Raw genomic sequence first — 118367 nt, 5'->3', positions numbered from 1 at the left:
TATTATGCTCATTTCGCAAGTGAAGAATCTTATGTTGAGTTATATACCTCTTCCAAGATTATTCAGCTAGCAAGAGGTGGAGACATTTGGCAACGTCTGAAGACAATTGTGATTGTCTTGCCTAGGAGGGTACTACTGGCATCTAAGGGTAAAGACTAGGGATGCTGCTAAACATTCCACAATGCCCACGGCAGCCCCACAACAAATAATTATCAGGTCCAAAATGCCATTAGTGTGGAGGGTGAGCGTCTAACCTAATTAGCACAGAGGCTGGGATGAGTAGCTGCACAAGTCATATTTTTTGAATGGGACTATTAATCTTACTTTATAGATGGAAACTCAAGGCTTAGTTAGGAGGGTTAAGAAATTGCTGCTAAGGGTTCATGCTGCTAAGAAGTGGCAAAAGCAGGATCTTTTACTGAGATCTTTTAATTCTAAATTCTATGCGTTTCAGTTATACCATGAAGAAGAAAATGGTTTAAAATAATTTAAAATGATTCCATGGTTTCAAGTCATATTAAACAAGAGAATTTTAGCACCAAAAAACCAAGCCAAAGATATCAAAGAGGAAAAACTAGAAAGTTTTGGGTAAGCTACGAGTAGATTGTAATGATAACTTTAGTTCCTGATTGGTTAACATTTGAAGTGAGGGGGGTATGGAGAATCACAGTGACAATATTCCCTGGGGATCTGGTGATAAGAATTGGAGTTCAGAGAGAAGCCAGAACCAGAAATGCACAGCCTTTGACAGGCAGGTGTTAGCCACAGACAATGGGGGATCAGGATATGGGTTAAGAAAGGAGAGCAGAGAACATTCTACAAAATCTTTCAAGGGACCAAGAAAGACAATAAAGAAAAGTGCCTTCATGATGTGATCTTATTTAAAAAGTCAGAAGGATGGGAGTTTGAGAAGATTATACAAAAATCTTTGTGTGTGTGTGTGTGTGTGAAGGGGAAATTTTCACTATTTCCCATTCTATGTATTGCCCTAATTTATATAATTGGCAGAATAAAATACATCTTTTTAATGCTGTTTGTAGTTATCCTTAGAATTTTTATTCATCACAAAAACAAACTTTAGGTTCTATTTAGGCAAAAGCCTTAAGTTTCTGTCCCCAGTCTGACAGGCACACCCCAAATATTACTTATTTGAAGCCAATGTTCTCATTTTTCTTTGTTTGACCAAATAATAGGAACAAACAATTCCTTCCACAGTAGATGTACCCTATGGTGTCATGCTTCTGAGAATTACATCTGAAAATGGATTCCCCGGTACCATGGCGCAATGTTATTTCAATTAACGTGTTTATTATTTATTGGATAAAAATGGTTGGGATTTGACTGAGTGTGCTGTACCTCCAGGCTAGTACAGGGGGTGCCCAGCTCTGAGGGGGCGGGGGAAGAGCCTCGGGGAGGAGGTTGGAGCACAGCTGAATGGTATGAACGTACCAGAGCAGCTGACCACATCCGCAAAGGGTTATTTAACTAAAAAGGATGCACTGTAATGCCGTGCCCCCCAACTATTTTTTAAATGTAAGATGACTATTAATACTCATACTGATTAAGATTTTTGTGCATTTACTTTGTGCAGGGTATTGCATTCAGCACTTTCTATGGATTATACCAGTTTGACTCTCTTAAGATCTAGGTTTAATGATCAATTCCTTTGCCTGCCATAGGACAGGTGAGACTCTGATTAGGATTTAGAAAAGCTGGAATATCTGGGCTCACCTTCTCACCAAAATCCTCGCCTCCCAGGACTGCTGTCCAATAGAACTTTCTGTGATGAAATAAATGTTTTTATATGCTATCTAGCATGGTAGATGCTAGCTAGCCACATGTTGTTATAGAGCACTGGAAATGTGGTTAATTTAACAGATGGGCACTGAAAAACAAACACAAACTGAATTTTAATTACAATTTAAATGTAAATAGCTACCTTTCATAGCCCTTTTGGATGTCGCAAATAATTATTCTAAAGATAACTAACTACAAACAGCATTGAAAAGATGCAACATTTCCACCACTGTAGAAAATCTATTGGGTAGCTGTGTGTAGGAGAAATTCTGCATTTTTCTTTTCTTTCCTGTTGAATTTTAGGGCAAGCAGAAGAGCTTTCTCCTCCCCTTTCCAGCCTCTTCAACCCTCTGACTTCAGAGAAAGGAGATTTCTTTTCTCTTTCCATCTTTCCTTCCTCCACCCCACACTGCCCACCCCCATGGTATTACCTTGTTCAACAGCCTTGAGGGGAAACCCCACAGGGTAAGTGGAAGTGACCCAGGCACAGCCTATCAGCATTATCCTCCTCCTCCTCCTCCTCAACAATCCACAATTACTCAACTCTCAAAAGATGAGAATCATTCTGCCAGAGACAGAAGCAGACAAACTAAATCTGAACACTCAAGGAATAAAACCCAAACACACAGCATTTAATGAGATAAACAAAATACTTGCTTTGGGCTTTGCTAGAGTCTCTGTAAGTGGTGATTCGGAAGGAAGGCTGTAAGGTTTCTATTATCCTAAACGTTTTAAAGCAACTGGTTGTCCCACATTATTTAAATGGAGAATAGGGCTTATTTGCCACCCCAAACAATGTTTAACTAAGAGAAGTGTTTTCTGAACCGAAAAAGTATTCAAGCCTTTAACCTAAAGACCTTCACAGATGAGGGCTCAGGGCTCAACCCTGCCTCTACGTTTATAAGTCCATTTTCAATGCTAATGAATTCTTTTACAAGCTGTATGTGCTCCTTCTTTTGTGTGTTTTAGACATAGATTCACTAATCATTCTTTAGATGTAACCCAGAGTGTTTTTAAGTGCAAAATAGGACTTAAATCCAGATTTATAAAGAGCAGGAAACTGAGTGAAGGAGAAAAGACAAAATAGCCAGAGGGTAAAGTGAGGAAGGATTGCACTGCATTCGTCTATTTAAAAAATACCCTCAGGGCCCTGCCGGTGTGGCTCCCTGATCACAGTTTGATTCCAGGTCAGGCAGGGCACATGCCCGGGTTATGGGCTCGATCCCCAGTGTGGGATGTGCAGGAGGCAGCGGATCAATGATTCTCTCTCACCATTGATATTTCTATCTCTCTCTCCTTTCTTCTCTGAAATCAATAAAAATACCCTCAAGTATTGTGTGGCCTCTGCACAGTACCTTTCTAGTTCCCTGGTCAGATTTTCCAGAAAGTCGAACTCATTTTGATACTTTGATGGATGACCAACGAAATAACCTAGGGATTCTTGTTACAAGGCAAATGATGGGCTAGAGATTCTGAGACTGGGCCTGAGATGCTGCATGTCCAGCAAGCTCCCAAATGATGGCGGTGCTGTTGAGTAGCAAGGATGAGTCTGGCACCTGCCTTCTATGGGGTACCCCTTGGCAGACTCAGGCAGCTCCTTGTTCAGGCCAGTGAGACAGCGGACTTAAGAGACAGCGGACTTAAAGGCAACGTTTTTTTTAAAAAAAATTGATTTCAAAGAGGAAGGGAGAGGGAGAGAGAGATAGAAACATCAGTGATGAGAGAGAATCATTGATTGGCTACGAGCAGTGTCCTGTCCAGGAATCCAACCGTAACCTGCTGGTTCAAAGGCCGAGGCTCAAACACTGAAGAGACAGTGCTTTTAACGAACACTCTGGGGCCTCGGTTTCCTGTGCTGTGAAATGGAAAGGGCTGGCTGGCAGAGTCCCGACGCACGTACTTCTAAGGGAGCCCTCGAATTCTCTCTCGAGAGGGTGCTCTCTGACTCAGGGGAAAGTTCTTCCCGAGAACACCAGGTCCCCTCCGCTCGCTTAGGTCAGGGGCACGGGTGACTGTTCGTGGGGAGGGTCCGGCCGTCCCGGAGCGAGCTGGCTCGGGACACGGCGAGCCCATTCATTACATAACCGCGAGGCGGCCCTCCTCCCCCGCGCCCCTCACCCCTCGCCAAGTCGCACGGTGTAGAGCGGATCCCAGGGAGAAACCCCATTCGCCCGCCCGGCAGAGAGTCCACGGCGGAGTGGGGGGCTGAGCCCCGGGATTTCCCCCCCGCCACGCTCTTCTCCCCGAGCGCTGCCTGCCGGCCCCAACACCAGCCCCGCGGGCGCCTCCGCCCCTCGCGCTCCCCGCCCCTCGGAAGCGCGGACCGCAGCGCCTGGGGCCCGGGAAGGGGCCACCGCCCAAGGACGCGGCGCGGCGGGTGCGTCCTGGAGGCATGTCCGTGCGCCACCGCCGGGGCTGCAGCGGTCCACGCGAGGTGAGGACGCGGCGAGGCCGGGCTCAAGGCCGGGGTGAGGGGCAGGGGGCGAGGGACCTACGCGCTCTGGGCGCGCTGCGCGGCGCCGGTGCCCGGCCCGCGGGCGCCCCGGACGCAGTGCCCCGCGGCCCCCTCCAGCGCGAGGGCCCGGGAGCCGCTGGTTTTACCCTCTCCCCGCGCCGCGGCTCGGCGGTGCTGAGGGCGCAGTGGCTCCAGCGAGGCGGACATCCTGGGCGGCGGGCGGCGGGGTTTAGGGCTGGGTTTGGTGGAGCTGGTGGAGGGCGCTCCGTTCGCTCCCCGCTGTCCCAGCGCCCAGCCAGGCGGCGGGAACCCGCCACCCCAACCCGGGCCCCTCGGAGCGCCCGCTGGGTCCGGAGAGACACGTGCCGCCTGCCCGTCGGGGTTGGCGCTCCGGCCGTGTCCGCGCAGCGGGCTGGAGAGAGGGGCGGCTTTGATCCCGTCTCCCGTGGTTCTCAGTGCAGACTTCTCCGCGCGATAGGAACCGCCTGTCTTCGGGATGGTCTTTTCAGTGTGTGTTTTTTTTTTTTTTTTTAAATCTCCCTTCTGCCTCAGCTGATAATGCTTATTTCTCGTGCGCGGTGTACTAAAAAGCACAGCGGCCTTCCACATCTTTAATGGACTGAAGTTAAATTTTCCAGTGGCTTCTTGTCCTCAGAGAAAAGCAATGACACGTCCCGTGCGGACTCAGAGAAAAGTGTTCGTGGCCAAGTTGCGGGGCACGAATCGAGTCCTGGGGCTATTGGGTTGGCCTGCCGTTTTCACAGCTCAGCATTCTGAACTTCTTGTAACTTTTTTTTTTTTTAATGTTGAGTCAACGGGACTGCCAGCACACTGGATAAAGCCTTCCATTCCGAAGGGGCTCTAATTAGTTCACCCTGTTGTTCCTTTGCCGAGACCTGGGCATTCTGGTGGCACAGCCAGCGTCCCCCAGGAGGGAAGTCTTCAGGCTTGCCAACTTCAGAAACACAGATCTCCACAGGTTTCCCAGACCACTAGCTTTAAAAGTCGCCAACTGCCCCTGCATAGTTTGTCTCTCCACCTCACCCCCCCCCCCCCACATAAAGGTTATGACAAACTAGGCTAATGGGCCTGACCCCTCCAAGGTGCCCAACATATGTCTGTTGAAGAAATCAAGGGTGGAAATTAGGAGCAGAGATTAAGTGCCTGCATTTGGTCCCTTATAATCACAGGATCTTGAAAATGGAAAAGGCTTTTAGAGATTATCTATTCAAATCCTCGCCTTACAGCCCAGGAAGTTCAGATGCCAGTTGGCAAGGATTGGCTAAGCTCAGACTGTGAAATGGTGATGGAACCAGCACCAGAATCCAGGCCTTCTTCTTCCCACCGAGTTCAGTTTTCAAAGCATATTGCTAACAGGCATTTTGAACAAAAAAATTACCTGACTAGAATCACCTAATCATATCATTTTCCTCTTATTTTTTTTATTTATCTATCTTTTCTTAACTGGTGGGCTTCTGAAATAGATGAGAGAAGTTGACTTAGTCAAACCACCTTTGTAATACAATTTTAAAAAATAAAACCGCTTAATTTTTTTTTTTTTAATCCTCACCCGAGGATATTTCCCCATTGATTTTTAGAGAGAGTGGGAGGGGAAAGACCGAAGAAAACATCGATGTGAGAGAAACACATCTATTGGTTGCCTCCTGCATGTGCCCAGACCAGGACCCCACAGCAGGAGCCTGCAACTGAGGTACCTGCCCTTGACTGGAATCAAACCCGAGCCCCTTCAGTCTGTAGGTCGATGGTTTATCTGCTGAGCTAAAAAACCCTTAATTTTTTTAAAAATTTGTTTTTATTGGTCTTTAGACAGAGAGGAAGTGAGAGGGATAGAGAGAAACATTGATGAGAGCGAAACATCATCAATAGGCTGCCCCTGTATGCCCCCTACTGGGATCCAACCAGTGACCTCTTTTTTTTTTTTTTCTTGCGCAGGGGCCATGCTAATCTTCTCTGTATCGTTCCAATTTTAGTATATGTGCTGCCGAAGCGAGCACCAACCAGTGACCTCTTGGTTCATGGGTCAATGCTCAACCACTGAGCCACACTGGCAGGGCAGAAACCCTTAATTTTAAATAATACTTACATTCTCCTTATATGAGAATGAATTTGCTGATACATCCCAGGTGAACTTTCAGAAGAAGAGAAGTAACATAATCACAACAGGCGGACTAAATTTACCCCATTCTCTCCATGGTCTGATTCTCAGCTCCCTATGGTGATGATTGGTTAGTTAAAGGTGTGATTTGACTTCGGAGCCAAGACTTTAGAAAAGTGGTTTGTATGCAGACCATTTGTGTGTTGTGATTAACACCATGACCTATAACACAGCTGAGAAAGGAATTTTAAAGCAACTTACTTAGCATTTTAGCATTGTATTGCTCATTTTTTCATGTTTTCACAGTTAGTTCAATTTGAACAGATATTCCTTGAGTGCCTACTCTGTGACTAGTGCTGTTCTGCGCATTTGGGATATGTCACGATCAAAACAAAGAATGTTGACCCTGTGGAGCTCAAGTTACAATTCATTCATTAGAATTTTTCCAGGATTTTATTTGGCTGATAGAAGAGAATGTCAGTTTTGGCTAACGTAGGGAGACAAACATAAATGTTCCAAATTATCTTCCTTCCAATCCTTTGATTCTGCTGGTTTTATAATCACCGAAAACAAAGAAGCAAATTCAGATGAAGTTAATTTGACTTTTATGAACTGACATTCTACTGTATAAATACTAATCCCCACATTTGGTTATTTTATGTGTGTTCATTCAAAGTCCCTGAGATTTTTGTTTCCTTTAGTGCAGGGACATCACTGTGGTGACATTAAACTTAATGAAGCATGGGAAAATTAGTTTTCGTAGTTGTGCCCCCACCTTAGTGTTGCAGATGGTAATTGTAATTGTGAGATGCAGCTTATTTATTTAGGAAGATGGTGTTCTGCTTTTATCTGGCCTCACCTTACATTGTCTTCCATTTCCCTCCACATCACCGTTGTGACTTACTGGTAAGTCCGTTACCACAGAGGCTTTTCTTTTTAATCAGCCTTTGCAGTTTTACGCCTTTTCCAATTCTCTCAATTGCTTTTTCTTCAAAATGGCATGGTTTGCAAGCTCAGGCATGTTTATTGTTTTTAACAAAGGCTTATCAAAATGAACTTGGCAGTTTTTCAGTTGTATACAGCCAAAAAAAAGTACTCAGTGCAGCTTTGGGGGTTGTTTATGCATTCCTTACCTAACCAGTTGCTTTGCTTTTAAAAATCGTCTGTTTGGAAGCTATGCTTACAAATACCTTTCTAGTTTATCTAAAAACTCATCCATTAAAGTGGGATCCTACTTTAATTGAGGGGAAAAAAAACCCCAACAAATCCACATTTAAAGACGTAGGGAGATTTTGAGGACAAGGATTGTCTCTCTGTTTTCAATTTGTTCTACATCGAAGGACATCAGGAAGTGTCATTATCTCAGCGTCTCATTAGAAAGTGATCTCTGTTAAACCCCTGGAGGGGCGTCATGATTTGTGATTGATGCCAGGCACCCAGAGCAGTTGATTTTCTTCATTTGCCCCCCACTTTGCTCTGGGATCCATATCCCCAGTTCTTTTACCACTCGTTGATGAATGGAGTTGCTGTAGCCAGGTAGAAAGTTATGCACCCATCAATTAAGTACTGAACTAATATGCTCGCTCATTATTTACTTACAAAATACTTATTGAACTTCTTATTAAAGATTCGTGTAAAGATTGTGCTGTGAGCACCTCTTTTCCTGCGTTGGTGGCTGTCGGGATATCAGGGCACAGACCTGCCTCTGATTCAACTAACACCCTGGTAGAAAGAAAAGACATTCTGTAACTGGTCATAATGCTTGGTAAAGCCGCCGTGAGACAGACAAGTGCTTTGGAAGTTAAAAGGAAGGAGAGAGAGCATGCAGGCACTTCGAGGAGTCAAGGCTTAGGGAAGACTTTCTGAGCTGCTCCTGGAAAGATGGGGAGGATGGTGCAGCTTTTATGGGGAGGATGGGGCAGAAGGGTACACCTGTCTGTATGGGAACACATCGATGCTTCTTTTTGAAGACATAGAAGACCTCCTTGTGGGGACCAGTGGAGGATGTGTAGGGTTGTATAATAGACACTTGTCATCTCTACAGCCTCAGCAGGCATACCCTTCCGTCCTGGGAAATGGAGTATTGACCAACACTAAGACGACTCATTGGGTTAACCAACCCTCTCCTTTCCCTCTGAAACACATCCTTGTCTTTGCTCAGAGCATAGACCTCTGTGGCAAATAACTATCATCGTAATACAATGGTGTACTTTGCTTTTTATCAGCTCAGGTGCACACTGACACTAGTGCTTGGTCATAGTCCTACTTACTCTAGTAGTACTTGTATTGTAATTGTGCAATTTCATTAAATACTACGGATGTAATGTGAATGGCAAACAGAGAATGCTGTTTCTATGAAAACTAAGTTGATGGCCATATAAGCTCATAAAAGTAAGCCATATTAAAAAAAACAATATCGACACATGCTACAACATGGGTAAACCATGAAAACATTATGCTAAGTGAGAGAAGTCAGATACAAAGGGCCACATATTGTATGATTCTATTTATATGAAATGTCCACAGTAGGTAAATTCAGTGAGCACAGGTCCTTAAGAGGCTGGCTTTACAAGGGGGAAGAAAGTAATTGGTGGTATCTGGAGAGGCTGAAGAGGGTTTTCTTCCCTTGTCTTTCCTTCTCTTCCCTTCTTTTCTAACTCACTTTCTTCCTTTCTGCTTTCAAGATGGGAGATTTGGGTTCTCTTTAGTCAGTGAAAAGGTCTAGGTTCAAAATATAGAAAAGAGGAGAGGGGATATTTACAGAGAAATGAAATACAGAAGGGCATGTCTATCATTGAGATAGGCAGAAAAGAGATGAGGATGCATGCAGATATGAATAAACTGGAGAAATAGTGGAAGGAAAGAAAATGGAGGAAAGTCCATACAACAGCCCGTTCTCTCTATGAAATAGCAACTAACATATTTTGGACACTTTCTATGTTATAAGCATTATTAAAATTACTTTAAATATGTTAACTCATGAATTTCTTTAAAAAAAAACAACTCTGGGAAGATGAAATTATTATTCTAACTTTACAAATGAGACAGCTGAAATATTGAGGAAATAAGTATCTTGCCTGAGGTTATACAGTGACTAAGAGGCAAAACCAGGATGCAAAGCTGTTTACCATTATGCTGTACTGCTGGAAATGAAGGGTACATAGGTCACTTAGGATTCTGAGTAACCATTGGGTGCATAGGACAGGTACAACATGGAATTGCTGAGTCACTCCAAGATCTTAGTCTGTGTTGGAAATGATAATTATGTTGCATCATTAATCTGCAAGGTTGAGAGATTTCCTCTAGCAAAACTTGCCTTGCCAGTTACAGGAGTGGAAATGTTTGGATGTTTGCATTGATGGGGAATTGCGGATTGGTGACTTGGAAGGAGTGGGGGTGCCAGAAAAAGAGAAATTGATGTGATGGATCATGAGCTCTAGCCTCTAAGAAGAAGAAATGAGAGCAGGAAAAGTTGATGATATGTGGGTGGGTACGTGGGTGGGAAGAGATCAACCAAAGAACTTGTATGCCTATATGCATAACCCATGGACACAGACAATAGGGTGGTGGAGGTCTGGGGTAGGGGGAGGAGGTGGGCTATAAGGGGTCAATGGGAGAAAAAAGGGGACATATGTAATACTTTCAACCATAAAATTTAAAACAAATAATAATTAAAAGAAAAGTTGATGATATGAGAGAAAATGTAGGAGCAAGGAGCCTAAGGGCTCAAGGAGATTGAAAACTAGTTGAAAAGTTGGAGATTTGTAGAGATAGAAAGTTGAAGTTAGAAAGGGATACTTAATTCTCACAACAACCCTAGATTTTAGAAGTGAATGTTGGCATCAGTGATGATAGGTTGATGGTGTGACTTTGGGAATACGTGACTGAAGTGGATTGGAGGTGAAGATTATGGGACATGACAAGGTCAAGGTTGAGGCTGAGATCAGCAGAGATGTTGAGTAGGTGTTGACTGAACTGATTGGAATGGTGCCCAGAAGCCCTAAGGACTGGTCTGGACTTTAGAAAGCTGCAAACTCAAATATGTGATGGACTTAGTCAGGGGTTGGGAATGTCTAGCCCGTGGGCTGTATAAAGCCCAAGAAGTCATTTAGTCTAGCCCTGTCAAGGCATTAGGTGTGAGTTAATTAAATGTTTGACCAGATATAGCAGGCTAACTTTTAAAAATATATATATTTTATTGATTTTTTACAGAGAGGAAGGGAGAGGACAGAGAGTCAGAAACATCGATGAGAGAGAAACATCAACCAGCTGCCTCCGCCCCTTTCCCCCCTGGGGATGTGCCCGAAACCAAGGCACATGCACTTGACCAGAATCGAACCCGGGACCCTTCAGTCTGCAGACCGACGCTCTATCCACTGAGCCAAACTGGCCAGGGCAGCAGGCTAACTTTTAAGTTGATAATTTTGTATGGCCTTGAGTGATGTTATAAATCTCCAAATGGACCTTGGCAGAAAAAAGGTTCCCCGCTTCTGGCTTAGGGAGAGATACAAAAGATTAGCTGATATCTGGCATGCAATAAAAATCACTCATTGTCATTATCAAAGAACAGTTGAATAGCTTATATTTTGTACTGTCACTTTTTAGGAAAAAAAAAAAAAAGCTTAAGGTATCAATTGCAAAACAACATATTTCACCAGTAACTTTGGATGCTTTATCCTGGGAAGAAAAGACTACATACTCTGATGAAATCTCCTCTTCCTCTTCCTTCTCCCTCCTCTTTCTTTTCTCCGGGTAGTTCACAATACAGCACTGTCTGGGTAGAGAGAGGCAGCTGAAGGTCATCAGGCTTCTAGATGTAGAGTTTGTTGTCATTTGTGGGGGGTGGGGATCGTGGGAGAGGGGCTGGAAACATCAGTTGGGAATCAGTGTGGTGGCTTTGCTTCTGTAGTTAGCCATGTGATGGGAACCAGCAGTATGTGTTCCTTTTGTACAGCTGTGCATACCAGTGTCTCCTTTTCTCTCCTGCCCCTCTTGGATTTCAGGAAATCAAATTTAGATCTGGTATAACCTTAGAAAGCCTCACATGTGAAGACATGGCGCTACTGCATAGGGATAGACTATGTGTCTGGGTGTGATAGGTAAGTGGCATGTGTAGATAATGTATCAGTGGGGTGTAAGGAACAGAAACTCCAACCTGGACTGGCTTCACTAGTCAGGAGAAGAATTCCTTGACGTGGTAGAAAGTTCAGGAGCAGGAGGTCTGGGCTCTGACTGTGCTTCTCTGTGATTCTCTTGACTCTGTCCCTGCCATGAGTTAGTTTTATTCTCTACCTGATTCACATCATGGTTCCAGGATGACTACCGTAGTAATTTGAAGGGTCAGGTCACACTGAGAAAGGCCACACCCATTGGAAGGGGCAAAGCCAAGTCTTCATGTCTCCTCAGTAGTGAGGAAACCTTTCCAAGAAGCTCCCAAAAGACTCTCCCTCAAGTTGTTGGCAAGGATTGGGCTACTGCCTTTTCCTTAACTCAGTCCATGACTGGCAGGGGGACAGGATTTCTGTAATCCTTGATTGACATTGGGGATGGACTGGATGTTGATTTCCAAGAGAAGGCTGAGGCCATTATGAGGAGATTTTAGCCTTGTCAAGGGAAAAGATCCTCCGTTAGTGGTCAAGTCCTCGACTTCAGCATTTGCTGGCAGTACGAACTTGGACAAATTACCAATTTCTGTGAGCCTCTGTTTTCTGTTATAGGACCGTTGTGGGACTTGAAAACACTTTAAGGAGCTATACAAATGGCATTTATTCTCTTAGTAATAATAATTTTAACAACAACTATAATAATAAGAGTAACAACTTCCATTTACTGAACACTTACCTGTTCTAGGCACTTGCTACAGGCTTAAATGCATTCTCTTTATTGCTCACTAAAAACACATCATATTAAAATAAATACTTTATTTCTGATCTCAAGTAAGCTGAGATCTGGAACATAAGGCTCAAGGGTAGGGACAGAGATCAGGAGTGGGCTCAGTTTCACCCAAGGGTTCCATTTCTTTGGCCTATGTGACTGAGTAGTGGCAGCTGGCTATGGGGCCTCTGACAGTTGCTCTGTTATTTGCCACAGATTATCTTTAGCTAACTAGTTCAGGGCTCACTGCACGAAGGATTTGCAAAACACAGGTGTATATGTACTTTTACAACATGATGCTTTTCTTCCCACTATTCCTTTATTTCTTCAAATATAAGGGTGTTTTCTTGGCATATTTGTGCTTTTGAAATTGTAGAGGGATCTACAAATGTAAAGGTTCTTGAATATATTGTTTCTACTTAATGTAGAAGTCCAGGCTGGATTTGTATTGCATTGAGGTTTAGTGGTCAAGAGACCTTTCAGGCAATGAAGTCACCAAGTTGTAAACTGCCCTGCTTTGAACATCTTTGTGAAGTGAACTTCTTCCATATTTTGGGTTCTACCCTTATGATCGTTTCCCGAAAGGAGAATAGCTAGGTATTGAACTTTTTAGATGGTATTGACTGGTGTGTTCACGAAAGGTTTTTGAGTGGTTGAGAACACACGTGGAGTGTTCCTTTGAGATGACGCGTTTTCCTATTCTATGGTGTTTCATATATGCTTGGGGTCATAAAATATTTCCAGAAAATCTGAACTGTTCTGATGCAATTTACTTTTCCCAGGCCCCCTCGCAATTGTAATAAAAGCAGTGTTTCTGTGGCTCATCCTGTCCTGGAATTTGAGGAAATCCAGCCCATGTCAGTTACTCCCCATTAGCTCCTACAGTCCTGGGGAGAAATGAAACTGCTTTTTGATTCATCTCCCCGTAGGGTGAGTTACGGCTCTCAGTCTGCGTGCAGATAGACTCCCTGATGACCCATCTTTCAGACACATCTGCTTTTTATTCATAGCTCTGGCCCTCACACTGGGGCCTCTGCTATACTCCTAAGACAAGCTTTGAGTAAATTGATGGGAAAAATGAAGTGGGAGGTGCTCTTTTTTTTTTTTTTTTACTGAGGAAGGATGAATCTGGAGTATTTGTTTTGGCGTAGTGGTGGAAGTAGAAAGACTTTCATTCATGTGACTCCACTTCTCATGTAATTTTTTCAACAATTCCTAAAATACTTCTCCCCGTCTCTTCCCACCCCCCACATGACATATTGGTGAATGCAGCTATGTAGCAATGGAAAGTTAGAGGAAGAAACTGCCACTATTCTGAAACAGACTTTAAAAAGGTCTTAGTCATGACCATAGTGTATACGATATACTAAATGGTGTTTATTTATGTCCTCTGCCTATATACCTTTCCATATGATTTTATTTATTTTCATTTTTTATTTATGTTGGGGAAAAGCCCCAAAAGTCTAAATTCAGGACCCATTCCGGAGAACTGACATATAGCTTATTCATATTCGTAAGAGCTTTATTTTTTTGTTAATATTTTTTTTTACTAATTTCAGAGAGGAAGGGAGAGGGAAGAGAGATAGAAACATCAATGATGAGAGAGAATCGTTGATCAGCTGCCTCCTGCACGTCCCCCACTGGGGATGGAGCCTGAAACCTGGGATGTTCCCTGACCAGGAATCAAACCATGACCTCCTGGTTCATAGGTCCACGCTCAACCACTGAGCCAGGCCGGCTGGGCCATAAGAGCTTTAATAGGAGAAACTTACATACACGGGCAATGTAGCCGCTCCCAGTGGTGACCGGCCAGGAGGTATCCACAGCCCTCCCAGGACAGGGTTTCTTTTTGTATGGGATTAATAGTAAAACCAATGGTGGGTAGTCAGTTGGACCACCAGAAAGAACAATGCATTCCCAAGTTAGCAGATAACATCAGGCAGTTGTCACACTCTGTACTTTCATGAACCGCCTTCCCAGGGCATGATGGTTATAGTCCACCAAGCCTGAGGCTACGGAGAGTTGAGTTCAACATTTCCCAGATGCATTTGCTGCTGGAGCCACATTGCATCTCAGTGCGTTCCCCTACGATGTATTTATTTTTTCCCCTCCAGAAAACACTAATGTGTCAGGTATGATAATAGGTGAAAGAAAGCCAAAGAGAGTGACCACCCCTTCCTTGGAGGGGCCCATGGACAGACTGACCCCACAGTGTGACCAGGACTGTGAGAAGGTGGAGAGAGTGCTGTGGCAGGAACTAAATTATTTGGGGGAGGACCCCAGAACAGCTCCTGTGAAGCAAGTAGAACATGGAGGCCTGGGAGGCTACTTCTACCTGGTCACACAACCAGTCAATGGGAAAGCCTAGATTTCAACCCCAATCTTTCTACGTTCAAATTGCATGATCTTTATTTGGTTTCCTTTCCCAGGTTTGAATTTTCAAAATTATCTCTAAAATAATTCAGATTACAGAGGGAATAAAGGGCATTCTGCTCCCCCCATCTGCCCCCATACCTCAGGCGTACAGGGCCAACAGTTTGATGGGTGTGTTCCCAGATCACCTTCTCTGCATGTAAAACTCGCTGGAGGAAACCTCAGGTATGCCTGTCTCCGGCCAGACTGGACAGCTGTGAGGGCAAAGGCTGCGGTCAGGAATGTGCTGTTCTCTCCGGGACCTACCTGGGTGAGGTTCATGGCATGCTGGGCTCTGGGAACTGGGACACTCCCCCATTTAGCAGCAAGAATGTCCAGGCAGCCAAGCCTCTGGGGAAGGGAGAGCTGTTTGTGCCACTTTGGCTTTTGCCCTGGCTCCTACCTGTCTGCCCAAGCAGAGAACAGAGCCCCTCCCTGCAGAGGTTGGGAGGAGGCCCAGGGGCTGCCCCTTGCTCATCTCTGTTTTGCCAGTGCCCAAACTTGTTGGTGCCCAGCCACTGTTTTGTGAAAGACATGAAGATGCCCAGGCCCTAGTTCTGCAGGTACAGCTTTGGACTGACTTTGGGCAAGTTGCTGCAAAATGAGAAGAGTCTAGTCTCAGTTTCTCCAAATCTAAGGTGTACTATTTTATCTCCTCACTTTAACATTTCTGAGATAAGGTGTGATTGGCTATATATATATATATTTAATATGCTAGTGTTTCTTAACTCTTCCTTTTTTCTCGAAAAGCTGTTTTTAGTCAGTGGGATAATTTACAATTTATGTTATTTTGGGATTGAGGCATTTGGTAATCAGTCTTTTGAGGAGTTGCTTGGAGACTAGAGAATGCCTGATAATCCACTTTGGGGATGGTAAAGTGCTATATAAATATAAAAGATCAGAGAACTGCCCAACTGCCCCTCATGGCTATTTCCCAAAGATGCCTGGACAGAAACTTCCTGATGAAAAAAGTACCGACAGTCTTCTGTTTGATAAAGCTGGTGTTCTAGTTTATAAGAATGTACGTCTCTGACCTCCCCTTTCCCCAATAGGACTCAAAGAGCTATTTTTATTTTTATTTAAAAAATGAAATATGGCTCTTAAACATTTGAATTTTTAAAAATATGTTTTTATTGATTTCAGAGAAGAAGGGAGAGGGAGAGAGAGATAGAAACATCAGTGATGAAAGAGAATCATTGATCGGCTGCCTCCTGCACACCCTCTACTGGGGATCGGGCCCACAATCCTGGCATGTGCCCTGACCTGGAATCCAACTGTGACCACTTGGTTCATAGGTTGATGCTCAACCACTGAGTCATGCTGGCTAGGCTGATTTTTTTTTTTTTTTAATTAGACCTTGGCAAGAACAGTTTGCCTATCATGGATTTAGTGGATTTCTGGCCCTTATTAGAAATATCAGATTGGCCACAAAACTGTTGTAACTTGAACAGGATGTTAATCCAAAAGAAGTGCTGCAGTTCCATTGGGAAATGACAAGGTCACTTAGTTCCTACAACATGCCCGGTAATATGAGGGGATCAAAACAATTACTCAACTACTCCTGTCCAGGTGGAGTTCAAGTCGGAGAGCCTTCAAATGGTGAAGGCTAGGCAATGAGCGAAAAGGTCTTTTTCCAGCTCAATTCAGTCAGTTTGCCCTAATAAGTCTGAAGGCGTTGACAACCTAGTAGGAAATAAGATGTTTATCTTGGCAGGGGAAAATCGGTGTTTGCTAAGCAGATTCCCAGTGGACACAAGATCACAGAGAGAATATTGATATCCCTACAAGACATCTTACCAGTTATTTAGAGTATCCATGTACAAGTAAATGGTCTGCCACAGCATTTAAACTAGGGTCGCGAAGTCAAATGTCTTTTGTCTTTGGGGGCTTAGGTGTTGAGTTGTGATTTAAGAGAGGGGGCTGGGCCATAGCCCAATTGAGAGACCGTGTAAAGGCTCATTCTCTCACCTTCCACAGATACGTAGGTTCTGTCCTTGTTGCAGGAGACATCAGTGAACAAAACTCCCGGAGTTCACATTTGTTAAGAAACAAATAACTAAGCCAATTAGAATGATCTCTAAAGTAAAAGTAAACATGTCAGACCCATTGGTCTGTCCCTGTGAATAAACTGCACAAAATTTCAATTGTGTTAGTTAATAGTTCTGGATACGTGACTTCTGGGTAAGCGAGGATACTATATTTATAAGTAGAGGGAGCTTATTTCTGGCATTCTGCTTGGTCTGTTGCCTTAATTTGCCCAATAACCACAATTATAAAGTATTATTAGTTCTCCGAGGTAGCATCTGGTTTATTTCATTCTAGTTTGCTATTTAATGGAAAATAAAGCATTGTGAAAAATCCTGTCCGCCCTTGTACTGATGGCGATGACTTTCTGCAGTTACTACGACTTAGTGTGGTGTACGACCCCCCACCCGGGCTAGTGGATTCCATAGTGGGGTGTAGAGCTGGGAGCTCCCCAGGAAGCCATCTGTCCGCAGGGAGCAGTCCTCGCAGGCCTGCCTTTCTGCAGTGTGACTCTGATGAGGTCACTAGAATAACAAGCTGAGGATCTGGGACCTGGGAAACCACGTGGGAAAGTGGGGATAAGAAGCATTTGTGACTGCCCTTATCTGCAATTTCAACAGCCAGAACTTTGCTAGGCCTGCAAAGTGAGGCAAAACTGGTAATTTTGGAGAGAGAAAATGCAGGCTGCTGGCAGGGAAGAGAGCCTTCTGATTCTTACTATTCTGTTCATTCTTTGGTGCCCTGCTGACTGTTTTTTTTTTTTTTTTTTTTTTTAGCAAATTAATGAGTATTCAGGGCCCTGCCCAGGTAGTGCAGTTGGTTAAAGCATTGTCCCCATATGCCAAGGTTGTGGGTTCAATCCCCGGACAGGGCACATATAAGAATCAATCAATGAATGCATAAATAGTAGTAAGTGGAACAACAAATCAATGTTCCTCTCTCTCTCAAATCTTTAACAAAATTAATAGGTATTAAGGATGTGATCCCTGGAGCTTCTTTGCATGTGCCAGGAGCTCCTGCCTTCTCCTGTGTATTAAGGTGCTGCATTGAGCCAGGAGACAGCAGGCCAACCCAGGGTCTTAGCATTCCCAACCTGTCCCACTGGAGGGACCTGGAGTCCTCACAGGCTGTAAGTACTGAAGAGGTGGCCTTGGGTTGTCATAATGAATCTGTTCAGTCGGCCTCCCCTCTGAGTGATTGGGGCCTCTATCAGCCGCTTGTCAAATAATTTGAATACTGCCCACGGTGTCAGGTTCAATTGGTAACATTTCTAAACTTCTTTCCACCAAAGTAGGTTTAACAGTGTAGAAATACTTAATATTTTACATTAAGTATTAATCATTACATTTGTCATTAATTATTAATATATGACAGCAGAAAGTAGTTAATAAATATTTTTAATGGTGAGGAAGTAGAGGTTCTCTGATTGCAAAATATTCAGTACAAGATTTTCAGAACATTTGCGAATGAACATAGTGAGTCCAAACGAAGGATCATCAGGAATGTAGTCTGGCCTGACATGTCACATGATTGAATCAGAGGCAACCTAACTGCCCAACAACAGAGGATTTGTAAAATCTATTACAGTACTTCATACAATCAAATACTTTGCAGCCATTAGAATTATCAAAGTACATTTATTAATGTGCATGGTATCAAATTAAGTGAAAAGAGTAAATTACAGAGAGAGTGATTACAGTTTTATTTTTTAAATTGTGGCAAAATATATATAATGTAAAATTTACCATTCTAACCATTTTTAAGAGTACAATCCTGTGACATTAAGTCTATTCACATTGTTGTACAAACATCACCACCATCTATCTCCAAAACTTTTTAATCTTTTCAAACTGAAATTCCACACTCACTGAACTTGAGTCCCCATTCCCCCTCCCCCTAACCCCTGGCAAGTCTACTTTCTGTCCCTATGAATTTGACTACTCTAGGCACCTCACACAAGTGGAATTATACAATGTTTTCCCCTTTGTGACTGTATTATTTCACTTAACATTATGTCTTCGAGGTTCATCCATGTTGTAATGTGTCATAATTTCCTTACTTTTTAAAGGCTGACTATTCCATTATGTAATACCACATTTTGTTTATCATTCACCTGGACACTTGAGTTGCTTCTACCTTTTGGCTCTTGTATATAATGCTGCTATGACCCTGGATTTGCAAATGGCTGTTCAAGTTCTGGTTTTCACTTCTTTGGGGTATAAACCAAGAAGTGGAATTACTGGATCATATAGTAATTTTATTTTTTGAGGAACTGCCATTCTGTAGAGGCTGCACCATTTTACATTCCCACCAGCAATGTACAAGCATTCCAATTTCTTTGCATCCTTGCTAACACTTGTTATTTTCTGGGGGTTTTTTGCTTTTGTTTTTTATAATAGCTATTGGAAAAGGTGTGAAGTCTCAGTTTTGGTTCTTCAAAGATGCATTTCTATATACATACAGTACAGAAAAGATTGTCTAAAGGATTGACTACAAATAAAATGAGTGCTTATTGGGTGACAGGATGTACATGATTTTTTTTATTGTCTTTTTGCTCTGTTCTCTCTTTTTTTCTGCATTTAGCATGTGTAATATGTAATTAAGAAGATTTGAATCTCAAAATCAAGCTCTATCAGTTCTGAGGTTGAGGGTATCTCCTCTTTGTCCCTGGCTGTTGATTTGGGACTTGATGCTGCCCTCGTCACGTTGCCACACTCGGGCTGAGGCTGTCCATGGATACTGCAGCGTTTGAGGCCCAGCTGCCAATGTCCAGGGAAGCAGACCCAGGGCTCCTTGGCAGTGGATTAGACTGCAGTGACTATTATAACCAGCATGCGGCTTTTTGGTGGATTAGTCTGCTTTCTTCCTCTATTTCGATTTTTAGCACAAAGAAATCTCTTTGGGTCTGTTTACTCCGTAAGGTTATGGCTGGTCATCTTAGTTGATTATACAGGAAAGGGAAGGGGTACTTTCTTCCTATTCTGTGAACTTACACACCGAGTGGCCAGATTATTATGACCACCTGACATTTGTAGGCAAATTAGCCGTGCACTGCATCGTATGGGATATGGAAACCGAAGGCCTGTTCTAACACCTTTGTCTGCAGTTACCAAGATAAAACATCTCCAGTTCGCACAGGAACACAAGGATTGGACAGTCGAGCATTGGAAAAAAGTCATGTGGTCCGATGAATCACGTTTCCAGTTGCATCATGCAGATGGCAGAGTGAGAAATTCGCAGAAACAGCATGAAAGCATGCACCCCACATGCATGAGTACAACCCTTCAAGCTGGTGGGGCAGTGTTATGGTTTGGGGCATGTTTTCCTAGCATGATCTGGGCCCTTTAATTTGTGTGGAACAACGTCTGAATAGCACAACATACTAAGTATCATTGCTGACCAAGTTCATCCTATCATGTTGATGGCGTATCCCAATGGAGATGGCTTCTTCCAAAAAGACGATGCACCATGCCACGGTGCTCATATTGTGCAGGAGTGGTTTCAGGAACATGAGGGAGACTTTACCTTGCTTAGGTGGCCCCCACAATCACCAGATCTCAATCCAATTGAGCATTTGTGGGACGAAGTTAAAAGAGCCATCAGGCAGCTGGTTCCACAACCATCAAATCTCACAGAACTGGACAGTGCTATTCTGCGAGTATGATCCCCCCACACTGGGCTCCAGTTGCGAGTGCCCCAAGTTGGGCTGCCAGTTTCGAGTGTAACCCCCCACGTTCCGTGTGGGGTTCAGGGTTCAGGTTCAGGGTTCGGGCTCTGGAGGAGGCCGCACACAAATGAAAGAGACTAGACAAGAAAATATTAATTTGGGAATTGGGGGCCAGGCGGAAGCCCAAGAGAGGACTCCGCTTTGCTCTGGCCTTGCCATCCCTTTTATTCAGGTTTGGGATACACCCATAGCCCTTAGGCAGGCAGTTTCCAGGAACAGTTCGATGATAGCCCATCAGCAAGGGTTTACAGAAAAGGTGGAAGTTGCTTCAGCTCCCTTTGTCTCAACTAAACAGTGGGTGTATGGCTCTGAACCTTGCCAGAGCAATCAAGGTTGACCAGCCTTCCGGACTCCTTGTCCACCTCTTTCTGCGAGTGAAGGCAACGGGCATCTTCCAACACTATTCATCAGGCCTGGTGTCAGATTCCTCGCATCACCTTTCAACATCTGGTGGAGTCAATGCCAAGAAGAATCGCCGCAGTATTGAAGGCAAAAGGTGGCCCAACGAAGTACTGATGGGGTTGTCATAATATTCTGGCCACTCAGTGTATATTCTGTAATTTTCCAAACAGTCTTAAGGCTCACAGCAAGCATCAATGCCAGGTTAAAAAGCAGTCAGGATTGCATATATACCGATGCAGAAAGAGCTGAGAGAAGTCCTTTCATGGAGCAAAGTACTACCTTTATGAAAAAAAGGTTGTCCAGTTTACAATAATATAATGCACTCTTCTTTTTTTTTTTTTTTTTTTTTTAGTTACCGTATTTGATCGTGTGTAGACTGAAAGGGTGGGCTACAAAATATGTTTGCTTTTGAAGGGTAAAGAGAGTGAACAGGTGATAAGGAAAGGCATTAGTTAAGGGTCTTTTTATACGTGATTGACTCTTTTAATCAATGATCAGTGACCTTGTGTGGGAGCTCTGTTTTGTTTTGTTTTGACATGATGATTCTGGCTGCCTACTTTGAAAGCCAAGAATTTGAAATAAAGTCAAAGAGATGGTTGGAACAGTCTGGGCTCGAGTTGTTAGGACTTGTGCAGGTTTTATGCTGATGTGAGAAAGATCTGATGACTAAATTTGGGGCCTCCGAGAGATGGAAGGAGTTGAAGCTGAGGACAGATTGTTATTGGGGAGGCACAAGAGTAATTCCATTTCTTAATCATATTACATCTGACGAGACACTGTCGTTCATTACATCTCAACACTTCTTTTTGGTGCTCAGTTTTCTCACACAGACCTCTCACAAAAGAAGCAGTGGGTAGCCTGGCCCCTGTGGCTCAGTGGTTGAGCGTCGACCTATGAACCAGGAAGTCATGGTTTGATTTCTAGTCAGGGCACATGCCTGGGTTGCAGGCTTGATCCCCAGTGGGAGGCATGTGGTAGGCAGCCCATCGGTGATTCTCTCTCTCCCTCTCTCTTCTTCTCTGAAATTAAAAGAAGAAGAAGAAGAAGAAGAAGAAGAAGAAGAAGAAGAAGAAGAAGAAGAAGAAGAAGAAGAAGAAGAAGAAGAAGAAGAAGAAGAAGAAGATAACTTAGGGTTCTGGCTTTTTGTCACCTTCCTTCCTGACTCACAGCCTTGTATCATGTCATCTTGTCATCCTCCACAGCCTCGTAGGGGCTGCCATTGTTTCCATTGCTGTAGCCCCTAGTCAGGGCAGTGTTTAGTAGCCCAAATCGTATGGGGACAATTGCAGACTCCACTGCGAACACTTTTCCTTCCCATCCTTCTCAGTCTGATCGTGGGCTTGCCTTCTACAATCGCTCTGAATACATCCACCCCTCCTGACCCACCTGGCCCTGTGGTCATTTTCAGGTCACTGTCTGTGATTTACCTGTTCGTATCTCTTTTTTCTTTAGGCACATGGACAGTCCCTCCTCTCTGTCCCCCTGATGCATGCTCACTCCATGTTTTATCCACTTCATCATTCTGAATCTGGGCACAGAGGAGGCAGTGAGCCATTAAGAGAGGCCTTCACAGGCTAATGGATTTTACAGGGACTTTATAGAATTCTTAGCGGGACTGGGATAGCAATTATGGATTACATAGCATTATGCTAGTTGTCAGTTGTTGTTGTTTTTTTGCCCAAGCAGGTCACCACCTTATTTTTAAAATCTTTTTCAAATCAAGCAAGTCTACATTTACATAATGAGATGAATCAAGAACCTACCAATCTCATATGGCATATTTCATGTCAAAGGAAAGTAATATTAAAAAAGTAAAAGTCTGGCCATAGCTGTTTTGGCTCACTAGATAGAGCATTTACCTGCGGACTGAAACACTTCTTTTTGGTGCTCAGTTTTCTCACACAGGTCATCAAGGGCACATGCCTGGGTTGTGGGCTCGATCCCCAGTAGGAGGCATGCAGGAGGCAGCCAATCAATGATTCTCTCTCATCATTGATGTTTCTATTTCTCTCTTCCCCCCTTCCTCTCTGAAATCAATAAAACTATATTTTAAAAAAAGTAAAAGTCTGTTATGTGATACGTTTGATGTATTTATAATTTAATAAGATTTGTTATACGAAGAGCAGGTTGCCTTATCTTCTTTGCTGCCTGATGTTTTGAACAACACAGGGTTGCTTTTAAAGACATTCACCAGAGAGAAATGAACTAAGTGTTTGTTGACGAGGTGCTTATTCCCAAATAGGAGCCCCTGCCCTTGACCTCAGATTGCAGTTTTGATTGTAAGTAGAGCACAGGTTTCCTACACGCTTTGCCCTGCACTGTTGCTCCTCATCTGTTCAGTCTTTGAGAAAGACATAAGAGAAAGCTGACAGCTGGCTTCTTTGAACAGATGGAGCCTAGTTGATAGGAAGTCAGGGAATTCTTGATCCTCTGCCAAATTAATAGTTATAAGCATCGTGTTGGCCTCAGTCTATGGCAACCAGATATGGCGGCTGGAAACTTCACTGCACGCTCCTGATTGAAGGGGCATTGACTTTATTGATGCCTGGCAAATCTTCAGCCAAGACGACTGATGTTTATTTGCTCCTATCATCCCAAGGGCTCGAGACACTTGACACATTTTTAAAAAATATATATTTTATTGATTTTCCACAGAGAAGAAGGGAGAGGGACAGAGAGTCAGAAACATCGATCAGCTGCCTCCTGCACACCCCCCCACTGGGGACGTCCCCACAACCAAGGCACATGCCCTTGATCGGAATCGAACCTGGGACCCTTCAGTCTGCAGGCTGACGCTCTATCCACTGAGCCAAACCAGCCAGGGCCACTTGACACATTTTTGATGGCCTTCTAGTGCACAGCTCTGAAATGCTGCAAACTCCTGGGCAAGCGACTGAATTCTGCTCAGGAGCAGTGCCTGTTGGCTGGAGAGTGTATACGGGATCTAAAGCGCAGTGTATCGGGAATATTTCTGTGGGCATCCCTCTTGGCTGAATTCCAGCATCAAATGGTGGTTGTGCAGGTTGAATGCTCCCTAGACTGAGGCAGGGCTTTCAAGCAGTTTTGAATCTGGGCCTGGTGAGTAACTAACCTACAGAACTGACATTCAAAGCCACATGGTGAGGATCAAATGGTCTGCAGTTTATGAGGCAGTTATTTTTTCAGTCTCAGTGAATATTTATTGGGGGCCTGCTGTAGGTGAGGCATGTTCTAGGTGCTGGGAGTCCAGTGGTAAAGAAGAGAGGCTAGATTCCCTCTCTCATGGAGCTGACAGCTTTGTGGTGAAGACAGACCATAAGCAAATAATAAACGAGACAACTTCAAATGGTGACAAATGTGCTACAAAGAAAATGAAACAGACTAATTTAATAGAGAGTGTAAAAACTGCTGTTTAAATTTTAACCCTGCTATTCTGGCTTCTGCACTCACTCACTTGCTTAAACAATAGGGTAGTTACCTCAGCTCCAGATTGAGACCTGGAAACTCACAAAGGTCATTTTCCTGTGCCTGTGGACCAGAACCACAGGAGATTGATGCCCACTGACTCAGTGGCTCCAGGAGTTGACTACCTTTAGAGATTATTAACCCTGCTCAGTCCTGCTTTTGTACAATCTGCTTTTGCAAGATAGATCCACATTCCAATGTATTTAGAATTTAGAACAAAGGGAAATTCTTGTGGTTTAGACCTTTAAAAGGACTGCCTACACCTAGGATGGCGCGGTCGTGAGGGTGGCCACCTGCGTGTGGTGCCCTCGCGGCCGTCCTGGCCAGTTTTCAATAAATCCTTGCCTGCTTTTTTTAATCAATTAGCAGCCTCTGGTGGTCTTATTTTTGACTCCAGGGTTTGACCCCACAACAATCATAAATTATTATGGTGGGGAAGGAAGCTCTTAGGAAGAAAGGTTTGACCCCCAAGTCTGAGACACAATAAGGAGCCAGCTGTGTGAAGATGGGGGAGGGGAGGGCATTCCTAGAACCAGCACAGAGGCCCTGAGGCAGAACCAAGTTTGGCATGTTTACTTAGAGAACAGAAAGAAGGCTTGGGAAGCTGTCTACCATGACTGAGGAGAAGAGTGGTCAAGAGGTTGATATTTGAAGATTTGAAGGGGGTCAGATCATTCAAGGCCTTGTAGATGGTAAAGGAGGTTAGGTGGCATTCCCAGGGCGCTGAGGAAACCATTGGAGGGTTTTAAGCAGTGGAGTGATGTGGTCCCGTCAACAGTGCTGCATCCATCTAACTTTACATCTACAGTGCTGTCTAAAAAGCCCTCCAAAACGTGTCACTGTGCCTGCTGTAAGAACGCTATTGAGGATGTGAGTCTTACACCACAGTTCTCCCTCTGATTGACTGAGGAGGTACTGTAGCAGTTAGAAGTTGCTCTGAGTTCCAGTCTCAAACTGAATTTGTAGAAACCCTGGAGCCAGTCCTCCAGACAGGGTTTAAATACCTGTGTGACCTTCTGAGTCATTAACTCCAGTGTGCCTCCATGTCCCCATTGTCTGCTCAGTTTCGAGCACTCCCTGGGATCACTGTTGAGAAGATTTAATGAATGGTGCCAGGCATATGTATGGCATGCACTATGTAAGTGCTCACTGTTATTATGGTTAGGAAAAATTGTCTGCCTTACAGACATTACAGATTATGCAATCAGCTGGGGTTCCCTTTGTAGTGTATGTGCTATAATTCTTAAGGCCAACTTTTGTGGTTCCCTCCCCAATAGGAAGTGGATTGATTTTATCAGTGTTAACATCCTTTGTAGTTCCATTTTATACCTTTGCCTTAGTCTTTCATTTTTATATCTTAACCTTTTAAAATATAATGTTCCAGATGTTTTGAGGATATTTTACATATTATATATGTTTGATATAGACCATAATACTTGTACAACTTAATTTGTTCAAGAACTATATATCTGAAACAACTTCCCTTGTCAGTAATTATACTTTATCCAATCATATATAAATGAGAGATCAGAGCTAATGTAATAAATTCAATCACTTGAACTAGAAATGTCACTTTTTTTTTTTACTGGTTATAATGGTAATACTTATTTCTTTTGAACATTTCAAATAGTACAGAAGTAGATAACATAAAGATTGTACCTGCATCTATCTTTATCCTTGGGTAGTCTATGTGCCCTTATACAAATTTGGGGAAATAACTACATAGTTAACATGCATACATAAAATACAATTCTGACCTCAATAGGAACATGTTAGTTTACATCTTGTTAGAAAAGGTCCTCTTTAATTAAGAACCACATGCTCTTAATAAAATCACTTCTCCTCCCTCCGCAGCTCACAGAGGCTCAGGACCTCCTGGGGATCCAGTGCTAGAGCTCCCTGACATTCAGCTACAGCCCTGAAAATTTACTTCCTATCCAGTGAGTAGAGGGGGTTATAAGCTTAGAACCATGAGGGTTCTCTCTCTCCATCCCTCCACCCCTGACGGATCTGAATGCCTGGGCTCCATGCAGATGGACCAGGCTCCGTGTTAAAACATTGCTCTGTAGCGTATATGACTAGAGTGCTCTGAGCATCAGGGACGAAGGTGTTGGTTGGCAAGTTGGACAACCTCTGGAGAATGGCCAAACTTTGTGTCTCCAGGGTTGTGTGGCAAAGGGCCCACTAGTCTCTGTTCTCATCTCACTGCTGGTTCAACTTACTGTGTTGCCTCTGTGAGGCACTTCGCTGAGGGTCTTGAACGATATTGGGGGCCAGTCGGGTAGTAAGTGTAGAGGCTAAGCATTGCTGCCAGGCAGAATTGGCTTGTCAGAATCTCCAGATTTTTAAAGCAAAGCAAGCAATCTGGATTTTAATATGAAGTTATCTGATTTTGAAATATGGAAACTGATTCTAATTTCTAGAAAATAAAAAAAAATCACCCTGGAGGCCCAAACAAAATATGCTGGTAAGCTGTGTTTACTAGTAAGTGGCCAGTAGGTGCCAGTTGCGCATGCACTCATGCCCTGGTTGATTCCTAGGGTCTCTTCTAGTGCTCTACAAACCCCTGGTTCTTATCTACACATGTTGGGATGCAGGTTTACACTGATGGACTGGCTTCTAGAATCCAAACTCCAGAAGGAATGGGGAAGAGGTGGGATCAGAGTGGGCCTACGTGGGATTATCCTGTACCCGGTGGCATCGAGAATGTGGATAGTTGGGGCAAGGAGCCTTTATGTAGATTTCTCTGTGCAGCTGTGTACACAGCTTGCTTAGGAGAGTGACTCATTCTCTTGTGGAGTTGGGAAGGAGAGAAATAAACCATGCTCCTCTAAATTTCCTTAGCCCCGAGGACTGCGTGTTCACTATTAAAGAGGTAAGAACCAATCAAAAACGTTCTTCTGAAAAAACGTTTCTATTACAGTTGATATTCAATATTTTACATTCGTTTCAGGAGTACAGGCTAGGGGTTAGACAATTATATAATTTACAAAGTGGTCCCCCTGTTATTTCCAGTACCCAGTGGGCACCATACATGGTTATTACAACATTATTGCCGGTGCTCCCTATGCTGCACTTTCCATCCCCCCGACTATTCGGTAACTGCCAATTTGCATTTCTTAATCCCTTCACCTTTTTCACCCAGTCCCCCAACCCCCTGGCAACCATCATTCTGTTCTCGGCATCTATGAGTCCGTCAGAAACATTTTTTAATGCTGTGGTGGGGGCGATAGAGTTATGTTTTATAATTTTTATTTTAGAACACTTCTTTTTCTTTGAATTGCATTGATCATAGCCCCTAGTTTCTGGTGTACTATCAAAATGGGCCTATGCATGGTCCCTCTTGTATTGTATTTTGTTATTTATTTACTTTTTTAAAAACGTTACTTCTTTTGTCCGTTTACCCATCCTCAATACCACTCTTTTTCCTGTGTGTACATTTTTTCTTCAAATATCTTAATATCACCAATCAAGTTAGATGCCGTCCCTAAAAGTCTTGCTACTGGCATGATAAATACTGAAATCACTAAGGAAACACCTGCTTAGAACGGAACATATCGCTTTGCTTTTAAGAGTTTGTCAGTCTTGGTGCCTCTCCGTCATTGTTGCCGGCTACCCTCACTTTACAAAGTTGGTTCAAGCAGAGAGCTCTCCTCCGGCCCCGTATGGAGTGGGAAGTGGAACATTTCACACAAGTTCTGGGAAAGCACATGAGGGGGCAGGTCTGTCTGGCCCCCAAACTTTGTTATTGATGCTCCAAGTTGGCTGCAGTGAGAATGCCTGGTCTGGAGAGTGCAGACGACCGACCAGTAGTTAAGTAGCCAGAGAGGCTAGTTACACTTTCAAAGCGGTTGCTCTTCCTTTCTTTTCTTTCTTCTTGTGACTCCCACCCAGATTAAGAAATAGAGCATTGCCAATACTTTAGAAGATGCCCCCCTTCCTGTGTGCCTCTCTCTGATCACGTCCCCCCACCCCAAGTAGATAATCACTATCTTATGTTTTGTGGACTCCACTTCCTTGTTTTTCTTTATACATTTACTAATTATGTGCATATACAGTTTAAACTATTTATGAAACTTATGAACATGGAGCACCGCTGTTCATATAATTTGGGGACTTCTTTCATTATCATGCTTGTGAGATTCATCTCTGTGGCTGCTACAGCTGTAATTCTTTCATTTTCATTGCTATATTCTATTTCTTTGTTCAAATGATTAACAGTGAGAACCCTTCATTTGCCTGCTTTATGTTACAAACTCATTCTCCCTACCCTCCTGCCTTCTGACTTGGCTGCTGGCCCATCTGATTGAGTTTGTGCAAGAAGAGAGGAAAATGTATTTATTTAGGTCTGTAAAACACCAAGAGTATACCTACATGGAGAGCCACGCTGAGGAATGGGGAAGAGCCACGGATGGGGAGTTTGACAGTTTAGAGTTTGCATCCTGGCTCAGCCACTTACTACTACATCATCTTAGAAATTCATGTAAGCTCTGAGCCATGTTAATAAGAATAATAATGCTTTTTTAAAAATTAGGATTTTTAGGTGCAAGTGACAGAAATCAAAGTCAATGTGACTAAAAACAAGACACAAATTCATTTATTTACTGAACAGAGAATCCCAGGGACGGAATTTAGATACAGCTGAGTTCAGATGTTTACACAGTTTCAGGAATACGGATTTCTCTACCTCTCACTCCTTTTCCTTCCTGGGTTGATGTCAGTTTAGGTGGGGTCTCTGCAGGTGGAGATACAAATGGCCACCAGCAGCTCTGTGCTTCCTTTCTAGGACTTGGGAACTTCTCCATGGGTCCAGCCAATGTCCCAGGGCTGACTTGTTTTAGTCTAGCGTGGCTCATAAGTCTGAATGAGTAATTGTGGCTCTTATTGGCCAGGCCTCTCCAGGGGCATGTAGGTTCCCACGGCCCATGTAGTGAGAATAAGTAAGGTGTCCAAAGGAAAACTGAGATGTTGTTGCCTAAAGGAAAGGGCATGGATGCCTGACAGAAAACAAACAAACCCAAGAGATAATTATAATCCTTGTCTATTCTGTCCTAAATTGCCTTAGCTCGGGCCTTAAAGGATAACTTCAAGGGAGGATCATATTGGCCACTATGAGCTCCTGAACACCCATTGGCTAGGGAACCTTTGCAAAGGTGAGGTTGGCTTGGCACATTCTGACTGAAACAGAGGTTGGCTTAGCACATTCTGACTGGAACAGAGGTTGGCTTGACACATTCTGACTGGAACAGAGGTTGGCTTGGCACATTCTGACTGGAACAGAGGTTGGCTTAGCACATTCTGACTGGAACAGAGGTGGCTGTGAAAGTCATTGTAATCAACAGGGCTCCTCTGACTTTTTTTGAGATGTTCATTGCCTGAAGAGCTTGAATCACACAAATATTGTAAATTTTTGTGATTGACCCCAAGATAGTGTACTTCCTCATGGAGCATGTGAGCAAAGGGGACATGTTTGATTATCTACAGGACTGTGGCCACATTTCTGAGGAGGAGGCTTAAGGCATTTTCCAGTAGTTGGTGTCCACTGCGTAGTACTGCCACCAGAGGGGCGTTGTCCACAGGGACCTGAAGCCAGAGAACTGAATATCAAACTTGCAGATTTGGGCCTCAGCACTGAGTTTATCACCCACAAGCTGCCTCCCTGATGCCCTCCCAGGGCCCTCCCCTTCATGGGCCACAACTAGGATGGCCCTGCCGTAGCCGGGGTGGGTGTGGGTGGGGGGAGAGGGGCTTCTGTATAAGATGGTCACTGGGAACCTTGCTTTTCATGGGAGATGACTTCTGGGACTACAGCAACAGAAACTGAGTAGGCACTGCCACGTCCCCTATTGCATCTCTTATGAATGCCATAAACTGTTACAAAGATTAATAAATCTTGACCTCAGCGACAGAGGAACTCTAGAAGAATTAATGAGGAATCCATGGCTAAACATGGGCCTGGCCAATTAACTGAGACCTTACAGTGAGTCACCCTGTGACATCCTGGACCCCCAGGTGACCAAGGGAATGATGAACCTGGGGTTTGAGTGGGACCCGATCCAGGACTCAATAGACAGAAGGTATGACAGAGTGATGGCCGCATACCTGACACCAAGAGCTGAAACCTAAGTGGAGGGCTGCCCCATCGCCATGCGATCCTTCCCTTCCCTTCCCTTCCCTTCCCCAGACTTCAACAGCCGTGGTGCTTCCCTAACCCGGAAGGTTCAGTCATCAGGGCAGAGAGCCTGCCAGTCCCCCAATCATCCTGTAATCAGGAACTACCACTCCCAGCCCAGTCCCCCCAGCGTTGCCCTCCACACACTGCACCAGCAGCAGCTGCCATGGTGAAGTCCCAGAGCGAGCCAACAATGAAAACTCCTTCAACACTGGGCGGCCGCCGCCAGGGGTGGGCAGGAGAGTCTTCCACTTCGTACTAAGACGTAAATGCTGCCCGCTGTCCACTAAGAAACAGCATGGCAGATGGACCCAAGTGTCATGCTTTAAATTGTGGATGGCAAGGCAGGGCCACAAAGACTCCCGGAAGGGCAATCTGCACACTCCCTGCGTTTTAAATGTGAGCGATGATGTTGAGCTCTAGGAGGTCGGCAACGTGATGCGGGAGGTCGGCCAGAGGCTGGGCACGAACAGCTGTGGGTGGGAGCCGGGCAGGAAGTACACGCTGTGTGAGGAACCCCCAGGAGAAAGGACTTGGTCCAGAAGATGATGGAGGCACGCTAACTGCCTCAGCATTCTCTGCTCACAATTCAAATCAGGAGGGTCCCCGGCACCTCTGTGGCCTTCAGATGCATTCTCCCCAAATGCCTGGTGGGTTTGGAGGATGCCTGGAGGCCCCTGGGGGACAAGAGGAGAGGCCACTGTTGCTAGAGGTCCACCCTTCAGCCCCCACGTGGCTGAAACTTTTTTCCTGAGGCCTTTCTCCCTATCCCCGCTCTTCTTTTCTTCCATGTTTGTGGGGTAGGGGGACAGTTCTTACTAAAGTACTGGGTTCTTCCAATCTTGGAATAAACTGGATACTCCAGGAAGATGTATCCGAACCTCTTTTGTATTCTCCCTGCACAGAATTGGGACTGTGCACCTTCCAGTTTGGGAAGCATGTAGTGATGCAGTACATGGACTTAATCAGAACAACTAGTGGAGAAATGACGAGAGCGTTTTCACAGGACCTCCCAACAGCAATGAAGGCGGTGGGCCGTTAAGTTCCCAGAGGAAGGGACATGCCATACCGTGCAGGGTCACCCAGGGAAGCCCCCGGATCCATCAGGAGGCAGAGGGCGCTGGGAGAGGCTTTCATTCCTGGAACTCCGGGAGGTCAGCAGGACTCCTCTCTCTCTTCGGCTCTCAGCTTTGCTCACCTCCCTGTGTGCTGGGGGCTTTCTAGCTGGGCTCTCTATGAAGGCAAGATGGCCACCAACAGTCTCAGGCTGATGTCATTCCAACAGAAATAGAACTCCTCTTGCCCCGTGATTCCAACACTCAGGGCCACACCTGGGGCCCGTGTGTCTTTTCTGTGTTGCTCTCCTAGCACACACATCCCGTGGTCTGAGTATGTTAGCCTCACGACAGGCATTTTTCGGTGCTGCTACAGTTCTCATACCTTCAGTTGTAATGAGCCATAGGTGTGCCATCTGTGTACAATTTAGGAAAAAATCATCCAAGAGAGGAGAGAAAACGGACACAGATGTTGGGTAGATGGTTATTTGCCTGTAGAGAATGTTAGTGCATAATTCAAAGACAAGAAGCAGCTAAATACTGCAAAGAAGTAAAAATTAGTTTAAGTGCTCAAGGAGCATGGTATTCTTGGGTTGTTTTCCATGTCCTTTTCTCTTGGCCATTCTTCCCATTTAATCATTTAACGCTTGTGTATCGCCTTTATATCATAAAGGAAAATTGCCATTGAGATACAGTTGCTGGGTCTCTCCTGGACTTTTTTTTCTTTTGATACTCTAAGGAAATAAGTATGGGTACTTTCAGCTGTGATTAAGGTATTTATTTACTAATAATTGCTAGTATTTGTGTTATTTGAACTAGAAACTGCTATAAGTTTAACTTCTTGAATCTTTTTTTGAGTGCCCACTGTATGCCACCGTATAGCTATCAAAGTGTGCAGTCACTTTACTTTTTCACTTGGAAAGTTACTGAAACAAACAAATGCAGATGAAAATGTATTTTCTGATAGCAGAGGGCAGGAAGCGAATATCTGTTCATATGAATATTTTAATAGGTATCCGGTGCCCTGTGAACCCCAGCGTATATAGCAGGAGGCTGCGAGATGCAGCCAGCTAAGTCACATGTCAAGGTCACACAGCGCCTCATCGCCTGAGCTGGATTTCAAAGCCAGATATGCCTGACCCCATGCCAAGTGCACTCACTGTTCTATGTGCTTAAAAATGTAAAGGGAATTCATGTGTGTAGCACAGTTTTAGAGGCCTCAAAGAGCAGTAGTATGATGGAGGGGTGTTGGGGAGCCCCAATAATTCTTTAGAGAGGAGTATCCTGTCAGAGGAATGTGGGTTTCTTTTTTATTTTTAACATTTTTTTCTGAGCTGTGTTGTGTTACTAAACAGAGCTGCGTCGTGGCCTAAGGGCCTCTTGTCAGCATCCCCCTCCGAGAAATGTGCTTTTAGAACATTGTTTGCAGCCCGCCTGGGAACACGTGTAAATGCCTCTGTGTGAAGTCTTCGGAGAGGAAATAGGGATGGACCTTCTTTTGCAGTTTATGAGGTTCCGCTTGATGTACTATTATTCTCCCACACTTCCTTGATGTAAAATATTATAATGATTATAAGATATTGCAAATTTAAATGCCTTATCCCTTCCTTAAGGCTCATGGAGGCAGTCTTTAACAACCACACCAGTAGCTAACATTTATGTAAATGCTTAATGTGGGCAGATTTTATGCTTTGTGATATAATATGGATTCCTTCATTTCATTTTCTTTCTTTTTTGTGTTTTGTTAATCCTCACCCTGGAATATTTTTCCATTGATTTTTAGACAGAGTGGAAGGGAGGGGGAGAGACAGAGAGAGAAACATCCAAGTGAGAGAGACACATCGACTGTTTGCCTCCTGTAGGCACCATGCACCCTGGTCAGGGCCAGGGGTCTAGCCTGCAACCGAGATACATGCTCTTCACCATAATTGAACCTGGGACCCTTCAGTCCACAGGTCGATGCTCTATCCACTGAGCCAAACCGGCTAGGTCTCATTTCATTTTCTTAATAAGTTCATGAGGGGAGCAACTGAGATTTGGAAAGATCAATAAAAACACTCTTTTTATCCCTCAGTTCAAAACCCATTTAGAGGTAGAAATAGGTATCAAACTGCCACCGTAAGTGCTAATATTACTGATAATTGGGGAACAAGGCTTAGAACTACCAGCCAAGTAGGAATGCAGTACTTTCCCCATAAAAAGGACAGATAGCCAGTCGCAGTCCCTCACAGCCCCCAAACAATCACAGACCGACTTGCAAGGGCGCCTGCCCCTATTTCATCTCTGGCATGGAAGAGCTGGGATGGGTGAGTGCTCTCTAACAGGCAGATCCCAAGTGGAAAAAAAGGACGAGAAGGGCTGAGCTGAGCCTGTGCGGGTGTTGCTCCCAAACTCATGAGTCAGAAAGCAAACTCTGCTTCCTATGGGAAAAGGTGAGGAGGTAGAGAAAGGCCATGATGCTAAGTCTACTGAAGTTCCTGCCACGGGGAACCAATGGAAAGGAGGTCTTTGTCTCCAATTGTAGGTTCTGAAACGGATCTGCCCTACAGTGAAGGAAACCACTGAGACACTGCATAAGAGCTTGCAATGAGTAAGTGGCCGAGGAGTCCAATAGGGCCACTGTATACGTGACAGAGTCAGGCTTGAACCAGGCCAGCTAGGACAGGCTCTGGCTTAGTTCACATACAGAGCAATGGGGAATTTAAAAGGGAGGGCGGATGTGAGAGGGATACAAGCAGAAGTGATGAAAGTTGGACTCACTGGTTATGAAAGTTGGGGAGTTGTCAAAAGGACTCAAAGTGTTCTAGCATGCCTAGTTGGAAAATAGCAAAATTATTTTAAAATATTTGTTTCCGGGAGAGAATAACCAGTTCTTCCATGCCATAGGGGCAGGCGCCCTTGCAAGTCGGTCTGTGATTGTTTGGGGGCTATGAGGGACTGCGACTGGCTATCTGTCTTTTTTATGGGGAAAGTACTGCATTCCTACTTGGCTGGTAGTTCTAAGTCTCGTTCCCCAATTATCAGTGCTCTTTTGGGCATGTGAGTTTGAGGTACCTGGAGGCTGTTGGAAATTTGAGTCTGCAACTTAGAAGATTGGCAGCATGGATGCAGATTTTGGAGTTGGCCATTTAAAGGTGAGACTATAGAAAGAGGAGGTTGGTTTCATAACTGAGTTTTGTATTTGAAATATGCCCAAAGATTGGAGTTGGTAACCTTGAGCAACTTGTTCTAGTTTAAAGGCAAGGCCCAGCATTGGCTCAGAACTTAACGTCATCTTTCAACCATAACCCTTGTGCAATCGAGGGCAAGCTTACAGGTTGCACTGGTGTGCAGGACAGTTCCTGTTTGCCCCTCCAAGGTCACTGTCCATCCCATATCCACTTTGTTCTCAACCCAGTTGATCCATGCATGGGCTTCATCAACTAGGCACCCTTGGGTTTAGACTTGATGGGACCTGGAAGGCAGGAGGAGTGTGAGGTTTGATTTATTTTCTTGCTTCCTTTATGGTTAGATCCTGTAGACTAGCTGCTCTTCTTTACCCAAAACTCTCTACAGTTATTCTGTAGAAAGTTCCAGTAGCTGCTCTCTCCCCATAGCCCTAGAGGTGGTAGTAGTTTTCAGGAACTCTGCTGACCCTGTTAGATTTTATTAACAAAGTCCTTACCTTTATAAATAGTGTATTTGTTGAAGTCTCCCAAGTTTCCTAGTTCCTATTGGGACCTGGAATAATTAATATACCTAGTAGACCAGAAGGAAAATTAGGTTTGCCAAGGCACTAGCCCTACCCTTAACCCTTTGCACTCGCTTGCTTTTTTCTCGATTCCTTTATTCTAATGCTAACCGTGTCGAGTCACACTCGACATCCGAGTGCAAAAGGTTAATAAACAGAGGGGTCTTCAAATCTGGAAGTCTCAGACCCGGGAGGAGACAACAAAATTAGTACAGGGTGTGCAAATCCACAAACACATGCAGCATTGTCAGCGGACAGAGTATCTTACACAGTTATCATGATTGTTTAAATGTTTTATAAGTGCCCAACTGATGCATAACATAAAAATGTGTATTTGAAAATAGTATGAAATTCATTTTAACTGTTGTCTTTATATATATTAATCAATAGGTAACTTGTATTAAAAATATAACTATTGCCATGTTTGGCTAAGGGAATATTTTAAATGTGTAGAGTGAGCTCACACGCAAAGAAATTTAGGCAGAGTTCTGGATCAAGATGGCAGAGTAGGTAAATGCTGTGCTTGCCTCCTCCCAGGACCACGTAAAAATTGCAATGAAATTATAGAACAATCCACCTAGAGAATCATCTGAAGACTAACTGACCAGAAGTCCTATAACTAAGGATATAAAGAAGAGGCCACATGGAGTCTAGTAGGAGGGGCTGAGACGTGAAACAGGCTGGCCCCACACCCATGTGTGGCGGTTGAGAAGCAGCAGGGATATCTCAGCTGAGAAGGGAGGGGTGCCAGCCCCACACCAGAATCCTCAGCCAGGAGCACCGGTGTGAGGAAGAGGAGCCCTCACATCTGGGTGAGATGGTGGGCAGCTGGAACCCAGATGACCTCTTCTAGGGCCAAGCACAGACTCATTGGCTCAAAGGCACTCACCCTGGGCTCTGGTAGAGGAACGGAGGCTTGGGAGGCACCAGAGACCGAGAGGGAGAAACTGAGTTGTGTGGCTTCAGGGTGAGGGCTGGAGGGACAGCCGCCATTGTCCCTGTGTGGAGCCCTCCTCCCACGCAGCCAATTCTGAATCTGCATTTACCTAGCGATCTTTACTTACCCCACCCTGGTGACTCCCCGAGACCCTGCCCACCCAACTCACACACCACCAGGGTCTGTTCCTATGGGAGGTAGCTGGCCTTGGCTCAAGCTGTAGACTTTCAAAAAACAAAATAAAACAAAACTCTCAAAGGTCCGCACGCTCTAGGCAGGTAGTGGTTGGCCTCGATGTGCCTGGTGACTTTTGCTTAGTAGCCCCAGACTCAGCACTGCTTCCAAATATAAATCCACATCAACCTGGTGAACCCACTCGCCCCACCCTGGTGACTCCCTGAGATGCTGCCTCACCCAGTTCGAATACTGCCTGAGGCTCTTTCAGCGGTTGAGCCTTATGGGCAGTGGGCAGGCAGCGGCAGGCCTCCAGGTGCCTGGTGCCATTAGCTGAGCTGCACAGGCCTGGAACTGGTGGCAGCTGAACTTGGTTTGCAGTGTGGCCTCTCCCATGCAACTCCAGGTCCTGCACAGGCAGCTACGGACTGTGGATCGCTGTATAGCTCCTACCAGGTGGCCCTGGGTTGGTCACAGGCATCCAAATTGAAGTAAAACTGTCATTATTTGCGGTTGACATGATATTATATATCGAGAACCCTAAAGATACCACAAGAAAACTATTAGAACTGATAAATGAATTCAGTCAAGTAGGAGGACGCAAAATTAATATTCAGAAATCAGTTGCATTTTTATACACTGATAATGAACTATCACAAAGAAAAATGAAGAAAAAGATCCCATTTACAATTGCATCATAAAATGTTTAGGAATAAATTTAACCAAGGTGGTAAAAGACCTGAACTTGGGAAATTATAAGACGCTGAAGAAAGAAATTGAGTAAGATACAAATAAATGGAGCATATACTATGCTCATGGAAAAAAATAATTAACATTGTTAAAATGTCTGGACTATCCAAAATAAAATATAGATTCAGTGAAATCCCTTTCAAAATACCAATTTCATATTTCATAGAACTCAAACAAATAATCCAAAAATTTATATGGAACTACAAAGGACCACAGCAATCTTGAGAAAGAATAACAAAGTTGGAATTATCATGCTACCAGATATCAAACTAAACTATAAGGTTATAGTAATTAAAATAGCATGGTACTGGTATAAAACCAGATACATCGATTAATGGAACAGAATAGAGAGCCCAGAAATAGATTCACACCTATATGGTCAATTAAAATATGACAAAGGAGGCAAGAATATGCAGTGGGGTAAAGGCAATCTATTCAATAAATGGTGTTGGGAAAATTGGACAGATACATTCAAAATAATATAAACCACCTTTTTACAACATATACTAGTACAAGAATAAACTAAAAATGGATTAAATGCTCAAAACCATAAAAACCCTAGAAGAAAACATAAGCAGTAAAAATATTCTCTTAGTAATATTTTTTCTCATCTATCTCCTTGGGCAAGGGAAACAAAAGAAAAAAATAAACAAATGGGACTAGATAAAACTAAAAAGTTTTTGCACAGCAAAGGAAACCATCAACAAAATGAAAGGCAACCTACTGACTGGGAGAAGATATTTGCCAATGATACATTCAATAAGGAGTTAATATTAAAAATTTATAAAGAACCTAGACAACTTAACACAAAGACAGGGAGGGATGGAAGAAGGAAGGAAGGAAGGAAGGAAGGAAGGAAGGAAGGAAGGAAGGAAGGAAGGAAGGAAGGAAACAATCTAATTAAAAAATGGGCAGAGGACATGAATAGATACTTCTCCAAAGAGGACATACAGATGGCCAAAGACATATGAAAAGATGCTCAATGTCACTAATCATCAGAGAAATGCAAATTAAAATCACAATGAGATATCACTTCACACCTATTAGAATGACTATCATCAATAAATCAACAAATAAATAAGTGTTGGCAAGAATGTGGAGAAAAGGGAATCCTTGTGCACTGTTGGTGGGAATGTAGATTGGTGCAACCACTGTGGAAAACAGTGTGAAGGTTCCTCAAAAAATTAAAAATGGAAAATATTGCTGCCTTATGACCCAGCAATTTCATTTCTGGATATATAACTGAAGAAATTCAAAACACTAATTCAAAAGACTTTATGCACCCCTATGTTCATTGCAGCATTATTTACAATATCCAAGATATAGAAGCAACATCAATAGACAAGTTGATAAAGAAGATGTAGTATACTATATATGTACAAGAGAACATTACTCAGCCATAAAAAGAATGAAATCTTACCATTTGTGACAACATGGATGGACATACCAGTAGAGGGTATTATGCTGAGTGAAATAAATCAGACAGAGAAAAACAAATACGATATGATTTCAGTTATATGAGTAATGTAAAGAAAAAATATATATGAACACACGAAACAGACTCATAGATACAGAGAACAGACTGATGGTTGGCAGAGGGGAGGGAGGTTGGGGAACTGGATGAAAAAGATGAAGGGATTAAGAAGTACAAATTGACAGTTACAGAACAGTCACATGGATGTCAAGTACAGCATAGGGAATATAGTCAATAACATTGTAATAACTAGAATGGTGTCAGGTGGGTACTAGAATTATCAGGAGATAATTTCGTAAATTATATAGTTGTCTAACCACCACATTTTATACCTGAAACGAACATAAAATAATACTGACTGTCAACTGTAACTGACAAAAAGTTAGAAACTACTTCCAAGGCCTTTGTTGCTAAAAGTTCAGCAACCTTTTCCTTGGTCCCAAACTAGAAGGATGTGGAATGAACTGGTTCAGTCCTAACAATTTCAACGTTTAGGATAGAGACAAAGATGACCACCCACATCTTGAAAGAATTTTTATAAAATGTTTCTAACTTTTTCATTTCTAGGACGAAATTCAGGTCCTCGGTCTTGCACAAAAGAGTCCACCACATTCTCAGCTTTGGCAGCACCTTGTCCCTTGTGTGACCTGCTGTGCGGCTCAAGCAGTGAGCAGAGTCTATGGAGAGCAAAAATAAACATCTCTAAGGGCCTGTGGAATTTGACGGCCTGTGCACGTGGGGCAGACAGTGGGCTGTGTGCCAGGCTCTGCAGGTGAGCCCTCCAGCAGGCCACACGCGTTTTTAGCCACTCTGCAAACTCGAGGAGAGAGGGCCAACCTGGCAGTGAAGCCTGTTCCCAGGTTTGGCCTGGTCTGGGTCAGGGCCTGGCCAGGTCTGGGTGTATTTAGTGAGACACCTTCACTTAGGGCGCTGTGACTCAGATGCTGGGAAGGCTGGCCAGCCTGGTTTGACAGTGAATAAAAGGAACAAGGAAAGGCAGGGCAATTTCTTCCCTCCATTCCTCCTCAAGCTCCCTGTACCCCTGCCCTGTGTGATTTGGGAAGTTGTCCGGCACTTGAGAATTGGAGGTTTCCTTCACTAAACATTTACTGGGTGCCTGTTCTCTTCCGTGCGCTGTCCCAAGCACTGGAGACAGAGGGGTAATTAGGAGCATCACTCTTAGGGGGCTCCCACTCTTCTGCCTCCACTCTCTCTCAGACTCCATTCTGCACAGCACTCCCTGACGTGCGGGGTTAACTGGAACCACTGGACAGAAATATTTGACTTGTTATATCCTCCCATCGCAACAACGCGGCGGGTTACACAGTGAGGAAAAGGTTGCGGTATAGACAGGCGGCACTGCTCTTCAAGAAAAGGCTCTCTATTGACTAATAAAAAGACTCTGTGAAATGCATCTCAGGCCCCAAATGTCTCCTCTGCAGCCCAGAAACCTCAAATATAACATAGTTGAACCTAATAGCTCCATATTCTATGAAAATGCAAAATTAGACTTGTGCAAAGCCACTGAGTTAGACACAAACATTTATCACCCCACATTTTTTGAGCGCCAGCTTTAGAGCAGACATTGTGCTGGGCACTGACTACATTCTACATTTTTTTCTTTTTCTTTTTCTTTTCTTTTCTTTTCTTTTCTTTTCTTTTCTTTTCTTTTCTTTTCTTTTCTTTTCTTTTCTTTTCTTTTCTTTTCTTTTCTTTTCTTTCTTTCTTTCTTTTTTGAACTCCAAAGCTTAACTTAGCTTTATTTTTTATTTTTATTTTTTATATTGTTTGAAGTATTATAAATAGTAGTACATATGTCTCCTTTATTTCCCCCCCCCATTGACCTCCCCTTGGCCTCCCCTACCCCCCAATACATGCCCTCACCTGCCCCCCTTCCCCCCAGTGTCTTGTATCTGTTGGTTATGCTTATATGCATGCGTACAAGTCCTTCGGTTGATCTCTTACAACCCCCGCCCCAACCTCCCCTGCCTTCCCGCTGTAGTTTGACGGTCTGTTCAATGCTTCTTTGCCTCTGTATCTATTTTTTTCCCCATTTCTTTCCTTTAAAAAATCTTGCCTCTGCAGACTAGAAACATTTAATAACAAAAAAGGTTTGAGTCCCAATTTCAATGTCTAACAGTTCTGAGTCCCTGTTTCAATGTCAAACAGTTCCTTAAGTGTACATGTCAGTCATGATATCTGGATGGTGGGCACATGGTGGCAATGCAGGTCCGACCCTCTCTGGTTTGGTACTAGGCAACCTGCAGCGACGCACAGCTGCTGACTGCTAGCACGGCAAGGCGTCATCAGCGTCTTCCATCTCTGGACTGTTTCTCCTCTTGTCTTCGTGGGAAGAGCAGACCTGTCAATTCCTCTCTGTTGTAGGAATCCACATGGTCTTGGAGTTGTTTTCTGAAAATATACAAACATATTCTCGACCAAAAGTTAATAAAGGAATCTTTTCTATATAATTGATTTGGGATCCTTTTTATTTTTGCCCAAATGATTTTTCTTTGTCTTATTTAAACACCATGTGTGTTTTTCATGGGTGTCTTGCTGTTAGCATTACAAATGAAAATTAATTTTGTAAAGTAAAAATTTTCTAGATGTAATTTACTTATAGGATATTTTTCCTTACACGATTTTTCAAAGAGGGCTTCAGCTCAGGTCTACTACTTCTTTTACATGTACTTCCAATTCAGAGAGAAAAGAACTCTATCACTGCCAAGAACGGTAGCAGGTGGCAAGCTCCTAGCTATGAATTGTACTGTCAACAGACGATTAGACTCAGAAGTACGCATTTTTCTGACATTGCCTAGAGTCAGTGGCTCTGTGGATGAGGGCCTACATGGTGGGAAAGAATCTTGTTTTCTACTCCCTCTGCCTCTTCTGTGAACCATGACTGGTACTTTTTCTCTCTTTCTGTAGACCAAATACCTCATAAATCACTCTGCCATTTATTCTTGGTCTTATGTAAAGTATTCATGTCCTCAAAGTCTCATACACAATGTAGAAACTTTGGCAGCTTCATTAGCAAAGGTCAATGTTTCATTTCAGTTTAGTGCCCAAAGGTCCCTGACAGACATCCAAAAATTTGTTTGAAGTCAGTAATTATTTACTCCCCCGTTACCAGGATCCGTCAGAGGACTAAGCAGAGAGAAACAATGTTTTTAAGAAAGCGAAGCACTCATCTCCCTTTACTTAAGAATTCTATATATACACCAGAATGAGATGCAGAATTCAATTATATTTTAGTGGTTGGGTGTCGAAATCCAATGAACTGGAGGCTGATTAGTAAAATGAAGAATTGCATGACGGTAGCATGCTAGCTTTACTTAGTTTTAGGTATCCTATCAACTCAATAAAAGGCGTTTGCATATTTGTGTAACATCAGGTGGGTTAATTATTCACAGTAACGCTCAGGCTATACTTCTAGGGGGACTGCAGGCTGCTGTCCGACCCCTGCCTTTCCTCTGACGTAAAGCTGCTAAAGGACCTGTCTTGAAAGAAACTCAGAGGAGTTGTTTTATGAGAAGTTACACTCCTGTGCTAACCTTTCAGGCTCCCCCATCACAGGAATAGGTGCTTGAGCTCTGGCAGTGCTTGGATGGCTTGTTGATGGGCCCAATAACAATTTTGAAATCTGGAGGGCAGATGGGCCAGTGCACTGTCCAAGGTCAGCCAGAGCTGCTCGCCTCCATCCAGATTCAGATGCAGCGATGCCCGGCGGGTCCCTTCACTTCTCTGAGCTTCAGCTTCGTCGTCGTGAAAGGGGGAAAGCAGGGCCCGTCTCTGCAGCTTGTGAGGCTCCAGGGCAACTATTCATGAGGAAGTATGAATAATACTATTGCGTACCGGTGCTTTCAGAGAAGTCGTCTCTCCCCATCCTGGAATTCTGGGAGGACGTTCCTTGTTCTGTGGCATAACCCAGGTTGACTCTAACTCACAACAGACCTTTGTTCCTTATGCTGTCACCACAGCCCTGCTTGGGAGTGTTTTACCTTTTTCATTTGGACTTACTCCATTGCATTTTTTTTTTTTTGAGAGATCCTCACAAATTGGTTCTTAACTTATAAAATCTGGGAATGCCCAAGAGAGGCTGCTCAACTAAAACAAATGAAAATGGAATCTGGAGACAGCCGAGGCAAAGTAAAAATTAATGATGCTTAATGTTTTTGTAAAGAAACAGAACATTTTATTTTGCCGGGGTTTTTTACCCACAGTGCGCCCTCTACGGAATAATTATCTACCTTTCATTGTGCAGTCTTAATAAATGATGTGGTTATTTTTAGCCCTTGAGAAACTATACAAAGAAGAAATGTGTGCTTAGATTTACACTGCAGGAGTAGAACTGAAATACCTGTTTAAGAAAGTTATGTGTAAAATGGGATTGAATACAATTTGGAAAGTGAATCATAATTATACCAGCCTAGTTATATTTCTTTTTTGCGTATTCAGCCTATTCTTTGTGACAGTTACAAGTATACAACTTTTACCTGGTTTTGCATAGCTTCTCTTACAAGATACACACAATGTTAGAGTTCTGTTTTGCTCTACCATTGCATCATAAATATTTTTCCATATTATAATATTATCTTCTTGTGTATAATTTTAAACAATCGTATACTATTCCATTTGTTGAATGCACCATAACTCTCTAACACTTCCCAATTGTTGAGCACTTAGATTGTTTCTATTTTATATATTATTCATAATACAACTTTTTTTTGGTCTGGTCTATAGCGTTGAGATTCTCTTAAATTGTTTCCTTAGGAAAACTTCTTAGAAATGAGATCATTGGTCAAAGAATATGAATAACTTTCTAATTCTATTTCATCGCACTGTTCAAAGGGCTGTTGCACAGTGCTGCCTGTTTCATCAGTCTTGAATAGCACTGAGCCAGGCTGGTCTCATACTGGACATTTATGGGTAGGTGGATTTAGAGTTTTAAGTTGGAAAATAGTTTAACCTTGGGGGTTATTTTAATGGAAAAACCCATGAAGAGATTAGGACTATACCAAGACAGAAGTTTCTAAACTTCGCCTTTTTTACTTGTATAATTGATTCTGTCATTTCATGACACTTGACACCTAATTGTGTCTAATCGGGTGAGTTATTCTTTTGTATGCAGGTGTAAGTAGAAGCTTGAATGCTATTCCTGTTGAATTGTGAGAGTGCTAGATCTAAAACATACCATAAACACAAAGAGATAGGAAACAGCTCGGCCATTGTGGTTCAGTGGATTGAGCGCTGTCCCAAGCACCAAGAGATCACTGACTCCATTCCCAATTAGAGCACATATCCGGGTTGTGGGCTCGATCCCCAGCAGAGGGCATGCAGGAGGCAGCCAATCAATGTTTCTCTCTCATTGATGTATCTATCTCTCTTTCCCTCTCCCTTCCTCTCTTTCCAAAAATATAAATAAAAACATATTTAATTTTAAAAAAAGAGATAAGAAATACAGAGGCTCAAATACAACTGATGCTTATTTTATCTTTCTTCTAACAGTGAGAGGTATGTGAAACCCAGAGCTGGAGAGGCAGCCTTCTCCAAAGAGTCTTCTGGGGACCCAGGCTCCTTCTGTCCTGTGGTTCTGCCAGCCCCAGGGCGATGTCCTGGTCTGTGTGGTTGAAATTCTCTTGTCTCCACGTCATGTTCCAGTCTGTGGGAAAGGGGGTTGTGGAAGTCCTGGGAAAGCACCTTGGTCTTTGATCTGCTGAGCCAGAAGTGGCACATACTACTTTTTCTTGCATCCCTTTCGTCAAGACTAAAACAACGTTGTCACCCCTACCTTCAGGGAAGGCTAGGGAAGATGGCATCAAACTGGGTGCATGTGGTTTGGCTAAAATTTGAGAGGATCTACTCTGAAAGAGAAGGCGGATCTACTATGAAAGATGGGCTCTAAGGACAGCTAATGCTCTTTGCCCCAGTCCAATATTCCTAGTTACAAATAATCGTATGACACAGGAAAGGATTAGTCATCTTTGCCCACTGAACAATCAACCGTTGGAGATGTCAGTAAATTATAAATATGTCCTGATTTTGGTTTTAGATGGCCCACAGTAACCCATGTGCCAGGTAGCATTCTATGCCAATCTTGAATGCCAACAGGAAGTCACAGGACAGTAAACTCTTCCAAGATCATAACTGGGCTGTTGGAGTAACTTGGAAAAGAAGAAAAAAAGAATCGAAACCATGACAAAAGTAAATAGAGCCCGGTCCACCTCCCCCCCGGATGGAGGCTGGGGCTGGATGATTGTGGCTGGCTGTTTCCTCGTCACCATCTGTACGCGGGCAGTAACCAGGTAAGTGGCATTTTGTTCTTGATTTATTAAGATGATCTGGCTTTTGTTGTTGTTGTTTTTGTTCTAAGTCTGCTTCATTCTATTTCTGAACCTACCATTGTGAAAATGTGTGTGTGTGTGTGTGTGTGTGTGTGTGTGTGTGTGTGTGTATTTTTGTTGCTCAGATATCCTTTTCTTTGTGAGGAATGTGATTTTCTGACACTTAAAAAAATTCTGCATTGTGGTCTCTTCGATAATATCTGACACATAAACCTGAAGTGTTAGGACATTTTTAGACCAAATATCGTGGCGATTCCAGCCATCTGTCTTCTTACACAGCTCATCCCAGAAAGGAAAAACATAGAAGGCTAAAATAGTCCTTGAAAACCTCTTGACTTACTAGATACTGAGCCCTTAGAAGCTTAAAACCTTCATTTAAATTCTTTTGCTTCATATTGCATTTGGCTGTGGTGTTTGGTGGTGGAGGCTGAGGTCTAGGTCGAAGACGAGAGCAGCAGCATAAATCCATGGATTCTCTCATTCTCATTTACTCATGCCTCCTCTCTCTTTTTATTTTTCACATGTTTATATTCTGAGAAAGTTTCTTTGTTGGTTTTTAAATTTTATTTGTAATTATAGCTTACATTCAGTATTATGTTGTATTAGTTTGAGGTGGACAGCATAAAAAATAGGGACTGCTTCACGAATTTGCATTTCATCCTTGCACAGGGGCCATACTAATCTTCTCTGTATCATTCCAGTTTTAGTATTTGTGCCGCTAAAGTGCGCACCTCTCTCTCTTTTCCTTTTACCCAGGGCATAGTGTTGAAAGTGCTTAAGTTAAATGTCTACACACTGAGACTCATTGGAACAAATACTTACTTGAAATCTGCAGGTGCCAGCTCTTTCCTCTACAGGTGCTCCCATTCAAATTGCACTCTGTTCTCCTCTGGCAGCTCACACTTGGCAGCAAAAGAAAGCAGTTTGCACTCATAACTTTATTTTATGGCATCCTATATAATAAAAGTGTAATATGCAAATCAACCGAATGGTGGAATGACCAATCACCATGACGCGCACTGACCACCTGGGGGCAGACGCTCAACACAGGAGCTGCCCCCTGCTGGTCAGTACACTCCTACAGGTGGAGTGTTGCTCAGCCAGAAGCCAGGCTGGTGGTAAGAGCCTCTCCCGCAGGCGGTAAGGAGCGAGGGGTCCCGGACTGCAAGAGCCCTGGACTGCGAGAAGGATGTCTGACTGCAAGAGGGATGTCTAAGCCGGCAGGCAGACATCCCCCAAGGGGTCCCAGACTGCAAGAGGGAGCAGGCCGGGCTGAGGGACCCCCCACCCCCGCCAACCAGTGCACAAATCTTGTGCACTGGGCCTCTAGTCATTAATAAAAGCATTGATGTTACCTTCATAACAAACACATAATGCAGGAAAGAAGCAGGATGTTGGTTTTTGCCACAATAAAGGCTGATTAATTATGTGTCGTAATACTCTGTAGATTTGCTTAAAATTATACAATTGGTGTTGAGTTTGATATTGCTTCCACCTGTATTATGGATCTTGTGTTTTGGGTGCAAGGAGGTCGTAGAGTTAAAAGGAATCTCTTTCATTTTGGCTCTTACGTGTGGAAGCTCCCATCATTCTATGATGGGCAAGTTCTAGAAGTGAGCTCAGTGCTTCATAAGAAGGCTACTGAAAACCAGGAGAGAGGATTGTGGCTGGCAGCCAAGGCCTGCTATCCGAGGTTCCTGGGAGAGCTGAGGAGAGGATACCTGAGCAGAATAAGCTCAGAGGAAGAAAAGTGTGAAGACGCAGCCAGATCAGAATCTAAATGTCACGAACCAGGAAGCAGCCAAGAGAACTGGAGATGGACAAGGAAGTAGCCTGCAGGGTGATTTGTCAGTTCAGAGAATCAGTGCCTGTCGGGCTATTAAATTTTTCTTTTCCTCCCAGTTTAACTGAGAAATAATTGACGTACATCACTGTATAAGTTTAAGGAATACAGCATGATGGTTTTATTTCCATATATTGTGAAATGATGACAACAGTTTCAGCTAGCACCCACTTCTCATAGAGAAACAATTAAAAAAAGGAAAAAGAGGAAAATTAGATTTCCTCCTTGTGATGAGAATTCTTAGGATTTACTTTTTTTAACAACTTCCCTATATCATACAGCAGTGTTAGCTATAGTCATCATGTTGTACATGACATCCCTAGTACTTATTTACCGTATAAGTGGAAGTTGTACCTTTTAACCACCATCCTCCACCTACCCCTTCTCCCAGTTTCCACCTCTGGTAACTACAAGGCTAATCCCTTTTTCTATTAGCTTGTTGTTATTTTTTTATTGTTTAAAGTATTACATATAGTAGTACATATATCTCCCTTTTTTTTTTCCATTGACCTTCCCCCAGCCTCCCCTACCCCCTGTCACATTCCCTCATCCCACCCCTCCCTCCCCCCCCCCCCCCCCCCCGGCCCAGTGTCTTGTGTCCATTGGTTGTGCTTATATGCATGCATACAAGTCCTTCGGTTGATCTCTTTCTCCCACTCCCCAACACTCCCCAGCCTTCCCGCTGTAATTTGACAGTCTGTTCGATGCTTTACTGCCTCTGTATCTATATTAGCTTGGTTTTTGTTTGTTTGTTTTTAAGATTCCACATATAAGTGAGATCATACAATATTTGTCTTTCTCTTTCTGACTTGTTTCACCTAGCATATGCCTTTAAGGTCCATCCATGTTTTCAGAAATGATAGGATTTTGTAATTCTTTTATGGCTGAATAATATATATCTCCATTCATCTGTTGATGGACACTTAGGTTGGTTGCATGTCTTGGCTATTGTAAATAATGCTGCTATGAATATGGGGTTGCAGATAACTCTTCAAGCCAGTGTTTTATTTCCTTTGAATATATTCCCAGCAGTGGAATAGCTGGATCACATGGTAGTTCTGTTTTTAATATTGTGAGGATCCTCCGTACTATTTTCCATAACGGCTGTATCAGTTTATAATTCCACCAACAGTGCACAAGGGTTCCCTTTTCTCCAGCATTTTTTTATCGCTTGTATTTTGATGATGGCCATTTTAACTGTGTGAGTAATATCTCATTGTGGTTTTAATTTGCATTTCCCTAATGCAGGCGCCCTCAAACTACGGCCCGCGGGCCACATGCCGGTGTTTTTGCCGTTTTGTTTTTTTTACTTCAAAATAAGATATGTGCAGTGTGCATAGGAATTTGTTCATAGTTTTTTTTAAACTATAGTCCGGCCCTCCAACGGTCTAAGGGACAGTGAACTGGCCCCCTGTTTAAAAAGTTTGAGGACTCCTGCCCTAATGACTAGTGATGTTGAGCATGTTTTCATGTACCTGTTCACCTTTTGCATATCTTCTTTGGTGAAATGTCTACTTAGGTCCTTTGCCCATTTTGAAATTGGGTTATTTGTCTTTTTACTATTGAATTGAATGAGTTATTTATGTTTTGGATGTTAATCCTTTTCAGATAAATGATTTGCAAATATTTTCCCCCATTTCATGAGTTGTCTTTTCACTTTGTTGATGGCTTCTTTTGCTGTGCAGAGCTTTTAAGTTTGATATAGTCCTTCTTGTTTGATTTTTATTTTGTTGTTTGTGTTTTAGGTGCCATATAAAAAAAGAATCATTACCAAGACTCATGTCAAGGAGCTTTATCCCTATGTTTTCTGCTAGGAGTTTCATGATTTCAGGTTTTACATTTAAGTCTCTAATTCATTTCAGGTTAAATTTTTTTGTGAGTGATATGGGTTCATTTTCTTTTCTTTTCTTTTCTTTTTCATTCTTAAACATGTGAATAGCCAATTATCCCAGCACTGAAGAGACTATCTTTTCTCCACGGAGTATTCTTGGCTCCCTTGTCAATTATTATTTGACCATATATGCTTAGGTTTATTTCTGGGCTCTCAATTCTGTTCTGTTGATCTATTTGTCCATTTTTATGCCAGCACCATACTGTTTTGATGATTATAGCTTTATAGTATAGCTTGAAATCAGGAAGTGTGATACTTTCTGTTTTGTTTTTCTTTCTCAAGATTCTTTGGCTATTCAGAGTTCTTGTAATTAACCATTTTTTAAAGTAAAAATTTCTTTGTCTCTTTGTCTTCATCTCCAACTCTGTCTCTGTATGCCTCCCCCCACCTCTATGTGTGTATACCCATATGTTTCTGATTATATAAGAAAGCATGTTCATTGTAAAATAATTCAAAATGCAGAATAAAATTAAAAATGAAATAATTTATTATCTCACAATTTACATATAACGACTGGGTAATTTTTAGTTTATATATTTTCAGGTGTTTTTTTTTATTTACATGAATATGTGTTTATAAAAATAAGCCCTTACTATACAAACTATTTTAAATTGCTTTTTAATTTAACATTATATTGTGAATTTATTTCCAAATCAAAACAGATTAAACCATTGTTTTTAATCCTTAATAATATTTTATTATTATTACTAGTAGCCCTGTGCACGAATCCATGCACCAGTAGCTCGCCAGTAGCTTGCTGCCTCCCTCCAGTAGCTCTCCACCCACTGCCACGTCCTCCTGTAGCTCCCCCCGCCCCCCACCCCCTTTTATAGCTTGCTGCCCTGCCCCCCTCCTGTAGCTCTCCGCTACCTACTTGTAGCTCACTGCCCCACCCTCCTGCTGATCTGTGATCTGGTCGTTATGCAGTCGGTCATTATGCTTCACAGCGTAAGCACCATTTGCATATTACATCTTTATTATATAGGATTATGATTATTATTTTTAGAGAGAGTGAAAGGGAGGGGGAGAACAAGAGAGGGAGAAACATTGATGTAAGAGAGACACTTGGATTGGTTGCTTCCTGCACTCACCCCTGACCAGCCTACAACTGAGGTACATGCCCTTGATTGGAATTGAACCGAAAACCATTCAGTCTGCAGCTGACACTCTAACCACTGAGACAAACCAGCTAGGGCAGTGGTCGGCAAACTCATTAGTCAACTAGGGCAGTGGTCGGCAAACTCATTAGGCAACAGAGCCAAATATCAACAGTACAACGATTTAAATTTCTTTTGAGAGCCAAATTTTTTAAACTTAAACTATATAGGTAGGTACATTATTATTAACTTAATTAGGGTACTCCTAAGCTGGCCTTTGCTAAAAACTCAACGGGCCAAAGAGCTGCATGTGGCTCACGAGCTGCAGTTTGCCGACCACTGAGCTAGGGCAATATTTCATTTTTTGGTATTTCAAAATTTAGTTAACTAGTCCCTTATTGAAGGACAAAGAGGTTGGTTATAATATTTGACTATTATAAAGAGTTCTCCAGAATATTTATTTGTATCTAATATCATCTTCATCATCATCATCTGTTTATTACCTTTGGTTAAAATCTAGACATGAGCCCTGGCTGAGTGGTTCAGTTGGCTGGAGCATTGTCCTTTACACAGAAAGGTTACCAGTTTGATTCCCAATCAGGGCATATACCCAGGTTGTGAGTTTGATCCCCAGTATGGAGGGCAACCGATTGATGTTTCTCACTCTCCCTCTAAAATCAATAAAAACATATTTACGAGTGAGGCTAAAAAAAACCCCGAAAACCTAGAAATGAAATTGCTGGGTGATGTATAACTCTTGATTGTTAAACTAAAGGCCCAGTGCATGAAATTTGTGCAAGGGCCTTGGCCCTCGCCACCGCTGTGGCCACATCTGCTTCGGCCTCTGCCCACTGTGGCTTTGTCCAGTCTAATTAGCATATTACACTTTTATTATTATAGATTTTAACTTATATAACAACCTCTTACATGTTACAGATGTAAGTTAAATATTAAGATGAATAAAAGTACATGTTTTTGACCTGCCATCTTTTTCATCAGATCTTCCCTACAGCAGTGATCTTCATATCTACTTGGCTTCAGCAGCCCCTCCAGTGAATTTACACTTGTTCTTATCCTTTAGAATGGCCCAATGGTCAGCTTCTGATTTCCTACTTACTATGGTCTAGCAGAGTACCACTGAAAACCAATTTAAACCTGTGGAACAGTTGATGGAACCAAAACTTTAAGCTCTAATTCAAATTCATGTTTCCTCTCCTCCTCCTCCTCCTCCTCCTCCTCCTCCTCCTCCTCCTCCTCCTCCTCCTCCTCTTCCTCCTCCTTCTCCTCCTCCTCCTCCTCCTCCTCCTTCTTCTTCTTCTTCTTTTATATAACATGCTTGCACTGTATTTTCCAGATGTATTTCAATTTTTTTTGTGGAGTTCCAGACATACTTTACTCAGGATTATGCACAAACAGCGTGGATCCATTCCATTGTAGACTGTGTGACCATGCTCTGTGGTAAGTATCACTTACCAGGGATAGACAGCTACTAGCTACTGTCAAATTGTACATGACAATGACCTTCTATTGCCTTTGATTACCAATGGTAAAAAATGCCTAAGATGAAAAGAAAAGGTCTATTCTACCTTCAGCCAAACGCAACCAGACATGCTCTTGGAATTAATGAACTTGGCTGATGTCAGATGGAACAGGTAGTTGATAACTTAGGAGGACACATACCATTTGGTTCTTCTATATGAAGAAGACTTGTGCATCATAGGACTTATCCTGATTTTGGAAGTAGCTAACCATACAGTGTATGCGTGGCTTCTTTCTTCCAAATGCTGTGGTCCCTTCATTCTCCAGTCATGTAAGTCCTTGGATAGCGCCGTGAGCCATTTCTATAGGATTCCCTTAAATGAGTACAAGCAATATGCGCATTGTTTCTCAAGTCTTGTTTTCATTCCATTTCCTTCTCAGAAATTTCAAACTTTGTCTCATAGATTTCATCACTTTTCATGCATAAATCTTCATTCTTAAAGAGAAGGAATAGGGAAGGATAAGATGGTGCTAATCCTGAGATAAATACATTCATCATAGCTGTCATTTCATTCAATATATAGGGTAAATAGAGTGCTCTCAAAATAAGTGGAACCTCTCACTCCATATATTTAGTAAAGGAAATCCAACTTTGAGGTTTTTTGTGGGTTTTTTTTTTTAATTCATACCAAAGTTGTTCAATTAGTGGCTTAGAAAGTTTCTGAGATTGAGTCAAATTGATATGAACTATTTGCAGGCTAGACCCATTTAATCCTTTTATTGAGATGAATGCTGAGTATTTTAGAAAACTGCTCTTTCCAGGCCATGTCTTTGTGGTAAAGGGAAATATTATATTATTTAGTAACTTATAAATGATGTCATCTGATTCCATTCTAGGTACTAGTTCATATTTATTTTTCTAATGTACATACTCAGGAATCAGTTGAATTATTCTGACATGTATTTCCTTGGTTAGAAGGAATTTGAGAGCAAACCTGAAAGGCAGGTTTCAGGAGAAGGCTAAATTGACTCTTTCTACCGATAACACTGGAAGGTCTTAAGGGATAAAAATAATAATAATAATATCTCTGGGTTTTCTATCTTGTGTGTATAATTTATTTATTTATTTATTTATTTATTTATTTATTTATTTATTTATTTACCGGTGAGACAATCAATGGATCTTCAGGGTCACATTAGTCACAGCGTTTGTATGAGCAAGTCAAGAGAGCAATATTTGTCTTTCTCAAAGGATACAGCTGACTCATTTCCCTCAGTTATCTTTTGGAGACTATTCATAATCCCCAAAAGAGAAATAAATGAACTTCAGTGACCAGTATCGTCACAATGACCATGTGAGACATTGAGCCAAAGTAGGGTCATGTTAGCATGACCTTAAATATGCAGCATATTAAAATTCCACGCAAGGACTCAAGGCCTGTTGTACCCAATTGCTTACCTGGCAACAATGGTTGAGTACAGAGTATGAACAAGAGGCTGCAGAATCTCATCTAAGACACTCATTGGGGACATAACTGCCCTATAATAAACAGAGAAGTTAACATTTTTCATTGAATTTAGTTAAAATGTTGTCACTTTTCCAATAACCATAGCAGCAGCTGTCTGGAAAATTAGACATACTTTTAGGAGATTTGCTCATTCCTGTTCTCCAGAGGTTCTAAATACAGCCAGCCACTGTTTTAACTGGATAGCAGACATCAATCGGGCTGATGACTGATTCTATCATGTACATTTGAATCAGGCCTAAATTTCAACCTGATTAATAAAAAAATTATACCCCACTGATACTCAGAGAACTAGCTCTTCTGATCTTGTTACTAGAAGTACTGGTGTCAGCATGAATTGTTCCTTAGAAAGAAATTCACATGTGTTCCTTACCCATCCTCCCTGCCATCAGAAGCCAGAGGAATAGTGATATAACCCTGAACTTGGTATCAGGTGCTCTGAGCTATACTTCTTGGTGATCTTGGGCATGTCATATTCCCTTGGGCTGCAGTTTCTCATTGGCCTCTCCCAGCTTTAATTAACATTTTATAAACCTAGAAATTGGCACAATATTGATGCATTGTTAAACCACAAATAGAGTAAGGTCAACCAAAATGTCACCATGGGTGTGAGCATTTTCTTAGATTTTTCTGAGTGTCAATTTCTCATCCATACGATTTTCTAAAGCCTGAATACAGTGCCAGATAGTGACATCTGTCTATCATCTCTCTCCCTGGCCTTTTCCTGCGTAACACTGTGTGACTATGGGCAAGTCAGGTTCTCCTCAGTTTCCAAATCTGTAGAATGAGTATGCAAGGTTGGGGGGGGGTGGGGGAGGGACGCTTGATGCTTTAAAGGTCGGTCGTTCTCTACTCTGCTAATGCAACACCCCAGCCTTTTCACCGGGCCCTCAAGGCCTTTCTGTTGACCCTATTTATTTTTGTTTTTGAAGCTCCACTTGGGAGTGTTGTCAGTAACCATTTATCCTGTCAAGTGGGAATCATGCTGGGTGGCTTGCTTGCATCTACTGGTCTCATCCTGGGCTCCTTTGCCACCAATCTGAAGCATCTCTACCTCACTCTGGGAGTTCTTACAGGTAAGGACAACTGTACCACTTGTCTCACCCCACCCCATTCAGGGGTTCTCAACCACATCAACAGAGCAATGATTCATAAATTATTCACTTTGTTAGATGCATAATTTAGCTGACCTAGCCTATGTCTATCTACCTGGAAGTTAAACAGAAGAGCTGGAAGTGCAATTTATTGTACGACTGTAATGAAAATGTACCACCACTTTAATTCAGCCACGTGATAAAAGTAACTGCTGGCTTTCCCTTGGGCAGAGGCGTATGGCTGAGATTCTGTACTAAGAAGCCATGAGCTATTAGCCAGGGCAACATACATTTCCAGCAGTGACCATTCTCCCAACATCTTTGACAAGACATTAAAACACTATCTGCAGCTGATTCGAGTCACCCCTGCTTTAAAGTGAATATGATTGTCCAATAAATGGGGGTTTCCAATTTATAAAAGAAAGCCCCTGTTGAGAATATTCTCATACTTCACATTTTCTCTCCACATTATGGAAGTACACGTTAAGGAATCATAATGAAACTCATAGAGAAGCAACATATGTATTCCATAAGGAGACTGAGTAGGGTCAAGGTGGGGTTGGTTGGTAGGACTGGGTAGCAGTTTGCCTCATAACTCAGAGGGCTGTGGGAAGTAGCACTGACTCATGTCCAGGCACTGTGCCACAGGGGTAGCATGATCAGGGCAATAAATGATGTAACTCCTAGAGAGGCTATAAATCCAGCTCTGTGAGCTCAAAAAGGGATCTGTCCTGTGTAACTCAAAGGGCCTGGCTGTTAGGGTGTCCAGTCATTCCAGTTTCCCAGGGACTGTCCTGGTCTTAGCACTGAGTCTCACATCTGGGACACCCCTCAGGGCCAGTTGGGATCACTGGTCACCCTGCACTGCAGATAGGAACAGAAGCAGGACTTCTCCCTTTCCTTCTTTGACATTAGATGCCAAGAATTCCAGGTTTAAAGCCCTTCAGATTTTCTCAATTTGAAAGGAATAGACGCTGAAAATCTTTAAGAGGCTTTCTGCTGATCTCAAGGGATATTTTCAGGTTACTGTGTGTCCATGTGATGTTCATGTATAAAATTGACACGATGTTTTCCAATTAAGTGGAATTACTCTGGAACTTCGATGGGGACATAAGTACTACTTACCCCAAAATTCCAGAGTAGTCCAGACTATCAGACTTGTGTCTGCATATGCAGTGAATATTTGAGGCAGTTCTCTGGATAATTTAAATTAAAAGAAGGTGTTGAGGAGAATAAGTTTCTTAGGTCAGCATTATCCTGATATTTTTAGTTAATTTTGAAATTTAGTTTAATATATATATTTTTTATTGGTTTCAGAGAGGAAGGAGAGGGAGAGAGAGGGAAACATCGATGATGAGAGAGAATCACTGATCGGCTGTCTCCTGCATGCCCCACACTGGGGATCGAGCCTGCAACCTGGGCATGTGCCCCAACCGGGAATCGAACCATGACCTTCTGGTTCATAGTCGACGCTCAACCATTGAGCCACACCTGCTGGGCGAAATTCAGTTTATATAATAGTTCTTCATTTTTTTGTTGTTTGTTTGTTTTTGTTAATCCTCACCCGAGGATATTTTTTCATTGATCTTTTAAAGAGAGTGGAAGGAAGAGAGAGGAAAAGACAGAGAGAAACATCGATGTGAGAGAAACACATTGATTGGTTGCCTCTTGCACATGCCCTGACCAGGGCCTGGGCTGGGGAGAATCCTGCAACCAAGGTATGTGTCCTTGACTAGAATCGAACCCAGAACCCTTTGGACCACAGGCCAATGCTCTATCCACTGAGCATACCAGCTAGGGCTCATTTCATTTTTTAAAGAAGTCATATGTCCTTAAGGTTTTTCTTCTCAAGAAGCAAGTCATATACATACTATACTTTCCAAATTGTGGATGACTGGTGAAGGGAGAGAGACTCCTTTTTAGCTTGGTGTTTTGAAAGGGTAACAGAAGGTCAGATTCTCTTTAGTGCAAATAACTTCATTCTGAGATATTTTCTTTCATTGGCTATTCTTGGTGCACTCACAGGGTTCTCTTTATCCCCAGGTCTTGGATTTGCACTTAGTTACTCTCCAGCTATTGCCATGGTTGGCAAGTATTTCAGCAGACGGAAAGCCCTTGCTTATGGGATCGCCATGTCGGGAAGTGGCATTGGAACCTTCATCCTGGCACCTGTGGTCCAGCTCCTTATTGAACAGTTTTCCTGGCGGGGAGCACTACTCATTCTTGGGGGCTTCGTTTTGAATCTTTGTGTTTGCGGTGCCTTGATGCGGCCAATTACTCTTAAAGAGTACCAAACAAGTCGAGAGCCGAACCATGTCTGCAGAACTCAGAAACAAGACTTTAAGCGGGCGTCTCCTTGTTCAACTTGGGCTAAAGAATGGGTGCAGACCTGCCTCTGTTGCTCCTTGCAGCAGGAGTACAGTTTCTTACTGATGTCAGACTTCGTTGTATTAGCCATCTCTGTTCTGTTTATGGCTTACGGCTGCAGCCCTCTCTTTGTGTACTTGGTGCCTTATGCTTTGAGTGTTGGAGTGAGTCACCAGCAAGCTGCTTTCCTTATGTCCATACTTGGGGTGATTGACATCGTTGGCAATGTCACATTTGGATGGCTAACCGACAGAAGGTAAAATTCATGAAAGCACAATTGGCTCCCCATCAGGGGACTCCACGTTGTGCTTTTCCCTCATCTCCTTTCCCTGTAGGATACCTAATGTTAACAAGTTTTCAATGCCTGAAGGCAGTATCTGAAGGGTCTTCTAGTCAGAGGTTGGCAAACTTTTTCTGTGAAGGGACAGATAATAAACATGTTTGGCTTTGTGGGTCATAATGATCACAACTACCCAACTCTGCTGTTGTAGCCCCAAAGCACCCATAGACAATACATGAACAAATGGAAGTGGCTGTGTTTCAGTAAGTCTTCATTTATGGACACTGCATTTTGAATTTTTCATGTAATTTTAATATGTCACAAATTATTGTTCTTTAGATTTTTTCCCTCCAACTATTCAAAAATGGGAAAACCATTCTCAGTTCATGGATAGTGCAAAAGCAAGTGGTGAGCTGGATTTGGCCATAGTTTGCCACCCCTGTTCTAGATGGTTTAGGATGGTGGGTATTTCGAATTTGCTGAACACTAGGGCAACTATAAGTTCTGGTGATAGATTTAATTCCATCCTAAGTCAAGTCAGTCCACGGATAAGACAACATATGGCTGGGTGTCGTGATTTTAGTTTCCTTTGAACCACTCCAGAGACTCGGTGGCAGTGGAGAGAGGAACAAAAGAATCCAGGCTAGGAAGGAGGACCAGGTGCACCTTATCTGAGGCCACACACTTATGTTTGACAGTGCAGAGAGCAAATACTTCCATTATGATTGTAGGCTTAGAAACCAAAGTTATAAGAAATCTACTGAGTAGTTTTTTCAGCTAATGCTTATCAGTTTGGATTGAAGCCAGCAAGCTGCTCATATTCTCCTAAATGATGGACTCTTCACACAGGAGCTATGACCTCGGAGAGCTGTCATCCTGTGGCTTCTCACACATTATGTCTTTGGTAATTAATCAGGATCCAACTGGCATTCTGCAGTGTTATGAATGTAATATTTAGGATTAATTCCACATTTTTAATGGTGAAGGTAGAGGGGGAGAGCAAGGAGTACCTGTCTTTATAATCAAATAACCCAACAAGAAGCAGCCTGACATAGGTCTGACAGCGGGGTCTCTTGTCTGAGATGCACCACACCGCAGTTCTTGTGCTGGCTCTGCCCCTTGTTATCACTGGGACCTAGGGAGAATCACCTAACCCTCAGGTCCGCAAGGTCTTCATCTGTAAAACGGGCTGGTGCAATATTTGCCTGTAAACCTCACAGCATTTTGGAGGCTCAAGTGAGACTATGGGTGGAAAAACATTTGTAAAGCATAAACTGCTGGTGTGATATTATAAATAGTGTTTGAAATAATTGGTATCATGGATGGGTTTGGAGCTACAGAGAGAAAATATTACCTCCACTGAGGCGGTCTTGAAATAAGACTTAGTCCTAGTACAAGACCTTCGTAGTCTCTGGCAAATCATTTTAATGTCTTCATATTATGGTTTTCTCTTTTGTGTAACCACTTGGATTATTTTTTGAGCATATACACTGAGTGGCCAGATTATTATGATCTCTGAACGCATAATAATCTGGCCACTGAGTGTATATCCTATATAATAAACGGCTAATATGCAAATTGTCCCCTCTACCAGGAGTTCGACCAGCAGGCAGGCCAGCCAACCGCCCATGTCCCCTCCCCCTGGCCAGGCTGGCCGGACCCCACCCATGCACGAATTCATACACCGGGCCTCTAACACACACACACACACACACACACACACACACACACTGAGTGGCCAGATTATTATGCGTTCAAAGATCATAATAATCTGACCACTCAGTGTATGTGTGGCAGATAGCCATGAGTAACATATCTGAAAGCATCTAATATGGTAGACTGCTAGAATATATTAGTATCTCGAAACGCTACAAGTTATTTTATTGCTATCCTTGGAGTAATCCTATGAGATAACTTTCCCTTTTTATAGCTAAAGAAATTGAGGTTAGAGTTAGGCAGTTAGTAGGTGACAGGACGGGATTCAAACTTCTTTCTAATTAGAGCATATATTATATTCTACCACACCATGCTCCCTAGAGAGGTAAATTCTTACATTTGCATATGCCAGAAGAAAAATAGGAATATGCCTAAAACTAATAAAAATAATATTGCATATCAACTGTAATTGAAAAATAAGATTTTTTAAAAAGGAAGATAAGAAGACAACATAGATAACACACAATGGGGAAGCCATCTCTATAAGGAACTGCCATGCTTACTGCTGTCTGGCCTGGTTCTGAAGCCCTTTGATAGAACCCGTGCATATGCACTCATTCTTATTCTTCAAATCCACAGGTGTCTGAAGAATTACCAGTATGTTTGCTACCTCTTTGCCGTGGGACTGGATGGGCTCTGCTATCTCTGCCTACCAATGCTTCAAAGTCTCCCACTGCTCGTGCCTTTTTCTTGTACTTTTGGCTACTTTGATGGTGCCTATGTGACCCTGATCCCAGTAGTGACTGCAGAAATAGTGGGGACCGCCTCTTTGTCATCAGCACTCGGTGTGGTGTACTTTCTTCATGCAGTGCCATACTTGGTGAGCCCACCCATTTCAGGTAAGTTTCTAGAGAGAACCCCCGAACACCTCTTCTCTTTGTTGTGTTGTTGTGAAAACAGTGAACTCACACACAGAAAATGAGGGTTGGAAGTAAGTTGGGGAAGAGTGAAAGAGAAAGGGATGTAAGAGCCACCAAAACATCACGATCTCACCTATATCCTTGTTTTATAATCTTCTAACCAAGTGGGGACCTTAGCCTCCTTGGAAAGACAACGTCCCAAATTAGGGTCTTGGTTCCATTCCATGTTAATGATGAGAGCAATGGAATGGAGCAGCCATTCAGACTTATACGTTAGGTTGGGCACATTCAGAGGGCAGTCTGGTGGGAGTACAGGGTTCTAATAGGAGATGGGTAGTGAGGCTGAAATGATAAGTCATAGTGAAGTGTCTTGAGTGCCAGCCGAAGGAGCCCTATATTCTTTAGAGACTATGCATAGTACTACAGTTTTTGTGCAAAGGGGCATAATAGTAAAGAGTATATTTTAGAAAATGTGATCTAGCAATTGATCTGGTCATTCAGGGGAGAAGCAGTTGGAATTCCATTCTAATAACTCAGGAGCAAATTGATAAAGGCCTAAACTATGGCTGATACAGCAGAATAAAAATAAGCTCTGGAAGCAAGGAGGAAGTTTTATAAAAAAAAAAAAAAAAACAAGAAGAAAAAACCCCAAATCAACTAAATTAAGCATATGAGGGTGAAGGAGAGAAAGACGTCCAAAATCACTTAGAAAACAATGGCACCGAAACCAGTTTGGCTCAGAGGATAGAGCGTCAGCTTGCGGACTGAGGGGTCTCGGGTTCGATTCCAGTCAAGGGCATTTACCTTGGTTGCGGGCACATCCCCAGTGGGGGGCGTGTAGGAGGCAGCTGATCAATGTTTCTCTCTCATCGATGTTTCTAACTCTCTATCCCTCTCCCTTCCTCTCCGTAAAAAATCAATAAAATATATTTTAAAAAAGAAAAGAAAACAATGGCATGGTTAAAAGTAATATGGAAGTTGGAGAAAGTGGCTTTGCCAGAAAACAATAATGAATTTAATGTTTAGACATATTGAGATATATGAAATACCCAATAAAATGACCAATAGAACTTTTTAGGGATGAAATCTGAGTTTTAGAGGGAGGATACAATTGGCATACAGATTTGGGATTCATCAGATAAAGTATCTAGAATGTTTTGCAAACTTTAAAATGCTAAAGAAATTTAAAGCATGATGAAATACTGAATTCAGTAAATACTTATTGCATGTGGACACCAGCCTTGTGCTTGGCACCGTTACTATAGCAGCAAATGCGTCAGAACCTGTCCCTCCTTCCTAGAGTATGTGGTCAAGACCAATTTCTCTTAGATTGAGGTCCTGGGACCACCTACAGTAGAATCCCCTGATGCCTTTGTTAAAAATGCAGATTTCTTGACCATCCATCCCTGTGATCTGAATCTTTGGGGGTGAGTGTCAGGAATCTAAATTCTCAGCCAGCTTTCTTGTGACACTTCATCTCACTTGATTGAGACGAACTGGTCCAGATTATTACCTGCCTAAATTAAAACCAAGAGAATGAAGGTCTCTGAAGATAGGCAAAAAAAAAAAAATGAGCCAAACATTTGCCTAGAAGCAAATAGGGGACTTTTTAAAAGAAGGCAGGATTTCTGCTTTCGCTGCTGTTGTGAGTAGTGTTTAGAGTTATTTTCAAACCCCAGCAAGTGCTTAAAAGCAGCAAACGAGAGGAAACTATGGCTGCTTGATGGCTGCAGATGAAAATTCCTGGTCAGTTTAAACTCTGTGATATAGGAGTATATGTTTAGTGTTTCCTGTATGAAAACTGCCCCCAAAATGTTCCTGCCTCCTCCTTTTTTAGCCGATTTTTGTTTGCTAACCTCTAGGCGCAGTGTAATTCTGTTAAAAAGTCATTGGACATGAAATGAAATTAGGATTCCTGGATCCTTTTGTCAATTAGGGCCTTTACTTGGCAAATCAGACACTGTACTTATTGCCAGGCATTAGAGGGTTAGGGTATGAGTCCTTATTGTAATACTTCTGTTATTTAATTAGCTTTAAAAGGACAACTCTCCACTCAGTTTCTTCTGTTTGGTGCAGAATGCACAAGCAAATCGCAAGATAACTAGAATATTTGAGAGTACTTTGGATTGCAGGAAAGTTTGTGGGGCTTATAACAATTTTTACATGCTATTTTTTAAAAATATATTTTTATTGATTTCAAAGAGGAAAGGATAGGAGAGAGAGAGAGAGATAGAAACATCAATGATGAGAGAGAATCATTGATCAGCTGCCTCCTGCAAGCCCCAAACTGGGGATCAAGCCCACAACCCTGGCATGTGCCCTGACCGGGAATTGAATCCTGATCTCCTGGTTCAAGCACTGAGCCATGCCGACTAATTTTACATGCCTTTTTTAACTAATGGATTTGAAGTGGGTGCGAGGAGACACTGTATGCTTCTCTGGTAGATTTTCTTAGTGTACAAGTAAAGTTTGGAGGAATTTAACTTTTTAATACAAAATAATTGCCCGCTAAAGTATAATTTTACCCCATTGATTCTCTGATCATTGTGGCTCATATTTTGCATAACATATGCCCTGGTTCTCCTCAAAATTTAGAGCTGGAATAAGTGATGAGTTTAACCTGTTGTAACAAGGGATAAGAGGGGGAAAAGCTGTGATAACAGAATTATGCCTTCTGAAATTTGCATTTGCAACTTCTAAAATGATCTAAAGTTCTGGTTTTCAAACTGGATGGAGTACAATGACTGAATCCCATTGACAATTTGGATTCTGCTTTATCCAGACACATGTATTGAAGACAGATGGACTATTGGTGCTGGGAATACTAATAGCATTTTATATGATTCTTTTCTCTTAATACCTTATCATTGATCCCAGCATCAATAATTTGAATGATGCTACTTTTATCATTCTACCATATTTCATGGGATTAATAATAATATGTAACATTTATTTTGTGGGTACAAAGAATATGACACTCTTCCAGGCACTTGACATAATAATAACAATCCATTTTAGAAGTTTCCCTAGAAAATATAATGCATTTTTCAGCCGCTGCACAATATTTTTAGGATGTTTGCTTTTTGTGTCAAGGTTATAATGGTGGTGTTAGCAATCTGTTGTTATTAGCCTTAAAAATTATTAGATTTCAGAGTAATTGAATTTTCAACTCAACAATATGATTTTGCTGTTGCTTGTTACAGGATGGCTAGTAGACACGACTGGCAGCTACACAGCCGCATTTCTTCTCTGTGGATTTTCAATGATATTTAGTTCTGTGTTGCTTGGCTTTGCTAGACTTGTGAAGAAGATGAAAAAACCCCAGCTGCGGACCCTTGCCAAAGAATCTGATGCCAAGCTGCAGCTATGGACCAACGGATCGGTGGCTTATTCTGTAGCAAGTGAATTAGATGTGAAAGACCGGGAATCTGTGGCTATTGCTGTGCCTGGTTACAACCCCACATGACCAATGGCCTTGAGCTTGGGAATCTGCAGGGCTGAGAGAGGTGGGACCACTGGAATGTACACGTTTCTAAAGCATTTTATTTTGGCAGAAGCATTGCCTTCCAAGGAAATAATTATTGTTGTTGTTTTTAACATATTTATAGGGGGAAATGGCAAGTAACAAAGCAAGCTGGACTGGCTCAGAGTTTCCTCATTTGGGATTTGCACTCACAATGCAACTCACATCTTTCAGGCAGTGAGCATCACCCCATAGAGAATGCTAGAACATAGCTGATATAATTAGCTGTAAGTAGGGGTAAATTCAGGGCATGAACAAGGTAGATGACACTGGACAGTAGCTTTGTCTCAAACTCGCTGGCCCTCCACCTTCCTTCTTCAGTGAGAAGGTGAAGAGAAGCATTGACATGTAGGTTTGTCTACTTTACACTGTGTGAAGGAAGGCATCGGCTTAGGTATGGTAGTGGAAGGTGAAGGTGCCAAACCTTTTTCATAGTGGAGCTCCTCATTAAGATTTTAAACAGGATTGTTAAAGAATACTCTAGATTCTTCAAGACAAGGATTGATACAGAATGAAAGCGACTGTCTTCCCCCGCCTCCACCCTTCTTACTCCTTCAGCTAGCCCTTGCCTTTGGCAACGGTGGGCACCACTTTGAGAATCCAAAGAATCATAGAATGCTGTGGTTGGAAATTATCTTAAAGGTGGCCGGTAAGCTCTTCTATTTGAATAGTGCACTGGAAACTGAAAGGGTTTTTTCCCAAAACTGTGTCCCAGACTCTCACCTTCGTTACTATCACATACAATACTTATTTTAATTTAGCAAAAGAACCAAGTTGCAAGGACAATTTCTACCTTTAATGTTAACACCAACACTTGGTGTGTGTTTTTTCTCTCCTTGGGAAAAAAAGCTCTTGTTTGTGAATTGCAGACACATTCCTGTTAGGAATGGAAAAATATTGGCAGTATTCCAACTGGCCAAGAATTGAACTTTTGAATCAGCAGGTTTCTGGTGAGAGTTTTCTTTTCAGATTGGACATGTAGGTTCATCATTGCCCAAAACAGGATTTGGGGGTTTTGCCTGAAAAATATTATTCTAGAGATATTCTGAAGGTGAGATTCCTTTCTTTCTGTGTTACTTCCTGCTCAATTGTCCACTATTTATCTCCTCATGGATACTCATTAGAAACTTAGTGGACATTTTTAGCTTGAATGAGAAGGAGTCAGGGGTTAACTTCAGCATCATAGCACTCTCGTAAATTATAACTTTGAACAGGGGAGAGGAAGAAGTTTAAGAAGGCTAGTGGTATGATATTTTATAATTCATAGAACACTTTAATTGACTGGATTAGAATAGTTTACTAATTTCCAAGTACTCTACTTTCCAACGGTTTGGGATAATTTCTGAGTCTCCAGATTGAAGAGGGAAGACCTGGGAGAGAAGAGATGGCTCCCAACCTGTCTCTAACCATTTTAAATACACAGGATGATAATCCTGAACCCCAAATTATGTTACACTTTTAAATAGGGGCACATTATACAATTGAAAGTGGATTTTAACTATTGAACACATTTCAGTCTGAACCTAAAGGAAATATTTTGACGCTGAAGGCCATTTAATCCACCATCCTCCAAGAGGCCTCACAAATGCCCTGCCAGAGGTACTGAGAGAGAAAAAACACAGCAATGAGGAAAATTTTAGATGAACTAAGCATGTTCAGCAAGTCTTTGCACATAACTGGATTATTTAATAAAACTACATATTAATGTATTGCTTTCAGAATGAAATACTGACTTGATTTGATGGGAGAAAACTGTAATATTTCATAGTTGTTTTTCAAAGAAATTTGAATGTTACTTGTTATCTTTTTACTTAGTGTGAGAATTTAGTTGTGAACTTTGTCACCTATTTTTTTTTTGAGTAATGTATTTTTCCTTTATTTTATTTTTCTATCACCATAAACCCTCTTCCACCCCCCTCCACAGTAACTGCACTGTTGTCTGTGTCCATAAGTTCTTTATCGTTTTTTCTTCTCTGTAATTTTAAAACAATATGGAAAATATCTATAAAAAGTCAAAGTTAAAAATGAAGTTACATGTGGTTAGAATAGCACTTTACACTAAATGTCATTTCTTGAACCTTCAAGTCTAAAGTTTTTTTGAAATATAAAACAGTTATTAATATTATTTTATATATATATATTTCCTAGAAGTGATCATAATAAAATTTTATTTCTCTGGTCCTGAAATATAATTTCTCTAAAGTATTATAAATATTCATGAAAAATGAGCATAGAGATCAGAGCTTTTAAAAATTTGTATAATATATTTGAGATATTTTGACTTTACATGCATACATTTCTATTTTATTTTCCTTTGGGGCGGAGGCAGCATTTTTAGAGAACCAGTAGGGAAATGTAGATCTTAGAGACTATCATTGTCATCTACACACAATTGTTTATTTCAAATGGAGGGATTCATGGAAATGATGTGTTTTGTGGAATGAAGGACAAAATTGTGGTGAGATGATGCCAGATCTTAAATATTTTTTTATGTCACTGCAAGCTATACTCTGAAATTGACTGAGTAGGAAAACAAAGAAAATTAAGTGATGTCAATACTTTTTCAAATTGTGATGTCGCTAATAGGTCAGAAATTTATGCTAATATTTTCTTATTTCAAAAGCTTAATAAAATGAGTTTATAGTCGTGTGTGGAAAAACATTTTCCCGCTACACAAGGGGATTGGATGGGATGGTGCGTGGGCCTGTCTTAATCACACTAAGATTTAGCTGGTATAAAAGATGTGGTAGCAATCAAACATTTTACAAAACCCCAAACCATTTATGAGTACTTCCAATGTATTAGCTACTGGGCTAAGCACTTCCTGTACATTGTCTTATTTAATCCCCACGAGAGCCTAAATTATCGCCATTCTATAGGTGTGGAAACTGAGGCCTCAGGGCCAGTACCTCGTGAAATCCTGCAAAACTAGGAAGCTGATGCTGGAGGCTGCCTCCTTCTCTCCTGCCCGCTCTGGTCATTTTCTTATGTGGACTTCAGAAGCCCTTTGGACACAGGCCCTCCCTTGGGCAGATAAAATCCTTTGGATTTTACTTGAATCTTCCAATTAGTATAGGTGGGAAGATTCTAGGTTGAAAATTTCCAAGAGTTCTCCCAAGAGTCTGGTTCCATCAAGACCACTTCTTCCAGGCTAAGTGATTTCATTGGTGCCTATTGATCCAGGTTTCTCTTTGGGAACGTTTGTGTGGGGGGAGTAGGGAGACAGTTGGGGAGCACACTTTGTCACAAAAGGGAGTTCTGCCTTCCACCTTACCGAAGTCAGCTTTCTCAGTCAGGAGCTGAGTTCTTTCTGAAGTGCCTGCACCATTGCCCAGTGACGATGAAGATGGTAATGTCAACTTGACTCTCACCTTCCTGGTCCCAATAGGTGTAATTCTGAAATTATTTATTGAAATGAAATAGAGTGAATTCAAGGACGATATCTGAGATTTTCTCCTCATACTTCAAAGTTTGAGGGTTTTTGTTTTTTTTTTAAAAAAAAAACCGTCTACCAAACAATAGATTTTTATACCTATTGCCAAAGCTGCTACCTGATTGAGGCCTGACTGTAAAAAACGATACAACTGTGTTCAGCCCAGACAGACAGGCTTAATTCGATAAGAGTGCCAGGGCTGGGAGCAGGACGCTGCTCACACTGGAGGCCTGAACATTGGGAAAAGATGGAGTGCGCGTGCCTCATGCGTGAAAAGATGGTGTTACAGGTATAGGCACCACACAAGCTGTTTTTACTTCACACAAAAACTTTAAGCTAGGATATGGCTAGGAGCAGAAGTCCCTGACTAGAGTCTTTTGCTCAGTCTTATGCTGGCCTCTAAATAATAGGGCATTACTGATAGGGCATTTCTCCCCATCCTCATCAACGCTCATTGACTTTTTAATAATAGCCATTCTGACAGGTGTGAAGTGATATCTCATTGTGGTTTTGATTTGCATTTCTCTGATGATTGATGATGTTGAGCAAGTTTTCTTTTCTTAAAGGGTCTAGTACTTCAGGAAAGCCTTTTCTTTCCTTTTCTTTATTGACATGTTATGTGGTACTGCCATCTGCTGGAATTAGTGAGACCACCTCCCAGAAGTTGGTGATGCCTCCAGCTGGATAAGGTCAGCCATAGAAGAAGCATTAAAGTTTGTTTTTTCCTACTCTTCTTATCCTCAGTCCTGCTCATTACCCATCCCACATTTACCTTCTTCCTCTTGTAAGTACAAATATAGGGATAAAGATGCTATGTGGTGTTTTTCAGTACTTTGGTTGCCCAGGTTATTTCTCTACGTGGAATATCAAAGTTAGTATGATGATGATTTTGATTGACTTGTCTATGAATAACCATTGGTAAAATTTTTTAGACCTCTGCCTTTCTTGGGAACCCATATTGCCATCTTGGGGTACATTCTTGGTCCCCAACTAATGTGTTAATTGATTTGAGTTGATAAAGGATTAAGTTAAAGTGTAACACAAAGGCCCTAACTGGTTTGGCTCAGTGGATAGAGCTTCGGCCTGCGGACTCAAGGGTTCCAGGTTCGATTCTGGTCAAGAGCATGTACCTTGGTTGCGGGCACATCCCCAGTAGGGAGTGTGCAGGAGGCAGCTAATCGATGTTTCTCTCTCATCGATGTTTCTAAATCTCTATCCCTCTCCCTCTCTGTAAAAAATCAATAAAATATATATATATATAAAAAAATAAAGTGTAACACAAAGAACTCAAACACATATCAGAATTCAAATTTTGAGAAATGTTGAAACAAAATGATATAGGAAAGTGTATTCTGTGTCAATTTGGAAGCATAACACATCATTCTTATTATACTTTACACAAATTATGACAGATTTAGTGATTGAATTTACTTTATTTTAAAAAAATATTTTTATTGATTTCAGAGAGGAAGGGAGAGGGAATGATAGAAACATCAATAATAAGAGAGAATAATTGATTGGCTGCCTCAAGCATGCTTCCTACAGGGGATTGAGCCTGCATCTCGGGTATGTGCCCTTGACTAGAATCAAACTTGGGACCCTTTAGTCTGCAGGCCAACACTCTATCCATTGAGCAAAACCAGCTAGGGCTGAATTTACTTTAATATGTGTATTTCCTGTGAAATTGTGAGGGGATGCTATTTATTTATAACAATTTCATTTAAAGGAGAGTATATCATGTTAAAAATGAAGGTGCCTTTTGTTGAACTAAGTAATTTGGTGAATTTGGTGGGTCATGGCTGAATGAGTATGAGGGTAAGAGTTAGAACTGAATTGCTCTATTTAAGGAAAATGGAGGATGTGTTTTTTATTTCAGAGGAAGAAGAGTAGAGATAGGAAAAGAGGTAAGGCTTAGAATCATGGGAAGAGGCAGGAACATCAAGAAATGTTTGAGGGTCTTTCCTTCTCACTCCATTCCTCTTTCCTTTCTCTCCCTTTCCTCTCCCTCCCTCTTTCTATGAGCATTCTCTCTCTTTCAAAAGAGAAACAGGAATTACCTAATATTAAGTTTTAAGTTGTAGACTCTTCTCACCTGAAATCTTAATAAAAGGTTTTTATACACAAATTACCTGTGATTTTTAAAAAATATATTTGTATTGATTTCAGAGAGAAAGGGAGAGGGAGAGATAGAAACATCAATGATGAGAGTAAATTGTTGATTGGCTGCCTCCTGCACAACCCCTACTGGGGTTGAGCCCACAACCTGGGCATGTGCCCTGACCAGGAATCGAATTGTGACCTCCTGGTTCATAGGTCAGCACTCAACCATTGAGCCATACCAGCTGAGCTATGATTTTTATTTTGGGTTTTGTTTTGATGTTTTGTTTGTTAGGTGCAATTGAAGTGTTAATGTGGTATGGAAAAGGGAAAGCATGTAAAGAGAGGTGAAGCTACTCTTAGGCTAAATTAATACTCAATGGAATTCGGAGCTCAGAGGCACTCTCTAAAATCCCTGACTTGGAGGTTCAAGGCAAACACAGGGGATGCTGAGGAAGGTGATCCCAGCCTACCTCTGGTTGTTACGTGTGTTACAGCACTCTCCACACTGGGTAAAGATCCTGATTCTGGTTGGTGTGTGTACAGCAGATGCATCCTACCTCCCCAGGACAAAGGCCTGGTGTCCTTGCTTCTAATTGTTTGCTGGTTCTTCAGCCTTCCAAAGTAGGTTTGATGAATACATTCCAAATTTCTGATTTCCAAAATCCAACTTTGAGACAAGCCTTTTCCTTAGATTGAGTCCCTTGATTTCTTGAACTACTCAAAGGAGACTATTCTAACTATCCAGGCCAGTGGAATCTCATTTCTTATAATCCACCAGTTATAAAAAGAGCATGCCACATTTTCACTTCTGTCATGTTCTTTAATCTCAACAATCTCAACAATAATCTCATGTTCTTTAATCTCACATTCTATAAAAGAACCATCCTTAGGCCTGCTTGTGTTATAATCACATCATGGCCAGATAAACTGTCAGTTAAAATTTAATTGGTATCACAAATATTACCAGGAGCCCAGTGCACAAATTCATGTACCTTGAAAGAACTGTGGGTTGCGAGGCTGTGGTAGGCACAGGGGTGGGTCTTGGTCCATCCTCCACGCCCCCACCTGGCCCCTCCTGCCGCAGCCCTGTCCCCCGCCTGCCAGCAGCCCCACTCCCACCCGCTGACAGTGCCGACCCCGCTCGCACCCACTGACAGCGCGGAGCAATTGGGACCGGCGCCAGCAGTGGGTGTGAGCAGCAGCTGCTGCCCTGATCGCCCCTCAGGAGCAGGGGGAGGTGGAAAAGCCCTCAGGGGTGATCAGGGCTGGCAGCCACTGCTCACACCCGTTGATGGTGCTGAGTGATCAGGACCGGTGCCGGCTGCGGGTGCGAGCAAGGCCGGTACTGGCAGTGGGTGTGAATGGTGGCTCCGGCGCTGGCAGCGGGTACGAGTGCCAGGTGGGACCGTGGCACGCGGGAGCAAAGCATTTTCAGTAAACACCAGAGGCTCGCCCGATGACAGCGACAGGCGCCCTGCCTTGGTCTGGCACCCCTGCTCACCTGCCCCACCATCCTGCCATGGCCAATGCCCGCCATGTTCTGCACACGTCCCCTGGTGGTCAGTGCACATCATAGCAACTGGTTGTTTGGTTGTTCCACTTGTTCTCCTGTTTGGTCTATTTGCTTTATAGCCTTTTATTATATAGCATAGGTAGAAACTGTCAAATAGGGAAGAATGATGCTGAACTAGGAGCAAGAAGAAATTAGTTGTGAAATTTAAAGTCACATCACCAATCTATGGCCCAATTTTCTTACCAATAAAGTTGGCTAGAGCAGGCATTTTCTTATGGCCCTCCTGGTTCTAAAGTTCTGTGGGTCTATGCAGTTCTTAAACAGATAATTTTCAAGGACTCAATCTAAAAAGGAACAGTGACTGCTTATATTGTCCTTACAACTCTGGCAGATAGCATGTGATCAACTGCTAAGACTAGTACTGCACTCAGAGAGGACAGAAAATAGGTTTACAAGCTCCATTACTCTGAAGCCAGTTTTCCTGCCAGCTGATTCTCTTGTTGAAGGGTTTTTTCTCATCTTTTGTGAGACTGATAGCATAGCTTTACTGTTCAATAAAATAGTTTCCAAGATCACTTAGAGATTTGGAAAGAGGCACTTCTCTCTTCCCGAAGGCTCAAATCACCGCAAAGGGCAATTAAAACCACTTCCCTGAGCATATTTTTGATCTAAAAAAACACCCCAACCCAAAACAGATTAGATCTCTGAAGTCCCTAAAGACAGACTAAAATGTGTAAACTTCAGGCCATACTCTTCAGTTAAATGGAAGGAATACATTTCTAAGAATAAGGACTATCTGAAGATGAAATTATCATTTAAGAAGATAATTCATGTCATCAAAACTTGAAGTTTTTATGGTTAATTGATAAAAGTGAACTCTGAGGTCTTTTTTAAACCCAAGAGTCTATGAAATAATTTCCAAATAGTTATAAATTTTATGAAGAAATGTACAATTGACAAAATTTAGTTATTATAAACATATTAATTTTAGTTCAGTATAGTTGTTTTTCATGTAGTTTTTATACTTTCTTAGCATATTATTTCTTATATATTTCAATATTTTAATATCTAGTGAGTTTTAAGATTTCATAGACCTGAATGTCTAATATTTAAATATAGAGGCTTATAGTTATATAGTTATATCTTTGAGGCTTATAGTTATATCTTTGTTTTGATACCATAACTGTATTTTATTGCATGTCAAGTGCCTACTTGGGAGCACAACCTTAATTACATTATTCCCAATAAGGGAAAATGATTTCTGCAAAATAAAATATTCTAGTCCTGAATTTCTAAAATACTTGAGTAAAGATCATTCCCTTCCCTGTTCTCCCTTCTTGAATAAACAAATAAAATGAATGAAATAAACAAAGACAGCAGGGATTTGAGTAAAACAAACATTAAAAAGAATTTAATTCATGAGATACACTGCAGTATATATGTATGTTTGAATGTGCATAAAAAAACACATCTGGAAGGATACATATCAAATTTCTAACAGTTTACCTTGAGGGGTGTAGGATTGGAGTAGGGTAAGGGGAGTGCTCTTAAAGTCATATACTTCTGCACTGTTTGAAATTTTACAATGATAATTCACTACATTTATAATAAAACCATAAAATATAAAAATAGCAACAAAAAGTAAAACACAATCACATTAGTTTTAAGATACATTGGTGGTATAGAGAATTAAATCACATGGCACACTTTTCCACTAATACTGGTAGTAAACATAATCAAAGAAATACCTTAAAGAAGCCACTTTTAGCAATATCCCAACTTAGGGATGGGGCAGGAGCGGGGGGAGGGGGAGGAGGAAGTCACTTGGGGAGAGGAAGGGGGACATCAGTAATACTTTCAACAATAACGATATTTTTAAAAATCCCTTGAGATAAGAGCCCTTAAACAGTGACCCTTCAAGGTGGATATTAAAACTAAAAGCTGGGGTACCTATTACTGGATGATCTATAGGAAAGCATGTCAATCTGAAAACTTCAGATAAAAGAAATAGCTTCACAGAAGTTGAAATTCTAAAACAATTAACCAAAAGCCAGAAATTGGGGATATGAGAATTCTGCCCATTCCAGACCCAAAACTAAATCATTGAAATTTTAGTAATCTAGGGATATAGGTTAGGGACTTCTACTTTAGGAATTTGCTTATCATTATTTCCAGTTTCTCAGTTGGTCTGCTTTCTATTTCAATGATTGTAACCTAAAAATAGTGCATTTCTAATTGGAAAAAATAAAATTAATTTAATCTAGATTGAGTTTAGGCATATTCTTCTAGTTAAAGAACCAGAGAAACTTGAGACTAATGATTTTCCATTATCCATTATTTTCTCATAACTGTTTCTAGCTACGTAATGAACATACTAGGAGATAATACTTTTTTCTCATGTTCTAGTTTTTTTTTATTGAGTCATCAGAAATGACAAATTTTTTATTATGAACTTTTTTCTTTCAACAAAGAGGATTCTTTAGGTTGATGGTTAAATATCCTCATTGAAGTCAGGACATCTGTAACTGGAAGGTTCTACCTTTTGTAAGCTACATAATTAAGAACTTAAAATTTTGCACTCCTGAAACAGTGTTCCTGACCTTGGTGTCAAAGATTTATGTAGGATCATTCTCACTGCATAAGTGGGTAATATGGGAAATTTGACAAAACTTAATCAGAATATCATTATAAACAGCAGACATAAAGGGTATAAAGTCATAATGGCCATGTTATTTTTAAGTTAAAACAGCTGGAACGTTGCTGTTTCTTAGTGAATTATAGTATTTTTTTTAATTTTCAAAAGTAGAAAACAAGTGATTCATCATAATGTATATAAAGTACTTATGTACTTTATGCCTGGTACACAATAACAATTCAATAAAAACTGACTCTGTAATGAATGGATTAAAACAATAAACAAAAGTATAAGAACCCCAAATAAAGAGAAGAGCTTTAAAATCGATTTCCTAGACTATGTAGTTAAGTGGAAAGTCGAAGCTCACACAGAGCCGTAAGGAATTCTACATTTTCTGGATCTATCTTTTGGGCCCTCTCGTAATACTCAGCAGCTTGCCTTTTTTCTCCCTCCAGCTTGTAAACAAACCCCAGGGCACTTAAACTCTGCACATCTGACGCATTGTGACCAAGTCTCTTGGTAGCCAATTTCTTCAGAGCACTTGTCAGTTTGGTACGCAGGGATGACCGGTCTTTGACCTTTAAGGCTTCCAAGTAATGGTGGATGGCAGTAATTTCTGACTTACGGTGAAATTCTTGAAAGCGGCCATAGTGGTAGTGGATCTGATGTTTGTGATCATCCGTTATGTTCTCCAGACGAAGGGCTTTCTGGAAAATGTCTTCAGCATGGCTATACTGGCCTCCCTCAGCATACATGTTGGCCAGGTCTGTGTAGGCAAATGCAAACATAGAGTCTCGTTCCACAGCGGCCTTGAAATGAAATATAGCAGACGTAATCAGCCCGTCAACTTTCAGTTTATCTTTGCCTTTAGGTCTGTTGCGCGTGGCTTTCTTGATTTGGATCATCTGTGCCCTGTAGCAAAGGCCCATTTGGTGATGCAGGAAGGAGGAGGTTGGTGTCACCTCCAAAGCCTTTTTCAAAAGTTCAAGAGCTTTGTCCCAGGAATTCTTTCTCCTGTAGAATTTGGCCGCATAACGAAGGACGTAAGGTTCGGAGGATATCTGGTCCAGGATTTCTTCAATATACTTTTCCCCTTCAGCTTCTGCATGTACATCTTGAAGCTTCAGTGCCAGGAAAACCTTAATGTAGGTGTTGTCTGGGTTCAGGGTGACAGCCTTCCTCAGAGGGCCCAGAGAGAAACTTTTGACAGACCCTTCTCTGTCAGAATCATCCAGCCGATACACGGTAATGGCATAACCGATGTTAAATTCTGGGTTGTCTGGTTCCACTTCCAGAGCCTTCTCGAAAGCTGCTTTAGCCTTCTGGTAATACTTTCCCCCAAATTTCAGAAGTGCCCACCCTTTCTCACAGTCAATCTCAGGACACTCCAACTTGTAGTGAAAAGGACTGGACATTTTCTTGCAGACATTCCCTACCTTGTCTGTATACTCCTGAGCTGCTTTAAGCTGGCCCATGTGATAATACACCCAGGCGTAATTTCCCCAAGTGACCAGACTGCGTACTTCTTCTTGGTCTGAGTGCTCCCGCTGGATTATTTGTTCTGCTTGTTCCAAGCACTCTAGGGCATCCTTATTTTGGCCTTTTAGGTGTTTCACATAGGCCAATAGGTTATAAAGAGTGAGTCTGGATTTTGTCGTAAGAAATTCAAGCTGTTGCCCAATTGTATCTTCCACATCAAACAGATCAATGTCCTCCTTAAGTAGATTCCAGGTGAAGTGACATTCTAACTCCAACAGAATGGTCTTCAAGGAGTCCTTAGGAAGCTCACTGTCAAAGATAAAATTCATTTTAATTTCTGGACAAAGGAAACAATTTTTAAACCATAGTACTGTTCTTTTCTTAATGACAAATTTTATCTTTTATTGGGTCTTATAGTTAAATCATAGGCTACTATAACTTTATACTAGACTAGAAGCCCGGTGCACGAAATTCGTGCATGGCGGGGGGTTGTCCCTCAGCCCAGCCTGTACCCTCTCCAATCTGGGACTCCTGGAGGGATGTCCGACGGACCGTTTAGGCCCGATCCTGGTGGGATCGGGCCTAAACGGGCAGTCTGACATCCCTCTCACAATCCAGGACTGCTGGCTCCCAACTGCTTGCCTGCCTGCCTTCCTGATTGCCCCTAACCGCTTCTGCCTGCCAGCCTGATCACCCCCTAACCACTCTGCTGCCAGCCTGTTTGCCCCCAACTTCCCTCCTCTGCCAGCCTGGTCACCCCTAACTGCCCTCTCCTGCAGGGTTGATCACCTCCAACTGCCCTCCCTTGCAAGCCTGGTCCCTCTCAACTGCCCTCCCTTGCAGGCCTGATCCCTCACAACTGCCCTCCCTTGCAGGCCGGGTGCCTCCCAACTGCCCTCCCCTGCTGGCCATCTTGTAGTGGCCATCTTGTGTCCACATGGGGGCAGGATCTTTGACCACATGGGGGCAGCTATATTGTGTGTTGCAGTGATGATCAATCTGTATATTACTCTTTTATTAGATAGGATAGAGGCCTGGTGCACGGGTGGGGGCCAGCTTGTTTGCCCTGAAGGGTGTCCCAGATCAGGGTGGGGGTTCCCTTGGGGTGTGGGGCGGCCTGAGCAAGGGGCCTATGGTGGTTTGCAGGCCGGCCACGCCCCCTGGCAACCCAAGGGGAGGCCCTGGTATCTGGAATTTATTTTCCTTCTACAATTGAAACTTTGTAGCCTGGAGCGGAGCCAAGCCTGGGGCTCCGGCAGCCATTTCTGTGGCAGTTAATTCACCTTCTACAATTGAAACTTTGTAGCCTTAAGTGGGTGGGCCCGGCCAGGGTGTGCGGAAAGCTTTGCTTCCCCTGTTGCCGCCAGCAACCCTGGCTTGCTCTCTCAAGCTCCATTCTGCCGCCATTTGTTTGAATTTGTTTACCTTCTATAATTGAAACTTTGTAGCTTGAGTGGAGGCTTAGGCCTGCAACGGCTATGGAAAGCTTGGCTTCCTCTGTTACCTGGGAAACCTTGCTCTCTGTGGCTGTAGCCATCTTGGATTGGGGTTAATTTGCATACTTGCCCTGATTGGCTGGTGGGCGTGGCTTGGCTGGTGGGTGTGGCTTATGTAGCGGAGTGATGGTTAATTTGCATATTACCATTTTATTAGAGAGGATCCCTATGTGCACAGTTATGTCCCAGAAATATTTCATTAAATTCTCATTATTTATTGAAAAATTCTGGAGATGACAGTGTTTTCTATGTTACAGGGTATCTATTTCCTTTTGGCAGTCACTGTCCCACAAGAACCACCTATTTTTAGAGAGGAGAATTTAAATGTTTTATTTACTAGTCTTAAAAATTTAGAATAACAAATATATACAGTCATTAATTAATATAAAAATTTAATTTCTGTATTATTAATGAAGGAAGAGAAAAAATTGGGTGAGAAATAAGAAATACATTGAAGGAGACAGAGAAACCACACAAATATATCATTTTTGCAGAGAAAGGAAGGAAGGTGTGGAGGGAGGGAGGGAGGGAGGAAGGAAAGTTTACAGAGAGAAAAGGCACAGAAACAGACCGAAACAGGCACACCAAAAGATGGGGAAAAGCATAAGTTTCAGAGACATAAAAAGAAATGTAAAAAAGATTACTTTGGGTTTCTCTCAAAGAGGGAAATGCTCTCATTATGGAATGAACAGTGTACAGTGTGTCTGAGTGTATATTTCCTTTTCTGCTGCACACAGGACCCCCTTGTATGCACAGTGTAAATATGTATTTGTCTAAATGTTTATGGGAACTATAGTAGTCTTCCATCAATGAACATTTATTGATCACATCATATGTGTGAGGCAGTATTCTAGTTGTGGTAGATACAGCAGTGAACAAGCTAGAAAAAGGCCCTTTCTTCACGGTAACTCCATTCTGGAAAAGGAAGGAACAAAAGGTGTTGACAGAAAATAAGCATGTGGACAACGTAATTCCGACAGTAATCAGTGTTAAGAAGAGAAAAATCAGAGTAATGGGATTAAGTGCTGCTGGTGGTGGGGGGATACTTTAGTTATGATGGTTAAGGAATAGCCTTGTAAAAAGGAGCAATTGAAGTAAGATCTCAACAATGAAAAGGAGGCTGTCATAAAAGATCTGAGGGCAGAATGGTCTAAGCCAGTGCTTCTCAACCAGGGTGATTTTAACTCCCAGGGGACCTTTGGTCATGTGTGGAGACAATTTTGTTTGTCACCACAGAAGGAATGGTCGGCCCAACAACCAAGAATGATCTAGCCCAAAATGTCAGAAACCTTGGTTTGGGCTGAGGTACCAGCAAGCACAAAGGCCTTGATGTGGGAACAAATTTGGCAGTGTTCAGGGGACAGAAGGAAGTGTGGCTGAAGCATAAACAAAAAGGATAGTAGATGAGAAGTAGAAGGCAGGGACAGCCGACTTAAATTGTGTACTCTAACTGCCATGGGAAACCATTGGAGAAAAATTAAGCAGGGAAAGGAAAATGTCTGATCTAAGCTTTAAAAAGTTCTGGATGCTCTGTGGAGAGTGGACGATAGAGGGTCAAGAGAGGAAGCTGGGAAACCAGTGCAACAGCTATTTACTCAACAAAATCGAGAGCCTACTATATGCCTGACACTGCTCAGGTTGGGGATACAGCAGTGAACAAAACAGAAAAAAACAATTCTGACTTCATGTAGCTTACATTCTAACAGGGGATGGGATGTGCCATAAAACGACCAAAAAAATTAAATAAATGAAAATATAGAGTATGTGAGATGATAATAGTGCTAAGGAGAAAAATAAACAGTAAAGATTTTTTGAAGGCCAGTATGGCTAGAATGCAGTGTGTGAAAGGAAAGTGGAGCAAAATGAGGCTAGAGAAGTAGAACATGGGCTGGAGATGTAGGGCATAGCAACCAAGGTCCACTGTTTCTTAACTGTCCCATACCGTTAAGCAGGAGAAGGAAATGGGTGACTGGCAGGAACTGGGTACCATGGCCAGAGCAAATCTCCCTAAAAGAGACACGAAGGCAGCTGTTGATGTAATCCAAGGAGAGATTATGCAAGCATACACTCAGGTTGTAGTAGTGGTTTAGTGAGTTGTGCATTGTTAGATTTTGGAGGCAGAACTGACAGGTCTATCTGATGAACGGGGTGTGGGGAGGGCCATGCGGTGATGAGGGAAGCACGGATGACTGCTATGCTTTTGACTTTAGGAGCTGAGTGACTAAAACAAGAGGACTATTTGGAAATGTTAATTTGAAGATGTCTATTAGATACTCAAGTGAAGGTGTCACTTGAATTGCAAGAAAGATGGACCACAAAGCAGAAGTGAAGCTATTTTTTATTAACGCTCAAATGAAGAAACTGGATTTTTGTTTTACTTGCTTTATTTAACTTGTCACATAGGACTGGTGGCTACTAAAACATAGGACAGTTAAGAAACAGTGGACCGCCCTGACCGGTTTGGCTCAGTGGATAGAGCGTCGGCCTGAGGACTGAGAGGTCCCAGGTTCGATTCCGGTCAAGGGCATGTACGTTGGTTGCAGGCACATCCCCAGTAGGAGGTGTGCAGGAGGCAGCTGATGGATGTTTCTCTCTCATCGATGTTTCTCTCTATCCCTCTCCCTTCCTCTCTGTAAGAAATCAATAAAATATATTTAAAAGAAAGAAAGAAAGAAAGAAAGGAAGGAAGGAAGGAAGGAAGGAAGGAAGGAAGGAAGGAAGGAAGGAAGGAAGGAAGGAAGGAAGGAAGGAAAGAAAGAAAGAAAGAAAGAAAGAAAGAAAGAAAGAAAGAAAGAAAGAAAGAAAGAAAGAAAGAAAGAGAAAGAAAGAAAGAGACTGACCGACCTTGGGGCTTAATGGGTAAAAAGGCCTCAAGCCTAACAGGTTAGAGCTCTCATTTAACTTTAAATTTCTGCTATTTTATTCAAGGTGAAGAGCTAAATTAAATGACAAACAAGGATATATTTGAAAAACAAACTTTATGCATATCCCCGGGTTTACTGCACATTCAATTCAACAGTATAAATATATACTATTTAGAATATACTATCTAGAATCATGATTACTCAAAAAACAAATAACTAAAACTGCAATTCACTGAAGGTTTACTACATGCCAGGCAGTGTGCCAAGCATTTTATATAAATTACATTAATTTTTATAAAAACCTCTTGCCCGGCTGGTGTGGCTCAATGGTTGAGCATCGACTCATAAACGAAGAGGTTGCTGGTTCGATTCCCAGTTATGGCACATGCCTGGGTTGCAGGCTCGATCCCCAATAGGGAGGGGGGCATGCAGGAGATAGCCAACTGATGATGTTTCTATTTCTCTATCCTTCTCACTTCCTTTCTATCTAAAAACATATTAAAATCAATAATATTTTCACAATTTTATGATGAGTACTGGCAGAGTTTAAATTACATGTCTAAAGTTATACAGCTATAAAGTGCCTGAGCCAAGATCCCAACCTGGTTCTGTCTGATTCAAAAGCTATGCCTTTCAACCATAACATTATACCACTTACAAATTGGGAGGGTTGCTTTTCATAGAATAGTTTTCTTTAAAACATAGGATACATCTAATGTATATAAAGTTCACTTTGTTGAAGGAGTACATAAAGAGAAAACAAGAAGGGATTTCAGAGTAGCTTAAAGAGCAGGTAAGAAGTTTGTGTGACTGACCATTGGAAAAAACAGACCAGATAAAGGTCTCGGGTTAAGAAAACAATTTCATATATGAGCCCTAAAGATCAAAGCATTCTACTTTGTTGGAATTGTTTTGAGATGGGCTACTTCTAACCAGGATGTGCTTCACAGAGTTCTTCAGATATGGAGTAGCAGAAATATTTATTTATTTAAAGACAATTAGTGATTCTCTCAAACAACAAGAGAGCTGGGCAAAAATGTTAAAGGTGATCTGAAGGAAGTGCAAGAATCTTAGTTAACAAAGATAACTAAGAAGACAAAACAGGCTGGGTGCTTAAGCACCCAGCCTCTTTTATCTTCTGGACGGAAAGTACAGTGTCAGTCACCGGTGACTAACTGGGCGCTTAACGTGTTAAGATAAGTGAATTAAAATAATTTTCCAGCCCTAGCCGGTTTGGCTCAGTGGATAGAGCATCAACCTGTGGACTGAAAGGTCCCAGGTTTGATTCCGGCCAAGGGCACATGTCCGGGTTGTGGGCTCGATCCCCAGTGTGAGGTGTGCAGGAGGCAGCCAATCAATGATTCTCTCTCATCATTGATGTTTCTATCTCTTTCTCCCTCTCCCTTCCTCTCTGAAATCAATAAAGAAATATATATTTTTAAAAAATACTTTTCCGCACAATCCAATGAAAGACTTGCTGTTGTATAGCTGATGCCCTTCCAAAGTATTTTCTCTATCTCTGATCTCTCCTCTGAATTCCAGACTTATCTCATTTTTAGTTCAAATAAACATATCCAATACAGAAATTTGGGTCCCTGAGTCTGTTCTCCCCTGTCTTCCCCACCTTGTTCGGCACCTCTTAGTTCCACAGGTCAAAACTGAGGAATAATTTTTGGTTCCTCTTCTCTCAACCTTCATCCAAATCCAATAGGAAGTCCTGTTAATTCTACCACCCAGATACATTTCAAATCCACCTACTTTTCTCCATTCCCACTGCTATTTATCTAGTATAAACCACAATTACCTTTCCTTTGAGCTGGGACAAAAAATTTGGTCTCCCTGCTTTTACTCTTGGTCCCCATATAGTAACTAGTAAACTTTTGAAAATATAAACCAGATTATGTCAGCCTTAAAATCTCCAAATGACTCCCAACACCCTTAGATACTCATCCAGCCATATCCTACAAGTCCCTAAAGGAGCTGGCCATGTTTATCCATCCAACCTTCTCTCCTACTACTCTCCCTCCTCATTCAGTGACCTTCTTTCTGTAGTGACACACCAAGATCAAGGACTTTTACACCTGTTGTTTTTACTCTATTTGGAATGCTCTGGTCCTAAATCTCTGAGCGACTATCTCCTGTAACTCAGCTCAAATATTCACTATTTAAGAGGCTGCCTGAGGCAGAGCTATCTAAAATAGCCTCCTCCATTCTAGATCCTTTTCTTTGGCCATTACACTGCTTTATTTTCCTTATCGCTCTTACCACTTTCTGAATTATGTTGGCTACTCATTTATATACTATTTGTCTATTTCCCTCACTTAAATGTAAGCCCCATGAGAATGGAGACCTTGTTCTAATTTTAATTTTTTTTTATTTCTGTGTCCCTAGCATCTATTATTCCAGTTATAATAGAAGTTCAATAAATAAATATTTGTTAAATGAATGAATAAGTGAATGGACTTACAGACTGGCAGCTTCTGGCAAGTCCAGAGGTGTAGGCTTAGCATAAAAAAACCCCTGAATTTCAGATGAAGGAATCCCTTCTAGTTCTTCCCTTCTGCTAATGGCTCCAAACTTTTCCCAGTTCAGTCTTCCCTCTCCATTTGTCTTTATATCTTGGCATGTTCTCTGTCTGGCTCTCTGTTTGGATTTTGAAAATAGGTTGTGAACTGTTTCTGATAGTCCTCACTGGGAAACCTGGTATGATTCCCCCATAGTACTTGTTCCTTCCTCTGCTGTAACTGCACCAACATCATGGGTAAGTTTCGCCAGGGCCTTACCAGCCTGCCCAGATTCACCGCAATAGGAGCCTCTCAGCTCCCTGCCCACCCACAGAGTAACATGAACACTGGCCTCTGTTCTGAGGGTTCCTACCTCCGCAGCCCAAGACAATGCGGAGGGCTGCCTGGGCTTAGGGATGTGGATGTGAGATCTGAAAGGGGCATTCAGCCAGCCAGGGACGCGCTCTGCCCATCTGGACGGCCATGAGAAGTTTTACTTTTTAAACTTTTGTCAACTTAATATTTTATCTCTGGGAAGCTGGCAGAGAGAGGCTATTGTGCCTGAAGAGGCAACATTTATCTTTCAGCATTCCCCCCCAGTGAGAAGCAGTCTTTCACTGTCCTTGGGAGCCCATCTCACTTCCCCAATGGAGTCCACCCTCTCCCACCCACCCTACATATGCATGTCAGTGCACACCCTTTTCCTCCTGGTTTCTTCGGGCCCTTCCAGATCCCTCCCTCCCTCCTTACAAATGTTAGAAGTTAGGGACTTATTATTATTATTATTATTTTACTTCTAATAAGAGTCTTGTGAGATGGATGCCATTCATTTGCGACAGATAAGAAACGGACCCACGGAGCTTAAACAACTTTGCTTTGGGTCACGCAACTAGCAGAACAAAGGGTTCTCTGCTTCAGGCGTGCAGGGTCTGAACCTTTCCTTCCTCGGCTTTGTCAACGCGACTGGTGCCCTAACCACGCGCAGGGCAGGGTGCTAGGCTGGGGATGCCCAAAGGGGCTCGGGTACGGCGCCGTCACCATCCGCCAGTCAAGGATGAAGAAATCCTCCCAAAATAGCGGATCGGGTGGAACAATACAAATGTGTCCGCGGTGCAAAGGCGGCTCACAGGCAGGGAGGGAAGCCCTCAGACCCCGAAACCAGAAAGGCAACATGGCAGGAGGAGACAACTGCGCCGCCCGGGGCTGCGGCCACACTGCGTCTGCCAAGGTGAGGGCATGCATGGCAGCTGCAGCCTGGGGCAGGGGAGGGCGGCGACGGGCCTACGGAGCCCCGCGCCACGTAGAGGCCCCGCCGGAGGGCCCCGGGTCCCCCAGCGCGCAGGGAGTGGACCAGCCTCCGGGGCGCGGCGCCTGGACACGGCCAGACCGCGGCCGCCCGGGAGGACCGGGACTCCGGAGAAGAGCCCGTCCGGGCATCCTCCCCGATAGGCCCGATTCCAGACGCCCGGGGCCTGGACCAGGTTCCCGGGGAGCGTCCTCAGTCCGACGCCGGGCTGCTGGGCCCGGGGAGGGGGGAGGGGGCTCGGCCTCCTCCCGGGCCGCTGCGCTGCGATCCGCTGGACCCGGAATGGAATGGGAACAAAGGCCTGCGCAGAGCGGGGTGGACAAGCCTAAGGAGCCCTTACCTCATGGTGGCTGGGCTCCGCGGGGCGTCCAGGCGGCGGCGGTGCCCTCGGGCTTTCTCCGCAGGACCGGGATGCTGCGCTGCTGGGCGACGGGCGTGCGCGTGCCTGTGCGCCTGGGCGCGGACGGCGGGCGCGCGCTTCCCGCACGGCGTCCGCAGAGTCAGGTCGGAGCCCCGGCGTTTGTCTTTGTGAAAGGCAGGGCCTGAGCGGGAAAAGGACACTGGAAGGGGAATCTGATCCCTGACGAGGCGGGAGTCCAGCTCTAGGAAACTGAAACTTCTGGAAGGGATGACTGGGGGCCCCCTACTCCCGCAACTCCCACCCCCTCCCGCGGATTTAGGAGCCGCGGGGGCGGGTACCTTTGCGGAGCTCAGAGTCGTTTGGAGTTAAATTTGCAGCTGGGCCTCTGGACCTTAGTCTCCCTGAGACCCCGTGCCACGAGATTAACCCTTTAAAAATATTAATACTAATAAAGTGACGGGTAGTTCGGTGTTATTTTGGTTGTAAGAGTGGCAGGGATACCCTTGACAGCTTTGTGCTCCCTAAGCTGAAACTGAAGCAATACACAACATCGCAATGATGTGTGCACATCTGTGCCATTATTTCCATTGGGTCAATTTAGATTAATTTTGGGGTCAAAATGTATATGTATTCTAAATTTTGGTAGGTACTGCTGAATAGCTTTGTAGAGAAGTTTATACACCCCCCGCTCACAGTTGTATAGTGTTTGCCTTCTGTGCCCATGACAACCGCGCTTCCTAAGGTCCCAATAAAGATGGGGGGTGGTATTGCCAGTCTAAGCAAAAAAGGCTAAATATCCACACGTTAAAATTTTAGTCCCCTTCAACTTCAAACATTCATTCATTCATTCATTCAATAAATTTTATCGGACAACTGCTAAGAACCACAGGTTGTTCAGGCACTATTGATAACAGCAATGAATTAACTATGCAAAGGATCTATCCTTAATGGAGTTATTTTCTAGTGCATGAGATTAAGATAAAGAACAAAGAAAACATTATCTATAAGATAGTTCTATGCAAAAAAAGCATAGAGAGGGTTGGAGTTCAGTGTATTTTTCTGTTATAAATACATGGGTGAGGGAAGATTTCACAGAAAGTGGCAATCGAGCAAATGAGTGGTTATGCAGTCAGGGAAGTGTGTGCCTTCCATCCTCCCCGATAGGCCCGATTCCAGAGGCCCGGAACCTGGAAAACAGTAAGCATAAAGGCCTGGCGGTAGGAGCATAGTTGGCTAGCCTGGATGATGTGGTTGGAGTGAAGAGAGCAGGGAAAAGTTCTAAGACATGAGATCAGAGAGGTAATGCGTCTGGTGGTGGCTTGTAGGCTATTGTAATATTTATGTTAAGTGGGAAAACATTTTAGAAGGGTACTGAACGGTTTCAGTAGAAAAATAAACCTAGAATTTCCTTCTTTCTAAGGATGTAGAAAAATTTAATAAAGCTCCAATGTTTGAAAATTTTCCAGTGCCTTTGTGGGGAACGGGCTGTAAGCTGGCACGGTCCTTGCACCTGTAGGGGCTAGCAAGGCTGGCACCTACCCCCACAGATTTCCCAGGCCTGTTTGGATGGCAACTAATCAGTATAACAAGAGCAGCCCCTGCCTACAGAGCTTTCCCAGGGTTTGTTTATATGACTGCTGTCAGTAGGATAAGAGCTACTTTCATGGCTTACCAAGAAATATGTATCCAACTAGTGAGATTTATTGTAACAAGAAACCTGTCCTTCAACTTATCCCTCCAGTAGTGATTTTAGAGAAACAAAGAATGTTTTCCTTGTGAGTGATTCCCTGCTTAGTGTCTTATGTATAAAAAGCACTGTATTACTAATAAAAGTTGCCAGAGCTTCTCGAGAGCTGTGGACCTCCCGAATCCCGCTGTCCTGTCTTTCTTTCTCTTCTCAAATCCCACCTCCCTACCTCAGCCCGGTTCAATCGTCAGGCTGGACCTGACATGCCTTGATCATGCTTTTTTTTCCCCCCTTGTTCCTACTTCTTTCCCTTCCTTTCTCTCAGCTGTATCTGGGCAAAGAGACAGTCACTGCGTATTAAGGTTTGAATGAATAATAAGCAACCAGTAGTAAAAATCAAAGGAGAAAACCTCCTGGTTATCTACTTAGATGTTTTAGAAATTCAAATTCAGAGAGACAAAAGCCATCTGTAAAAATGTGAAAGGAAAATACATTTTCAGGATTGAGAAGAAACAAAGACCTGACTGTTGAGTGGGTGTTGAACATGCTGAAATTACTAGATGGAATTTGAATATCAATATTTTTTTTCTCAGAGACTGTTGGATTGGGTAGATTCTTAGGAAAAATCAATAATGTATTGTTTTGTTTTTTTTTAATTTCTTCTTATGAACATGTAGAAAACAGCAACTAGAGAAAAAAGGAAATGGAAAGTGAAATCTGGCAACTGATCTAAGATCTGCTTGGGAAGATGAAACTTAAGGAATAGGTAAATACTCCTCAAGTTTCAAAATAAACACTCATTTTCAATAACTCTTCCAGGAGATGAATGTAAATCATTTTCTTGGCCCTGGTACTATTGACATTTGGGCTGGGTAATTCTTTCTTGTAGGAAGCTGTCTCGGGCATTGCAGGATGTTTACCCAGCATCTTTGTATATACCCACTAGATGTCAGTAAAACCCTGTAGTTGTGACAACCAAAATTGTCTACAGAAGTTGGCCAGATTCAACTTCCTTTTGCCCTGAGGGGCAGAATTCTCCTCTTCTCTATTATCTTTCCCCAACCTGAGCTGAAAATCACTGCTACAAATAATGCCTATTTCTTAAAAATTAGTTTTCACAGTACAGCCTTCAAGAGATAGGAGGTGGACGTAGGAGAAGAAAAGTTGAATTCAGATGAATCAGTGTTGGAATTCAGGAAGAGGCCTGTGTGAAAGGATGGAGAAGAAGGGGAATGTCAAAGAAGGCATATTCCCTTGAGCATGGGACCCAGTAGAGGTGCCTGTATCACATTTGGTCTGGCTGGGGACTCACACCAATGGTGAGTAATCTAAGCTGAGGCAGGATATAGCTAGAGGTCCGTAGTTCCAATGCAGTTTCACCTCTAGCAGCATGATGAGAATGGAGACATTGACGGCCAGGGCACCTGTCACCGTAGTAAAGTAAGTGATAGAAGCCCTAGCCAGGTTTTTGCTAATTGCTACCTACACTATTGCCGGCTCCTGCTCCTTGGGGGTCACCCTGTTCACCCTAGAAACTCAAAAGTTCTTTTCCTTTGTCTTGTCACTTCTCTGAAAATGTATTGTTCTTTTGTTAAGATGCTATATAAGCCCAAGATCTAACCACCTCTTTGAGTTACTCCTGAGTACCCCCATGTGTATGTAAGACACACATGTTTATAAAGTTTTGTTTGTCTTTCTCTTCTAATTCTTCTTAGTCTAATTTGTGGGGCCCCAGTCAAGAACAATAAGATGGGTCGAGGAAAAGAATTTTCCTTACATCACCATAGTAAGTTTGGTATCTAGCATTGAAAACTGTTTGTTGATCAAATGAATGAGTCATTTTACTTTATGTAAGTACAGTGTTTTATTTGCTACAAATTTACTTAACAAACTGTTATTTCTGTTACGTAACATTCACAGAGACATGGTTTATGTCTCTCTTCCTTTCTCACACACGCAAAGGCATATATATTCTACTTCACTCTTTTTTGAATACTAGTATTTTATCAGGCTTGAATGATTGTTCAAAAGTTACATGTTTCTGAAAGCAGCAAGCAGAAAAGATGATTAGTACACCTAAACGTAAAATCAAATGAAATGTCCAAGTGGTCCATCTTTCAGCGCCTAAGGAGCATGTCCCACAGGGTTCTCAAAGTCAGCAGCCAGCCTCAGGGCCCGCTCATAGTACTCCAGGGCTTTATTCATTTCTCCTTTCAATTTGTAGGTGAACCCAAGGATGCTCAAGCTTTCTATGTCTACTGTGTTTCTTTGAAGTTTCCTTAAAACCACTCTCTCCAGAGAATTGATACTTCTGTCTCTCACAGATGATGGATTTTCAATTTTGATTGCTTTTAAATAATAGATAATTGCATCGACTTCAGATTTCCTTTGAAATTCCTGAAATCGACCATAGCGGAAATATATCTCTTGCATATTTTCTTCTTTAAGTGATTTCATGCAGAGCAGTTTTTGATAAGTCTCTTCAGCTTTTCTATTGTTGCCTGCCTGTACGTACATATCTGCTAGGTGTATATAAGCAATTTCAAATGTTGGCTTTTGTTCCAGAGCAAATTCAAAATGAGATATGGCTAATTTTGTTATTCTGTCGATATTTTCTCTATCCCGTCCTCTAGGCTGCCAGCTTGTAGCTTTGTTTATTAGATACGTTTGTGATCTGTAGCAAAGCCCCATCTGGTGATGCAGGAAAGCAGAGGAAGGTGTTGCCCGCAAAGCCATTTTTAAGAGCTGAAGAGCTTTATCTAAAGAGCCCTTTTTTCGGTAAAACTTGGCCGCATATCGAAAGACATAAGTCTGCGAAGACATGTTGGCCAGGGCTTCTTCAATGTACTTTTCTCCCTCAGCTTCTTGTCCTATCTCCTGAAGTTTCACGGCGAGGAGAGCCTTAATATATGCATCTTCTGGATTTAGCCTGGTGGCCCGTTTTAGGGGCTGCACACAAAATGCCTCATCAACATGTGGTGTTTTGTTAAAGCCATCCAGACGAAAGACAACAATTGCATACCCAGTGCTGAATTCAGGGTTTTCAGGGTCCACTTCCAGAGCCTTCTCAAAGCAGGCTTTAGCCCGTTCGTAATTCTTTCCTCCACATTTCAGCAAGGCCCATCCTTCGGCACAGTCCATCTCAGGGCACTCCATTGTGTAGCAGGAGGGGCTGGCAAACGTTTTGCAAGTGCTCTCCACCTTGTCCAGGTAAATCTGGGCGTCCGCCAGCCTGTCCATGTGGTAATACAGCCAGGCATAGTTGCCCCAGGTAATCAGCTTTATCGCGTCTGACTGGCCAGCATGTTCTGCCTGCATTAAGTCTTCAGCTTCCTTCAAGCTCTCCAAGGCTTCCTGATTCTGGCCATTCAGGTGTTTCACATAGGCCAGTAGGTTGTGTATGCCCACATTGAATTTTGTGTCTAGGAACTCAATTTCATCAAAGACCCTGTTTTCTAAATCAGACAGTTCAGTGTCTTCAATGTGCAGCTTCCATGTAAAGTGACATCTCAGCTGTTCCAGCCTAGCTTGGATCTGATCTTCATCAGCACTCATACTATGGAAATAAAAGCAGATTTTCTTCGTTAGGTAAGAAACAGCCAATGGAAAGAAGCCAGGGAAGACACTTCACATGTGTAGCTTAGCCTTGGAAAGGACATACCTGCCTTACATTTTCATTTTTTTATTTTTTTTAGAGTTCCTTTACCGTTGACCCTTGAGCAACACCGGTTTGAACTGGCTGGTCCCAGTTACAGCTAGATTTGTTTCAATATAGTCAGACCTTCCTATCAGGGGTTTCACGTACAGGCCCTATTTCTAAATATGGTCACATTGGGGGTTAGGGCTTCAAACATTGATTGGGGGGTGAAGGCACAATTCAGTCCATAACAATTGTCAAATGATTTTTGACACATGTGCCAAGACCATTTAATGGGGAAAGATCAGCATTTCAACGAATGTGTTGGGAAAACTGATTATCCACATGCAAAAGAATGAAATCGAACCCTTACTTTCTTTTTTGTATCGGCTGTAAAGCAAGCATGTCAAACTCATGGCTGGTGGGCCGCATGCTTCATTTATTTCAATGGCCCGCCAGCCATGAGTTTAACATGCTTGCTTTACAGCCTATCCAAAAAAGAAAAAACAATTCAAAAGGGATCAAAGACCTAAAGTAAGACTTAAAACTATGAAAATCTTAGAAAAAAATATAGGGGAAAAAAACTCCATGACATTGTATTTGGCAATGATTTCTTGCATAGGATACCAAAAGCACAGGCAACAAAAGTAAAAATAGGTTAGTTGTACGTCATCAAAATTTAAAACTTTTGTGCATCAAGGGACATTCCCAATACTGTGAAAAGAAAACTCACAGAATAGGAAAATATATTTGCAAATCATGTATCTGATAAGGGATTAATAAGCAGAGTATATACACAAGACTTACAATTCAACAACAAAAACAAACAACTGATTAAAAAATGGGAAAAGGATTAGAGTAGGCAATTTCTCCAAAGAAGATATACAAATGGCCAATAAACACACGAAAAGATGCTCAACATCCATCATTAGTGAAATGAAATCAAAACCATAATAAGACACCACTTGACACCCACTAGGATGACTATTATATTTTTAAAAATCGAGAAAATAACAAGTGAGGATGTGGAGAAATTAGAACCCTTGTGTATAGTGGAAATGTAAAATGGGGCAGCTGCTGTGGGAAATGGTGATGATTGCTCAAAAAATTAAGCACACGATTACCATATGATTCAGCGATTTCACTTCTGGGCATATACTCAAAATAAGTGAAAACAGGAACTGGAACAGATATTTGCATATTTGTCTTCATAGCAGCATTATTCACAATAGCCAAAAGGTGGAAGCAAAGCAAGTGTCCATCAAGGGATGAATGGAAAAACAAAATGTGGTGTATGCATACAATGGAATATTATTTCACCTTAAAAAGGAAAGACAGCCCTAGCCGGTTTGGCTCAGTGGATAGAGCATCGGCCTGCCAACTGAAGGGTCCCAAATTCGATTCCAGTCAAGGGCACATGATGCCCGGGTTGCAGGCTTGATCCCCAGTAGGGGACATGTAGGAGGCAGCCGATCAATGATTCTCCCTTATCATTTATGTTTCTATCTCTCTCTCCCTCTCCCTTCCTCTCTGAAATCAATAAAAACATTTTTTTTTTTAAAAAAAAGGAAAGACAGGGACTAGGGCAAGTGCTGGGGAGTAGGGGAGGCCAGGGGGAGGTCAGTGGGGGGGTGAAAAAAGAAGACATATGTACTACCATTTGTAATACCTTAAACAATAAAATAAAAAAAAATAAAAAAGGAAAGACATTCTGATACATGCTATATAACATGGATGAATCTTGAAGACATTATGCTAATTGAAATAAGCTGGTCACAAAGACCACATATTGTATGTTTTCATTTATAGGAAATATCCACAACAGGCAAAACAATAGAGACAGAAAGCAGATTAATGGTTGCCAGGGCCTGAGTCAAAGGATGAGTGGGGAGTGACTGCTTAATGGCTATGGAGTTTCCCCTCAGAGTGATGAAAATTTTCTTTACACACACATATATATATATATATACACACACACACATATATATATATATATACACACACACACACACACATATATATGCATATATATTTATATATTAATTGATTAGGGAGAGGGAGAGAGAGAGAAACATCAAGGATGAGAGAGAATCATTGATTGGCTGCCTCCTGCATGCCCCCTACTGGGGATCGAGCCTGCATCCAAAGTACGTGCCCTTGACCGGAATTGAACCCGGGACCCTTCAGTCCACAGGCCGACACTCTATCCACTGAGCCAAACCAGATAGGGCATGAAAATTTTCTTGAAGTAGATACTGGTGATAGTTGCACAACACTGCAAATGTACTAAATACCACAAAATTGTATACTCAAAATTAGTTAAAATGGTAGATTCTTATCTTAAATGTATTTTATCACAATAACAAAACCATATTACTAACCTGAACAGAAAGTCTTCAAATTATGTATGTATATTTTTCTAGTACATGTTAAAAAACACACAAAAGCATTAACATGTAAAAGCTAATTAGTAGGCTGTCTGAACTTATCTCATAAACCCCCATTGGTACCCTTTGAGAAATATTGGTTTAAAGATTAAATAAGGTGTCATTGAATAGAGACTCTGATTCATGTCTCAGCTCTATCACTTACCTGTGTGATCTCAACATTTTAACATCTAAGATCCATTATTGCACAATCAGTATGAGTACCTGCCTCACGGTTTCTTTTGAGGGTGAAATGCAATAATTTACACAATAATTTTAGAAGCCAGCTGGCATTTAATAAACATTTAGGAAGTGATGGCTACTTTTATAGTATAATAATAATAATAATAATAATCAGTGACAACCCACTCTTTCTGTGGACCAAAGGAGGGGTGGAAGATTGATCAGGCCCAATAATTGTGCATTTTCTGGAACTTTTGCCCCTTCAAAATTTTACCCATTGGAGCCCTGAGGGGAAATTTACAGATCGATATTGATTTATGCCTTCTTTTAATCTGCTGCTATCAGGGATTGTTTGAATCTAGATTCTGTCGGGGCAATATAGCAATCCCCACATTCGGCCCTTTATTGAAAGAAGACATGGATGTTCCCCAGTGCAGAACTCCAGCCAAGCCCCGGGGACAGGAGGCTATCCAGGATCTGCAGAGCACCTGGCTTCCTCAGGAGGGAGGTCATCTGCTGATCTTAAATCCAGTTGAATTGAAGGAGTTCAGCAGTGCTGATAGTGAGACCAGAAGCCTGCTGAGGAAGGCCTTGTCTTCTAGGCAGGGAGCTGCTCCCACATCCCCACAGCATTTCCCTCAAGACATCGGAGAGACCTCAGGACTGCAGCTCCCACAGCGGTGTGGGTCCTGCATTTCCTCCACAAGGAGGAGCCCGCTAAAAGCAATCTCTCTATCCTGACACACTGTCCACTCCCTCCCTGTGTCAGACAGGAGTGAGTTTGGTAAAAATTAGTTTCAGAGAATGGGATCATCTTCTCCCTGTGAAGTTCTCTTCCTGTTTCCCTCCTCTTCTTTGGACTTTTTAACCTGAGCAAGTTTCCCCAGGGCGATGCTAACAAAAATGAAAATGCCTGAATTAATAAAACAATTTATCTGTGAATGAATGTACACACATCCGCACACACTCAGTCCACAAGTGGATGCTCAAACAGAAGAGTGAGGAGACTTGACATTGAAACTAAGTCTGTCCAGATAGTAATGATTAACACTTTCCCCAAAAACTTTAGGCAAAAAGGGAGAGAAGCACAGAAATCCTTACCTCATGGTTGCTAAGAATTTAGGCAGCAATTTGCAGTGTTTTGGTTAGCTGGATGGGTTCCACTGAGATCGGACCAGCCTGTCTGTCTTGTAGACTTGCAGGTAAGTTTCAGCCCCAGGGCAGGGTTATTTAAGGGAGATACACAGCTGACTAATAAGGTAAACTGTGGGCGTGTTGTTGAAGAATAACCAAGGAGAAAACTGAAACTGGAAAGTGAAACTGAAGCAGAGTTCTTGCCAGTGAAAATGAAACTAAAACTGTAAGTGCTTCCTTTGTTTTGTTTTGAAAAGGGATTGAGGTGAAGATGGTGAAGAACAGATTCAGTGATGTGCGAATTCCTCTCTGAGTCTTTACTGGCCTTATAGAAACCTGGGAGTCAGGAGATGCCAATTATATCAAGTCCACTGGATCTGGAGCCAGGGACACCTATGACAATTGGCTGTGTGAACTTGTCAAGGACATGCCCCAGACCTGTGCCTGTTTGCTCATCTGGAAACAGAAATGGCTCATTTTATGGTATACACTTCTGCAAATCTCTAAACTGGAGTTATATGTATATGTATATGTATATGTATATGTATATGTATATGTATATGTATATGTTTCAGAGAGGAAGGAGAGAGAGAGAGAGAGAGAGAGAGAGAGAGAGAGAGAGAGAGAGAAACACGAAGGATGAGAGAGCAACATCTATCGACTGCACCCACCCTACTAGGGATGGAGCCCACAACCCAGGCATGTGCCCTGACTTGGAATTGAACCATGACCTCCTTTTCCCTAAGGCTTATAAAGGCTGCTGATCCTGGTCCCTTGATATCCTCTCTGATTGGTCACTATTCCCTTAGACTGGTGACTATAGTAACTCCTGTGCTCAAAGGTTGAACCTCACTTGTGAGGTTCTCTCCCCCACCCCTCCTTCCCTATTGTTTTCCTATTCCCTTTGGGCTTTCTTCTTCTCCTTCTGAATGACGGGCTTCCTTCTCTTTATTTTGTAAATATAGGCCTTTTGCTGTTCCCAGTCTCCTCAGTCTATGGAATATACTTGTTGCAGCTTTCCAGCTCCCCTATTCTATGGAAATATACCTTCTGCTGCTCTGCAGCCGTGCTTTCCTCCATGGTCCTCTTAATTTCCTTCTAATATTTCCTAAACCTGTCCTATTTTACCCCCAAAATTCATATTTCATAAATATGACATTACAAGACAGCTAGAGAAAGGTAAATATATGAATCTGAGATAGAAAATAATTTTTGTCTATTATATTGGAAAAGATTGATGGTATTGACTCTAAAAATTTAATAGCTTCTGTATGTAAAAAGATGGTCAAAATTACTTTTTTTCAAAACTCCATGCAGGTCCACATTAGCCATACAAACCTGACAAAACTAGCTTAGTGTGTATAGCCCTTGGCCTGGGACATTTGTAGAAAGTTATCAGCAGCACTTGTTTAAAACTGCAACTTCCTGGGACAGCAATAACAATTGGAAACAATAATTTAAAAAATTAAAGGGGAAAAACTTAGCCTGGCTGGGGTGGCTCAGTGGTTGAATGACTGGGAATCTAGATGGTCACATGCATGTGTGCTACTCAGGAAAGACCAGAGCCGGTCCTAATCTTTTACCTCTGGCTGACCTTGTAGCTCTGCAGCAGCAGTACTAGTAAGTAAAGGCTAAAAAAAGAGTTGTTAAGTGCCTGAGGGTTGAAGATGTGCCTCAACAGGCACACAAAGCCTCTCCACAATAGCTGGTGGACTTACTACTTCCAGGCATTTGAGCAATCTTTATCCAGTCACTAGTTGACCACTTAGTAACCAAGCTGAGGATCCAGTGACCACACACAAGGAATACAGGCTTTACAGAATTTGTTCATAAAATTCACTAAACAAATAGCAACAAAAAAACTAGCAGTGACAATACACTGTGAGTGATGAAATCTGATTTTCAGAGTTGCCATATTGTATTATTTAAAATGTTCAGTTTCCACAAAAATTTATGAGAGGTAAATGTAAGAGCTAAAATTATTGTTAAAAAATATAGGCTTAAATATAGGATTCAGCAATGATTTCTTTTATTTTTTTTGGGGGGGGGGGAATGGGGGGAGAACCAAATGCTTTAATAAGAAGCCCCACAAACATGGGAGCCAAGGAGCAGGGGAGGAAAGGGACCAGGAAAAAGTCCAGTCTCTGAGGTTCCAGTCAGGTGGGGGCTGGGAGGTGGACCCACAGCGAGGGCAGCCCCTCCTCTTGACCTCCAGGGGGCGCCACACAGTCTTCAGAGCTCAGCAGGCATTTTGGGCAAGTTGCTTCCGAAGACCACACAGCGCTGCTGGATACAATAAAGATTTGTTAAATTAAAACAAGAAAACAAAGCAACTAGCAAGATAATATGAATAACATGAATCTGTTATAATAAAAATAATTTAAAAAATGATGTTTGCAGAGCATTGAAAGAAATGTTTGAACATGTGGGCACTAAACTGTTAACAGTGGTTGCTTCTAGAGAATGGAATTACCCCAGCTTTTCACTTCCTACTTTATAGATATCTACAGCATTTACAGTTTTATAATAGTACACATTGTTTTGGTAACTAATAAAACTTGATATAAAATTTAAAAAACAAACCCTCCTGATGTGAGTCCCGAGCAGAGGACGCCTCCCTCCTCGGCTGGACCAAGTCCTCTCACCTGCACACGCAGCGGGTGTGTCTGGCACCGCTCCCGACCTCTGGGTCGTCTCCAGCACCACGCGCCCGGCCTTCCTGGAGCTCCGCACCTTCGAGTTGACTGTGGCCCTTGCCTTGGTCCACAACTTTAAAAACTATAGTGGACGGACTTTCTTCTTTTTAAAACGAATCTTGATTTTGGGTAACCGGCAGCATGTGAATCTTAAGAAGGCTCGGAAGGCCCTTCTAGCCAACCCCGGCCGGCCCTGGCTGTTGGCAGAGGGAGGGGCTGGGGTGCCACCCTCAGGCTGCCCAGCTCGGAGGCGGCTTTCACGGGTGGCTCCCTCTGGGGCTCCACCCCTGATGGTGATGCTGCTGCTGCTGCTGCTGCTGCTGCTGCTGCTGCTGTGGGTGGTGGGGGAGCCCCCAGGGCCGAGCTGCAGGTCTGGGCTGGGGGTACCTGTCCTGAACTCGATGGACTCCAATGGGGGAGGCGTGGTCATGGATTCCAGGCTGGGTGGGGGCCCGGTCACGTTCAACCACAGGTAGTGTGGGGGCATGGAAGGTTCTTCAGTCCCCCCATCAGATGGCTGAGACGCCTCTTCAGCTCCCCCATCAGATGGCTGAGACACCTCTTCAGCTCCCCCATCAGATGGCTGAGACACCTCTTCAGCTCCCCCATCAGATGGCTGAGACACCTCTTCAGCCCCCCCATCAGATGGCTGAGACGCCTCTCCAGTCCCCCCATCAGATGGCTGAGACGCCTCTCCAGTCCCCCCATCAGATGGGGGAGCCGCCTCGTAGCTTGAGGAAAGGTCACTGCTGTCAGGGGAGCGGTAGGGCCTCACCTTCACCCTGAGGCCTGGCATCCTGGTTTCCATCTGCTTCAGGATCCGGTAGGTTCCCATCACCCGGTCAAATCTCCGCTCCCTCGCAGACCGCTCTATCTGGTCCGGCTCGAAGCCGAGGCTCTGCATGGTTTCTAGGACCTGGGGGTCCAGGTCCCCCCCGGGCGGCTCGCTGTAGGGCCGCAGCTCCTCCTGGCCCACGCTGAGCCAGGGGTGCTGCATGACCTCGTCCAGGGTGGGTCTCTGGCTGGGGTCGACAGTCAGCAACATTCTAAGAAAGTGTTTCCCTTTCCTCGTCATGAAGGGGGGGACCTCGAACTGCCCGGCCAGGACCTGGTCCCTCATCTTCGCGAGGCTGTCCGCGTGGAAGGGCACCGTCCCGGTCACGGTCCTGTACAGGGTCACCCCCAGGCTCCAGACGTCCGCTCTCCGGCCGTCGTACGGCTCCCGCTGCAGCAGCTCCGGGGCCAGGTAGTGGAAGGTGCCGCAGAAGGTGCTCAGTTTGCAGTCGTCACTCACCTTCCGGCTGAACCCGAAGTCGGCCAGCTTCCAGGTCCCGTCCTCATCCAGCAGGATGTTGTCCGGCTTCAGGTCCCGGTGGGCGATGCCCCGCTGGTGGCAGTACCGGAGCGCCGACACCACCTGCCGGAACGCGGCGCGGGCTTGGCGCTCGCTCAGGGGGCCGTGGTTCTCCAAGTGCTCACGCAGGTCCCCTCCCCTCACGTGCTCCATAACCAGATAAACTTTGTCTGGGGTGGTAATCACCTCAAATAACTTTGTGATATTTGGGTGATTTAGGTTCTGAAGAGAATAGACTTCTCGATGGTATCTAGGGAAGCCCTTCAGACTAATGGCTTTCACAACCACCTCTGTCCCAGTGAGCTCGTGCCAGGCCAAATACACCTTGGCACAGGCTCCCTGGCCAATGCTGTCCTGGAGAACATAGTCTCCAATACAGCGGCCCTGGATGGCAGAGGGGGCTGCAAAGTCATTAGACATCGCAACACCAAAAGAACAAAACACAAATGAGAAAAAAAAGGCAAAAACCAACTAGGGAGTCCTAGTCCACAGGTCACCACAATCAGCTTCCTGGGCTATAACGGACAAAATCCTCGGCCCAGTCAGGGCCTTTTTATAGGAGTGGTTTGCAATTCCATCACAATGGCGCCTTATGAGGTTCGAACAAGAAATGGACCAATCCCGGCTGGGGAGTGGTTTGCAATTCCATCACAATGGCGCCTTATGAGGTCAGAGCAAGAAATGGACCAATCCCGGCTGGGGAGTGGTTTGCAATTCCATCACAATGGCGCCTTATGAGGTCAGAGCAAGAAATGGACCAATCCCGGCTGGGGCGTGGTTTGCAATTCCATCACAATGGCACCTTATGAGGTCAGAGCAAGAAATGGACCAATCCTAGCAGGGGATAAACCATAGTGGTTTTCTCACTTTTTGGTCTCATGACCCTTATACTCTGGGGAAAACAAAGACACACACTTTTGTTTATTTGGGATATTATACTGATATTTATTTTATTAGAAATAAAAATCTATAATATGTGTGTGCGTGCCGTGCGCGTGCGCACACACACACACACACACACACACACACACAGAAAAGTCTGACTTATTCTCATACTCCAGTTCTCAGTTCAAATATCATCTGCTTAATTCTAAGTTCAGATATCCCTGATCCATCCATCCCTACCTACCTCACTCAGGCCATCACGTTTGTCATCTTCACAGCACCGACCACAGTGGGGCTGATTCTTGTTTACTGTCTGTCTTTCCCATAAAGGAAGGGGCAGGACTATAGTGTTCCCTGAGTCTAGCACAGTGAGTGGCAACAAAATAAGTGTTTAATAAATGTTTGTTCACTGGATTAACAGAAGAGTTTGTGGTAACAAAATATGACCAACTATTAATCAAAGTGATTCTAAAAAACAGTCATGTTCTGTCCTCACTCAGCTTTGGGGCAGATAAGATAGGACCAAGGAGCGCTCAAGTCTGGGTTTCCAGGTCTGTGGTTGCTCAGTGAGACTGAGGAAAAGCCGGCTGGTAGGAGCCTCGCTGTAAAGATTAAAGAAGATGATTCGTCCTTCCACTGGTACTTGCTAAGGACGAAATAAACTTGGACCTGCAGTAAGGCTGCAAGGTATGTTTACATTTTGAATATCCATTTCCAGATTACACAAAAGACTTCTCTGGATGAAAAAATGTCTACAGAGGTACAAAGGGTGGGGTAATATGTTGGGGCAAATTCCACCCTTTATGGAGGCAGAGAGGGAGCAGGCAGCCTTGAGGACACTTTGGGGGAGCCTCTGGCATATTCTATTTCAAACTAATCTTCTAAGACAAATTCCTACTGTCAGTACATTGAGTGTTTTAATCACATGTATGTTATCTAGTAATCATTTTCCTTTAACACTTCCTAAAGTCTCAGCTTTGTGTAAAGTGAATCTTTAGAGGGATTAGCCTATGAGCTTCTCCCTCTAAAACACTTTGGTTTGTTCATTTTTACCTTACTGCTGTGATACTCAGCTCCTAAACATGATAATCTTTGCTGCTGAGCTGATTGGGACCCAAATGGGGGACATTTCATCAATTCTAGACAGAGGTTTACAAGTTACAGTTAGAGATTACAAGCAATGATTTCTTAAATATGACACCAAAAGCACAAACAATAAGAGTAAAACATAGATAATTTGGACTTCATCAAAATTAAAAACGTTTGAGCTTAAAGGACACCTCAGTTTGTTGAGCATAATCCTGTGCATGAAAAGGTTGCAAACTTGATTTCTAGTCAGGGCACATATCTGGATTGAGGGTTTGATTCCTGGTTGGTACATGTATAGAAGGCAACTGAATAATGTCTCTCTGTCTCTCTCCCTCCCTCCACCCACCTCTCTCTCTCTTCCTTTCTCTTGTTCTCTATCTGTATGTCCTCAGGTGAGGATTAAAAAAAACACACAAACATTTGCCAAAATAAAATCCCCCTTAAAAAAAAAGGAAGTGAAAAGACATTCCACAAAATGAAGAGTGATTACTAATTTGTACAAAATTTCCTTTGGGGTTGATAAATTGTTCTGAAATGAGATGGTAATGATGGATGTACAACATGTGATTATATTAAAAACCACTGAATTAAAATATTTTAGGAGAAATTGTTGGAATAAATTTTATTTCATTATACAGGCATATTTTGGAGAAATTGTGAGTTCAGTTCCAGACCACTGCAGTAAAGCTAGTATTGCAATAGAGCAAGTTGTAATCTGTTTGCTGGTGGATGGTCTTGCCTTTAATTTGTAAAACATGCAACATATGAGAAGTGCAATAAAACATTGTATCCTTATAGTTGTATTTCCCATTTTACCTAATCACCTGCTCAGTTTGTCTTTTTAATGTTTCTTCATTGTTATTATCTAAAACATAGTATAAAAATATTCAAAAAGAATTTTCCAGTAGTTAATACAATATAGATGGTCACCCACTTAGAATGGTTTTGAAGCATTCATCTTATATGAGAACTGCTGTTTGAAATTTTAACCCTGCTAGTTGGCTTCTGTAAAATCTTGCTTGCTAAGACTACTCCCACTTCAGCGAGGCCATTAAATTTTCCCCAGACAAGTTTATCAGTGCTGGTGCCAGGCTAGGCCTCTGGTTGAGGTCTCAAGGCCCAGCACATACGGGCTCTTTAAGAACTTGCAAAAGGGGCTGGGAACACTCCATATTTGGGAGACAAAGAAGGTAAAATCATATAAATAGGGAGAATTCCTGCATGTTGGGGCCCAGAAATTGAGATACATTTTCCCCTGGACCCGTGCGTAATAAATGTAACTCCATCTAAGTATTGCTTTGTTCTTCTTTGGTTTTCTGTAACATTTTTGGTTCCCTGAACCAAGGAATAACTAGCTTGGCCTTTTGGCCTCCAGAGAATGGGCCAGGTTTGGGGCCCGGGGGAGTCGGATAGGCCTCCAGGAGGTACCACTCTGCTGATTTAGTAGAATTGAATCGGGGGACTCTGGGCCCTCCTGGACCTCAGCCCAGAACCCGGCCAGCATCTGGAGAGAGTGGACGGACACTTCTGGACCTGTCGACAGAATCTGTAAGGTAGGGGCCCCGTCGGTTCAGCCCACTCCAAGTGAGTGGAAGGGGAAGCTTGATCACCTCCCCGGAGGCCATAGAGCTTCCTCAGGCAAATTAATCAGGAGTCAGAAACCAGGTGACTGTTTAAACTCTGGGTAAATATCTGGTAGAAGTCAAAAACTCGGACTAGCTAGTATATAAATGTGAGACTCTGGAGGTGAATGAAGGAATTATGAGTTCACTCTGTGTTTGTTTGTGTGGAACTAGCCAATTTGCTACAGAGAAGGGGGGACTGGATGCAGTCTTAACTCCTCTGGTAGTTTCTCACCAATACATTGGTCGAGAATCCTGTTCTGGGGCATGGGTGCCTGGAGTGCCCCCAAGCCCGTCTGGGGAGTTGGGCATTGTTTCATTTATCTGCTCAGCTCCAGTTTGGGCTAGTCTACTGAGATAGTGTGAGTATGGATGTTTGTCTGTCTTGGCATAATTATCTGCTCATTAACTGATCTGTGTGAAGTGAAAGCTACTTTGTGCCTTCTGGCTGTACACATGAGAGTATATGTTATCTCTTTCTGTTGTTTAAATTGTTTAAAAATAGGGCGGACCTGCGGAGATGGGTCTTAAGCAGCGCTGCTGAGTTATGTTTCTCAGAGATGTTTGCTCTCTATTACAGTGGGAGGGAATCAGCCCATTTAGCTAATAAAAATTTCTCTCTCTGTTTGTATGTTTGTATAAGTAAGGGTTTCAGTTTGCTCTGACTTGTGAATTTGCTGTATTCAATTGAAATTTTAAAGTCCTAGGGTTAATTTAAAGGTATAAATTTGTGACATTTCAAAGAACAAAGAACTTTTATTTATGGCTTTCTTATCTCTTTTGGTGGTCGGAGACTTCCAGGGACAGGGCTTACAGCTCCGCGGGGCGGAGAGATTTACAGGCCCTGTCCCTGCCTGTGACATCATAATCCAATGTGGAACTAAGGCTGAAGTTATTATTAACTATCTATGGACCAAGTTAACTCTAGTTATGTGTCTTGTGTAGTCTTTGTCTTTGTGGTTATATGTTTTGTTTGACTTATTTTCAGTTATTTATTAGGATCCTCATAGAGGACATAACCTGGTCTTTCCCTTCCTCTCTCATCCTGATTCTAATAGCACCTGTAACTGGATTAAAGATATTTTCTTTCAGGAGGCCATCCAGGCTTTCAGTTCACAAGAAATCTGCCTACACACCCTTATCCTCATCCGCTATCTTTTCGGGCTGACTAATAGTCATTTTCCACAGGTCGAAACTCAGCCTTCGAAAGGGAGGACTGCTACAGCAGTAGTCTGTAGTTTTCTCTGAAACTCCCACTGTTTCTATATCTCCCATTGTAGGAATTGTCTTCCTCTGACTCACAATCAGGAAGGGAGACAAGCAACTGGACTGGGGGACGGGACGGGGTGGGGAGGGGGTGGTCAGAGAAATCAAGAGTGGTAAAGGAGGAGGATTTAAGATCCTCTAGGAGTCTAGGGGCTTAGAGTAAAAATCGATGAGGGAAAACAACGGTTACAGATTTGAATGAGAATAAAAAGTATCCTTAAATGTAAAAAGCCTGGTTACACAGGATCTCAGACCGCTTGCCTTATTTCCCCTGCTAAGGACAGAGTAAATGGTTAATGCAGAGAAGGGGAGGGGGGGTGTCAGCAGTTAATTATGAAGCTGGGAGAGATAGGTTTTTGTTTATTTTTACTGGCTGCAGACTGCTCTGCTGGCGTAGGTGTATTATCAGAACTTCTAGCTGCCCTGGTGATTTAAAACTCGTTGCTAGGCAGACTCAGCCCCCAAGAGCCAGATGAAAGAAGGGGGTGATGGGGGCTGGATGCCTGAGCTGCCTGTAGTGGCCTGGATCTGTAAAAGCAGCAGATAGAGCTAGTGAAAGCTCCCTGTTTACAAATGTACTGAAAGGGTTCAGTACCTGTTGCTGCTGGAAGAGGAGGGGCTGAGATCCCCTTCCAGTGAACTCCCTTGGGAGAGGCCTGGTCGCTGCTCTGCCACAAAGGGGACTGGCAGGAAGACAAGGGGCCTAATACCCAAGCCACTGCCACAGAAGCACTTTGCAATATGCAAAGCTGTTTCTAACTACAACTCTAGCTGTTTTAGACTGGCAGCTTAAAGTCAAAGAGCAAAGAAAAGGCACTTTCCCTGGACCGGGGAGCCTTCAGGACTTTGAGATTCTCCAAGAGAGGAGGAGTCTGACTGAGGGATGGCAGAGACCCTGTTGGGTTGGAAGAACCCAACAGGCCACATGTTAAACTTATAAATTACAGCTTTCTAGACAGATGTCCAAGCCCAGTTATGTAGGGGTTAAGCTGCCTGTTTACAGCAAAACAACTTTCTCCCGTGCCAGAATAAATTTTAGGGAAATTAGACAGGCTGTGTTTATGGCTACAAAGAAGAACTGGCTACCATGCACAGCCCTGACAGTGACCTGCAGAAAACTGTATAATAGACTTAGATGATGCCTGTGACTTCATGGACATGACTCCAGAAAGACAAGGGCAGGTGCCCAAATAGGCAAGGAAAATACCCATCTGGTTTTGGTCTCTATTAAAAGACAGTTGGCAGCCTGTATACTGTCTTGCAGGCCTGTGTGGCCATACCCATGTCAGGTGTGGCACAAACCTCAACTTTAGGAAACTTGGGAAGGCCTGTTTGGAACAGAGGGAAGTAGTGAGTACCATCCCTTTGTTACAGGAATTACAGACCCCGTGAGGTCCTGTGACATGTGAGACCTTGTAAAGCAATAAAGCTCCCTTAGTCCTTTCTCAGAGGGCATGTCACCCCTCCCAGAGACCATATAAAATTTAAGGACAAGGTAAGTAGGGGGAACCCTACTACAAGGACAGCTATAGTTGTCTACTTGAATATAGACACATTTTGAATTTCTCCTTGTCGTTTGAAGACAGTTATATAATTCCGAAGAATCCATAGAAAGGACTGACAAGGAAAATCAGAAGATCTTAAAGCAGGTCAGTATATTTTTCTCCTTATATAATTCCTCTGAAATTTGGCAATGCTTAATAAATCATGGCAATACGTTTCTCTGCATAAATTCAATAAGACCAGTTTCTAATAGTGGTTTTATTGATCAAAAACTTTGACTAGAGTGTCATGTTTTAAAGCCCTGTCTGAACTCTAAAGACTTGAAGCCAATAAGAGTGCCAAGGAAAAGCCTGGTATCCTGCTTGGGAGCCCTGAAAATGGCTGGCGCTGGAGCATCAGGCCCATGCCCTACCATTACTGGCAATTGGTCAGAGTAGAAGGGGAGCAATAAGGACAACTCTGCATCCCTGCGGAACCCCACACACTCTAGGCCTCGATGCGTAGGAGAGCTACTGAGATGGGCCTTAAAACCTAGGGCGTGGGCCCAGGTGGAGTTGTTGCAGGTGAGGGATTCACCTAACTCAGCAGATGCTACAGGCAGGGCTGATGGCACCTGGATGGTTTGGCTTCCTTGCCCTATGGGGCACAATAAGATTCAATCATGAAATTCCGGCAAAGGTAGTCAGTTACCATTCTTGTTGTGTTTATGCAAACAATCAGGCCAATTAAATACCATAGGTAAATTAGTCTTTATCTGGCTCTTTTGATAAACATAGAGGTAATTTTGAGGAGAAAAATTATATTTCAATAGAGGTCATTAAAACTGAAATATTTTCTTTCCCTTCCACCAGATCATTTATTACAGTTTGTCTCTGCCAGGTCACAAGCCCACCTCCTTCTGTGCCCAGGCCTCATTGTCCCTGTGACAGACAGCAAGGATCTCTTGGCTCTGAGAGAAAACATTGCCCCTCCTCAGCATGAAGCAGCTACAGAAGTAATTCAACGTCCATTTTCCCTAAAAGAATTCAGAGCCAGGATCCGTGAGGTAATATATTAGGCAGTTAGACATGAGCAGAGCAAGGACGATGGGCCAACTTGTGCTACCAGACGTAACTAAGCATTTAAGACAAGGGGCATAGCCAAAGAGGTATTCACCCAAAGTCTCAGCCCTTAGAAAAGGCCAGTAGCTTATTTGTCCAAAAGACTTGACCCCTTTGCATTTGGGTGACGTGCTTGCCTCCAGGCAGTAGCTGCCACAGCTATGCTTATCGAAAAATCAAATAAGTTAACCCTAGGGCAGTAACTAATCCTAACTGCCCCACATGAGGTCGAGGTTTTACTCCAGAACACACTAGAGCACTGGATGTCAAACACTTGAGCCAACCAGTTTCAGGCTCTCTAGCAGACAAAAGAAAAATCAGTAACAATTTATACTGATAGCAGGTACACATTTACAACAAGGTAAGTGTTCTCCACAGAAGCAAGAGGGAACTGGGGCACAGATGAAGCTGCCTGGGAGGCTACCCTAAAACCAGTGGGGCCTCTACAGATTCTAGTGACTCTTCCATATCCTGACCTACCCAATCTAGAAAAGCTAAAATCCATAACCAGTCTTTATTCAAGTTCTTACAGGCTTTACAGTCTACCCAGGAAGCAATCCAGAAGCACATCTGAGATACTCAGCCTGTATCAACTTCTGATCTGGTTCATCCCTTCCACCCTGGTGACTCTGTTTGGGTAGAGAAATTTGATGCACAGGGACTGACTTCTACCTGGAAAGGACCACCTCCATGGCAGTCAAGGTCAACAGAATCCCAACATGGCTTCATCACACCCGGCTTAAAACAGCCCAGGAAAAGAGAGTCCAGGACTCTCGGGCTCTCTAAAGATTACTGCTGGCCCTCCTTCTGGTCCCTTATCTAATAAGCAGGCCCACTATTGTTATTAGGCAGAAAATTAAGATTATAGTCCTCAGGGGTAAATATACTACAATGACTAAGAGTCAATGATTTGACTCATGTACGTAAAACCAGTGGGGAATGAAGCATCCATCTTATATGAAAACTGCTGTTTGAAATTTTAAATCTGCTAATTGGCTTTTGTAAAATCTTGCTTGCTAAGACTACTCCCACTTCAGCGAGGCCATTAAATTTTCCCCAGACAAGTTTATCAGTGCTGGCGCCAGGCTAGGCCTCTGGTTGAGGTCTCAAGGCCCAGCACATACGGGCTCTTTAAGAACTTGCAAAAGGGGCTGGGAACACTCCATATTTGGGAGACAAAAAAGGTAAAATCATATAAATAGGGAGAATTCCTGCATGTTGGGGCCCAGAAATTGAGATACATTTTCCTCTGGACCCGCGCGTAATAAATGTAACTCCATCTCTCTAAGTATTGCTTTGTTCTTCTTCAGTTGTCTGTAACAGTTTCACTTAATGATTTTTTGACTTTACAATGGTCCCAAAATGCAATTAGAGACTGTCCTTAGAATTTTGATCTTTCATGGGCTAGTGTATGGGGTACGATATTCTCTTGTGATGCTGGGCAGTGGCTATGACCTGCAGCTCCAAGTTAGCCCCACGAGCATGACAGTAAACAACTTATAGTCTATTGTGTTTTTATTATATTGTCTAATTTTGTCCAACTGTGGGCTAATGTAAGTGTTCTGAGCATATTTAAGGTAAGCTCAGCTAAGCTATGCTGTTTAGCAGGTTAGGTGTATTAAATGCAGTTTTGATTTACAGTATTTTAAATGTGCAATGGGCTTATCAGGATGTAACTCCATCATATTAGAAGTCGAGGAGTATCTGTATTCTGAGACACCTGAAAGCAGCTCCTGATTAATGTATATATACGGAGGTATCATAATCCAAGTGGCAAGTTATCCCTAAAAGGTTTATATTCCATTTTAGTGCAGAAACACATGTAAAAGGAGATGGCTGTAACATTTGAAATGATGAAGAGAATGTCTTCTTACATAAGGACCAAATAATGAGCAGTTGCTCTTAGATGGATGAAGAGCTCAGCATCAGTATGAGATCAGTACTTAGAAGCAGGTCTTTTCCTATGTACACACTTGGGTTGGAAAGAATTGGGATAGCCTAGGACAGTGGTCGGCAAACTCATTAGTCAACAGAGCCAAATATCAACAGCACAACGATTGAAATTTCTTTTGAGAGTCGAAAACCGACTTCTGTGCATGAGCCACGAAGTTTCAATCGCACTGTACCTGCGCGTCTGCACGTGGTATTTTGTGGAAGAGCCACACTCAGGGGGCCAAAGAGCCGCATGTGGCTCGCAAGCCGCAGTTTACGGACCACTGGCCTAGGACCTCTGCTCTCTATGCATCATTAACAGCCTGAGTTAGAGAGAAGGGGAGTTAATAACAGAACTAACATGGTGTAAACTGTAGTTATAATTGTATATTTGCAGTTGAGCATATTAGCTAATGATTTGTCAGTAAGTTTTATCTAGTTCATTCTATAGTGTACACTCGGCTCTTCTCAATTATTTACTTTATCTTTATGATATTCCCACTCATCTGGCTTTCTTTTCACCATACTAAACTGAACAGTATTTTTCACTTTTCTTTGTCAGCTTTTCTTTCTTTTCCTGATCACTAAATGTTATTTTTTCTTATTTATACTACCTTTTTTAGTAACCTCCTTCAACTTCATTGCTTTGAATAGGAGTCTATATCTTGAAGACACTCAAATGAATACGTCCAGCTAGGTCCTCCCCCAATTGCCTCTTAAACATTCACACTTGCTATCTAATAAATATTTAATCATTAATATATCTATATAACAATTATTAATTCCTATCCCACCAAATCTACTGCTCCTCGAGGCCCTTATCCATTTCAGTAAATGGCACCACTGGTCACCCGGTTTCTCCAATTAAAGATCTAAGAGTAATCCTTTCCTTCTTTCCTTTCTCACACCGACATCAGTAAATCCTATGGACTCTGCTTCCACTTTGATCCTTGTCTCTCCATCTGCTCTGCTACAACTCTCACTTAGCCATTTCTTAGCTTGACCGCTATAAAATATCAACTGGTACAGCTTCCACTAAATTCTTCTATTTAGCAGCATCTACTAAAGCTGAATATATCATTCCCTATGACCCAGCAGTTCTAGGCCCATATATACATATATATATATATAGCAGAAATACATTCACCCAAAGACGTGAACTAGAATGTCATTGTTCATAATAGTCCCAAACTGGACACTATCCAAATGTCCATCTGCAGTAGAAGAGATAAATTAATTTATAGTGTAATCACAAAATTGTATACTTTACTGCAATGAAAATGAATAATTTATGACTATATACAACAATGTGGATAAATCCCATAAACATAAGATCAAGCCAAAGAAAATTGACAGGTAATGAGAATATACAGCCTGGTTACATTTGTATAGAGTGAAAAATATGGAAAACTACCATAAGTTATGCTTTTAAATGTCAAAATATCTTTGAAAAGTGTGTGTGTATATGTGGGGGAGAGGTTTGACTATAACTGAGAAGAAAGAATTCTGGGGTGCTTGTGATGTTATGTTCTTTGATTTGAGTGTTAGTTACATGAGAATGTTCAGTTTGCAAAAATGTGTCAACTTAATACTTGTTTGTATTTTCTGTATAGGTATTATATTTTAACAAAAACTTTAAAATATTTTCCTAAAAATTAATTCACAAACATAAAGTAAGAAATAAAACTATAAGACTCTAAGAAAGTCATCTTCATGACTTTGGATTAGGTGATAATTTTTAGATATGACACCAAAAACATAGACAATAAGAGAAAAACAAATAAATTGGACTGCACCAAAACTTAAAATTTTATGTTTAAAAGAATTGTAAGGCGAGAAGACATCCTCAGAATGAAAGAAAATATTTGCAAATCATATATCTGGTCAGATTTATATCAAGAATATATAAAGGACTTATTCAACTCAATAGTAAAAACAAATAATCCAATTGAAAATGGACAAAGGATTTGAATAGATCTTTCTTGAAAAGTGTATACCCTTGGCCAATAAGCATATAAAAGACACTCAAACGTAATTAGTCATTAGGGAAATGCAAATAAAAACTACAATAAGATACCACTTCACACACACTTGTATTGATATACAATAAAAATATAATATTGTTTACTGATAAACAATAGCAAGTGTTTGTAAGGATGGATAAATTAGAACACTGCTGGTAAGAATGTAAAATGGTGTAGTCAATTTGGAAAATGGTTTGATAGTTACTCAAAAAGTTAAACATAGAGTTACCATATAACCCAGCAACTCTAGACCTAAATAATATACTGTATGCAAGAGAATTAAAAACATAAGCTCATACAAAATCTTGTACAAAAATATTCATAGTAGCATATTCATAATAACCATAAATGAAAACAACCCAAATGTCCATGTACTGATGAATGGATAAACAAATTATAGTATGTCCATACAATGAAATATTATACAGCCAGAAAAAGAAATGAAGTACTAATGCATATAACAGCATATATGAGCCTTGAAAACACTGTGTTAAGTGAAAGATGCCAGATACAAAAGAACAAATATTGCATGATTCCATTTATAGGAAATGTGCCAAATAGGAAAATTCATAGAGATAGAAAGTAGTTTAGTAGCTGCAGGGAGTACAGAGAAAAAAGGTCTGGGGAGTGACTCTTAATGGGTAAAGGATTTATTTCGGAGGGAGGTTATGAAAATGTTCTGATATTTGTGGGGATGGTTGCAAAACTCTATAAAATATACAAAAGACTACTTAATTGTAGTTTAATGGGTGAAATTTTAGGCATATACATTTTATCTCACAGAGCTGTTACTTTAAACATCTATAATAATAAAAGTGTAATATGCTAATTAGACCAAACAGCAGAACAACTTTCTGGATGTCATTCCGGACATCCTTCTGGATGAAGCTGTGATGGTGGGGGCTGAGGCAGAGGCGGTTAGGGGCGATCAGGCAGGTAGGTGAGCAGTTAGGGGCAATCAGGCAGGTAGGCAGAGTGGTTAGGGGCGATCAGGCAGGCAGGCAGAGTGGTTAGGGGTGATCAGGCAGGCAGGCAGAGTGGTTAGGGGTGATCAGGCAGGCAGGCAAAGTGGTTAGGGGCAATCAGGCAGGCAGGCAAAGTGGTTAGGGGCAATCAGGCAGGCAGGCAAAGTGGTTAGGGGTGATCAGGCAGGCAGGTGAGCAGTTAGGGGTGATCAGGCAGGCAGGCAAGTGAGTGGTTAGGAGCCAACAGTCTCGGATTTCGAAAGGGATGTCAGACTACCGGTTTAGGCCTGATCCACGATCAGGCCTTAACTGGCAGTTGGACATCCCCCAAGGGGTCCCAGATTGTGAGAGGGTGCAGACCGGGCTGAGGGACCACCCGCCCCCCTCCCCCATGCACAAATTTCATGCATGGGGCCTCTAGTATCCTATAAGATACATGGTTTGGGGTGAATCAAATTAGAAATGTAAAAAAGAAGAAGAGCCTGTGTTGACAGAGATGTGCTAAACAGTCATTTTCACATGCTGCTTCTTAAGAGTTCTAGAGAGTATTTTTCCATATGTATCAATAACCATAAAGATATTTTACCCTCACCCAGTTGTATATAATATTCTATGTATGTGATCAAATGGCTAGACCACCTCACCCCAAAATGAACATATCAGTGTGTTTGTTGAAAATTGGAAGTAATCTGATTTTTTCCCCAAAAGGAAGGAAGGAAGAGACCAGAGGGTGAGGGATCTGAAGACCATAGAGGGAAAGGAGTCACAGCCATAGTGACCGTGGACACCACATGGTTTTGCCTGATGAAGGATCTTGGCTTAAAGAGCTTAAAGGATTTGTCTGAGGCCAGCTAGTGTCCTGATTTCTGTATTAAGCAGCAGGGGCTGGTATCCAGTGAAGGCTCTCTGGGGCAGGCATCTGGGTTTCATTGGCTTTATCTAATTCATACTTGTTAACAACCCTAGGCTCTGAGAGTACTGTCATCTCACTTTTTAGAGAAGAAGATGGAGTCTTAGAGACTCGTGCCTTGTGCAAACACATGCAATAACTGAAATTTCTAGGTAAATAGTCAAATAATTTTGACCTTAGAGATGTCTGACTCCCTCATAATACAGATCAGGAATCCAGTACCCAAAGAGGTAAAGCAACTTGCTTATTGTAGAGCTAAGATTTGAACTTAGGTCTCACGACTCTGTGCTCAATGTTTAAAATAATAGGATTTCTAAGTATTAATTTTCCAGATATTTGTTTAAAGTGCCATGTTGGAGAGAATATAGATCACATTGCTTAATTTACCCCATATACTATATTTTATATCATCATAAGAGGGGATTTTAATATCATAGTACTTACTACTTAATATGGTAAAAAAAAATTGAGTTTGTGATGATTATTTCCTGTGTTCAATCAGGTCAATAAATTAAACATTTAGGTCTGTTATTGTAGGCCGTTCTTTTCCCCTCCAAAGAGCTTAAGCCATTGCCCCTTCTCAAGCTTTCGTTTGCCTATTCAGAATCCCACATCTGCAGCTCTTTGCTGCTCACTGACAACTTCCCTTCCACAACCCTGGTTGCTATTATTGCCTTTGTTGTTGCCAAAGTCCATGTGCCATGAGAACTATTTCCTTTTATTCCACGGAGAGAGATGCTGCTTCTGATCTCTGATCGACAAAAGATGATATCTGGGAATACCAAAATATCCTAATTGGATTCTTAATCCTGGGCCACATTCCCAGTTTGGGAACTGTAATAAATATGCCAGCAAAATCATATTCTTTCAAGGATTTCCAAATTTACTCCAGGGTTTTCTAGGATAAAGATAAGGTTTTCAGACCCTGCATATCAAAGATGTAAAATTATTACTTAGAACATGTGTTTGGTTCTTTAAAAGAAATAAATTGGGGGTGATTTGGGTATAAATACTACTACTGTAATTTCCTATTTAACCCTTTGCACTCGCTTGCTTTTTTCTCGATTCCTTTATTCTAATGCTAACCGTGTCGAGTCACACTCCACATCCGAGTGCAAAAGGTTAAATTAAGCAGATTAACTTGCCTTTCTAAACATGTCACTCAATTTCAGCCCTGCCCTGGTCATAAAAAATGGGGAAGAGATGTGTCTATCTTTTAAAATATGTGCCAATCATATATTTGGCTACTCAATATGCTGTTTGTTTCCAAATACTGTTACTCCAACTTTGAGCGGTTATCAGCACCATTAATCAACGGATTATTTACTAAAGTTAGTTTCCTTTCTTCTCTCCTTCTGAAAAAGATGCAGGAGACAAGTGAAGAAAAGCCAGACATGTGTACTCCATTTGAAACCCATGATTAAAAAGCTTAAAAATTCAAGCCAATGTAAAAAACCTTTATTTTAATACACTGGAAGGTTTCAGTGAACTCCATTATTTTCACTCACTATTTGCTTGAATAATTTAGGCAAGAAAGCTAAAGTATACATAAAGTGTACAGATAGAAGAAAAAGTTCATGCACAGCCTAAGCTACAGCCTCCCCTAATGATGTCTGAAGTCAGTGAAAAGAACTCGTTAGACTGGGAGTAATTTCTCAGGGTTTAATTTTTTTTCTTAAAGCAATAATGTTCTTATAAAAATCTGACAAATACACTAAAAGAAAAGCCACAAAAGAGAATCTCCAGTTAAGTAAGGCCTTAGCCCCTGTAAACTTTCACTTAATCTCATGTAAAAGTTGGTGTACAATATACAACAATGCATGATGGTTGGCAGCCTTGACTGATCTGATTCCACAGGGAAAGTGCACATCTTAATTGAATAGAGTTGCTATTTGGCCTCATTAGAATTCTGAAGTTATGGAGTTAAAAAGAAGTGCTTCATGCTTAGCGATAAACTCGAAATTGACTGTGGGAAGGGGATCAGCACCCACTCAGTGTACCATCATTTGAGCAAGTAGTTGCCACTTGCTAGGATATTGTACTTCAGGAGCAACCCATATCATCAAACATTTACAGATTCACTAAAACGTTCACATTTCCTTTACGTGTAACAACAGAGAAACTGACTGCAGTAAGATGACAGGAATACCAAAGTGGTACTGTAGTCACCTTTGATTTCTGGGATGCCTTTATTCTTTTCTTAAAGGTACACAATTGTAGAATTTGAAGAATCCAGTTCAGCCCCTTCATTTTACAGATGAGGAACCTGAGACACAGACAGGGGAAGTGATGAGCTCAAGGCTATGCAGTAATGTGTTTGTTTATTCATTCCAAATATTTACACATTGAGAGACAGAAAGGAATTCCAAGTAGAGAGACCTGCCTTATGTGAAGGTTAAAAAGGTGGGAACCAGCATGGTGCCTTGGGGGAATGAGAGGTACCAATTATTGCCTGTTTACCTCTGCCCCAGCCCCCACTTCTAAGGGAATCTGCACCAGGGCAGGCTAAACAGACAGGCAAGGGCACAGAGACTCTGGAGCTGACGGCCTGAGATTAAACCCTGACTATGCTTAGGAATAGCTATAAAATTTAGGCAGTCACTCTGATTTAGTTCCTCTAACAGTAAAATGATGGTGGTAATAACAGAATCTACTTCTTAGGGTTGTTTTGAATAGATATTAATGCATATAAAGTATTTACAGACATGTCTAACATTTAAGAGTTATATAAATATTTGTTATTATTAGTAATATTAATAGAACATAAGCCCTTCTATATGAATTAGGGTTCCTGGCCACAGGTAAGGAGTGGTAGGCAGTTGACTGTGTGCATCTGTCAAGCAGCCAATGTCCTATAACTTGTGTGGCCTGTGTTTAAAGAGAGAAATTGGGCCATCAAAGTAGGGCCATTAAAAAATTACAAAATGGGAAACCAAAAATCTGGGCTAGTTAACAAGAGGCTGAGAGGAAATATGGCTGAGAAGACTCAGGGTAGGGCAGGTATTATATCGTATTTTTTGGCATATAAGACGACTGGGCGTATAAGATGACCCCCAACTTTTCCAGTTAAAATATAGCGTTTCAGATATACTCGCTGTATAAGACTACCCCTCTTCCAATGCACACCAAATAAAAATTTAAAAAACATCAGATTTGATTTCAATATGGTAATTTTAATTCAAATGCTTATGACATGCAGGTACTTAGTGGCGAGCACCTGGCCGCACTCCATTCATTTCAATGGAGCCAGACGGAGACCGTTTGCGGTACAAAAAGGAACCGACCGGAGACACTTGTGGTCTCTGTCCAGCTCCATTGAAATGAATGGAGTGCGGCTGTTTTTGAGCTCCCCCCACCATATGCGGCAACTGCAGATTCTCCAGTCCGGCTCAGAAGTTTCAGCACCCACCCTATAAGACGACACCTAGTGTATAAGACGACCCCCGACTTTTGAGAAGATTTTCCTGGGTTAAAAAGTCATCTTATACGCCGAAAAATACGGTAACCAGTCTAAGGAAATAGTGACCAATCAGAGGGGATATCAAGGCACCAGGACCTGCAGCCTTTTAAGCCATGGGGAAAAAGAACCCAGTGGGACTCTTTCCCCCTCCCTACTTGGGAGTCCGTTCTGTGGGACTCTTTCCCTTCCTCATGTGGGAGTCTGTACTTGTTCTTCAATAAATCTCTACCTTTGCTATACCACTTTCTGTCCGTGGATTCATTCTTCGATTCCGGCGGACAAAGAATCCCAGGTCCAGTCCAAAAATTCGGTATCACTATGATCTTGAGACTTTGAACAAGACAAGTTAATGCTGACCTGGCCTGTTTTGCTCAGTGGTTAGAGTGTCAGCCTGTAGACTGAAGTATCATGGGTTCAATTCCCAGTTATCTACATGTACCTGGGTTGCAAGTTTGATTCCCTGCTCCGTAGGGTGTAGGAGGCAACCAATCAAGCTGTCTCCCTCATATCAGTCTCTCTCTCTCTCTCTCTCTCTCTCTCTCTCTCTCTCTCTCTCGCTTTCGCTCTCTTGTGCTCTCTCTCTCGCTCTTTCTTCTCCTTCTCCTTCTCCTCCTCCTCCTCCCTCCCTTTCTTTCCAAAAAAATCAATGGGAAAAATATCCTTCAGTGAGGATTAGCAACAACAAAAATATTGTTAATGCTGAATGACAGGATTTTCTTATTTTAAATGCTCTCTATGGTAATTACCTAATGTGTTCTTATTCACCAGACATGATAGTCACACCTATGCAAGAGCATTGTCCAGTCCCTGGAGCCCATGGCATTCAGGCTTGGACTACCCCACCTGGCCCATGTCATCTTCTGTACTTGTGCTGTGTGTGGAAAGAGGTGGCGGAAAATAGGGAGCCTGGGATCCTGTGTACAGATTAGTCTCCGATTACTGGTGTCTGCCAAGCTCCCGTTTCTCCCGATTTTCCTTTGGAAATTTCTCCACTCTCCTGATACCTGGAGAAAAGTGGTGATTCCCTGGCAGATTTGCAAAGCAAACTTATCTCTAACCACAGTTAATTTAACCATGGGGGCAGTGTTTACTGAGAGGAGACAATTAGACTGGCTTCCCTGGAAAGCTGACACTGGGAAGTGTTGGACCTATAACATATACACTGAGTGGTCAGATTATTATGATCTCTGAACGAATAATAATCTGGCCACTCAGTATATATATTAGAGGCCCAGTGCATGAATTAGTGCATGGGTGGGGTCCGGCCAGCCTGGCCAGGGGGAGGGGACATGGGCAGTTGGCCGGCCTGCCTGCTGGTCGAACTCCTGGTCGAGGGGACAATTTGCATATCAGCCTTTTATTATGTAGGATATACGCTGAGTGGCCATATTGTTATGCGTCCAGAGATCATAATAATCTGGCTACTCAGTGTATATATTTGGGTACCATTGTCAGCCATGTTTTTCTCTGTGGGCTGAAAATAATAAAAGCAAATCAAGCTTAGTCACAGAGAAGAATTTCAGGTGATTGAGTCAAGGAAAATAGAGAATTTGAGATAAGAGATGGAAAGTTCTGAGGTATCTCTCATCCACAGCTTCACCATTAAGACCATATGCTGTGACTTATGAGGTTTCCAGGTGAGTTCTGAGTTGTATGAAACTTGATTACCAATGACTGGACCTGGGCGAAATTGATGGGACTGCAAAAACCCAGTAACTGGCCAGGGATGGAACCAGATCTGCCTCATACTCTAAAGGAGAACTTAAGCCCATTGTTGCTCATCATGGAGGTTGCTGGCTGGTTTCTGGATGACTGCATAGTAAAGGAAAAATTGAGGGAGGCAACTCCATTTTTAGTTAGCTTCCTATATATTTAAGGAATCTACTATAATACGAATATATAATATAATATAGATTCATTCCTAATTAAGTGCCCAGGATACTATTACTTTGGGTTTCAGCTTGAAAGAAATAAGCAATCCACCTGGTTCAGGAATGAAGGCAATAAGCCAAATACCAAGAGAATCTCTTAATCTCGGGTCACTTGGGCAGGAAGTAAAAGCAAAGTACTGTGGTTTGGCATAGAGCCCTCTATTGCTCCAGCCTGAATACCCACATTCTGGGTCAAATTCTAAACTTAACTATAATTCATAGCACTTGAGTTTAAACATCCGCATCTACCTGGCACATAGAAGCATCCAAATAAGAGATGATGATGGTGATTTTAAGTCATCAAGTTAAGGTAATGCCTTCTTCTTCTTCTTCTTCTTCTTCTTCTTCTTCTTCTTCTTCTTCTTAAGCTACTCATACTTTGTCGCTTAAAATAATAAATAGAAGAAGGACAGCTGCAAGAATATTTTCCTCTTAGAAATAATTAATTGGACACACTGCCAGATCTAAAAAGTTTCTGCTCAATCCCTCCTGCCTAGCTCATTTCTCATCTCAGCCCTCTCCAAATCTCAAAGCTTCCACTGGGACGTTGTGACTGGACGAAAAGGGTTCATTTCTTGGTGAGCATAGCCCAGTGAACCTCAACCAAGACGGTACATGAGCAAAAGGAGTATTACTCACAACAAGCAAGGAGAGCACTGGGGACATCTCCCACAGCAGTGTCCCCCCGAAAGGACAGGGGAATTACCTTTTCTGGGATTAGTTACGCCTATTCATCAAAAAGGGGACAGGCCATTACAGGTAGAGGCTGGCTCATTCTAGCACAGGTGCAGTCTTGTGATCAGCCTTTCAGGGCACAGCCTAATTCTGCAAGACTGCTCAACAAAGATGGTTACTCTCACAACTCAGCAACCCTTTTACCTCAATTCTGCTTACCACATCCTGAACTAGTCAGAAAGATGTGCACAAATAAAAATTTCTGAATAAATAAGACAGGTTTCTCCATGTATTCTGATAAAGGTTCAGGCTATAAGAAAGTAATAAATAAATGAATTAGAAACTATCTCCTTTTGGGGAACAAGGTGTATTTGGAATTCTTGGGGAGAAAAGCAGTTGGGTTTGTAATTAGATAGAAGGCAAAGAGGCAGACAAAATGCTTCTTTTGTCTTTGCTATGAACTGGCGGTGGTCTTGGTTCCATGGGGTTCTGGCTCAGGCTGGTTAGGTATTCAGAATCGTGCCTCCCTGGCATAAACACACCCATGAATGATGCAAGACAGACAAGTATTAAAGAGAGAGAAAAAGACAAGGAAGAATGTGTGTGTGTGTGTGTGTGTGTGTGTGTGTGTGTGTGTGTGTGTGTGTGTTGTGAACAGTTAGAAAAGAAAACAAGAACTGGAGAAAAGGAAACTTTTAGAAAATGAAATTTCAGCATTGGGCTGATTCCATTTCCAGCAGTCTAGCTAGGATCCGCTCCCTGAATGACTGACCAGTAATGACCAGTAATGATAAGCCAGTTCACCTCTATGAGCCTCACTTCCCATATCTGATTAATAACTGATTTGGAATAGCTTATTGGATCCCAACCCCCTACTGCACAGAATTATCTAGGGAGGTTTTAACCTTTTGCACTCGGATGTCGAGATTAAAATTACTCTTTGAATGTATCAATAATTTGAAATATTAAAAAATCCAAATAAATAAGTTTGTATGAAAAGAAACTCCAGTTTTTTATTCTACTGCCACGCTTTGCAAAATCTGGGGTATTTAAAAAATTAAATCCCGAGTAGAATAAAGGAATCGAGAAAAAAGCAAGCGAGTGCAAAGGGTTAAGGGTAATGCTAGCCCTAGCTGGTTTGGCTCAGTGGATAGAGCATCAGCCTGCAGACTGAAGGGTTTCAGGTTTGATTCCGGTCAGGGGCACATGCTGGGGTTGCAGGCTGGATCGCCAATGGGGGACATGCAGGAGGCAGCCAATCAATGATTCTTTCTCCTCATTGATGTTTCCATCTCTCTCTCTCCCCTCTCCTTTCCTCTCTGAAATCAATAAAAAAAATATATATATATTAAAAAAAAAAAGGGTAATGCTAACTAGGCCTCATCCCAGACCAATTGATTCTGGGAAGGGGCCCCCAACTTCAATATTAAAGATAAAGCCTCAGGTGATTTTGAAGTACATGAGGGCTGTAACTAGGGCTGTGATGATCCCTGGTGTCTATTGTGTGATTGAAATTCCCTGAAATTTTAGAAAAGGTACTGAACAGTTTATTTGGGGTGAAAAAAATAAATCCAGATTTTTCTCCTCGCCAAGGATGTAGAAAAATTTAATAGAGCTCCAATGTTTGAAAACATTTCTAGTGCCTTTATTATGTTTTTTCTTCCTTGTTTCTACTTCTTTCCCTTCTTTTCTCTCATCTGTATCTGGTCCAAGAGATAGTTTTTGCTTATTAAAGTTTAAATGGATAACAAGTAAGCAATCGATTATAAAATTAGAAGAAAAAACCCTCCTGGCTATCTATTTATATTGTTTAGAAATTCAAATTCAAAGAGACAAAAACCCCATCAAAAATTTTAAAGGAAAATACATTTTCATGATTGAGAGGAAAGACCTGGTGGTTGAGTGGGTGCTGAACATGCTGAAATTACTAGATGGAATTTGAATATCAAACTTTTTTTTTACAGACTGTTGGTTACAGACTGTTGGATCCTTGGGAAAATCATTAGTGTATTGTTTTTTAATTTCTTCCTGCAACATGAGAAAAAGGGAAATTAAAAGTGAAATATGACAACTGATTAAAATCTGCATGGGAAACTGAAACTTAAGTAATCGGTATGACTCCTCAAGTTTCAGAATAAACACTTATTTTCAATGACACTTCCAGGAGATGGATGTAAATCAGAGTTCCTTGCCCTTGGTACCATTGGCATTTGGATTGGATAATTCTGTTGTAGGAAGCTATCCCATGTATTGTAGAATATTTATCCAGCATTATTGTGTATATCCACTTGATGTCAACAGCACCCTATAGTTGTGACAGTCAAAAGTGTCTTTAGGCCTGGCCAGCATGGCTCAGTGGTTGAGTGTCAACCTATGAACCAGGAGGTCATGGTTCCATTCCTGGTCAGGGCACATGCCCGGGTTGCAGGCTCAATACCCAGTAGGAGGCGTGTAGAAGGCAGCCGATCAATGACTCACTCTCATCATTGATGTTTCTTTCTCTCTCCCTCTCTTCTGTTCTGAAATCAATAAAAATATATTGAAAAAAGTAAAAAAAAATAAATAAAATAAAAATAATATATATATATATAAAAGTTAAAAAAAGTAGTTTATACAGTTAAATAAAAAAGGTGGCAGTAAGCGAAGTTAATTTATTATTGAAAAAAATATTTTTTCAAATAGAGCCTTCTAAGTGTATGGTGTTTATAAAGTCGACAGTAGAATACAGTAATGTCCTAAGCCTTTACATTTGTTCACTACTCACTGTCTGATGCACCCAGACAACTTCCATTCATGGCAAGGGCCTTTTACAGATGTACAATTATTTTAATCTTTTTTTCCTGTATTTTTACTGCATCCCTTTCATATTTAGATATGTTTTGATACCCAAATACTTACCATTGAGTTACAGCTGCTACAGTATTCAGTACAGAATCATGCTGTGCAGGTTTTAGCCGAGGATCCATTGCTATACCATATAGCGTAGGAGTGTGGTAGGCTATACCAGCTAGGTTTGTGTAAGTGCACTCTAATGTTTGCACAGTGATGAAACCCGCTCAACCAGGCATTTATTTCTCAGAACTATCCCGCTGTTAAGCAGCCTATGACTGACTTGTCTTACTGTCTATCTCTCTCACTAGATTGTTAGTTGCACGAGGTTTGGAGAAAATGTCTGCTTTGTTCATTGAAGAGAAGCAGCATATGCCACTCCAAAGTATGCCACGCTGGCATGAGGATTATTTTGAGCAGAAGGCAACTGAGGAGACACAGATACAGATAGTCCTGCTTTTCGAAAGTTCACTTCATGCCACTTGGCTTTCATGACAGACAGACATTAGCACCTGTTTTTTTCTAATTGAAAGTTTCAAAAAGGGTTTTCGCTTTTATGAAAAGAGGCAACAACAACAAAATAGTGTACTTCGTTTCTTTTGCACGGAGCCTTTATAGAGGCAGTGCACTACCCCAGCCTCGAACCTCCTTCCCGGGAGGTACATTCAGCCTCCCGGCATCTCCCCATCTCAGCAGTGGCTCTGAGCTGCCTGTGAGCATCTGTGCTCTATCCCGATTCCATTAGCAAAATGCCTCCCAAGGGAATTGCTTCTTCGCTTTATGCTCTTTTGGCTTATGAAAGAG

General features: G+C 42.3%; 3 protein-coding genes across 6 annotated transcripts; 1 reads left to right on the top strand and 2 right to left on the bottom strand.

Annotated features, from left to right (window-relative positions):
- Window positions 1–4136: 4136 nt before the first annotated feature.
- On the top strand, window positions 4137–64480 carry SLC16A12 (solute carrier family 16 member 12). Of its 4 annotated transcripts, none has more exons than XM_079793145.1 (8): window positions 4137–4231; window positions 26107–26192; window positions 44656–44849; window positions 51074–51177; window positions 53657–53800; window positions 55862–56441; window positions 58761–59020; window positions 62245–64480. In XM_079793145.1, the coding sequence occupies exons 3-8, from the start codon at window positions 44740–44742 to the stop codon at window positions 62505–62507; spliced, it is 1461 nt and encodes a 486-aa protein (XP_079649271.1). In that variant the 5' UTR covers window positions 4137–4231; window positions 26107–26192; window positions 44656–44739; the 3' UTR covers window positions 62508–64480. The 4 variants fall into 4 exon arrangements, with proteins under 4 accessions (XP_079649271.1, XP_079649269.1, XP_079649268.1 ...); XM_079793143.1 differs by having other exon boundaries at window positions 4138–4231; window positions 44597–44849; XM_079793142.1 differs by lacking the exon at window positions 26107–26192 and having other exon boundaries at window positions 4139–4231; window positions 44597–44849.
- A 6566-nt stretch (window positions 64481–71046) lies between these two features.
- Window positions 71047–82333, bottom strand: IFIT5 (interferon induced protein with tetratricopeptide repeats 5). The gene is made up of 2 exons (XM_079792933.1): window positions 82235–82333; window positions 71047–74033 (listed from the first exon to the last, which is right to left on the bottom strand). Exons 1-2 carry the CDS (start codon window positions 82237–82239, stop codon window positions 72590–72592), a joined length of 1449 nt encoding a protein of 482 aa, XP_079649059.1. The 5' UTR covers window positions 82240–82333; the 3' UTR covers window positions 71047–72589.
- Window positions 82334–85793: 3460 nt separating this feature from the next.
- Window positions 85794–91457, bottom strand: LOC307112607 (interferon-induced protein with tetratricopeptide repeats 1-like). The gene is made up of 2 exons (XM_079793381.1): window positions 91290–91457; window positions 85794–87498 (listed from the first exon to the last, which is right to left on the bottom strand). The coding sequence occupies exons 1-2, from the start codon at window positions 91292–91294 to the stop codon at window positions 86067–86069; spliced, it is 1437 nt and encodes a 478-aa protein (XP_079649507.1). The 5' UTR covers window positions 91295–91457; the 3' UTR covers window positions 85794–86066.
- Between the last annotated feature and the right edge of the window lie 26910 nt (window positions 91458–118367).

Source organism: Cnephaeus nilssonii, assembly GCF_951640355.1.
Source record: "Cnephaeus nilssonii genome assembly, chromosome: 16".
Taxonomy (NCBI): Eukaryota; Metazoa; Chordata; class Mammalia; order Chiroptera; family Vespertilionidae; genus Cnephaeus; species Cnephaeus nilssonii.
The sequence above is the reverse complement of the archived record's forward strand: the minus strand, read 5'-3'. Positions and strand labels throughout refer to the sequence as shown.

Bases quoted from the DNA above. Each gene is read 5' to 3' on its own strand.
- SLC16A12 (XM_079793145.1), top strand. From the start codon at position 44,740: ATGACAAAAGTAAATAGAGCCCGGTCCACCTCCCCCCCGGATGGAGGC. The intron at 44,850-51,073 runs GTAAGTGGCATT...TGTATTTTCCAG, and splicing joins TGTACGCGGGCAGTAACCAG to ATGTATTTCAATTTTTTTTG. The intron at 59,021-62,244 runs GTAAGTTTCTAG...TGCTTGTTACAG, and splicing joins GGTGAGCCCACCCATTTCAG to GATGGCTAGTAGACACGACT.